The 121,551-nt window shown below is 43.7% G+C and overlaps 1 protein-coding gene across 1 annotated transcript; it reads right to left on the reverse strand.

The window, feature by feature from the left end:
- Window positions 1-21,619: 21,619 nt before the first annotated feature.
- foxj3 (forkhead box J3) lies at window positions 21,620-120,495 on the reverse strand. Its single transcript, XM_080727389.1, has 12 exons — window positions 120,004-120,495; window positions 88,288-88,869; window positions 55,068-55,142; window positions 51,156-51,239; window positions 43,385-43,486; window positions 35,848-35,976; window positions 33,320-33,494; window positions 30,153-30,638; window positions 29,113-29,214; window positions 27,422-27,613; window positions 26,225-26,323; window positions 21,620-25,523 (listed from the first exon to the last, which is right to left on the reverse strand). The coding sequence occupies exons 2-12, from the start codon at window positions 88,609-88,611 to the stop codon at window positions 25,411-25,413; spliced, it is 1,881 nt and encodes a 626-aa protein (XP_080583515.1). The 5' UTR covers window positions 88,612-88,869; window positions 120,004-120,495; the 3' UTR covers window positions 21,620-25,410.
- Between the last annotated feature and the right edge of the window lie 1,056 nt (window positions 120,496-121,551).

A 121,551-nucleotide genomic window follows, 5' to 3' on the forward strand; every position in this document is an offset into this window, starting at 1 on the left:
TGGAGCTGACCAACACTGACATCATCAACCCTACATCACCCAGATCTCAGTATATGGCTGACTCATTCTGACATCACCAGGATGACTTCCATATCTGTGAATGCCTAATATACATGCCCATATCTCCAAATACATCAGGGATCTCCATATATGGGTATCATGGATCTCCATATATGGGTATCTGGTCCGATATATATTAATAAAGGATAAAGACTTTTTGGGCAGGGTGGGTCAAATAGTAATGTGCAGGTTGACCTGTACACAAAGGTCTGGCTGGTAACCCAGGTCAGGTCGAGAAATGTTGACTTTTTTGGTGGGGCGGGTCAAATTATTAATAAAAGCCGGGGCCGCGCGGGTCATAAACCCGATCTGCGCATCACTATGTATAGGTATACACTATTGTATGCTGTAGTTCTGTATTGACGGTGCTTCTTATTTTTTTTTCTTGCCTTGCCGAATACAACTGTACATTCCTTCTCTGTACCTTTAACTCTGCAACTCTTAACTGCTGTGCTGCCACTGAGCAACTGTCAACTGAAATCCCACTGAGGGATCAACAAAGGTATCCATCTATCTATGTGAATCTCAGATCTCGTATTAGAGTGTGTTGTCATATGGCTTTGACATAATAACTGACTTTCAAAATGAACAAAACTATGTGAAGAATATTCTGTGAGTTCTCCCCTTTGCCATACAGGCACAAGAAATGTGGTGCTGAACGTCTGTTTACACCCAGGCCCTCTTCTAAGTTCACGCACCCCCCCCTCCCAATAGGAGTCACTGTGTAAAAAAATCATGCCGGTATTTATTATGAATGGTCTACCAGTCTACCTTGATCTGGCACGTTTCTGTGACAGCAATAAAGTAATTAACAGCGACCCGAGTAGTGAATGAGAGATTAATTTCAGACACAGCCATGGTATGTTAACACAACTCGTGCCTCTTAATCTGAAGGTTGCTTGTTGCCTTGGTGCCGCGCCGTTTCCTCCGTCGGCCGCCGCTATTATTTTGAAGTGCTGGAAGGGGGTTGTTTTTGTTTTTTTGGATTATCACTTGACGGCAACGATTACGTCATCTAGTCACATGACAGTGTGAGCCGAGAAGAGAAACATGGCTGCGCCCTGCCGTGTGTATTGTTTACATCAGATCTGGTGCAAAATGGCTCAAAATGGCTCTTTTGGATTAAATGAAGTCTCTTTATGGGCCTCTCCATTGACTTAACATGGAGGAGCTTCACTTCGCGTGCACGCCCAACGTGCGTTTTAAACAAATCGCGGACATTACCGATGCGGCCGCGACCGGGGCGACATTATGTAAGTATTAATACATTTACTGTAAATACAGTAAGATTGACGGTGAGCGCTGTCAACGGCGTCATGTAGTCACCGATTTGAATGACGGTGAGGATCGTCTACAGCAGCAGAACAGTTAACGCTTTTTATCCTTCACAGGATACTTTTAAAATGGTTTTACACCTTCATATATTGGAACAAAATCTTCTAGATACAGAACTAACGGCTGTTTTAAAGGGTTTAATACTTAATTGCATGCTGGTATTGTAACCGTAAATAGTCAATCTATAACCTCACAACGCGTCCCAAGTGCTGGGCACCAAAAAATAGCTGATCTTCAAGCTCACGTGTCGGAGGCATAGGACACAAAATAGCCCATCTACAAGATAAGATCGGCTATCTTCAGTGTGCAACACTGGTGTACAACAAAGTATAACTCAGGCTTTAGTCGTCGTTGCTACAGTACAACCAATCTGGCTAGCCATCGTCAAAGAAAAGTTCAGTCGCTCTTAGAGTTCTCAAATTCTGCCCGAACCCGACCATACCCGAACCCGACCGACATTTAGGGTAGGGTAGGGCCTAAAATGTATGCTAATTAGTCGGGCCGGGTAGGGCTCGGGCTCAATGAAAAAATAAAATATTTGTTTTTATTATTTTATTACTATTATTATATGATAGACCCGGCCAGACCCGACCCGACCCGACGTTTTCGGGCCGGGTAGGGCCTAAAATGTATGCTGACTAGTAGGGCCGGGTAGGGCCTCGGGCATGCCCAGTTAGGGCCCAGTTAGGGCCGGGCCTGTTGAGAACTCTAGTCGCTCTTTTCACTCTTTTCACTTTTGAAGCAATGCAGAAGTCTGTAAACGAAAGACTACAGTACAACAGATACAAATCTGTGCTGAGGACCAACAGAACAGTGTTTTGCTTACCTCCCACATGTAAACATTACTCGTCACTTGAGATCTCTTTTTTCTCTCTCCTACAAATGGGCCAAATCTCTTGCCTTTAGGAATGGCCTGAGTGGCCCAGACACCTGGAAATAAAAATGTAGGACAGACAGTCTAGCCATGACAAAGACATAACATTATTATAGGTTACAGGTTACATTCACCACATGAACCTAGATGTCATACTAGGCAAACGTTCTGCAAAAATAGATCCACAAGCTCACACAGCACGCTGTGTTGCACCGCATTATGAGCTTGTATAGAAGATATTTTTTGTAGAGGTAAACAAGGAGTGGGCCAAGGATAGACCTCTGACAATACTTTTACAAGGCTTTAACTGGCTAAAGTTAGTGGCTCAGGGGGAGAAAGAGTGATTGGATCAATCACGGCTTCACCTGGCATGCATTGTAACAAAGAGTCCTTGAGCAAGACAACTGCACCACTAATTTGTTCCCTGGGCGCAACCCAATAGCTGCCCACTGTTCCTAAAAGTTGGGATAGGGTAAATACAGAACACATTCCTGGTTCAAATATGTGCAATGTAGTCGAGTTAATACCTGTGGTCTAAATGTCATTTGTTCACACACACCTTACTAAAGAAACATTCAATCATCATCGTAGGTGGTAAAGTCACCTAACCTTGGCTTGCTCAACCTGCTTATTGGGAGCAGTTTGTGTCCGAAATGTTCCAGATTCAATCTGGGTGGGGAAGTGAATGGTCACCACGTACCCCTCCCCTAGCGCTGCTGAAATGCCCTTGAGCAAGACACTGAACCCGAAACTGCCCAGTACCGGTTGTACTGGGCAGTTCCCAGGTTTAAGAGTGTGTGTGCTTGTGCTCAGCCAACCTCCCCTAGGTAAATAAAGGTTAAAAGAAAGAGGTAGAAAAAACAAGTTAGGAGTTCAGTGTCTTGCTCAAGGACACCTTGATACCCGAGAGGAGCAGGGGATCGAACCGGAAGCCTTCCTATTCCCAAGCAGCCAATCAATCTACCTCCTAAGCCACTGCCGCCCTGGTGACCAAACCAACACGTTATCCTATTTTAAATGACTGTGAAACATAGCGATAATTAAAGTAAGGTACAGCCACATTCGTTAACTCACCTATGCGGTTTTGATTAATAGCGGATGGTCCCAGTTTCACATAGTCAGGCAAGCCCTTCCACACATGGGGTGGAATTTCATCCAGTGTTTCCACAGTCCCATCATTAGCCATGACCTCTTACACCTGAAATGATGGCAGACATAGCTTATGTTTTATGCTAATGGGGGAAAATGTCAAACATCTATGTTCAAGATCATAATTAGCCTAGTCTTACGTGGGAAGTATAATTTGCAATATAGAAGTATCACCTATTTAAACTCAGCATAGGCCTACATCAAATTGAAGGAGATTTCCTTTCTACATGGGATCTGAAGATAAAAAAGGAGAAATAATAATGAAAGTACAATCAGTGATAATGTTCATGGTAATTTCCACAAGGGCAATATAAGATCATGATGACTTGTCCTTTATTTAAAGTATTCGGCTTTCTGAACTCTAGCCTACCCCATAGAAGAAGCCAGGCTATATGAAATGGACTGGACGTCCAAGTATTCATAAAGTATGTGGTCGTTGGGATATTAATTAAGAAAGTTTGCATTAATGGCCATTATTCTCTCAACCCGTCCCTGGGCATGCATAAGGAACATTGTGAAGAAACATGATAGGCAGCTCAGCCTGCTTATCATGGTCTGTGGGTTTATAATGTTACCATAAAGAATCCTCCCAAATAGTCCCTATAGGTAACCTAATTCATGGCACAAATTTAGACTTGAAAAGATCCAGACATTCAGCCTATTTCGAAAAGCTATATCAAATAGCCTACATGTGATCATCGTTCGTTGACTATGCTATGCACTATGCAGTGGTGCGCCTTATTTCAAAGATTTGCAAATATTTTAGCCCTAGATAAATTGCATAAACTTTTTTATTTTTCTATTCATTTGATTGTCTTTGAATCCACCAGCGCTGGAGACTGCGGAGTGATGAGACATTTAAAATGAGCCTCGGTGATAAGTTCTAACAACACACAACACACAGAACATCAAGACTTCTCCAGTCAAAAGCCGACTCAAATTTAGCTTCTGTCAAAAAGTTGAGCGAAAAAAGAAGTAGACCTAAGCATGAATATCCAAACCAAACCGCACATAAAGGATGCAATTTATTGTTATCCTCCTGCATGGGCCAGTCGACCACCGCCGTTCTATTCTCCCCGTCGCTCATCAGATCAGAGTAAGGTGGCTTTGAGCTTGTTTCTTTTTTTCCATGTCGCCCCATCTAGGGAGGTTTGGGAACGCTGACTTTTCTTATAGACGCACTTACCTGTTTTATTTGACCGGGGGCGCTTGTGATTTTTGTGTTCTACCTGCGTTCAATCTGCTGAAAATGGCGGATGGAAGGGAGGCTTGAGTAGAAAAGCCTCTCCAACAATAACTCATTCGGATGGATCGTATCTAGTTGGGAGAGGCAGCTTGCTGCTCCTGTAACAATCGATGGGACAATGATGAAGTCAGGCTACATATAAGGAGCTGTTGAGTACAGCAAAGCAAACATGCCAAGTCCCATCAGCACTGCTTCCGAAGTGGAGACCATTCCAATCAAGCACTGTGAGACTCAACTGTGAATATAATGGCCCAATTGGCTGTCACAGACTAGTTTTTACTGTAGCCAAATAGCAATTATTATGACATTTCTAGCTTTGCCTATAACAAAGCTTATTTTCTTTTGTTATACAGTATAATCTAGCTGGACTTAAACAAGCAAAATGGTAATAAAAACACAGATTAGACATGTTGATATTTTCTTTTATATTTTTGTGCATTATAAGTCATATAAGCCTATAAGCCTACTCCTATCTCTGCTGATGTCGACTGGTGCAGTAGGAGCAATGATACCATTTTAATAGTTTTGAAGAATATTGTGGTTTCAAAATTGTGGCTTCAAAATGTGTGCTGCTGTGCTGACAAATGTATTCTCATCAACTGTGATCTGTAATGATAGCCTACCTTTAAAAATAGTTGATACAGTAGGCCTATAGTATAAACACAAACTGCATAGAAGTGAAAGTGTTATTTATCTGTTTCCTTCCCTCACAATAATGCATAATCCTCCTTTGTAGCTATAACAAGAAATACACTAGGCTACAGTATTTGTTGACACATTCTAGCCTAGGTAGTCTACAGAGTGTGAACCTGCAAAATCTTCAGGAGCATAAAAACAAGTAACCTATGCTGTTGTGTCCAATATGCTTTGTACAGAAATAGTATTAAAGGCAAGAGAAGCATCACCTTTCTCATCCTTCTAACAGCAGTGTATGTGGCCACAAGAGGGTGCTCTTCAACCATGAACAAGAAGTCCATGTACAGTAGGCTATCCACTGAAAACCACCTGAATTCAGAGAATTGAGGGAGAGGCTAACACACAGGGCCCTGGCTGGCACATGTTTATTTCCTTTCTCATACTGGAAAGTTATACAGCGTTGTTGTGTCATCTATGGATAGATACAAGTTCCTTGGCTTATGGGGTAAATGAGATGTGGGCTATCACAGTGGCACAACAAACACTTCAAAACAAGAGGTTTCTCTTACAGTTCCTTTCATAGTATTAGAGTGGATCTTTCCACCTTGCTATTGTTCAATTACGTTTTACACTTGTGGCATTCATTTTATTTAATCCCCAATCATGAACTGTGTTTGCTTTTCCTCCAGAATATCCCATTTACAGAAATCACATGGTGAAGCCTCATCTAACTGTTTCAATGTTTTCACCAAAGTCAGCAAGTTAGAACATCCCACAAACAGATGTGATGCGTCTTCTCTGAGGAGTTTCTCCTTCATTTCATAAAGTTCCACCACCACAACTTTTGAAATGTCTATATATATATATATATATATATATATATATATATATATATATTGTATTTTATTTTCAATGGCAAATATGTTGAATATAACAAAATATTGTTATGTAGTACATGTAGGAAAAAATGCCAACAATTTTCCAAATACTCCAAAGATGGTTTAAGACAGGCCCCTCTGCTTGACAGAGGCTGAGAATAGCATTCTGAGAGAGAACACCAAACTCACATACTGTAGGAGCTCAGCATCTCCAGGAAATGAACTAGCCAGCAGTCTCCCATCAGGGGGCTTGTGGTGGTGACAATTTCACAAAAGTCTTGAAAGAGCTGTTGAGGCAGTTGAAAAGGACTATAATCAATATATAGAGACCTAGTGTTAAAAAATGATTATTTCTTTGTATCATTTCAGCTTCAACTCGACTTCAACTTCAAGTGTATTGTCACATCACAGGTTTCAGGTGTAAAAAAAATCTTTGTTGTGGTTGAAATACTTTGTTGTACAAGTGTAACTTTTATCTCTGCGTTATGTTGAATTGATAGACGGACCGAGGACTCTCTTTGGAGACTATTTATTTCTGAGAGAATGACAAAACACATGTCTCCAAGTTAGTTTTTTTCTCGTTCAATATGGAAATACAGAAGCAAGAACAGTAACAATACATGATAACGCACGCTGCATAGCCTACCTGACAGAATGACACAAAACTCACGTCTCCAAGTTAGTGTGGCTTTAGTACATGGACTTCTCTCTAAACAAAGTCGAACAAACACTGTAGAAGTCATTTGCAACTCCAATTCTTAATTCGTTATACAAAGAAGATAAAAAAAGACACCCACCTCGTTCATTACAGAAGGAAGAGGTGGAGGTGTGGCAGGAGGACAGAGGACAGACGGAGGAGACTTAAAGGATCTGTGATCACTAATGCACTATGTACATATGGAAAATGGAGTCACATATTTGCATCCATGGTCACTGTAGTGCTCCTCGGGCACACTGAACTAGCGCAACATCTCTCTACTGAGGTAGCTGCCACTGGTCCAAAACTGCGTGTACACACCATGGTCATTTGGTGTAACTATGTCATGACTCAAACACTTCCCAAGGGCTGGCCAGGGCTCTCTCGGAGTCCGCTGTGTGGGCGAGGAGGTCATCGAGGTGGACCACACAGCGGTTCCAAGGGACCCTGGCCAGGACCCTCTCCATTAGCAGTTTGAAGGTATACAGCAGGGGCATTACAGAGGCCAACGATCATGACCCAAAATATCCATAATTCCTGTACGATGGAGAAAGCTGTCTCGAGCCAAGCCTCAGGGGACAGTTTGATCTTCTCCCACTGCAGACATCCAACAAGCTGGAGCCTGTGATAAGGTCGAGTGCATGGTCAGCACAGGGCAGCTGTTTGGAATCCTTATCGTTCACCAGGTCTAAGTGTTGGTAATCCACACAGAACCTACAGTTTGTCCTTTTTGTTCACTAGGATGCGGACCAGCAGCTGTAGGAGCGTTCAACTGGACTGCGGCTGTCATCTCCCACGCTTTATTTTCCGCAGCTACTGTTTGAGCTACTAGGATGAGCATCCCATTTGGTGTTGGACCAGTTTGGTCTGGGTACAGTCCTCTTAATGGTAAATGGTGCATTTATATAGCTCTTTTTATCCAAAGCGCTTTACATAAGCCCGTTTTCCACTACAGGGCCGAACCAGAACTTTCATTTCCATATAACCAGACCAAACAGGTAAGGTCCCAAAAAAAGAGCAGCAGCGCAGCTTGCCCCTCCCATAGGTTCCCAGAACTCAAGTTTAGTACTACATCAAGAGCAGGACCTAAAAAAGGTTCCCAGAACCTTGTCTGAAACCAGGCTGTGCGCTATGAAAAAAAAAGAAAACTGAAAAAAAAGAAGAAAAAAAAAAAAAAATAGGTTCAGGTTCTGGAAATTTCTGGTTCTGCCTTGTAGTGGAAAAGGGGCTATAGAATAGATTGTCCATTACATTCACCCATTCACACACATTCACACACCGATCGCGGAGGAAACCATGCAAGGCACCAAACTGAACATCAGGAGCAATTAGGGGTTCAGAGTCTTGCTCAAGGACACTTCGACACCAGTAGTTCCTGTTGTAGCAGAGCTGATGCCTCTGTGCAGGAAAGAGGCCTTCCATGCTCCGCTGAAAGAGTTCCCACATGGCAGGCTGATGTTCCTGTACTGTGATGTGTCAGTATACAGGCAGCTGGCTGGGTGTCTGTGATGTCAACCCTCTAACCGGTGTCACCCTCTGGGCAGCTGGCTGGGCTTGCATACAGTATTCTGACTGCTGGTGTGAGTGAGAGAGCAGGCTGTGCCCAAATGGTGAAATGTTGCCACTCCAAACGCTGAAGGACTATTGTCACTGAGCCCAAATAAAGGCTGACCTTCTAAATATCCCGCTCCCTGTCATTTAAGTAGGTCCAACACAATGATGCACCCGCCCTGGAAACCACTGTGATTTGAGAAACCTTTTGCCTTGCATCTCCGCATCGCTCCCTGATTACACTCCAAATCTGTATCATTGTTATCAACCACAGTGAAGGCAGTGCAAATAATGGCCTGGCACGTTTCAGCTCACAGTCCAGGTACAGTCCTTCAACTTGGCCCAGCTGACCAAGTCTTTGTACAGTGGGAGAGGGGGAGAGATGGGAAGTTCTCTCACTGTGCCAGTGTGCCACTTTCCTGTAGTTTAACAGCAACAAACAGCAACCAGAATTTTTTAATAGGCCGTCTAGTGTGAAAAGGGTGCCATTTCTTCCCCTGGAATATGGAAATCGGATAGATCTGTCTTAAACCTGGGCGCCCGCTGGCCTACCGGTCCACGCGCATACCACATAGGCTCTGATGCCTGACAATTTGTCGCGAGTCCCGATCCTGACGACCTTTACTACGTGTCACTCCCCATCTCTCTCCCCATTTCCTGTCAGTCTACTGTCCTATCAATAAAGGCATAAAAGCCCCAAAACAAATCTTTGAAAAAAAAAAAAAGAAAAAAGATCTGTCTTAATCACATGATTATAGATACTCTGTGTACCAATTTGCGTGATGTTTGGACAAAGTCTGTAGGACTAACATATAAGAAAAATAATCATCAGCCTCCTGGTGGCACTATAACAGGCCAATCTGAAAAATGTGGGGTAGAGGTTCTGCTCTGGCATCCAGGGAGTGCGTGCACAGTTTAGCTGCGATTGGGCCAGCAGTGCTAGTGACACACACATGGACAGACAGACAGGGTGCAAAACAGTCTTGGCCTGGCGGAGAGACTGGAGAGGCATACTTTTCTTGGGTGGGAGGGTGGCTCCTTGAAGACCCTGTATGACTGTGTGACTGTCAGCGGCCCCAGCAGCAGTGGCATATCGCTGGCCACCTGGGTGCTGCAGGAAGTGGTGGCTGTCCGTAGCCCCTTGTCAGCAGATATTCTTTTAGTAACTTTCTGCCGACAAGGCTTGGCCAGTGTGGCACCAAATTACTTTAGCAGCTTAATGCTCAACACTGTCCATAACAGTGTAAAAATGGACCTTACATTCTGTGCAACTCAGAAAAAGAACCTTCCAGTGATGACGGAGCATAAATTAGGCACATTGCTCCACCCCCGGTAGCCTTCCCATTTCCCAGCAGGCTGACAGCTGTCAGAGACACTCCAACACATTATGACAGCAGTGTCTACTGCCCTCCCACTCACAAGGACTCTTATCAACCCACTGAGTTCTTCTCGACTCACTGCACCAGATGGCAGTAAACTTTAGTAACAGAATCAGTAACATTTCACCAGAAAGTTGAGAAATCGACAGTTTCAACAACTGAAAGTTCAGAACTAACTAAATTCCAACCAAATCACTTGTTTACTGACATCTGCATAATACTATCAGTGATATCGTTGAACTCAAGGCTTCTTTAAAACTTGAAAACACATGCAACTGTTGAACTGTCATTGAGATTTGTTGAACATCGGAAAGATAGTCAATGGCAGAATTACAAGCAGTCCCAACACAGAAGACAGAATGGATGGAAAGTAGCAACATGTATTATATAAATAGTAATACACTCAGACTTTTCAGACTTTTCATTAGGGACAAACAGCACTCTCACAGACCATACAGTTTGGTCACAGTCTCTTTCTCCTCTTATTCGTGTCTTCTTATTGGTAGCCAAAAGAAAACTCAGCTTGGTTAATGGTTTGTCCAGTAAAACAAGCACCATAGGCTCAAGAGACCTTAACCAATATAAAAGTAAAACTGAAATTTATAAGAAAAAAAGAACTGGTTAAAGGACAACTTTAGTTTTTTACAACAAGGGTTCATATTTTAGATTGTAATTAAAGAATATAAAAGATGAGTGTTAAAATGATTTAATTTACTTCTTTCTATTGTTTTAGAGAGTCTTATTTCAGTGGTTGGGGGCATGCGTACACGTGGCTAAATATGTAATTTTACACAGAATAAGTAATTCCCAAGATACAATGCAATCTTTCATGGTTGGATGTGACTTATGGGGGCTAGAAGTGTTACTGTAAATAGCAATAAAGAAACTGCTGGCATATTGTGTCTAAAAAGACATATTTAGCCACTTGTACTCATGCCCCCATGCGTACGCTTGCCCCACATTTTAGTACGGTAAACGTGATAAAACAATAGAACGAAGCAAATGAAAACATTTTAACACTCACTTTTTCTTTTCTCTAATTACAATCTAAAATATGAACTCTTGTTGTAAAAATTCACTCTGCAATGATCTATATGTAAACTATATCTACAGGTATATGCAGACTAATTTATCTCTGAAATATCACATGAGATCACTTTACAAACTGCTGTTCCAGACAATGGGTTTTGGGCCATTAACGTTAAGCGTATTGAGTACACTTTTGGTTACAATTTGCTCAAGTGGTAATTCTGGGCCTACCAATTACAGTTTAGTTGGGGATAGTTACATTACTTACAAATTCAAATGTAACATATAGGCTATTTTAAAACACTTGTGGTGGATGATGTGCATGCCACACACCTTGCATCTATCTACACTACAGTACCTCTGTCTTTGCTTTGGAACAGGTTTGGCAGCAGTGATGCAAGAGGGACAGTTTCATGCTTCCTGTTTATCTATGCTGGGTAAAACTGGGAGCAACATGAATCCTGGTTCAGTGACCTCTGTACCTCTAGGCCTCAGTCCATCAGTCCATCACCATGATTGCTTTGAGGTGCACTAGGTAACATAAGCCTGATTTATACATAGTCGTACAACGGTGTCCCGCGTCAAAAATCTATCTGCATGCTCGGAATGCGTTGTGTTGAGATGCCTTTTGAACTTGTAGAGCGACTATTTCAGGGACGCCGTTGTACGAGTATACATTAGTCAATGCAGCACACTGCTCTGGTCATTACACATTATGAATGGCTGCTCCAAACAGTTCACATACAGTCATCTGATAATAAATGCATTTTATTCACACTGCCTATTCCCCACTTCATTAAGTCATGTGTATCAGGATAGGGGAACTCTTAAGTTGTATTGGGCTACCCAATACAATAAATGAAAATATGTTGCTATGGTTCAAATTAGTGGTGGAAAGCATATACTCAAGCACTGTACTGAACTGTAATTTTTTGGTATTATTATTATTCTTTATTATTATCCCATGATTTTTGGAACCCATTATTTTCACCCAGTGTCAATTATCTATATGTTATCCTGAGCAACGGACTGACCTCATGCTTCCTTCTATGCATGAGTAGTCCAAGCCGCTTCTTTTCACCCGACAGGAGGGAGTTTCCCTGGCTGCACGTAGCGCGTGGAAGGAACACGTTATTCCAACGAGTTCCTTTCCCCGCCATCAGGCGCCCCGGCTGGCTAGGGGGAGGCAGTATAGAGACCAGGATTACTGCATGTTTTTTGTGAGGGTACCTACCCTAGGGGACACAGGGAAAACATGCAAACTCCACACAGAAAGGCTCTTTTGCCAACCCCATCTAGGGTATGGGCACTGATGACGCAGAGGAGAGAACACACCCCCAGAACCCACAGCATCCCCATCAGGAATCGAACCCAGGACCTTCTAGCTGTGAGTCGACATCGCTACCGACTCCGCCACCGTGCCCCTTTTGGTTGAATTTTCACATACAGGTATATTCAGTTTAAAAACACTGATTGCGTGTACCCATAAAGTACCCAACATGTGCCCTGTCTGTCCTCCCAAAAGTATTTACTGTATGCATTGCATTGCAGAATGTGCCTATGGCTTACACTGCAGCTAGCGTGTCTATGTGTGGGTGCTATGGGAGGTTTGCCTACATGAGACTGAACAAGAAAACTGATACTTGTCCTGAGCTCCATAACAACACAGTGTAACGTGTGTGAGTGTGCTACAGGAATGCATACCAGCTCAGTGGCCTTGTGATAAATGTGATTAGAGTGTCTGGCCTTGAGATTTCAAGGTCAGGGATTCAGTCCTCAGCCAACTCATACCAAAGACTATAAAATGGTACCAAATGCCTCCCTGCCCCAAACCTGGATAAACTTAGCATCAAGGGTTGGATTGGGGGAAAGTCCTTGCAACATACCGGTGTCATGTCCACGCGATGTATAAGTTGCCTCATCCTAAGGCAGCGGTTCTCAACCTTTTCAGACCGCGACCCCCAAAATAATCATATTTCAACTGGGGACCCCCCACCCTGACAAGCACTTGGAATTGTAGGAGTTGGCATTACGTTTAGTTTGACTCGAATTGTTCCATTCCAGATCTGCTATTTTCACGAATTCTTCCTCTATATTTGACCAATGTTTGACTAGAGGTACTAAAAAGGTCTTTAAAGTCCTTAAATTGTCACTTTAAAAATGTGCAGAATGCAGATACCATGTATACACTTATATTGTATGTTGGTCTGTTTACTGTTGAGTGAGAAAACAATGTTAACATTTAGTTAAACATCTGGGGACCCCCAAAAAGAATTTGGGGACCCCCACCAACCTGTGGGTCCCGACCCACAGGTTGAGAACCACTCTCCTAAGGAAACAACAGATTCCTGACCTATGAGCCACATGGCTTGGGAAACAGCTACTTACTTATCCTGGAAGAATAGTAAAAAAACAAATTGAATAAATACATAATTGTCTGCACTAACATATTTTGGTCTATATCTCTCCTTTCCTGAGATATGACTGATTATGTACTTTTTACCTTTACCTTTGACATTTTTTACTGAAAATGCAATCATTTATTTGGGGCAGTCTTCTGATCCAAACCATCCACTGACTCTCTGATACACAGAGCATATAAATATAGATAGGAATTTCACCAGAGCATTAGCGAGGGCCCATACTGTATATGGAGATGATGTTGAAAGAAAATGCAAAATGTTCCTTTAATAGGCCTACTCTAGACAAGGAATTGCCCCATGATTAATGATCATCCCCTCCATCCATGCCGTGCGGAGAGGGAGTTGTCTGAAATCACAGCTGCCGGCTCTCACCCTTGTTGGTACGAAGCCATTCTGTGAACCATCGAAGGTCATTTTTCTGTGTTTTGGATAATTTATACCAAGATAAACTTCAGTTCTACCTATACATCCACAGAAACCGTGATTGGCGGCCAACTTTCAGCCATGTGTGAGTTCCATAAGCAGCGAGAGGAGTCACTTGCAGTGACAGTTCAGTGTGTGGTGGCATTTGGGTCATCATCACACTCTCTCCTTTTATCACCCCTCACCCAGGGCAAACAAAGGCAGTATGTGATTATGAAGAATACTACAAAAGGATTTTTTTACCCCACAACAGTCTGATTTGGCTTTAATGATTCCACTTCCCATAATGCCCAAGCCACTGCATTAAAAATATAAAGCAACAATTCAAAACGTTTGTTCCCAGATGTATTCTTCAGTGAGGCTTTATTTGTATATGATTATTTTAAATTTTTACTGTTTCACTGTACTTAACACTAATTGAAATAAGTATACTCTTGATGGCTTTAAGAGAATGACAAATTCCAGCTATTAATTCTTGTTAGCTATCAAGTTTAAAGGGTTTGTGTAAGATAAATACAGTTGTGGGAATGTGTGTGAGATGATGGAAAACACACACACACACACACACACACACACACACACACACACACACACACACACACACACACACACACACACACACACACACACACACACACACACACACACACACAAACAGTGATAAAAAAAAATCCCCTTTAAACAAGCAGACAGAAACTCCCTCTGCACTTAGCCTACCTCATCGTATTATTTACCACATTTCTTTGGATTCATTTATTTACAACTGACCCACAAATCAAAGGCAATTTGATAGTAATCTGACCACAAAAAGATGTCACCATTTGGCAATACTGAAAATAAAAATAAATCGACAGACATCAGGGCACATTACACTTTACAAGGTATGTATTTAATTGTAATTTATGACAGTTGTTTTTACATTAATTCTAAGAAAGGAATAAGAGAATAGAAAGCATGAAGCCTGATTTATATGTCGTACAACTGTGTCACGCAATGAAAATAGCAGACGTCTCTTGTGGAGAGGCCTGCTACAGAGCAGGAGCTTGATGGTCTGCTGTTTTCCGATGCACAACATCGTCGTACGACGGAGCATAAATTAGGCAAGTCTTCATATTTAATTTACATGATTATTTAACTACCCTGCATTTCTAATACCAGAGTCCATCCCAGAGCCTCGCACCGACCGGAGGCTGAGTGGGAGGATACTATTGCAACAGTGGCACCACCTCCAAAGTCCTCAATAGACTTCAATATGTCCAGAACTCAGCTGCACCCCTGCTCACCAGTACCCATTCTAGAGACCACATTACAACAGTACTCCGTAACCTTCACTGGCTCCCAGTCAAACAAAGAATCCACTTCAAAGTGCTCCTAAACACCTACAAAGCACTAAACAATCTCGCTCCTCCATACCTCTTCGATCTCCTGGAACCTCATGTCCCCTCCCGCTCCCTCAGATCTGGTGACGCAAACCTCCTTGTTGTCCCCAAGACCAAATAGTGTACCTGGGGCGACAGAGCCTTGCTTTTGCTGCCCCAACTCTCTGGAATGCACTCCCCAAAACCCTCAGACGCCCCCACCCTCCAAACCTTCAAAACCGCACTCAAAAGTAAGCCCACCTCACTTCCAGATTGCTTTCCCCAGCTAACTCACTTTATCTGTATTATTTGTTTTTAATGGTTTTATTCCCTTCCCTCTTATTGTTTTTCTTAATAAAGTTGTTTATTCTTAGTTATTTTTTGCCCCATATAAGGCATCTTTGGGTATTCAGAAAAGTTATACAATTAAAAGCAATAGCCTGTCACTCTACTAAATATTTTTGATAAATCAATTCAACAAAAATGCAGGTTGTCACTCTCAGGTAGGAAATGTATACATATATGTATATATAATACTGTATAATTCTTCATCATTTCATCCACTCTTCAAATTTACATTATTTCAAGACATGCTTTAGGATGGACACCAACTTCAACAAGTCAACAATCTATTTACATTCTGTTTCCACCCTTAGGGTGGGTGTAGGGGCAATGGTCCCCTATTTGGCATTAAAAACCCTTGGAGAAACGGGAGCAGTAGTTTTCTTTTCTTCTTTGTGGACATTTTGTGCGTAATAAATACTGTATGCCTACTAGTCCCAGCAATAGTCCAAGCTTATCCAAAGATTTGCCAAATACTCTTTGCTTCAAGGTTCTAAGGGAGATGAGAATAAAAGTAGTTCAGGCTGAAGATTAACGAAGATGAAATGACCTTTTATTGATAGCATTGTCTTCTCAAGCTGTATAATCATATAAATAATCTTATTCAATGATTAAATAACGTTATAAGTTATGCATGTAAGAGGGATTTGGTGCCACTCACCTGCAATCAACGCATTTTTGCGCCCACAGCTTTCCCAACAAATCCCATGGCGAATATGCACACCAACGCGAAGAACGCTGACCCAAGCACCTTCCCTCTGCTGACTTGAGCTACTGTAAAACACATTGATTATCATCATTAGTGTAATCAAATGATATCACTGCCTGAAAAAAATCTACACTTTTTACATAGGCCTTCATACCCCAATATGAGCTCTTGAGCAGTGCTGAACATGACTAAACTATGACAGGTCCCTGCTCCCTGGCCATTCATAATTTCCTACTAAATTACTTAAAAAAGTGAAGTGCACTTATTTTGATTATGCAAATAAGTAATGTGTAATTAACAGTGAGATGGTAGAAAACCTTCATCTTCAAAGAAGATATTATACTGTATACATATTATGAAACAATCCTTAAGACCCTTACCCTCTTCTTCCTCTTCTAATATGTCTGCAATTGGTTCGAAATTGCCGACATCAACAGATTCTTTGGAAGCAGGACCTACAATCTTAATGTATTGGACACACTTTATAGGTATAGCTGGGGCTTCGGTTAAGATCACTGGGTCAACAGGGGCCTCTGTCAAAGCCAGTGAGATCTCTTCTTCGGGTTCAGGGATCTCCTCTGCAACCACAGGATCAGCTGGGGACTCAGTGGGACTGTCTACAGGGGCTGGTAGAGAATCATCATGAGGTTCACTACCCTTTGGTGCGGTTTCTGGCTCTGCTGGTGTGGGGGTTTCTTCTGGAGCAAGATCCACTTGGACCCCCGCTTCTGGTGTTTCCTCAAGCTCAAGCACATCTTCTATGTCTGTTGCAGCATCCTCTGAGGGTGGCTCTCCTGTAGTAAGTTCCACTTGGACCCCTGCTTCTAGTGTTTCCTCAAGCTCAAGCACATCTTCTATGTCTGTTGCAGCTTCCTCTGAGGGTGGCTCTCCTGTTGTAAGTTCGACTTGGACCCCTGCTTCTAGTGTTTCCTCAAGCTCAAGCACGTCTTCTATGTCTGTTGCAGCTTCTTCTGAGGTTGGCTCTCCTGTAGTAAGTTCCACATAAACCCCTGCTTCTAGTTTTTCCTCAAGCTCAAATACATCTTCTATGTCTTTTGAAGCTTCGTCTGGAGTTTGTTCTTCTGAATTATCTGGGGTAACAATTAGAATAGGTTCTTCTAGAACGGGTTCCTCCTCAGCAGTTACATTTGGAGCAAGAACAGGAGATTCTTCAGAGGCTGGTTGTTCTACAGAAATATCCTCTTCTACTGCCCCTGCTTCCTCCTCTGCAATTTCTATGGGAACAGTTAGGATAGATTCCTCAGGAGCTGTTACATTTTGAGCAGGTTCCTCTGGTTCCTTTTCCTCTGCAGTTTCAAAAGAAACAATGACAATAGACTCTTCAGGTGGAAAGGTTTCCTCTGTAGCATTTTCCTCTGACGTGGAATTATCTGTAACTATTTCAGCGGGAACAATGATGAGAGGAGTTGTTTCATCTGAAGCTGTTTCATCTGAGGTTTGTTCTTCTGCCATTTCAAAAGGAACTACTTCGCCGGGAGGAGTTCCCTCTGAAGTGTCCTCCTCTGAAGTTTCCACAATTGAGATAAGTTCCTCCAGGACTGTTTCCTCTGGACCAGTCTCCTCTGAGGTGGAATTATCTGTAACTGTTTCAGAGGGAACAATGATGATAGGCTCTTCTAGAGAATCAGAGGCAGCACCTTCTGTTACTGTTCCCACATCAACTGCTAGGACAAGTTCTTCAGGCGTTTCTGAAGGACTGCTCTTACAGGTGCAAACAACAGGACCTACAGGAGGAACTTGCAGGAACGTGCAGGAGCAAACTACAGGAACAACTACCGCAGGTTCTTGAGGACCAGCTTCTTCATGTTCAACAGCAGCAGTGTCAGTATGGCCTGCCTCTTCTTCACCTACAGCTGGGAGTTGTTCAATTGTGATAACTGGATTTAATTGTTCAGAGGCTGGTTCCTCTACAAAAACTGTATCTGATTCAATAGGTTCCTCTGGGAATGCTGGTTCTTCCACCACAGCTGGGACTTGTTCTTCAGTGATAACTGGAATCTGTTCTTCAGAGGCTGGTTCCTCAACAACTGTGTCAGATTCAACATCAGAAGGTTCCACCACAGCTGGGGCTTCTTCTTCTGCGATAACTGGAATATTTTCTTCAGAGGCTGGTTCCTCAACAACTGTGTCAGATTCAACATCAGAAGGTTCCACCACAGCTGGGGCTTCTTCTTCTGCGATAACTGGAATATTTTCTTCAGAGGCTGGTTCCTCAACAACAATAACTGTGTCAGATTCAACATCAGAAGGTTCCACCACAGCTGGGACTTCTTCTTCTGCGATAACTGGAGTATTTTCTTCAGAGGCTGGTTCCTCAACAACTGTGTCAGATTCAACATCAGAAGGTTCCACCACAGCTGGGGCTTCTTCTTCTGCGATAACTGGAGTATTTTCTTCAGAGGCTGGTTCCTCAACAACTGTGTCAGATTCAACATCAGACGGTTCAACCACAGCTGGGACTTGCTCTTCTGCGATAACTGGAATATTTTCTTCAGAGGCTGGTTCCTCAACAACTGTGTCAGATTCAACAGCAGAAGGTTCCACTTCCACCACAGCTGGGACTTGTTCTTCTGTGATAACTGGAATATGTTCTTCAGATGTCGTTTCCTCAGCAACGACAACTGTGTCAGATTCAACAGCAGAAGTTTCCTCTGGGACTGCCTCTTCGACTTCAGCCGTATCCGGTTGCTCTGTTACAACTGGGAGGAGTTCCTCGGGAGCTGGTTCTTCTGGAGGAAGCTCTTCCAATGTAACTGGACTGTGTTCCTCGTTTGCTGGAACAGGGTTCTCCGGACCTGGTACCTTGGTAACCAACACTGGCTGCTCATCTTCAATTGGAGGTGGTTCCTCAGCTTTATTAAGAGGCTCATCAGCAACAACTTGAACTGGTTCCCCTGATACAAAAAGGACAGAAGATTTAGGTGCAAACTCCATTTTGAGTGATTGACAATGACAATTGCCTACCGAAACAACAGAATAATTCTAAATTATTTGATTTGCAATTATCATTATTTATTTTCCAGCTTATCAACTATAATTTTATAGTGCTGAAAATGTATTGATCATTTCCAGAATTGATCATAGTTCAATAATGTAAAATAACTAATTGAGGCCTGTTTTCAAGATACAAATACACATTGTTGAGATTTTGTGTTGCGGCAACTATTGTATCAGCTATGTTTATAACTATATAACATGTCATACACTACATGTATGTATACTGTATATATAGTTGCAGACATGTCTAGTACTGCAATATGGCACCCATAGGGGCCTTGAGGACCCAAATTTAGTTCAAATGTCATACCGGGTAGTATACTGTATAGAAGCACATGTGTCAGAGAGCATTGAGTTTTATTAGTTCAATTTGTCTCTCTCAGGGACGTGCTGGCCATTGGGAAAAGTGGGACAACTCCCGAACGGCCGGTCCATTCCCGGCCTGTCCAGGCCGGCCATTAAAAAAAAAGTGGCCGGCCCACAAAGTAAATATAACTCATGTAATTAGCCCACTGGCTTGTCTCTCAGGGTCTGAAATGGCCAATCTTTGCTATAGAGAGAGATCTCTCTCTATAGCACTGAGTAGCAGCAGCCCACAGAGCCATCACATTGGCCCCACTGGCTTGTCTGAATACTGGCCCACTACTCCCTAGCTTCCTTGACTACTCCTGGATGGTCTACATACAACATCATTAGACTCTCTTTATACCATAAAAATTACGAGACCTAAAATCACAGTAACTGCTCATCGGTTAGTATTTTGGGCCTCACAGCGTGCCCGCTGCCCGGAAGGCGAAAAAAAATCAATTTTTTTACAGGATTAGTGATCCCAAGATCACGGGGGAGAAATTTAGATTAATTACAATTCAATAATATGATTGTGAAATGGGCATACTACTACTACTTAGTAAAGCTTGCAGTGTTTTGTGAGCTGCTGGTAGATTTACTATTTTCGGTAATAGATGCAGAGGGGAAAAAAGGAGTGGATTGAAAAATATAGGGTTTAAGTGGTTCATATTAATTGCAATAAAGATAACATCTACTGACAGGATTGTTCAGTGATTTTATTGGTTTCCCGATTACATTTATTTTTTCCCCCATTGAATCTCAGTGATTTTGTAAGCTTTTCAGAAGCAGCTAATCCAAAACAATCTATTCTACTTTGAGCCTTTTTACAAAGAAAATGTATAAGAATTAATTATATTAATGCTAAAACTAAGAATTAATTATATTAATACTAAGACTAATACTAATAACTCTGGTAGCTTTGGACTCCAATTCATATTGTCTAACTCAGTGGTTCCCAAACTTTTTTGGTCGAGACTCGAAAAAGAGAAATTAGACATTTGTCCGGGACCCAAACTAGTGAAAACAGCAGATCTACAAGCTCACAATGCGTCACTTTGCGCTGCACTATTTTCACTACTTCTTAAACATTTGTTGTCTGATTTTTTCGTTTATGTATTAATACATTTATTTTTTGAAAATGTTTTGAAATAATAAAAACAAATGTAGGATAAAAAATTAAGGGACCCATAAAAACGTGTCCCGACCCAGTGCTTGGTAACCAGTGGTCTAACTAACCATTCTGTCCTACCCTTAAACTGAAGCACATCGCAATAGCCACTATGACACATACTATAAGTACAGGTTTCTGAGGAAATGGCTTACTTATGGGAGCAGTTGAGCACAGTTGCACAGTCAGGACCAGAGCCAGCTGAAGCAGAAGAGTAGCTTTGAACATGATGTCCTCTTGAACTGGAGTCAATGTGGAAGCAATGCCACACACACACACACACACACACTGCAACAGAGCAATCGAGAGTCAGCGCCACTGACTCCTATCACAAGGAAATATCCCTCAATTTGTTGTACTTCTCCTGTGGCCTGAAGATGTGTTGGAGGTTTATTGCAATAGGCATGAAGTGGTGTGTCCGTGTGGAGGCTATCAGAGGCTATGTATGGACATTACATGCTAAGGGAGAGTCTTGGGAGTGCTGGGTAGGGTATAACATAACACTTTACATGTATGTACTGTATGTCCTGACGACTACCTCAGAGGCACTGAACCCCCCCACCACACACGCACACACACAATCATAAATCCTATTCATGAGTCAACCTTGTGAAAAAGAGCATTTGAAATATCTGCCCAGCAAAGGCCAGGATTGACTTTGATGTTACGGAGATAGACAGTGCCTGAGTAAAGGAAAGGAAATAATATATACAACATAAGCTGAACTGACTAATGGCATCTTTGCTTACTGTGTGTAACAGCTACATCTGCTGTTGAAGTCGGTACATGTCTGAAATATGAGCCAAGCACAGTATGTTCAGAATGACGGCTACAGGGGAGGGGGGTGAAAAAACCTCACAAACACCACACTATTCCACAGTGAAGTTAACATATTTTATTTCTTTTAAGTGCCATTCATGCATATTGGGAACGGGGGGTGGGCTGGGGGTGGGACGAGGGTGGGTTGGGGTGGTATTGACAATTCTAATAACACTTGAGTTATTTTACATCACTAAACCAATACAAAGAGTAGCTGTGTCACCTCATTGGACAGCAAAAGTAATAAACCGTGCAATAACCAAAAAAAGACATAAAGGAGAAAAAAGGAAAACAAATACAAGAAATGACAAAGACAAAAATCAAAATAAAACGGAAAACGGAACAAAAAATATATATATTATCAACATTGAAACACTGAATGTAGAACCATAGTACAGGTAAAAGGTAGTGTCACACAAAAAGCCAACGCATTTTCATCACATATATACAATATAGATATATACATACTGTGTCACCCTCTCATCGGACAATAACAAAATACTCTATTCTTTTTCCTCCTCTCTTTCATGAATAACACCCGCGCCTTGATGCCCCACCCCCAAGAGGAAAAAGGGATGATTGAAAAGACATATATTTACAAGAAGCACATCGACACACCAGCACTGAATAAAATAGGCCTCAATCAGCAGTACTTGTTGGCAGTTCTCTCCCATATTGTAACAAGGCTATTTTGTTTTCCTTTTTTTTCTTATCATCATGGTAATCTCTCTGGCAGGTTTACCTCCAACGGTATTTAAAAAATAATAATTGTCTTTAAAAAGCAACTGAATCTGCTCACACAGCCACACACGCGCACATACACACACAACACAAAATTGTGATCCAGTCATTGTTTACGTTTTTTCCGCTTTTAGCCGCATCCATTCACTCAACTCTCCCGTGGGTTAGTGTGGACTCAAGCTGTTTTTTTCCTCCTCTCTTGTAGCTTACAGCGTCATCACAATCTTCACCTGGAAGAATTGTAACCCACCAAACCTTCACACCAACCAGGGCCTGTCAAGATGTTCCCTATTAAAAAGTTTCCAAGTCTCCTAACTAAAGCACACTCATTCTTCAGTCACCACTGTCTTTACGCATAGCTCCAGAATCTATTAACCGATTTGGGTCATTCTGTCTGCCCTTTTTGGGTGTCTGATTCATCAATTCTAGCTGCTGAACAAAGCTTAAAAATGTAAATGACTGATTTCCACAGGCAAGGCGATATGCCACATACAGATGTCCTATGTTCTGGAATACAGACAATACAGTAGAAAGAGACCTCAATACTCCGTTAAGCCAAATTTATCGTTGTACAACCGCGTTGCTCGCCGAAAAATAAATTATTTTCAAGAGAAGAATGCATCGCATATAAATTAGGCTTTACTGTCGGAGCAGCAGAAGAGAACCATAAATTATGAATGCTAGGGGGAAAGAAAATATTAGCTTAAAAGATATAAAATAAAATATAAAAGAATGGCATTATCATCCAGAGAACTAGACTTTACCTGCACAGCACTAGATTTGGCTGGCCTCAACGTGATATGGGACAGTTCTAGCTCCAAAGAAGCACATAACTATGTGTCCTGAAGTACAGGCATATCCAACTATTTGAACACATGAAACTTAAAAAAAAGTGCCTTTTTCAAAAACAACCAAGATATGTGATACCTTCAACAAAAAGCCATGATTGTCATTCAATTATGAAATGAAAACTATAGTTACTACTGGAGTCCCCGATCCAGCGAAGTGTTCTAAAAGTTAAAATCATCAAATATGAAAGTGTGCAAAGGGCTTTGAACATAGTGCCTTACGAGAACAGCACCTGTGTGACTGTGGAGCTGCTCAGTATAGGGACAGAGAGGACAGGTTTCCAGCACCACTAAATGTCTCAGTGCTCTGCATGCAAAACCCTTCCTACAAAAAATGCATATGTCTCAAATCTGTCTTTATCATCATTTTGTGCATCGGTTTGTTGTGCTCATAGATAGCATAAGAGATGATTGCAGCAATCAATCATAGCCCTAAAAATCACAATAAAATCAAAACACACCCACACATGCATACGTACATGTGCGTGCATACGTACACGCATACACACACAATCAAACGCACCGTATAAAGACACATTTCTCATTCTGTTATGATTGTATAATAGCAAATTCTTTACCTATCTGTGATTCTGTCACAACAACCAAAAATAGGCAAATTAGAGAAAGAAAGATGTAATTTAGATGTCTGATTTGACTGAGTAGCAGACATACAGCATAATGAGAACTGTAGGCAAGAGAAGGCAAATAGCCACAATTGATGATTTGGGATGTAAATTACTTCCCTATCGCATTTTAGGGAATAGACATACCAAGTAAAGACACTTCATGATTAATAAATGCATTCACAACCTTTAGATAGAGAAAGTTTGGGATCATTCTGAAGCCAGGCCTACCAATCTACTATCCAATCATCCGCTCAGGAATCTTCACACCAGCTTTGTTTGTGAGAAATTGACTCCCGGTAGAATCTGTTGGCTGTGCTCGTCTCTGCTCTGAACATCACATCGGTACAGAGTTTGCATTCATTTACCAGGATAATTGTTTCATGTTCCACCATCTTGCACAAGCCTTGTTTATGATTTATGTTTATGATCAGGGTCTAGGGCAAAAAAACGCTGGCGTGAAAACATCTGTGCCAGTAGGGGGCATTGTTTAGCGTTTAGCTGGACTTGTAATAATCCACAGCCTTTCCCTTTAAAAATGTGGCTTAAAGTATATCATGGCTCAGGTTATAACACATCCACTTTTCAAGAGGTGCTGATTGCTGTAGCAAACATGAAGAACTTACTTGGGTGGGGGGAGGTGAATGACTGCATATCAAAAAGGGACACAAAATCGTGGTCCGATTTCTCGGCGATCACCATCCACTCACACACATCAGATCCACACATATCAGAGTACTTGAGACTCTGAAAACAAACAATAAACAAAAATACCGCCAGTACATACTAAATATACTGTATATATATTTTTTTAAATCACTGTTTTCCCACAGCTACTGTAGCTGGCTGCAATGAGCTGGACCAGATGGGTTGGATCTAGGATAACAGCTCACTAAGAGGATGACACCTTTTTGTGATCTCTTTTACCCCCCATTATTTCACTTTTAACTTAATTGTATCTTTTATATATGTATATTTTTTTTAATCAAGCCCGGTTAAACACTACACACCCTGTTCATACCCTCAGCTACTGTAAACCTCACATTACCACCAAAACACCCCCCAATATGAGGACGCGAGTCCTCCCAAAAGTGACCAACAACCTCCATCACATTTTACTCAATAAAAGGCGGCCTGCGTTTCCTAAAAAAACAAAACAAAACATCAAATAAAATAAAAATTGGGAGGAAGGGAAAAAATAAAAAACTATGAGAGAAACTCATCCAAGAGGCAGCTGAGGCCAATGTCAACACGAGAAAGATTACAAGCCGAACAAGTCGCTCAAATCACACAACAGTTAAAGAGCGAGGAGGGTGGGCGTGGCGTTAGGAGGCTGCTGCTGCTGCTGGCTACGGACGGGGACAGGGGGCCGGCTGAGGTGTTGAGGAACATGTGGTTTAGACATGGATGTGTGCCACTTGTCTCCCGACAAGAACGTGAGCCATCACTTAAAACATGTCCGACTAAATATGATTGTCTTCAAAGTAAAATTGTTTTTTTGTTGTGTGTTTTTTTTTTTGTACGGTTTCGTTTTTTTGTCTGTAAAAATGTCAGGACTCTGTCAGAAGTCTTGTCCGTCTCTCCCTGTCTCCCAAAAAGTGTCAAATGTCCTTCCGGTGTCCCACCCACGATGGCCGCCGCCCTGTCTTCCTTCTCCTCCCGCAGGCCAGGTTCAGCTCAGCTTTGCGCCTCCTCTCACTCTGCTCCTCCCGCCCCCGTTGCTTGCCTCCTCTTTTCAAAGGGGAGGTTTTCTGGCCTAGACAATGGAGTCCCAGTCAAAGTCGTCCTGGATGTCGTCGGCTGGCATACGATGCATCTGGAAGTTTCTAGACGGGATCATGTGCTGCTGGTTCATCTGCGCATGGTGTCCTATGAGGAGAGTCAAAGAAGCACATATTATAGTAACCCACCGTCTTAAGGTGACTCTCCACCAAACAGACTACAAGAAACTCTTTCCAACTCCAAGAGATGTGCAACAGACTAGCATTTTTAGTTCAGCACAAACCAACAGAACATTGTTTTTGCGCTAGAAAAGTAGTCTGAAACGCTGGCCTGAACAGCATGCCAGTGTTGCCAGGTCTGCGACTTTGGGCTTGTTTTCCAAGCTGATGTAATAAGCCTCAAATGGTGAAACTGATCGCTTCTTTTGGGCTTGTTCTCAAAGACCTGGTCGTTTGTTTCACTCCCAGAATCTGGCAACACGAGAGTTTTCTCTCACCTAAACAAAACATTGCGCTAGCCGCTATCTTTGCTTTGGAGTTGATCAATTGGTATAGGAGTTAAGAGTTGAGATTGAGAATATGATATCTAGTTCAAATGTGCAACGGGCAAATGGCTTAATTAGGCTTGCTTCTGCACCAGTAGCAGACTAGAGGTCCACTCTACTGTGGAGTATTTCCCCCGATCATCACTACCACACAGATATCGACAGCTACCGAGGACGGCAAACGACTGAACCTGGCTTTAAACCCTTCACTTGGTTGACTACAAGCTCACAACGTGCTGTGGGCTTTTTTACACTGACAATACGCTTAGTGGTACATTTCATTGATAACTGGTTGTCTCAGCACCTGTCATTGTGGGTCCTGCACTGCTCATGGGGGGCATGTGGGGGTATCCCGGGGGGCCCATCATTGACAAGCTTTGTCTGGAGTCCATGTAGAGATTTCCTGTGAAGAAAACAAAGCCTCAGTTAATTAATTATCTTGGATGACATCCACTACAATCTTTGGCTCAAAAGGTTTGAGCCCAAGGAACACCAATGGTCAAAATCTAAATAGACTTGCAATACAATAGTACATTAAAAAAGAATAACCTTTCTTATACCGTATTTTTGCCGGGTGGCTATTTGCATGGTGGCCGATGCACAAAACAATGTCAGACCCCTGGTGGGTATTTGGTGCCCGGCGGTTATTTGCCCCTGGGCTACTAGTTCGAAATATACAGTAGTTGTATTTATTGCAATAATAATGTGTGGTGGGCAAGAAATCCCAAGACGGGAATCCCTTTGGGAACCACTGCAGTATACAATCATTTATTGTCTTAATAAATCTCTCTCCAAATCAGTACCTTGATAATGTCACACAGTATAAATTGTCACAGTCGGGCAGAAACGTTTCAAATGTGTATGTTCTTTTCTTAAAGTAAAGCCCTGCTTCATCATACAATACTATCGCACAAAACTAGTGAAAATAGCAGATCTACAAGCACACAACGCCTCAAATACAAAACAAACGATTTTGGACATACAAGGTTTCCACCCGACGGCGTCGTAATGGTATACTTCAAATAGGCTATATGCATATACGCCATTTTGTTCTACTTCCGGGTGTCTTTCGACTTCCTTCACAGGTGTTACTGATGATACTAATGAAGGGTCTGTTCCATTCTGGTCAAACAGAGTCAGGGTGCTGATATTGTGCATGTTGGCTCACTGCAACACTCTGCTACACCAGTGGGTCTCAAAGTGTCCTTGAGTGGGTTCCAAATGTCCCATACAGGTGTGTAACTCTGACAGTGTACAAATGGAAGCAAATGGACCTGCAAGGGTCCATTTGATTCCATTTGTTGATTCCATTTGTACAGAGTTATGGGGGTCCTTGAAATTAAAGAAACACAGCACAATAAATTAAACAGCCTTCATTAGTATCATCAGTAACACCTGTGAAGGAAGTCGAAAGACACCCGGAAGTAGAACAAAATGGCGTATATGCATAGAGCCTATTGAGGTAGTAGTGTTTTTTTTTAAGAGGGGGTGGGTGACACACCTGTGTTGAGGTGCTGGCTGGGCTTGCTGGGGTGCATGGAGCCATGGCATACAGAAGGCTGCACTGACCCCTGTGGCTGGATTACGCCAGTGCGGGCAAAGAATTGATTAATTGACGAGCAGAGGTCTGCGATCTGGGTGGGTTCCAGCGACCAGTTGTTCAGCTCCGCTTGTCTCATGCTCTCCTTCAGTCCTGGGTTGCACGCGCGCACACAGACACACAGACACACACACAGACACACACACACAGACACACAGACACACACACAGACACACACACACAGACACACAGACACACACACACAACAATCATCTCTTTCAATATTTGTCGCTGCATTCTTTCATGGTCAAAAATGTTTTAAATCAGAGATCTTCAACGTTTTCAGGCCAAGGACCCCTTAGTTGAGAGAGAGAGATGAAACAGGGACCCCCAAAACCTTGTCATAGATTCCTTATCGTTTCATTGTTTGACACCACAGTCATTAGTGTTTTTTTTGGATTCATGTCAATTTGTGTCGTTGTGAGCTTGTTCTCAGAATCTGGTTAAGAATCTGGCTAAAAAGGAGATTTTATTCTTCTATCACACAAAGATTTGGAGGACCCCCTGTAGTAACTCTGAGGACCCCCTAGGGGTCCAGGACCCCCTGTTGAAGACCCTTGTTTTAAATGATAGCCAGCGAAATTCAGAAACGGAGAACCTAACATATACACTCACTCGTCTATTCAATAATATATTATACAGTGTAGGAGTAGCTTCTTGTGTGTGTAATATCTTCAACATTCTACCCTGCAATCCTACAGTATACTGTAATTGGATAAACTGACCTGCTGAGCTTGATGGTTTGGTAATTAAACTTGAAGGCTCAGTTATGTAATTGAAGAGCTGCTTTTAATTAAACTCTTAATCAACACGACGGTGTCAACCTTTCTGCACTCCATCAAAAGCCAGTTCACTAACAGTACAGCACAGCATATCAGCTTCTAGCTCCCAATGTCATTTTATTTGGATCCAAAAGTTTGTCAACAGCTGATTGACAAAAGCAATTACGATAAAAGACCATTCTTATTTCCTTCTTCATTCGGAGCCAAGTCGATCATTAGATATTGGCAGTGGTCTAACTAAGTACATTTACACAAGTACTGTACTGTAAAGTACACTTTTGAGGATCTTTTCCAATTTCCAAACTTTTACTTCTACTCCCCTACCCCTCGGATCCAAATACTGTACTTTTACTACACAACATGTATTTCAAAACTTTAGTTACTTTGTAGATTTTGATTTAATATTATCACAAAACATACCATAACCACTTCAACATTTCAGCAATTTTGAAAATAGCCGATCTACAAGCTCACAACGTGTCGCATCGACGCATTGTGAGCTTGTAGATCTGCTATTTTCAAAAGACTTGTATATCATTTATACATTTGAAAACCTATGAAATGGGACATTCTGCATAAAGAGTACTTTCTACATACAAGTACATTTTGACACCAATTCTTTTGTACTTTTGTAAATGTTGAATTCCGGAACTTTTACTTGTAACAGAGTATTTCCACATCACAGTATTGATACTTTTACGTAAGTAAAAACTGTGGGTACTTTTTCCATCACTGGATATTGGGTGTGTGTTTGTGCCTTAAATGTACATAAATGCAGCAACACACGCATGACTACTTTCCAAACGGTACCTTGGAAAGGTGACAGGTCAACGTCAGCCCAATTATAGCTGCTGGCGATACGGCAGCTTTCTTTCAGTGCATCCAGATTGGGGTACCAGTCAGAGGGCAGACCTGCAGGCGCACACATCAGTTTAGTTTAGTTTTAATAGCACAGGATCCTCTGTAAAAACATCTAACACAGGGTTCCCCAATAGGCGGCCCGCGGGCCATTTGCGGCCCGCGGGGGGCTACTGTCTGGCCCACACCAACCCCAGTAATAATGGTGGTATAAGAGCAGCAACAACACTAGTATATCGTCATTGTCGGGTGGAAATTTCGTATCTCCAAATTGTTGGAGGCTGTTTTCACTAGTTTAAATCATTTTTAAAATGATAAATTCAAAATGAACGGTTTTGGACATACAAGATTTTCACCCGACAACGACAAAAACTGTCGCTGGAGTAGCGGGAACGCCACCGTCGCCCCCTGCAATGTTGTGGCCCTCGGCTTGGTACCCTAGACATAATTCGGCCCTTGGGGAAAACTAATTGGGGAACCCTGATCTAACACAATGTCAAATACAGCAAGCTGGTCAGGCTCCAGACCAGAAAACAGTACTGGGTTTTGGCCACCAGGAGGAGCCAGTTGACCCTGCAAAGCCCTCCTGTACTTCCAGCCTCTGAATGCAGCATGGCTTTGTTCTCATTACTGGAATAAAAACCCGGCATAAATCAGATGATGATTTACTGTTCAGCGGCCAAGAGACTAGAACTCAATACCGTCACGCACAGCAAATGATCCGTGCTGATCCCCGACCCAATCCAAATGCGACTAACAGGGTTTTCTGTGTATTCCTAGTACACGGCTTATGTATGTTTGTGTGCATGTGTGTGTGTGTGTGTGTGTGTGTTTGAAACAAACAAGGTGAGAGAATGAGGGTGGTGAAGGTGGGAGGTGCGGAGGAAGAGGAGGTGAAACAGGAGGAGGAGGAGGATGGAAAAGCAATGTGATGAAGGCTGCCTGGACAGGATCCGGAGGAGTGTCGGAAGGGGCGAGCACTTGGGTCTTACCTGCGTTGCAGGCCATCTGTTGCTGGGCAGGATGGGGCTGGTGGGAGAGGCTCTGGTGTTGCTGTCCGTGCTGGGAGGGATGTTGGCTGTGCTGCGCGTGTTGCCCGGGGTGTGGCGCGTGCTGGCCGTGGGACGGGTGCTGCGACGGGTGCTGCCCGTGCTGCTGGGGGTGCTGGGAGTGTTGCGGGTGCTGTTGTTGGTGTTGGCTGTGCTGGGCGTGTTGGCTGTGCTGGCCGTGCTGGCTGTGCGGGCCGCCGTGCTGCGGGGGGATGTGCTGCGTGTGCGGGGAACCGTGGCCGGGGTGGGCCTGCTGGGCGGGGTGGGACAGGGGCACCTGGCCGCCGCCGCTGGAGTGGCTGTTGGGGTGGCTGTTGGGGTGGTTGTTGGACAGGCTGTTCTGGGTGCTGATAGTGCCACTGGGAGAATGCTGATAGGAGCAGGAGGTGTGGGTCTGCTGGGAGGAATCCGTTGGAATGCCCATCAGACCTGGGGAGCAGAGGAACAACACACACGGTTAGCTTCATGGGACGCTCTGAGTAGGAGACAAATTCAAGCGGTGCACTTTCAGTGCACGAGACGAAAAGGGAAGGAAGGAGATCCACATGCAAAAGCAATCAGTGGACTGAATGTGCATTCACGTCTTCCAATAAGAGGATGAGGACTTCACTTGTACCCTTTTGAGCAGTCCTTCAACGTTTTCAGGCCAAGGACCCCTTAGTTGACAGAGAGATGAAGCAGGGACCCCCACAACCTTGTCAAAGATTCCATATCGTTTCATTGTTTGCCAGAACAATCATAAGGGTATTTTGGATTCATGTCAATTTGTGTTTTCAGATATTTAACCACTTGAACTGTCAATACTTCTCCCCTCTACACCAAACAAACCTCTTTGCCGAAAATAGCCGATCTACAAGCTCACAACGCCTCTCAGCGCGAGGCGTTGTGAGCTTGTAGATCTGCAATTTTTGGCCAAAGTTCTCAGAATCTGGTTAAGAATTTCTTTTTCTTTTCTATCACACAAAGATTTGGAGGACCCCCTGTAGTAACTCTGAGGACCCCCTAAGGGTCCCGAACCCCCTGTTGAAGACCCTTGCCCTACATACAGATCTTAGTTGACTGGAGTCCCCCAAGGGTTTATACTAGGCTCCCTCCTTTTTTCCTCTACACTAAATATATTTGAGAAAAAGAGACAATATACAATGCACAAACTCACAACGTGTTGCATAGAACCCAAACCATATGAATTCTGGTGCAGGGACGGCTAGGGTTCATGTGGTTAAGGAGCTCTTCCCTTGAGACAGACCAGCTGCCATTTTGTTGCACGTAGTTCAGGGAATGACTCAGCATCACTTGTGTCTCTGAGGTTCACATGGCTTAGCCACAGCCTCCTCCTCTCCTCTCCTCTCCTCTCCAGATAGAAAACAACTCTGTCTTTCACAATTGCATTGTATCGATGCCGTTTCTGAACATGCACGGCTGCTGCTAGCATGAACATCTGCAAACCCAGCAGCAATCATTTGCATGTGGGGGGGTTCTTAAGAGGCCCTGTCCTTCATGGGTTTGGCACGGTAAACCTATTTCACTGGAGTGCTTTTAGAGCTGACTCCAGCCCCGCAACCTCCGCAATCGGCACATAACACGCACTGCAGGGGTGACAAAGGTGCATCTCTTATCAGCACAGAAAGCCCATTGTCCAACTGGGGAAATACAGAAAGCAATTAACGCAGCCCCAGAATAATAATGCGAGCTCATTACCTATTATCAAAGCCAGTGAATTAGCTCACTGTCTACAGCGGCAGAGTGTGAAATCCTCTCGCTCGATTATTTACGCTTTTTAATTGCTAGGGCTTGTCTGACTAAGAGATTTTACTTTTATGCACATAAAAATGTAACAACTTTCAACTAATGAAACATAGATAATAGATTAAAGGCAGAGGAAATACTTTGAAAATATTAGCATTGAAATACATTTGATTTGTGAAAGTAGGTTATACAAGGAAGGCTTTGTCTACTCATAAACCGCTTGTCAAGTGCTCTTTGGTTATCAGTCAATCAGATTACAAAACAAAAAGCATTTAGGTCTAAAATGGACTGGCTGGCTTTTGGAAAAGCCGCGCTCACCCCAGCCCTATGCAATACATCATATGAACTCACCATCAATATGAAAAATGAGCTCCAATCTAGCAGATTTACTGAGGTTTGAAGCTGGATGTGACCTCTTTTACTCATCTAATGAAATGCAGCCTACATGCAAAAAAACTGATTTCATGTTTAGAGCAAAAAATGAAAAGCAGGATGAATTACGTATTAATTCTAACAGAACAATTTATTATCTGCAGTAACTCCCCCCCCCCCCACCCCCACACACACATCCCCGACTAAAATATTAGACACATGAACTCTGAACGTGCAGCTCGGAATGAGCCTGTCCTTGCGGGGGTGGCCACGGACCATGTAAATACCCTATATAGATTTGCACTGCAGGCCAGCCAGCCTATTGAATAACTACTCATTGAACTCAGCAAACTTAATTAGTGCCTAAAGACTCCAGCTGCTAAGACCAAACCAGCATTAGGATGGAACTCATACGGAGTAATCCAGTTCCAGCAACAGGGGCGTCACAAGGGGGGTGGGACTGAGTTACTAGGGCCCAAGGTGGAGGGGCCCTAGTAACTTTAGCTATTGAAAAATAGCAGATATAAAAGCAGAGTGCCGCGCTGCGAGCTTGTAGATCTGCTATTTTTGAAAAGTCTGGAAAATGTGTGAAAATATATGTATTTTTATTTTTTAAGTGAACATTTGTAACTCAAATGTTGCTTCTGGGGGGTCGCTGGAACTAAATATTTTGAGATGGGGTCCGTGGCCAAATAAACATGAAAAAGTTTGAGCACCAATTACATAGAAACATAGTTTTTTTTTTTTTTTCAAAAAACCTTAGAAGGATTTGAAATATTCAAAGATTTTCAAGATTTTTCAAAAATAGCAGATCTACAAGCTCACAGCGCGGCATATCTGCTATCTTTCAATTGTTAAAGCACAGGGGCCCCACAGTGAATCCTTGTATCCAGGGCCCAGAATTTGGTGCGACATCCCTGTCCAGCACGTTCCCTCAACAATAAAAGGAGCCAGTACAGCTCCGTCTCTGGTAAAGGGGTAAGGACACTCACCCTGTTGGCTGAAGGACTGCTCAAAGACAGACTTGTAAAGGCTGCGGAAGGAGGCACTGAGATCTTCAAAGTCGGAGAACAGGAGCTGCTTGTCCCGCTCTGGCATGTTGTACTGGGGCTGCGGGGGCTGCTGCAGACTCATGGACTGAGACACAGGTTCTGGGTGACTGCTCACCTAATGAAGGGGGGGTGGGGGGTGGAGGGAGACAACATGACAAAGCCATGTTAAAGTAGTATGTAAAACAGGCGATTGTGACGTTTAACTAGGGCTGAGCAATTAACCGAAAATAATACTGAAACAGATATTTAGAACCAATAACCAACTTAATCTTGCTAATGCACAGCAGATGGGTCAAATAATCTACTTTATTTTCCTATAGCAATGAATGGACAAAAAAAACAAAAAACAAAAAAAAAAAAAAAATATATATATATATATATATATATATATATATATACGAAATGAATTACCCTGTATTATTTGTTGTACAATGGTGGCATGCAAAAATAGCTTGCAGTGCGTTATGAGCTTGTACATCTGCTATTTTCACTATTAAAAAAAATTAGAGCCTAAAATGAGTTAAGTGCTAGTTAAGTGACTAGGATACCAATTAAAATACATCAACGTTGATCAAACCTAGCATCTGTCTAAACAACATGCTACAATATATGTCTATCTAAACACGCATAACATATGTGAACAAATAACCAACATACATTTGCCTAACATAACTAGTACCAAAAATAGTCCCAATAAAAAGAATCACACCCAGTGTAAAGTGAGCGGTGCTATTTATGAGTTAATGTCATTAAGCGTCCCTCGAAGCTTGGCCAATGTGGGATGAGGAGGGACATACATACAGACACAGGACATACATGTATATACAGACAAAGCCAGCTGTAGGAGCGGTTAGCACTGCTCAAAAAAAGTAATACAGGGAATGAGGAATGCTAATGGGGGTGATTTTCTATTTTCCAGTCAGTCAAAACAATGACTACAACACATAAATCTGTGTTTTCTAAATCAAATAAAGCCGCTACAGTGCCCTACAACACATTCTCAGACGGCTGGGAGTGCCACTAATGAATAAAGAGTAATGTAATCGCCATTTAATTTAACACAGTCAACGTTCATTTCAGCTGAGAGATATGACCACACACTGTACATACTAAGAAAACAAGAGAACCACAACGTAATTCTTCAAAGCAATGCGATGAATGCAGCAGTCTTTTAAGGAGCAAATCGTGTACCTTGTCGTTTGTCCAAAGAGGTGACAGTAACTCTTGTGAAGAACATTGGGAGGACTTTGACAATAATGGGGTCGTGCGGCTCTTGCCGCCTCGGCTCGCATAGTATTAAGAGAGCAACTCAAATGGACACAAAGTCAATACTCAGGTGGCCTAGCAAAATGTATTTAAAACAAAATCAATATCAACACTTTGTACAAATAAGCATCCATTTACGCATGAATTTGTGTGGGTGATCAATATTGTCATGTACTAGCTCTGCGAGTGGGCAAATGCAAGAAGCATTCCCCTCTAGCGATAAGGGTCAGTAATATCAAATCTAACATGGGCAAAGCAGTGATGTCGAAACCTTCGTGATTTCACAACCGTCCGTGAGGGCCTCAACCGTGTTCACCTTGCCATTGGCCTGGTAGTGGTACGAGAAGACAGCACATGCCATTTCATATCTTGGCACGTTTGGAGCCCTGGATGTGGGCAGACTGTCTAAGTGCAGGGCTACGGTCTGGCTTGGTGGAGTGAAGAGGCAATAATAAAGCCGGAGTGTCTGCTGTGAGCCGCCGCTTCTGCTGTTGAGAGAGAGCACATCCATCAGGCTGGGCCGATCGATGCCCAGCGCCTGGAGCAGAGAGCACTCTAGGATGCGGGGAGGACCACACCAAAGAGGGGGCATCTCTGGTGGGAGGACATCAGAGGCAGCGCTTCTCTTTGTCTGGCTTCCAGGAGCGTGCGCATCGCTCCGTTTCCCTTAGCCCCCCCCTCCCACCCCTCTGATGTTGCACTCCAATGCAGGCCCGCCCTGATCCCTTGGTCTGCTGCTGTCTATGGCTGACTCCATCTGAACAGACCCTCCTGGGGCCTGTGCAACGTTAATAGCAGTTGTTGGCTAGCGTATGCTCGTAGAATGGATTGTGTAAATTGCATTCTGGTACGGGCAAATTAGCTGCTCCTGCCATGAATGAATGCAGTAGGGCTGGGCGAGATGGACAACATCATATATCACAATACGTTTCACCAGATACCTCAATATAAAAATTGTTACAATATCGTATTGTGACGACATACATTTTATCTGTCAAAGACCTTCATAAAAAGCTAAATAAAAGAGAAAGAGCTTTTGAGCCTGTAGATCGGCAATGTTTTGCTAATTTGAAAGTAGAACAGAGACAAAACTTATACCATACCGTATCACGATTGGTAGCATCATACAGTATCACAACAATATCAATAAAATATTGATATTACTGCTCAGCGCTAGCATGTAGCATCCACAGTGGTCTTACCGGTGTGTAGCTGTGCACGCTGCCCACACTGTTGAGATTGACGGACGCCAGACTCTGGTCAGACAAGCTGTTGTTAAGGCTGCTTCTGGGGCTGTCGCTGCCTTCCTGGTCTGTGTTGTACAACGCCACCTGAAATAAATAAATAAATGCCTTCATTAGTGTTCATTCTCACATGCACACGCACACTAGAGCTGCAGCTATGCGTACACACACACACACACGCACGTGTGCACGCACGTGCGCACACGCACACGCACGCACACGCACACGCACACGCACACACACACACACACACACACACACACACACACACACACACACGCTTACTACCTCCTGTGCAGCCATTGTCAATCCCCTGGCACGCTGTACACATGCATTTCAAAGTGCACACACACACACACACACACACACACACACACACACACACACACACACACACACACACATGCAATAATAAGCATGTTCTTATGCCTTATACAGTCATTATCATACTGATAGTATGTCAGCATTTCTGTGGAATAATGGATTGGGGAGGGGTAAAAAAAAACAGTTAGGAATGCAACATTGGGCTATACTTAACCGACGTAATTGGGTATGGGAATTTAATGCCTCTGCATGAGTGCGTAGCGCATGAATCAACTTGCCGTAATGGCTGGCAGAGTGTTTTTTTTTTTGTGTCTCTCTTTCTTTTCTTTTCTTCCTGAGAGGTGACAGGGTGTTTGGGAGTCCTGGTACGTGAGGCTGAGCAGACAGACAGTCAGTCAGTGACCCCTGCTGAACACGATAAGTTAGCGCCGGTGGTGAGAGATGCACCCCGTGACTAAAAGGTCACACAACCGACGGTGTCAGACACATCTGCTCGTGGAGTGCAAATCGGTTTGGGACAGCTCTAACAAAAGGTCTTCGGTGCACCCGAGACGCTGACCTTTCAATATTAGCTTGTGAAAAAAAAAAAAAAAAAAAAAAACGGAAACAACCAAGGCACATCAAAACAACATTGTTAATTATGCACAAAAAAAAAAAAGGCTCAGCCATTCCCACCCTTCCCAAATAAAGTAGTGCCTCACAATTAAGACAATAGGAAGAAGAACAGTCTGGATTAATTAACCCATTTAGGCCTAGAATTATTGAATGCTTTAACCAGTGAAAAATAGCAGATATACAAGCTCACAGCACGGCACCGAGTGCCGCGCTGCGAGCTTGTAGATCTGCTATTTTTGAAAAAGTCGTGAAAATGTGTGCAAATCTTTGAATATATGTATTTTCAAAGCGAACATTTGTAACTCAAATTTTGCTTCTGGGGGGGTCCCTGGAACTAAATATTTTGAGATGGGGGTTGTTGGATAAGGATTGATTGATATCAATATAAAATTACATTTTAGTGTTAGACAACACTTTCAGTTTTAAAAGTGTCAAGGTTATTTTGTTTTGATCTAATAACTAATTACACGTGACGAGATGTCTCCACTCCAGGTCTGTACAAAGATGTTGACCAGGGAAATGATATCTCAATAAATGTCAGACTGCCCAGGACATTGGATAACGCCAAAGACATATCTGACATTTGTCCTTCTTACTACTGGGCCCAACTACACGAAAACCTCTGATGTCCATTGTTATGTTTAATTGTCCAATCATAATGTGACTAATGTATTCTGTAACTCCATATATCGGTGAAGTTATGTTTTGTATAGGCAGAGAAACAACGATGGGTGATTTTGTTGTACTGTACTTGCATACTGTACAATTTGAACTCTGAACTATTCTTTCAATTACAACTGACAGAAAACGGAATTACACTGGTGTGGACTCATTTCTTGTGTGCGAGTACTTTAATATATTGGGGAAAACTGTCTTCATATGGAATATAATAATCTTACCATCAGGGGTCCGTGGCCAAATACATATAATTTTGGGGGTCCTTCACATGAAAAGGTTTGAGAACCGCTGACATAGTAGTCTTTCAAGAATAGACTGACTGAGCTCCAGTTAAGTGAAAAGGACCTTTTCTTTGACGATGGCTGGCCAGATTGCTGACATAGAAACATAGGTTTTTCAGAAAATCTTAGAAGGATTCAAAAGACACTTATAGAATCGGGTCAAAATTCGAATGATACACATTATGTGTACCCGTTCCAAATGGATTAATATAATGAGCTCCATAGAGAATAGACACATGTGGAGGGTTATTTTTCCTTGTTGAGTGCAAGGATGAGTGGTACGGCAACGGCGGCGGTGTGACTGTACACTGGCAGTTTGAGATCAGTGGTCACATAGGCGTGCGTGCGCCTGTCTGTGTCTGTCCGTCTGTCCTTGGCTGAGTGTGCCCGCAGCTCAACATGCTGAGTGGAACAGGCCAGGTTCTGTGATCAGCACGACAATACAGCAGCAACAGCAACAGTAGCCCTCAGGCGTTTAAACCACATGAACTCCACAGCGTCCTTGTTCTGGGCAAGGCATAATAGGCAAGAATTTAGCAGAAATGGCAGCTCTACAAGTTCGCACTGTGCAGTCAGCTTGTAGATTGGCTATTCTTTATAGATTCGGCGGCCAAATGGGTGACATGAAAACGTTTGAGAACCACTGGTTTCAACTGGGACCGGGCCCAGCCCGACACAGAAAAACCTTTTTTTCTGTGTTTTAATAGAAGACATTTGTAAGAATCGGAAACGGATGAAAATTTGCCTTAGCTAACTCCGGCTGGTTTACACTGAGAACATATGTATATATTCCTTGCAATATGTCAATATCTCTGTGTTCATGAACTGGTACTGTCCTGTCTAAATAAACAAATAAAGTAAAGTCAAGTAAAGTAAAGTAAGAATCGGCCACAGGTCAATGGGTTAAGAACCACTGGTTTCAAGTGTGTGCGGCCCTGCCCGGTGCCACAGACAGGGCACTGGGCTGCACTGCTAGAGCAAAGGCCTGTGGTTGGTTGCTGCTAAGGCAATACAGCCTGCTGCTGCTGCTGCTGAGGCAACGTCGGGGACACTGGGAAAGCCAGACTGTCCAACTTCCCTCTTCTGACGTGACTGAGCGGGTGATTAGCAGGCTGGCTCACTAGCCAGCCGGACACTCACACGCCGAGCCAGCCAGCCAGGGCATCCTCCAATCCCACTATGATAATAATAATGGAACTGGGGCTGCTTACAGCACTCTGATGAGACTGAGATGCAGCCATTTAAAAGAAAACACAAACAAACAAAAAAAGAGATGGCGGAGGGACGCTGAATCCAGGCAATGTTGTGTAAGGAAGAGTGGGGGAGGGGGAGGAAAGAAGTATGTTTGAGTGTGTATGTGATGTGGTGGGGTAAGAGAAGCTCATTAGTCGACTGTAGCCTTCCACCACTCAGTGTGGGCTTGGCTCCAGTGTTCATTAGCGTGAAGGGGGAACTCAATGAGAAGCTAAGAACGAGGGCTTAGGCATAGTCTGAAAATCAACCCGACAATGCTAATCAAAAACAGCGCACCGCAGAAATATAAATGTTATGTGTAATGAACTCATAAAAGGGCCTTTTAGCTGTAAGTCTCCCACCGCAAAATCTATTTTTACCCACCCCTCATCCATAAAGTGTGATCATGTCAAAAACCTCGCTGCTCCGCGGTTTTGCCTTGCGTCGTAGACCCTACGGTGAAGACGCCCACTTGAGCGTGCTCATGCACAGATTGAACACCCCAGTCATGTCTCACCCACGTACGCGGTGGGCAAGCACAAACATATGACACATGCCCGTGTGTCCACATGTACGCCACCCGCACACTCAAGTATATGCACCGTGCACGCATAACACACAGACAGTCACACACACATGCATGCAAGCATGCTCACACAGGCAGAAGCCCCTCCATGGTAAATACTATGTACGGTGTTAGTTAGCAGGCGAGCGAGAGTGGATGTTGCTATTCTTAGCGGTGAATCGAGTAAAAAGCCAGAGGTGTCTTTTACATGGGGGCCTAATCTGTAGCATGAGACATGGATTATGAAATCAAAGTGAGATTGGCCCAGGTGTCTCCAACAATGGCAGCCAGTGTTCAGCAGAAGCCAAGCTCGTAGGATTTCAACAGACAGAGCGAGAGAGACGCGAGGGATAAAGCATCATTTTTGAAATTGTCGTACGATAGTAAAGCTTGCTGAAAATGACTCGTTTTCACGCGAAGACTTCCAGGCGAGTGTCCCTGTCATATGAAAAAGTATAAGTCCACCACAGTTAACTACGGCATCCCTTGAACCCTATTTTGTACATGTAATTATAGGCGAGATCTTTCAAAAACATTCAAGATTTTTGTTCAAAACATTTATTGAAAATATCTGATCCACCAGGCCAGGACCCAACATATCGCACCACAATGATGTGCTATTTTTATAAAATAGGGGCTTAAGTGGTTAAGATGGCAGAAAAGACCAGGCAACTCCTCAGCAAACACGCTTCCTCCCTCCGCACCCTCCCCCCTCCTTCATCATCACACTCCAGTGCCAGTGACTTTCATCTCATTCACGTTAAGCACGGGGCTGCCTCCTAAAAACAGCCTGTGTGTACAGAAAAAAAGAAAAGAAAAGAAAGAAGGGTAAAAAAAGAAAAGCTGTCTACGTGAGAAAGGCTGCGAGAAAAAACAAAAAAAGGCAGGAGGAGGATCTTCCGAGGAATGTCCGACAGCAGAGAGGAAGAAAAAAACCCTCACTGGTTCAGTAGGCCTCCTGCCACCGTCTCCCATTGGTCGGCTTCGTAAGGCGGGAACGGGGGAAGAGGGAGAGAAAAACAGAGAGAGGGAATTCCTGTGGCTTGGCACGGTGCACTGAGAGAGGCGGGGCCTGTAGTGTGTTTACTGTGACAGTGTAAGACAGTGAGAAACAAGCCCTCTCCGAGGAGCCCGGGCCTCGGCTCTTGTATGCTATTCCACTTTTGTCTTCCGTTGCACTTCGCCACGGCAACAGCGTTTTTGTCACAATCAACAGAAACACAAAGGAAACAATTTTTATAAAACAACGCGTTTACTTTCCATAAACATGCACCGTACACTACACACCACACACACACGCGCGCGCGCGCTGACATAATTCCCTATCAACCGTGATACAGCCGACAAGTTCAGAAGTTGTTTATTACAGTTCAATTTTCTGCTACCGACTCCTGTGATTTGGAAAATTACAATGACTTGAGTTACTGAATGGCAGAAGTCCCAGTTCAAGACTCTGAGGTTAAAAATAAAAAAAAATCTTTACATTAAAGCTTCTTTATACATTCCCTAAAATTAATGCTTTAGCCGGCACTTCTTTGTTGTGGTACAGTAGCAGGCCTGTCAGTTTGCCTGTATGTCATACTCTATACCAGGGGTCTTCAACAGGGGGTCCAGGACCCCTAGGGGGTCCACAGAGCTACTACAGGGGGTCCTCCAAAAATGTGTGATAAGAGCTTTATTTATTTTTTACACTAACCACTTGAACCCTAGTATCCCTATTCTGTGTGGAATTAGCCAAGAATAGACGATCTACAAGCTCACAACGCGCGAGGCGTTGTGTTGTGAGCTTGTAGATCTGCTATTCTTGGCATAGAGGTTTGGTGTAGAGTCAAAAGAAAAGAAGACTAAGTATTGACGGTTCAAGTCGTTAAATGTCTAAAAATACACATTAAACCAACAAACAAGTCTAATCTGTCTCAGAAATCTATGAAAATGTTTAATCTGCAACACAATTTTATACAATATGTAGTGGGGGTCCCTGCTTTATCTCTCTCTCAGCTAAGGGGTCCTTTGCCTGAAAACGTTGAAGACCCCTGCACTATACTATAGTCCAAAAACTGTATACTTTAAAAAAAAAAGTGAAATAGTGAAAATAGCAGATCTGCAAGCTCACAGCGTGCCGCGAGCTTGTAGATGTGCTACTTTCACTACTTTTGTGCAAGACTCTTGTACAGTATGATGAAGTAGGGTATTCATTTACGGGAAAAGAAACATTTGAAACTTGGAGATACAAGGTTTCTGCCTTCTATATGGAGCTGTCACTCACAATATAGAAAACGCACGCGGGCACAAACGCGGGCGCACACACGCACGCGCACACGCGCACACACACACACACACACACACACACACACACACACACACACACACACACACACACACACACACACACACACAGAGCACTGTACTTACGTACTCCATACTGAGAATAGGAATTCTCAGCACCTCCCATACAAACACACACACACTTCAAAACCCCTCTTCCCATGAACGTCACTGTTCATTCTAAGGCCAGTTTTCTTTTCTATTTCTTTTTTCAAAGCTTGCAGCAAATGAATAAGCGACTCTTGCAAAGCGCTCCAGAGAGCTGGCCCCACTGGGCCCAGAGGATGAGGGCTTAAGGTAAAAAGGCTTATTTGAATTTCTATGCAGCAGCTTCTCGCTCAGCTTTTAGACAGATTGAAAAAATATATATACATTTATATAATAATAATAAAAATAAAAATAAATAGGCTACAGAATGCGGGACAGAGCTGTCGACAGGGGTGCACTGCTCACCTGTAGCACCCAGATGTTACAGTTAAACGGGGGGGCGCTCACTTGTAGCGCTGCGTTGTTATGGTCAACAGGGGCGCTCACCTGTGGCACCGCAGTGTTATGATTGACAGGGGCGCTCACCTGTGGCACCGCAGTGTTATGATTGACAGGGGCGCTCACCTGTGGCACTGCAGTGTTATGATTGACAGGGGCGCTCACCTGTAGCGCTGTGGTGTTATGATCGTCAGGGCCGCTCACCTGTAGTACCGTAGTGTTACGGTTGACAGGGGTGCTCACCTGTAGCGCCCGTGGTATACAGTTTACAGGGGCACTCACCTGTAGCGCAGAGGTGTTATGATTGATAGGGGATGCGCCCACGTGTAGCGATGCGGAGTTATGATGGACAGGGGCGTTCACCTGTAGCGACACGGTGCTGTGATTGAGGGACGCTCACCAGTATCACAGAGATGTTATGATTGATAGGAGTTATGCCAGACACAAAAGCATGCAGCGTAGCTAGCTACAGTACACGACTGCAAGTTTCGTCTCTCCCACAAAAGGTGAGAGCAGAGAGAGCTCCCACGTGTGGGTGTGGGAGTATCCTGTTGCAGGTGTGCCAGCCAGGGTGTGTGTAAAGTCTATCTTGTTGCAGAAAAGGCCAAGTGTCGGCGCACAGGCGTCATGTTGCCATGTGGATCACGGTTGGAAAGAGCGCGCCGCCCGCTGCTGCAAGGAAAAACAAAATCTGCCTTGGCTGAGAAGGTGCTGCAGTGCAGATAGGACTCGGAGAGAGCGTTTCGGTGTGGGCTGCACTGCAACAAAGCTTTAGGCATGCAAGTGTGTGTGTGTGTGTGTTCTTTTGGTCTTTCGCACACACGCACGCTTTTGTGTGTGTGTGTGTGTGTGTGTGTGTGTGTGTGTGTGTGTGTGTGTGTGTCTGTAGGGAACGGTGCTGTAGGTGGTTGGAGAAGTGGGCGGGGTCAAGGTGCAGCTGGTGTAACCAGGTGTGCGCTGGAAGTGGAAGCTTGGTTTTTGTGAGTACCTTGTTAGTCACAGTGTTGATTGCCAGCGTTGGAGAGGCACTTCCAGAGATCATACACTCCATCCCCAAAGACTCAGACTCCAGGCTGTATGGTGTGGAAGCCTGTGGGATGGATGGATGGGGGGAAGGGGGAGGGGGAGGGGGGGGGGACGTTGAGAGACAGAACAAAAAATAAACACCATTATCCAATTATCAAATATACGATAGATCTCACAGTAGGTGCAGCAGGAATGGTGGGAGGTGGGGGAGGGATTCCATGGACAAGTATGGTTTTATGTACATGAGAGGGAGGCATACTGTACCTGTCTACAGACTGCATAAAACGCACTGTAGGACAATTTATGAATAACAATAGAACAGCACCACCTTTATTTAGGTCACATTTGAAGTGTGTACATCCCCCCCCCCCCCGCCCCCAACACACACACACACACACACACACACACACACACACACACACACACACACACACACACACACACACACACACACACACACACACACACACACACACACACACACACACACACACACACACACACACACACACACACACACACACCCTCCCTTCCTCGCAAGCGCGGGTGCACGGTCGAGGGGAGATAACTCCGCCATGCCCGTCTCCCCAAAACTGCTTACTGTAAGAGGATTGACTGCCAACAATACCATTTTTTAATTCATGATAAACATAAATGAGATTTCACAAACTCTCAATTTCAATGTCTGAGACTCTTAATGGAATGCCTCATAGGCAGACGGCGTCTGGAGAGAAGGCTGGTGATGGTGTGTGAGCGAGCGAGCGAGCGAGCGAGCGAGCAAGCGCGCGCGTGTGTGTATCTATAAAGCTATACCTGTGAGGTCCACAAGTCCCCACGTGTACGGTAGAATTAGAGATACTAGACATTGTGAGGACAAGAGACATGGTTGTTTTACGGTTAATGCATATTTGTAGAGTCTGACTTACAATTAGGACAAATATTCATGTTGTTGTTATGGTTAGGATTAAACATTTAGAGATTAGGGATTGGAGTTACAGTAAGAGTTATGCCCAATCTATACCTTGTTCGCTGATGTCATGCACCAAACAATTGCAGATCTACTAGCTCTACAATTGTACATCTACTCTTTTTGTCTTTAGGCTTAAGCAAAAAATCATAAAGCGCCATCCTAAAATGTTGAGGTCCTCACAAGTATAGAAATACAAATTTGTGTGTGTGTGTGTGTGTGTGTGTGTGTGTGTGTGTGCGTGTGTGTGTGTGTGTGTTCATGTCTGTCTGTCTGTGTGTGTTGGGTGGGTGTGTGGAAGCTATATCACACAGAATCCTCACTCCTCACTTTAGCGCATTCTTTTTTAGTCGGGCTACACATCAGAGGAGAGACGCGGTCTGATTTGACGTCGCTGTAGCACATTAGGATGCAATATGCATGAAATTAATGTACTTTCAACCTCTACGTCTCTCTCCTTACAACGCTGAAGAAAGAGACGCCGCCGCGGTGCGCTGGTGACTGCCGCTGCGTTGCCATGAACAGGGAGCTTCTGGCCCGTCTCCGTCACGCCTGTGTGTGTCACTGACGCGTTGCGTACACGTGTCGCGTGCGTTGAGTTTAAATGATGAGCGTGAAAGTGTGTGCCTGTGTATGTGCACAATGTGTGCGTGTGGTTGAGTGTATGAGTAGTGGTGATAGGCGTGTATACAATGTAAACGCACGCACCTATAACACTAAATATATTCCAAGGAATTAAACGTAGGTGTTTACGTGGGTGGAAAGAACAGGTTCAGCATAATAGGTTATTACAGTAAGTTAGTTAAGGATGCAAGAACCAAGTATTTTTCTGACCTAATTCATGCCAATAAACACAGCCCTAGAATTGTATTTAACACTGTTGACAGGCTCTTAAACAAGATCAATTTTAAATGTGTAAATCTTCAAGTGAAGACATTTTAATGGTTTTTCTACTGCGCCAGCCAAGCCATGGTCATACAATGCCAAATTCAGGACACTCATGGACATACACACAGTATACTCAAAAGCCCACGGACGAATTGCACACCTGCGAGATGAATTATTGTCCATGGCATGGAGTTTATGTTATCTATCGTCTCTTTTTATTAAGAAATTCATGAAACCGTGTGGGCAAATTAACGTTAGCTACATCTTGTTAGTGGTGTTTATTAAACAAAAGCGCTATGTTATGCTGGCAGCTGCCATGACTGATAAACTAAAATTATAAAGTGCCTATCATTAAGTGGCCGTTTAGCTTATTTGCAACAAGTGGAGCATTTGAATAGCACCACCCCACTGATCATGATCTTTTGCTGCCCGCTCGACAATAAAGTGGGTTGTGTGTGGGTGAATTACAGTATGGGTGTTTATTAAACCAAGGCATTGTTGATTATACGTTTTGTAAATGAAAATTCCTAAAATAGTTTGACAATAGTTTTTATTTCACATTACGGCTTTAAGAAACTAAAATATGAAATTAAACCTTTACTATGATATTCATATCTAAAATGCATGCATGACATTTGTACCATTTAAGCCCTTTGCACACAGGCACGTTTATCCGCACGGATAAAACGGACTATTTCATTTTTTAAAAAGAAAACAATGATTCTCTACGACCTCATACACACTGGATCCGAATTAGCCGTGCGACGAGTGGCTGTGTGGCTGTGCGTTTTTTTCTCGATTTGTCCGTCTTGTCGCGTGAAAAAAACTCGGTAAAAAACTCATTACTCCTTTTATGACTCCTTTTGGGATCCGCGGCACCGATTCCGCACAGCATTGCACACCAAATCCAATGCGTTTTATTCATGCAGCAAACGAAAAAAACGCAACTGTCCTGTGTGCAAAGTTTGAAGGTATCAGATCTATGACGTCTACTATGATACCAGTAAGACTCCCTAATCGAGAGATAAGCGACCGCCACGTCGCATACACAAACTTTAGAAGGCAACCTGCGCCCGCTGGCCAACCACATAGGCTCCGATGCCTGACGTGTGTGTCGCGGGTTCGAATCCCGATCCCGGCAACCTTTGCTGCATGTCACTCCCCATCTCTCTCCCCATTTCCTCTCCTAACAATAAAGGCATAAAAACCCCAAAACAAATCTTAAAAAAAAAAAAAAAAACTTAACCCCATAACGTACGACTTTAACCACATACACGTTGTGAGTTTGTAGATCAACTATTTTCAACAAAGAGAATTGTTTTTGTGTGGGAAAAAAAGGGGAGAAAAGGATAGAAAAAATGTAAGAAAAAAGGAGTAGACCTGGTCCAGAGCCCTGGGGGACTCCGGTCAACTAAGTATTGTATAATAGGGGTTAATTGTTAAGCCAGTTTACGCCAATCCTTATTAGTGATCTTATGTATTTCTGAGACTCGCATGAAACCATCTCTTGCCTTGTAAACTACTTCCAACACATCTACAGATGTGGAGGGTATAACAACAACATTTTTAATAGCTCTTCTGAATCTGTCCCTGGTTATTTTAAAACTACTTGTGTTCAGCCAAAAAAGAGACAAAGAAAGAAACATGGTCCGGACTCTACCATTTTGTAACAATTATAGTCAAATTTCTAAATTACCATTCATAAAAAAAGAATTCTGGAAAAAGAGTCTCATCAAAATGTCTGGCAGCTATGAAAGACAATAATATATCTGACTTATTAGAGTCACAAATTATCTTTTAATGAATGCAGACACTGATGATTGTTCCATTCTTGTTTTGTGGACTTTAGTAATGCTGCACTACTTAGGTACTAATATTCTATTTTACAGGGGGTTGGCACATCTGAATCTGCTTTATAGTTGTTTTACAACATATTTGACAATTATTTTTATAATTTATTTTATCAATTATTGGTGACCATGTTTCCCTCTACATTAGGGGTCGGCAACTAGGTTTGGCCTCGGGCCAATCTTTTTCTAAGGCATCAGAATAATGAAAGGCTAATTTAAGAAATGTATAGTAATTTATTTTTTGATGAACTGGATACAGAGAATGAATCGAAATCTAAGCGAATAGGTGGCATAATAAATGGCAACGCTTCCCCCTTTTACATTTGTGAATAGTAATTATGGACTAACCATGTAGCAGAGCCTAACTTAATTCATTCATTAAAGATTTTTTTGGGGTCTTTTCTGCCTTTATTCGTAGTTGAAAGTAGAGATTGACAGGAAAGAGGGTGAGAGAGATGGGGAGAGACATGCAGCAAACAGGACCCGAACCCACCATGCACTTTCAGGCCACCCCGGAGCCCAAGCCACCAACTGCACCAAGCCACGGTAAAAGGCCAAATACTTGTGTTCACTGAGGGTTTTGCTATGTATACATTTGTTCTGTTTAACTCATTCTGTGCCAATCACGCGTATACACGTGATATATTAGCGCATCCCACAGTGCCAATCACGTATATACACGTGATTCAAAAAAAAAAAAAAAAAAAAAAATTTTTTTTTTTGAAAATTTTTTTTTGATTTTTTTTTTGGGACCCCATCAAAACTAGTGAACATGATTTCAATCGCGATTTTGCATGTTTAACCCCCATACAACCCCCATACAACTCAGGTAGCAGACCTCCAAGCTCACAACAGTGTAAAACATAATGGCTATTATCTCAAGAATGCCTGAACGGATTTCCAATCGGATTTTTTTGTTTGAAAGCTGTGAACAAACTGCACAAACCCACAACAATGCAATCCAGGATTGCATTGGATTTTTTAGAGCTCATTCTTCTCTGTTTTTTTCCCATGCATGAGGTGTGCAAGGTTTAATCATGGCTAAGTTGACGAAAATAAGGCTTTTAAAATGCTTGGTAGCCAATAGCTAACTTCAAGCTAACTTCATCCTCTTCCTGTACATGCACAAAGGAAAGTGTTTAGGCAAGTCATGGCTGCAGGGCTTCTGCATATACCAGCATATCTCTATGGGATTGTCTGTGGCACACTGTGGCCCCCTCTAGTGGTGAAAGGGTGGCATTAAATGAGTTAATCAACTGTCTAGCACAGCTGTGCCCAAAAGGTAGATCATGATCTACCAGTAGAACCCAAAGATCACATGACATGCCCCTAAAGATTTAAATACAAACACAAATATTTATAAGCAAAATCACAAACCCGTTTTCTGTGTATCTGTCACTTGAATTAAGTTCAAGAAGGGCCTCTTAGCTCCCTTCATGGCTTTTAAAGTAGGCAAATCCCATGCAATGATTTTGTTTTCAGTAAAGAAAAAAAAAACAGAAAATCTATCACTTCCATACAGAATGGGATGAAGACTTTTCCCTTACTATGTCCTTATTTTTCCCCTACTTTTTACAGTAAGTGTGTTTGTCTTATATGCAACGCCAGTGCCACTATTCCAAACCCCCTTAAGATACATTGTTTTTTGGGAAGGTAGATCATGTTGAGCTGCTCATTTTAAAAGTAGCTCTCAAGTCACAAAAGTGTGGGCACCCCTGGTCTAGCAGATATCAAAGACGAAAGATGAAAGGATGTAAAATAATTTCCTTCAATTTAACTATTGAGAAAACTAAAATTCTCATAATTGTCCCAGATCACTTGCATTCTCAAATTCAGTCATATTTCTTTATTAATAATTTATCCAGCTATGTCAGGTCTGTTGCTAAAAACACTGGTGTCTTATTTGAGTCCAGCCTAATAATCTTGTTTTTTATAATCTCAAGATATCAAGGATCAGATCAATTGATCAATACAGTTGTATATGCCTTTATCTCTTTTCACGCTTGACTACTGCAATGGTACTTTAACATGTATTAAAAACAAAATAGGCTTTTAAACAGGTCTAGTAGGAACAACTGACCTGAGCAGCTCAGGCTGATCAATTACATTCTTCTTTTAAAATCACTTCTACAAATGTACTTTCATCCAAAGGCCTCTTTAGGTGTATTATTGCGACCGTAGGTTACAGATTAGTATGTGAATGGTCACACTGTGGTTCGGGAGCGCTTCGCTGTTACTACGTGTCATCTTGTGATCATAGGACTTTCACATAACAAATAACTGAGTAAGCATGTTTGGGCTCTCACAGCATATCTCATATACAGTACATGGATCTCCATATATGGGTACCATACATCAGGGATACTCAAACTTCTGAACCAGTGGGCCACATTACAAAAATGTCAAGGGGCCACGGGCCAGTTGATAAAATGACATTATTTGATAACTTCTCTCTTTTATTTGCTTTATTTCCACATAAGACAAGTGCAATGTGCATTATTTTATGGCTTGGAAATCCATGTATATTCTGTCAGTGACACAATTTGTAATCAAAGTAATTTGCTACATTTTGCTCTCTTTTTAATACTTATGTGCAATTAGCATATTCCACACAAACACTAAAACAAACTAATGTACATTTGTCTGCTATTTGTCTGGGTTGATATCTGTCTGCCTGCTATCAAGAGGGATAACATTAGAGATGGCAAATCTCTCTTTGAATTGCTTCACAATGTTGCCCACATTCAACAGAAATGGCGTTTTACAGAAAATAAACTTAGAAATAGATACTTATGGCTAAGGAAAATCAAATAAAATCAAACAATCTAGCTACTTAAAATAGATTACCCAGACTGTTTAGCTACCAAATGGCTAATGATGCAGTTGTTAAGTAGAGCTACAGTACACCTCTAATTCATTTGATTACCTACAATGACGTTTTGGGTATGCTAATTAGTCAGACAGAGCCACTGGTAAAAAAAAAAGAAACGAAAATCGACGATTTCAATGGCCGCTTTCAATATGTTTTGGCCATTATCTCGGGAACGCAAGGTCTGCTCAGTTTAAAGCTTGTTGGATGCGTGACTCGAGGACATAAAAAAATTGTCCCGCGGGCCGGAAGTGGCCCGCGGGCCGGAGTTTGAGTATCACTGCCATACATCACTGGCCAGATGGACAAGAATTGGCGTGACCTCACATGTCGCCCTGAGGCGTCTTACTAGTAGGTGTATACTGTGTGCATGTGTGTATTTCATGTTTATCAAAAAACAGTCCACGAGTGTGTGTGTGTGTGTGTGTGTGTGTGTGTGTGCGTGTGTGCCTGCCTAGCCAGCACATTAAAAAGTGTCCTGTGTCCATCAGTAGCCTGTGGTCAGCTCCATGCACAGGGAGGAGGAGGCAGCGGGGGCCGCAGCACTGGGATGCCCCAGGGCCAGGTCAGTCTGAGCTCCAGCTCGCTAACGTTATGCTGGACCAAGACTCATCCATAATTAAAGGCAAAAGCTCTGCCGCTCAGAATAACCAGCGCGCGCAGCCTCGCCATTAATTGATGTTTGTTAAAAAAAATGAGCGAGGAATGCAACGTATGTAATGGCCGCCTCGGGCATAGTTTATTAATAAGGAGCCCACTTCATGACCAGCAAGCAGAGCTATACAGTACATGGAGCGAGAGAGGCAGTTACATAAAGTCTGGATATGAACTCCTACTGGGGGCCTGTAACACGAGGTAGGATGGAGGAGGGTGGAGAGAGATGATGCGAGATGTGACAACAACAACAACGTATATGTGAGAAGGCGCAGATGAGAAGTGGGGGTGGGGGCCGGGGGTGGAGAAAACAAGGAAAGAAGAAAAATAAAGTGAGGCTGAAACAGAACAGAAATATGCACAGGATGGGAAAGAAAAGAGACAAGGTTCCAAGGTACTGTAGCAGAGTACGAGAGAAGACAATAACAGGAGAACGTATGAGGGATAATAATGAGAGGGATTGTTTCTGTTAGAATCGAAACAGACTTCTCTGCCCCAGACTCACCCGCTCTCCGGATCGTGGCCTCTTCTTCGGCCGAGTGGGCAAGGAGTCCTCCTTTGGGTTGGTGTCAATGGCCCAGTAGGAGCCCTGTAGACAGGAGAGCGAACCAGTGAGCTCAGTTCACAACAGGATAGATTCACACTACAAAGGCAAATGACCTGGTATCACGGGGATGTTAGTATTGGACTGAGGGACTTCCCCGCTGGAAGGACATGACAGAGGAGGCCTCAGACTTTTCTTTGGCATCTATCTACGCTGCATAAAAGCTTTAGCTAATAATGTGCGCACTGCACTCCGAATGCACAGGTCTCTTCTGCTAAAAAAATGAATGCAGTCTGTCTTCCTAAACCCAAAGCTGTTAGTAGAGAGTTGAGTGTGTACTGTATGCAGTGTTGTATTGGTCGTGTCACGTGGGTACACGCCGCCCGAATTGTTTTTGAGCAGGAGCACATGCACGCACACACATGCATCGAGTTTAAAACAACCCTTAACTTTTACAAAAGCTGTAGTGTCACACCAGCGGCATTAACATATGCCTGGATGCAACTCCGGTTATTGTAGGTGTTAAGCGTGTGACGTCCCCCAAACATTAAATCATCAATAATAATAATGGATCGCATTTTTATAGCGCTTTTCCAAGTGCTCAAAGCGCTTTACAATGGTCCATTCATTCATACATACAATACAACACTGACTGTATGAGTGTGTGTTTGTGTGTGTGTGTTAGCAAGAGAGGCTAGGCTGCTCCTGAGTGAGTTTGTGCAGTACACACAGGCATTGAGATGAACTGCTAGTGGTGGTGGTGGTGAAATGCTAAGCCTCTCCTGAAGCTGGACTTCCTCAGCCCAGGGTAGTGTGCATGTTGCAGCCAGGGGTGAAGGCTCCTCTGCCGCAGACCCAGCAGCTTGGCAGGGCTATACAGCCCTGCCGTGTTGGCTTTCTTCTCAGGTCTGAGCTGGGCTAATCAAGGAGAGAATAGCTCGGGCTGGCTCTGGGGCTGCAGCTAGCAATTCCACACCCAGGCTGCATTATTTATCTCTGCATTCGGGCCCCATTTAATTTATTTTTCAATGGTGCTCCAACCCCCGAAGCCAAAAGCAACACAGCTTACAGTTGTTAAAAATGAGATTTTGAACCCCGAGGCCCTACAAGTTCAGAATTTTATTTTTAATATTTCATGCGACCCCCGATAAAGTCCCAATTGTCAAGAGAAAGTGAGATCAGGACCTATACAATTATTTCCTTAGCAGAGAGAATAATTGATATTTCCCAAAGAAAATACTCTGGGAAAAAGCTGAGGCCATCCAGCAATCCATTTCTAAAGTACTGTATTCTATACAATAACGGGTTGCTCACTCTTGTTTGGCCCACAGTTCTTTCTTTCTTTCCCTCATGTGGTTCAAGAAACACTCCGGATTTTGCCGTGCACTTGCATTCACAACCGCTCCAATCATTAAAAAGAGAAAAACCCAGGGCTGGCCTATATTCTTCAGGGGGCAAAATGATATGTTTTAATATTTTCAAGGCTTGGGGGTCAATTAACATTTTCCTTGGAGGGAGGAATTATTCACAGCGCAATCAAGCGGAGATGAAGAGACATTGCGTAACGATGTGAGGCTAGCGTTAAAATGCTGAAAAACCTCATTACGCAGCTTCCCCCATGTTCCTGACAAGGGTTTTTCAAGCGCCGGACGGAGGACGCGAACGAGGGCACCATTAAGGTGAGATGCAGAAGCTTGCACACGTGTGATCCGAGCGTGTCTCGGTGTTAATATTTAGCCGTTAACTGTTTCAATTAGGGCTCCTGGAGGCGACACAAACCCATGGCTGTTAGGAGAGCCAGGCAGGGTGACGTTTCTTTTAATTAGGCAAAAAGGGAAAAAAAATTAAAAGAAGATTCTTCCAAGTTCAACCCCCTGGGAGGGGAGTTTCTGCATTTCCCTGCCCGTCCCCCCCCAGAGACCTACTACCAGAAAAAAACAAACCCACATAAAGAGTTGTTAAATTATTCACAAATATACTGCATTATACTGTAGCAATGCCTAGTAGTGAGGCTATGGCGTCTGGTGCTGTAGTGAAATTACACTAAGCACCATGCAGCATTGAAAAACAAAACCTCTGCTGATTGTTAACACAACTTGAGCCCTTTTTTATTTGTTAGCAGTTTGAAAACAGTCGATCTACAGTCGATCACGATGTGTTGTGATGTGATGCATCACAAGGTTGTAGATCTGCTATTTTTGTAAAAACAAACTAAAAATATGTTTGAAAACATTTAGAAAATGTTCACCTAATAGTGACATGCCCAAAATAGTGACACCAGGGTTAATGTGGTTGAAGAACAACCTCTGAATGTAAACGAGAGCACTATTTTTTCAGTATAAAATCGGTATACATATAAACGCATATGTTGCGCGCTCTGTCTCCACCTTATAATTGCGCTGGTTATCAGTCACTGCAGATCAATGCTAAAGTCCATGACATGAGGCCAGGTAAGATAAAATGTGTAAAAAAAAGAGAAAAATGTAATGGAAGTCAACACTTCGCTTCGACTTTTTCACCTCCAAGGTAGACAGGATATGCGTGCGCGCATGTGTACTGTGTACACACATACCAAGCATCATCTCTTACACAATCTCAGAGACAGAGAGGGAGGGAGAGAGAGAGAGAGAGAGAGAGAGAGAGAGAGAGAGAGAGAGAGAGAGAGAGAGAGAGATTGTGTGAGAGAGTGACATGCCTCTCCTATCTCATCCAACCAGGAGTTCTTATATCCCTGCCACATTACAATATTGATGCAACGAATCACGAGCGGCTAGCGCCTCTTTGAAGTTGTCTTCGGGGGTGGGGTGGGGGGAAGGGAGTGAGGAAAATTCCAAATTAAACATTAAGGATGCGAGCATGTTGGCCATGCATTTGGAATGGGATCCATACAGCAATAGATTATTTTGTATTTAGTGGAGCAGGTCCCAGGAGTGTCAATATCAGAGGATTACAGCAAAACATGAAATTAGCATTCAGTCCCCATCCTCTACAGAGCTGAGCGTATCTCTTCATGCCTCTGCGTGTGTGTGTGTGTGTGTGTGTGTGTGTGTGTGTGTGTGTGTGTGTGTGTGTGTGTGTGTGTGTGTGTGTGTGTGTGTTGTTTGTGGGAGTGTGTGTACAATTATTTGTGTAGTTCCCCGCAGCATGTGCAGCAGTGTGCTCTCCGAGTGCCTGGATGGAATCTAGGTTAGGCTACATATGGTTAGACCTATGCAGCCCTTTATCACACTAAATATATGCTCGCAAGACGCCACGTATACAAACGACCGAACATACATCAGAGGACATCCCTCGAGATTCTGAGGTAAAATAAGACGGGGGAAATTATGTTTGGGTGGTCCTAGGCACAAACTCTCCCACCTTTAACATGTTGGTCTCTAATCTATCTATGCATTCCTTATAGGAAGAGCGAGCGAGAGAGAGAGAGAGAGAGAGAGAGAGAGAGAGAGAGAGAGAGAGAGAGAGAGAGAGAGAGCAGTAGGCTGCAGCAGGTTAAAATCTATCGTAGCCCTCTGCTCTACCAGACTACCATCCTTTGGCATTTCACCACGTCTCCTGGACTGCTTTGGTCTCAGAGAGGAGTTACATTTGCCATGCTATTTTGTAGGGGGGCGGAAGGTTCATAATAGATTATGAGCATGCCATGCATTTCCAGACTGTCAGGGCCCTGGCAGCCGTTCAAAACTAACATTTTTCTACAGCAGATAACACGAGATGCAAAGTTTCGCAACAATAAGCTGCTGCTACATCCAAGAAAATGTGCATACTGGGGGGGGGATTCATTCCACTCAATCGAGTGTCACTCTGAATCTATGTGGTTTCAGAGAAAAGTACAAGTAGACGAATGATGAATAAATAAATAATGCATCTTACCTTCCCTGGGTCATCTTTGGAACGAGGCACTTTGAGAAAACACTTGTTCAATGACAGATTGTGCCGTATTGAGTTCTGTGAAAGGGAGAGAAAGAGAGAGAGAGGACAAGGTTGGTAAACATGTATCGCAAAGGAAAACCCTGCAATGTGGGAACAAGTGTGTTGTACAGGCACGTGCACACATAGACATCAAAGGGGGCTTGAGCCCCTGCCCTTTTACCCGTCTGTAAAAAATTAAGTATAGTATGAATGCAGTTTTCACTATGGTGAAAGAAATGCAGATGCCCCCTTTCTATGCCGTACCTGAAGGCAGCATTCAAGAGAATTGCCTTGTCCAAACTCTCCTGAACTTGAATGCAGCGTCTTATGTTGAAAGAATTGCCCTCTTTGTGTAGAAATCCATATTGACTTGATTATGCTTAGTATATAGTTTAGTGTTGTATCAAGTACCAAAAATAGCTCACAACGCGTCGCGCTGCGACGCATGACGCATTGTGAGCTTGGATGTCTGCTATTTTCAATATTTTCACCAAAAGGCCCTTTTGGAAAATTCAGCCCCTGCCTCTCTAACATTCTCTGCACGTCTTTGGTGTCGTATCTGGATGGACGCAGAGCATCAGCGCCAGCAGCCGCAGAATCACTACCAAGAAAGGCAGGCAATGTGTGGGCACGTAGCGGTCTATCATTTTACATTCATTTACAACTCCTGCGGCCAAGGTCAGATGGCTTTGCCGGGGTCCGACCCCTGCGTGGTGACGTGGCCAACGACCGTGTCCAGATTTCACAGGGCACCAGACTGCACCAAGCCTCCATGCAGGAAACCATACATTTCGTCGACGCCTAGCAAGCTGCATTCTAGTGACAGAACATGTCGAATTTCCACGGGTGCCAACAAAAATATAAGCCAGAAGGAAATATCCCACACTGGGATGTCTGCTGATAGCAAAGACTGATATTAATTAATGCTTCAGTGGGGTCCTGGGAGGGAGGGGAGGGAGGGGAGGGAAGGGTAGGGGAATCTAAATTATGTAGATCATTTTTTGGAAGTTAACTCGTTACAGTGTTACAAGCTACTTCACGCCACTGGAGAAGAGGGGAGGTTTTTAACCATCTGCCTGATGGAGGAGGAGGCTGGGAACAGCCATGGTGCCTGCAGAGTGGCGCTGCTCAAGGCCTGGGTTCAGCAGTCACAGTCAGGCCCCCCAGAACCAGCTGGAGCCCGGCCAGAACCAGGCTTAGTGGAGCCACCGACTGCACGTTTCGCCTCTCCACTTTGTGGAGTAGTATTGACAGATGGCCGCTCTAAAAAGCTTTGGGATTCTCAGATGAGTTGAACGGACGCACGCGAGATAAGTACTCTCTGTGTGTGTGTGTGTGTGTGTGTGTGTGTGTGTGTGTGTGTGTGTGTGTGTGTGTGTGTGTGTGTGTGTGTGTGTGTGTGTGTGTGTGTGGGAGAGGGAGATGGAGCAGTCGTGTTTGTGTGTGTGCATGTGCACGCAAGGTGAGCGAGAGAGACACAGAGAGAGAAAACTAAAAGAGAGAGAGAGAGAGACCCCAGAGCACATTAGATTGGAGCTGCTTGTACATTACTATAGACAATTATACCTCAGGAGAGACGATAATGACAGCCCCGTTGTAATGCTGTCAATCTTGCTGTTGAAATCCCCCTGAAATGCCAATGCAATCCACGAGAAGTGGACCAGCTCTATTCTCCTATAAGCATATAATGGGGTGGAGGGGCGGTCCACAGTCAAACTGGCAGACGCAAAGAGTGTATGAAGACCTACCCTTAGTGCCCTATACAGTCAAATCTAGATTTTTACACTATCAGAGTTAAATTAACACTTTTACCCTGTAGCCGAGGGATGGTTCAGTCTAATTGGATCAGAGACAACACAAAATCCCTCGCTTGGGTACCGACACAAAAGCAGAAGACGTTCTCGCACCTATCATTTACTGCCAAACTGGCCAACAAAACACAAACAGGTTTTCAGACTAATGATAATCAAATCATGTCTCATTTAAATGTACTTTAATACGGTAACTTCTCAAAGACGGTTTAGTCTGTGGAAACTACAAAGATCATGATAATAAAGGATTCAAGGTAAAAAGGAACAAATGTGTAGTTAGGTCAACTAAAGACTGATTTATAATGCGCCAGTGTTGAAGCAATACAACATTGTGAGCTTGAGCTCTTGAGCTTGGTATAAATATAACAACTTGGTACAAATTAGGCTCAACACTCAGTAAGTGCCTAATGTTAAGTCTGTATTATACCCAATAAGTATAAGTGCTGCCAGAATTGGCCAAAAATTACGTTAGAATATTCCTTTTAAAACATCACGTGGATTCGAACCATTCAAATGTAAATTTGAATTTCAAATGTATACATTCTTTTATATAAAACTAGCCCTTACCCGTTCAAAGATATGAGCTCCGAAATGATGTGCAGTGTGTGGGTTATGGGATGTGCACTGTGCACACAGTATATGAGGGATGGAAAGTAACTTTAACTGGTGCTTGCATGCTAATATGTAGGAGCATCAATGTAAGAAATACCCGTTCTCCAAAATGATGTGCAGTGTGTGGGTTATGGGATGTGCACTGTGCATACAGTATATGAGGGATGGAAAGTAACTTTAACTGGTGCTTGCATGATAATATGTAGGAGCATCAATGTAAGAAATACCCGTTTCGTTTAATGGCTAACCCCCCCCCCCCCCCGCCCGCCCGCCCGCCTGCACACACACACACACACTCCCCCCCCCCCCCCCCGTGTGTGTGTGTGTGTGTGTGTGTGTGGGTTTGTGTGTGATTGTGCATGGCCTGAACAACAGCGCCCCTCCCTTAACATGTGTGGTCACAAAAGGTACTGTAGGCTAAATAGATATAGATACAGCATAAAAATGCTATTATACAGCATACGATTTGTGAAAGTGACAAACGGGCTTCACAGTTATGTCAGGTGTGTTCATATGCTGATGGTGATGCGATTTCAGATCAATTGCTCCAGCCACCGAGGAGAAACGCTGTTTCATACAGACAGACACTCACTCACTCACTCACTCAGACAGACATTCGCAAAATTATAGTATAGATATTGTATGCAGTAAAACCTAAGTCGAACACAGCAGAAGTCTATTTATTTCTCTATAGCCTATATATGCCGGCCGCGGGTGCTGGGAAATGCAATCTCTTGCTAGATCAAAATGAATGATTCATAGCCTTCTTATTTTATTCTATAGCCCAATTTTAATTAAGCTGTATCCGAACTTCTCTGGAGAACGGGGACGCATCTCTCCAACGATGCGCTCATTGTGCTGTGAAGTTCGAACAGTCTTTACCATGACATGAAACGGGCAATTATAATCAAACCAATGGATTATTCTTTTTTTTAAACCAAATTAAGATAGTCTACGTGATATGGAGGTAATTTCTTTTATTAACATTTATTTTAGTCAAAGCTTAACATCCTTTTATTTTATTTTCATTTTATGGGAATATTCGAATATGGAATATTCCTAATAAGTACGGACCATAACAAAACCATCGATGATTGCGGTTATAATTTTTACATATGGACACATGTTCATGGTGCGTTCATGGAGCCGTCAAAAATAAGGAATAAAGTGTATAAAGTGATGAGCCTAGTGTTAAGGCCATAGTATACTCACTAAGAACAGAAACTTTTTGGAGCACTGCTGAGCAAAAAGTGGTAAAAGATTATTCCGCAGGAGTGTTTCCACTCATGGTGGCTTGGACACACTATTTTCCCCACAGAGCCAACCCATGCGGTGGAGTATTTACACACAAGACTTGTCAGACAGGTGTGGGCGGGCGAGCGTGAACATTTTGGGTTTGCTCACGTCGTGGCTGTGGAGCTTGCGCCCGACCAACTCTGCGTGATAGAACTACGAACCAGGCTTAGGACTAGACTATACGTACGTCCAGGCCCCCCTTCTGCACTGTCAGCACCAACCACTACACATGAAATACTGTAGCCTTGTGCTGTCAGCCACTCTCCGGGATGGACTTCATGCCACTGCTGCCTAAAAGCCCCACTACACAGGCTCACATTAGTGTGGCTGAATAAAACAATGTGACCCCCAAGAGCGATACAATCATACATAGTGGATGGTGACAAACAGCTGTGAAGGGCCCTTTGTTTAGTACGCTATGCCACTTTAAAGCGCTAAAGACGCCTCCAGCAGGGAAAAAGCCTCAGTGGGAGCGAGCGCAGACTTTTCAACATGATACAGTTACACCCCTTATGCCCGATTTATTCTTTTATGTCTTGTACTTATATTTGTATACACAGAGACGCGTTATGAGCTTGTCGATCAGCTATTTTAGATGCGCGGCGACACTGGTGCAGCCAAGTACAAATCAGGCCTATAGCACTTAAAACCATGTTCCTTTTTACAACTCAGTGAAGTGTCTGTGTGCGTGTGTGTGTGAGTGTGTGTGTGCGTGCGCGTGTGTGGCATTCCCATGCTTCGGTGCCACAGGAACAGACGCATTACCGTGCCTTCTGGTGGCCCTAAATCATTGATACAGTCAAGCAGGCAGGTTTACTTTTTAATGGACTCTCCCTGGCTGCTCTCCTCTCCCGACAAGGACCCTGTGCCCCTCTGACGGGCTGCATTATATCAAGCACACTCTCTCTCTCTCCTCTCCGTCTGGGCTGGCAAAGGCCCGGCATGGACGCCACTGGCTGGGGGTCATTTAATGCCAGAAGAGTGGAGGCGAACCGGAGTGGAGTGAACGGATTCGGAGGCGATTAAAACATTATAATGACCACACTGGAGGCAAAACATGATGTGATCACAGCAAGTTGTGCTTCATTTGAGGGGCCTTAGTGTCCTCCTTATAGAGCGGGGGGGGGGGGGGGGGGGGGGGGTGTCTGTGTAATCATTCATCATTTTTGTATAGTTGTATATATTGCAATAATAACGAACGAGTGGTTGTCACAAAATCCCAAGGCACACCTGGACAGCACAGGTTTTGGGAGCCACTGATTCAGCGTAAAAAATAAAAAAAAAAGCAAATGCTTAAGAACCAGTGACGAATAAACAATCCGAAAATGCGCCGGAGAACATTTCACATCAAACTATTCATTTGGTGATGCTTCATTCACACAGGTTGATGCTTTTAAAATCAACCTCATTTTCAAATAAATGTGCGTTGCTTTAATGCCAGATTTATTTTTCCCAACACTAATTTCATCTGCTTTGGATAAAAGCGTTACACAAATGCACCATTTACCATTTAACATTTTAAGGGCAGCTAAAGACGGATGCAGCAGGTCTGTGCCCGGAGCGTCAGAGAACCGACTCGCAGTCAGACAGCGGGCCGAACCAGCGTGGAAGATGAAAGTGAAGTTAAGCAGTAGAGGTCAGGGGAGGCGAGTGTGAGCACCGGGAGACAAAACGAGTCAGACACAGCTCTCTGCAGGGGGTCCGGCTCAAGTGCTGCCCAGCGTCTACCTGCAACCGCCCAACAGAACACTTCTCTTTGTGTGTGTGTGTGTGTGTGGGGCATCTACACCCCACACACACCAGAATGTCTCCCCTAACGAACAGCGGTGATTTAACGTGCCAGGACAGCGATGAAGGGCGAAAGCACCTCCACCCTTCCCCTCGTCTAACCCCCACCCTACCGAGGCGAGGACTGCCATCATGGGTGGGGGAGCAGGTCAGGCTGACCTCTGTGTTCTCTGTGTGTGTCAAATGTTCAGAAGTGAGCTAAAGGGACAGGCCGTGTCAGACCACTGTTCCTCACACACGGGTGGGGGTGGGGTGGGGGGCCTCCTGGCTTGCACACAGGGGCGTCACACCAAATTCTGGGCCCTGGGTACAAGGATTCACTGCGGGCCCCCCATGAATGTTAACTATTGAAAAATAGCAGATATACAAGCTCACAGCGCGGCACCGAGTGCCGCGCTGCGAGCTTGTATATCTGCTATTTTTGAAAAATCGTGAAATTGTGTGCAAGAAACCTATGTCAAGGACCCCCAAGATGATATGCATTTGGCCACGGACCCCGATCTCAAAATATTTAGTTCCAGGGACCCCCAGAAGCAAAATTTGAGTTAGAAATGTTCGCTTAAAAAATACATGTATTCAAAGATTTTCACACATTTTCACAACTTTTCAAAAATAGCAGATCTACAAGCTCGCAGCGCGGCACTCGGTGCCGCGCTGTGAGCTTGTATATCTGCTATTTTTCAATAGATAAAGTTATTAGGGCCCCTCCACCTTGGGCCCCAGTAACTCAGTCCCACTTTCCTACCGCTTGTGACGCCCCTGCTTGCACACACACACCGAAACACCCAGGAGAGTGCCGTGCGCTCTGTGCCGTGAGAGGTCGCGCATGTACAGCACGTGCGGCAGCACCCAGAGACCGCCGGAGCGCTGTGGGAACCGCCGAGTGTGATACCCACACCGCCGAGTCTCACACTTTCTCATGCCCACACTCTGCCGCACTTCTAAACGCGCATGTGTGTGCAGTGCACATGCATGCATGCATGTATGTGGCTAGGGTGGGTGAGACAGGAATACGCTGGTTATGTGGGTTTTTTAAAGAAGTGACAAGTGTGACAGTGTGGGTGTGAAAAGACCAGGAACAACACACACACACACGCACACACGCGCGCACACACACACACACACACACACACACACACACACACGCTCACACACACACGCACGCAAACACATGTGCGTGTGCACACGTGGAGAAGCACCTGCACGTGCATGCACACAGCTGCCACCCTCAAACTTCCCACTCAGCATAAAGCCAGACGGTGAGCTATCGCTTGGTCTGTGGCTTCAGTTAAAACATTCATCATGTGACGACGAGTTTAAGACGACCTAGAAGTGCTCTGAAAAAGTGTTTTGATTTCAACTATAAAACAAAAGGAAACTTAAGCAACCCCTGGATTTGGAGCCTTGAGAGCAAAGTGGGTTTTAATCTCCCTTGCCTGTCTGTTTGTGTGTGTGCACGTGTCTGTTTGTCCCAGCTGATCCTGCTGACTCCAAATGCTGATCAGTTTCTTTTTGCACAACACCGGGCACAAGTCCACATTAGATGAACACCGAAATACACCTTCGTTAACATGGCAACATAACCAAAACCCCTCATCATGAGAGTTAAATGTCCGTGCAGCACATACAACTCAGTCCAAAGCTGTTGTTAGTCTCTTAAGTCCCTTTTATACAGTTTTAGAGCAGAGGCTCTCAAGCTTTGTGAGCTTTGTCAAGGACCCCCAAATTGATACATATTTGGCCATGGAGTGGACCCCCATCTGAAAGGATTTTATTCCAGGGAAGTGAGGGAACCCCCCAGAAGAAAGCATTTGTGTTGTCTACATTTTAGCAAATTGTTCACATACCGATAGGACGCGACATATATGAGCTTGTAGATAGTAAATCTTTGAATAGCTGAAGTATAAAATAGTGGATTTTGGTGCTTTATTAACACATTTTCCCAGGGACCCCCCAAGAACTCCATTAAGGAACCCACATTGAATGAGAGAACCATCGGTTTAGAGTGCTGTTGGCAAATGCATGGACCAAAATCTATAAAGCCTGATACAGCACTTGTCTTGAAATAACAGATGGGTACAGATTTTAAAATAACATATGTTGTGTGATTTGATTGGGAGTTAACTTGGGACATCCCTATTGACTTTAACCTTAGAATGTCAAGTGTGGATGGGTTGAGAGACCAATGTGTCTTCTCTCTCTCTCCATCTCATATAGTGTCACACACGCACGCACAGGTCTGAACTCTCTTTCCTGAGACCATGCTGACATCATGTCAACTACAGCGCTTACTTCCTCTCATAAAAGACTCGTAAGCACGACTATAGGCAGTGATGGAAGAAGTACTCACATGTTTTATTTAGGCCTAAGTCCGATTTGAAAAAAGCCTTAAAGTAAATTGAAAATTACCCACTGTCTTTCTGGAAAACGTATTACTCAGCCTGTGTAGCAGCTAGAAACAAAATTCCAAAATATTTTTTTCAAAAATGACTGTACTACATAAAGTACATGTACTGTAATAGACAAAAATGTGTTCTTGGCCTGAGGAGGTAATATACAAAAATGTGTACCCGTCCATAATGGGTTAAGTAAAAGTATCAATACTGCAATGTTGTTATACTGCAAGTAGTCCCATATTAAAAATGTACTTGAGTAAAAGTACAAAAGTATTTCACAAGTTCAAAATGTATAAAAGAATTGATCTACAAGCTCACAGTGGGTTACATCACGACACACTGTGAGCTTGTAGGGCTGCTATTTTCAAATGGCCAAAATATACAGTATATATGGCTGAAGTGGTTAGGGTGTTTTGTAATCAAAATCTACAAAGTAACTAGTAACTAAAGTTTTCATATAAGTAATTTCAGTGGAGCAGTACAATATTTTCCCCTCTGAGACGTACTGCAGTGGGGTGGAGGTAAGAAATATTAGAAAATTGCCAATACCGAAGTATAAAAAATACCCCAAAATTGCACTAAGAACCATACTTGAGTTGAGTACATGTACACTTTACACCACTGACTATTGGCCACTGGCCAGCGAAAACCCAACACTTACATCTCAAATCACAACCTTTGACTGGTGAAGACTTTGTCCATACAGAGTAGTTTTAATGACAGCAATCTAACCCTAACCCTTTGAAAGATGGAGAGAGGTAGACAGTGAATGTGTAGGAGAGAGAGAGAGGCGGAAGACAGTAGGGACGATGTGCTGGTAATCACATGCTGCACTACCGTTTCAAGGCTCTAGCTAGTAATTTCACTGCATACATCGTTATTTTTATTAGGAAATGCCTCCTGACGCAGATTTACTGGGCGCACCTTTGTAGTTGCCTTCTGTGTGTGTGTGTGTGTGTGTGTGTGTGTGTGTGTGTGTGTGTGTGTGTGTGTGTGTGTGTGTGTGTGTGTGTGTGTGTGTGTGTGTGTGTGTGTGTGTGTGTGTGTGCAACAGGAAGCATTTTAAAAGTGTCAGGATGCAAACCAGCAGTTACATCACCAGGACGTCCTTTACAAAAGATCTATGCCTGATTCATACTTGGTTGCACGTCACACCACGCACCGGAAATAGCTGATATACGAGCTTGTAGATCTGCTATTTCCGGCGTTGGACATAAGTGTGAAACCAAGTATAAATCAGGCTTAATGAAGCTTTCAGCCCGAACATTGCAAACAGGAGAACGTGCAACTTCAAATTGAATCACCATTAAAGAATAGCCCAGGCCCAGGGTAAGACTGTGACGCAGTCTAAGCCAAGGCGAGGTTAATTCAGGAGACAGTCAACATGATTCGGTGTCCCACTCCTTGACCATCAACTAAACCAATATTTTGTCAAAAAAGTTAATTCTATTCAAGTTGAGAAACCGAGATTTAAAGTTGAAGTTTCTAACATTTAACTTATAAGCAACAAAAATAAGTGGGCATACAGTAGAGGTAAATCAGCACCACTGCAAAATGGGTTGGAAACAGTGTAGTGTTTTAGTAAAGCGTCAGGCTCAGGGAAGGTAGTAGTAAAGCAGTGTTGTTTTTACATGTACCGGTATATGTCAGCACCAAGCATCACAGTTACAGTATAATACAGTAGGTAAACCTATGGAAATAAAACAAAAAGATATTGGCATCATTATCAGACAACAAGACCATGGAAATCAGTAATGGATAGGGATAGTTATTGATATTTGAAACACATAACTACTGCCCCTTACATATTACTAACCCCTAATTTTTTCTCACCGTCTAATTTTATTTATTTTTGACTGGACAAGGTCCAGGGCAGAGACCACTTTCAGTACAATGATGCTACTAGTATAGTCTTGCCTCCGTCATTCATACTACTTAGCCACAGGTCAATGAGAGGTCATGCTTTCCTCGCAAAGTTGTTTGCTTTGTCTGGTTTCCTTCTCGTCTTTACAGACACTCCATCATAGATATTTGAAGTGGCAACAAGGGCCAGGATAATCTTTCTCTTTACAAGACTGTTTTGTGTACCCATAAGCCCTGTAGTGTGGGCTCTCCTCTCCTTCAATGTTCAAGTGAAAAGACATGTTTATTCAATGGAAATCGGGGCTAACCATAATAAAAGTAATTAAAGCCTGACCGATGTATCTGTCTGGTGCCAGTCAATCAGTCATTATCAGATTTATTTTTACAGACGATTATGCAGCCAATGAGTCCCGATTTCTAAACACTTTCAAACTACCTTTATGTTTGGGTATGTCATTATACATTATAAATGTTAAATAGGGCTTAAGTGGCTAAGCAATTCAAATAAGAGACTGATAAACTGACCGATACATGGAGCATCTCCCTTGTAGTATGGATGGAGTGAGCACAGAGAGACACAAGAGACTGGGAGTGAAGGTGCAGAGATAAGACACAGCAGGTAGGTGGGCTGTTGTATTTTTAGGCTGCTTTTAGACCTTATGGCACGTCCAGCGTCACACGCCGTGCGCACTGCGGCCTCAGAGACTTTAGGCAGGGGTTACAGAATGTAGCGCCTACACAAGCGGCTATTTGTAGTGGCCATAGGAAGGCGTGCCATGCAGGATAGCACCGCATTCACTCAGCAAGGAACCACTTCTCAAAAAGAATGTCCCCCTCAAAAACCCACCACATTCGATACACACACACACACACACACACACACACACACACACACACACACACACACACACACACACACACACACACACACACACACACACACACACACACACACACACACACACACACACACACACACACACACACACACACACACACACACAAGAAGGTGTGAAGTACAGTTTGTTGGGGTGCAATCACAGGCTGATTTAATCCTGTTGGTAGCGTGAAGAGAAGTGACCCTGGCCTGAAGCCATTGAAACGAGGCTCCTCTCTTATGGAAATAAGGACGGGGTGTTGTTATGAGCTACACTTTTAACATTATGCCTACCTGACCACCCCCCTCCCTCCACACGTCCTGTGCTGTGTTGCATATCACAAATGGTACGGTATTAACTAAGGCATACCAGGGCATTTAGAAATCTGCCAAGGTATGATTTTCAGACAAAAAAAAAAAAACGTTTTCAGGCCAAGCACCCCTTAGCTGAGACAGAGAGAGACGAAGCAGGGACTCCCACAACCTTTTCATAGATTCCATGTAGTTTCATCGTTTGACAGCACAATCAACAGTGTATTTTGGATTCATATCAATTTGTGTTTTCAGATATTTAACCACTTTAACCGTGATTACCTAATAAACTTGACCTTTCACTCTGCACTCTTTTTCCCCTCTACACCAAGCCTCTTTGCCGAAAATAGCCGATCTACAAGCTCACAACGCTGCGAGGTGTTGTGAGCTTGTAGATCTGCTATGTTTGGCTAAAGTTCTCAGAATATGGACGCTAGGGTTCAAGTGGTTAATATAAAAAAGAAGAAAAAAAGTTTCTATCACTCAAAGATTTGGAGGACCCCCTGTATTAACTCTGAGGACCCCCTATGGGTCCGGACCCCCTGTTGAAGACCCTTGAATTAAACCGTAATAAACTGCCACATATCCGGAGATGATTTCTTCCAACTACAAAGGCAGTTTATACAGTAAGTAAAATGATTTTATCCAGCTGCCAGTCTGTCACCACCACCTTCACGTCATCATCACGGTCCAGCCCAATGATGTGTCTGTGTGCACCGCAGCAACAAGTGAAGTGAGTGACATCGGATCCTCCAGCAACCAACGGTATGCTGAATCTACTTGAAGGTGTTATTAAGCATTCTATGGGCCATAAGTTATCAAAACCCAGCAAGACAAATTGCATTATTTTTGGCACATATTGTATGCAATGTGCAGTTGACTTGCTGTGCTAAATTGCATGTTCACGCATTATGCTCCACATAGATAGTGACTGTTCAACTGTAAAACTAAAATGTTTCAAATGACAAAAATATGACTGAAACTAAATTAAATTGTATTCAGTAGACTATGACTAAACCAAATCTAATAAATTGACACTGATTTGAAGGACCTGCCTCTGCCTCTCACCTGCTTTTAAAGTTTCTTGTATCCGTTGCTTGACATGACCTGACAAATATGATATCACCAGTAGGGATGGGACGATATGAAAATGTCATATCACGATTATTGTGACCAAAGAAATCACGATTTACGACATTATCGCGATAATCAAAATATCCCAAACATGAAACATTCATTATCCTCGGGCGGAACATTGCCAAAAAATAGCAGATTTACAATCTGTGACGTGTTGTGAACTTGTAGATCGGCTATTTTTTGGCAAAGAGATTTGGTAGAGAGTGAACAAAAAGACTGTATCAAGTACGTATATTATAAGTACGTTTTACCAATAGACGGTTATGGTACTAGATATGCATGAGCTCGGCAAATAAAAGGTGAATTGATCCCAGTGCATGACGGAGGACGATTTCACGATAAATTAAATCTCCACGATACGATTATCGTGTTTATCCCTAACCAGCAGCTCAGCCTTTACATTATTATTGCTTTCTTTACATAAATAACTTCATACATACCACAGTGAAAGTCAGGAAGGTATGAAAAAATAGTTACCGCCCATGTCTAACACCTACAGCATTAAGATACTCAAAGAGCCCCCGCAGTGGCAGAATTTAAGAGCAACGTCTGTTTCATTTTTCAAATAATGTTAAGTGTCAAGTAGTTCGATACAAAAGACAAAGGAGAGCATTCCTCGCCCGTGATTTATTTAGCCAAAGAACGCCGTTCCATCAATAATTTAAAAGTCTGCGGCCAAAGTGATTAGAGCACGCAAAAGAAGTCAGGCACAGGCCTCCGTTGCTCTTTAGCATTACTCAAGTGTTATCAGAAACAGCAATCTATCAACACAACTTTCGATCATTCTCTGCACAACAAATCTCCAAAGCCTATATTGGCTGTGTTAGTCTCCCTCTATACCCCAATTAGTCTCCCTCTATACCCCAATTAGTCTCCCTCTATACCCCAATCCAACAGAGGAGCGAGTAGCAGCAGACACATACCGCGGAGCTCTCCTGCATTGAGCCAAGCTATGGTATACCGGGAGACCTGAAGCCCACACTGGAAAACCCATGAAGTCAACTATAACGATTTTCAACTTCATCCTTTTTCCAACTGGCTTCAAAAGGCATTTGATCTGCCTCCCTTGGCATCTAGTAGCAGCGTGCTGGCATGCTAGGTTTAAAATCCCTTAGTCCGTCTCTGATCTTTACCTGCTTGTATGTTGTTTTAATAAAACATGAACGGGTGTTTGCTGCAGCAAAACACATGCCAAGGTGAAAGCCTGTAATGAATATAAGAACCTTATTACGCCATGCAAGGTGAGGTCTGGCCGGCGTGGTGGGAAAGACAAAAGACCAACTAGAAAACCTGCGATCGCGGTCAATAATTTTAGCCACAGATGCCCAGGTCGTGTGTGGCATAGCACACTGAGGTATTGTAGTAATTAAAACTCAACAGCCACTTCTGCAAAGTGAGACGATACTATGGGGATTCCATCCCCTCCCCCCTCCTTCTTCACCAACAGTAAGCACTGGGCTAAATTAAATCCATTTTTCATTTGGTAAGTTCATATCATGATGGCAATTCATGAAAGAAGTTATATAAGTGGTTATAGGCATGTAATCAGCAAATACTATGACATCATAAAGTCCTGTTAAAACGCAGACGGATGGTTCAGGGGCATCATTCTCGTACTCTATGTAGCAATTACGCTTTATGGAAATATTATTTGAATATATTGAAGTTTAATATCCAATTGAATTAATTTAATATACATAATTAAAATGTGTATTCAAAATTGTTATTTGTTTATTTTTTATTAAATAGTTTGTTTATAATTTAATGGTTTTCAAATAGAACATTACATTAAAATTGTACCTGTATTATTTTTTACAAAGTGTCAGTAATTGGTGGTCCAGGACTCTTCAAAATCGTCTCAGAATCGGACCCAAAGATCCTGCATCAGTCGGGCTCTAAAGAGGTTCACCTTGGGATAATTCAGTTGCAAGAGCTTCAGTTCCACGTAGATAATGTTAAATCCTGGGTACACCCACCCACTGAGGAGGCATGAGAGCTGACAAACAAGGTGACGTGTTTACACCAGCAGCATATACTGTAGGCGTAACATTTTCCAGAGGGGGCAACTCTGCACCTCCCAACAGCGGGACAGGTAAACGTTGAGCAGAAGACGCCAATATACGCCTCATCAGCAGCACATGGATTGCGCGGGGAGGCGTTTATTTTAGACAAGATTCTGACAAACTCTTCAACGCCACTCGGCGGTTCAGTATCAGCCCGGTTACAATCCTCAGGCTTGAGCCATCTGCGCGTCGACCAAAGCAATCCCAAAGATGTCCACGCAAACACAGAGTAATGGCCGTACCTGAGCTTTGCCCTGGTCTGACAGCGCGCCAGATCCTTCGCGGTGCAGAGTAAGTGTAGCAATCCAACTTTATCTAAAAAGTAATTTTGGTGAGGGTAATCCAAGGATAGCTCAACCTGTAGTGCTCACACAATAGTCTGAGCCAACACAAAACCCCCATAGTTCTCAAGTGGCATATAAGAGGTTTATGAATGCCGCACCAAGGATGTTCCCTTTTCAACAGAAGCAGTAGGGTTAGAGACCAAAAACTCCAATAGAAGTGTGCTGAACTCCATCTCACTCAGCTGTGCATACACCCACATCCCCTCTCTCTCTCTTTGTTGCTTTAAGGCCAACCTTGGAATGGATGTGCGGAAATTCTAGACAACATTCCGAGTTATTTTCTAGGTGCACCCAAGGTTACAGGGCCCGGCTTGAATTGCTACATTTGAAATTTGAGAATTTCCTTACAAATTTGCTTGGGGGGGATGGAGGCTTTGGGGGATGGGTGGCGTGCCGTGCATGGGTGGTGGAGCACATTTGAAAAGATGAGGGGAAAATTGACTTCACCACATGACCCTAGCATCCTTCTTTTGAGCAGGTCATAATAGAGGGTATGCACGTGACATCCTCATCATACCCGGGAACGCCTACTGAGTGGCAAAAAACTACTTTCTGGCCGTGACAGCCCATATATCCAAACAGATAAGTCCTAGCTGATAGCATTAAATGTCGTTAAACAATGTTAAACTCACTTTGCCACTCACTCTGCCACTCACTTTGCCACTCGATGCTACTATATGCATGTGCATACCCTCTATAGGCCACGATTCACCATTAGGCAAAAAAGTTTTTTCTTGTGGTTAATGTAACGCTGGATAACAGGTCAATGCTACGGTGTAACACAAGCTGCAAGCCATTCATCTGGAGCCTCTTTCAATCACAGTCCTTTAGAGAACTCTTCCTACGCATGCACGGCACATGCACACGCACACGCACACACACACACACACACACACACACACACACACACACACACACACACACACACTTGCACTTAAAGGGCTTTCCACCTTGCCCGTGTTGTTGCTCCACTTACTACACTACTTCCCATTGCACAGTAAGCAGTGTAAAGCCCAGGATGTCACACCCTACAGAAAAGCTCAAATTATTGCACACCAAGACCACGCACAATGACGAGCACAGCTCCATTAAGTGGATTACTTCAGAACATTCCTGACCTTTGACAGGCCGGTCAATGGCAGAGCCATGCAGAGTTCAGTTGAGAGAGGATGCGAACCTGTTTAGAGGTGTAGTAGGGGTGTAACGCTTAAACAAACTAGTCAATTTAATCAATTATAAAAAAAATCTTCGATTTAGAATAATAATTAAAATTTCCAAAAATGTTCAGAAAAAGTAAAAGTAGCGGATCTACAGCACAAGATCACAACACGCATTGTGACCTTGCAGATCAGTTTCCGCTACTTGTGTGACATTATCCGCTACTTGTGTGACAATGTTGTGCAATGTTTTTTTGTTGTTGATTTCTATCAAATAGAAAATATCACAAAAACGTAGCCCTTTCTGTGTGAAGTTTGCATGTTCTCCCCGTGTCTCCTAGGGTTGATACCCTCACAAAAACATGCACGTAATCCTAGTCTCAATAATGCCTCCCCCTGGCCAGCCGGGGCGCCTGATGGAGGGGAAAGGAACTGGTTGGAATAACGTGTTCCTTCCACACGCTACGTCCAAACCAGGGAAATCTCCACTGTCAGGTGAAAAGAAGCAATTGGACTCCTCATGCATAGAAGGAAGCATGAGGTCAGTCCGTTGTCTCCCCAGGCGCGGCAGAGGGAGAGCAGAGCCCAGGATTACATAGGCAATTAGCACTGGGTAAAAAATGGGTTACAAAATTGTGGGATAAAAATTATATAAAAAAAAAAAAAAAAAACGTATTGATAATTCGAATAATCAAAAAAGTAAATGATATAATAAGATAATCGATAATAGCCGGCCCCAAAATGAATGAAACCCATATACAGTGGGAGGTTAAGCCGGCGGCCGATACAACATAGCAAACTCGAGGCATGATGATGATGCTACACTGGAGAGACACTGAAAACGCAAAGCACAACCTCCACTGCTATACCGGGTGTCTAAACTCATGATGAGTTAGCTCAGCAGAGAGGAAATAAAGACAATTGACAGGTTTTCAAATGGGGAGAAACACAGCCCATACTGTTAAGGCTCGGCCACTGGAGGCTAACTGGGAATTGGGAAAGCGCTCAAGACTGACAGTATCAGTAAGGATAGACGCCTTCCACAGTACTCTAAATTGGGTCTGGTTCTCAGAGCAATGCTTGCTTGCATTTTTCCCCCCTCCCATGTTACCATACAGGGCTCTTTCTCTCTCTCTCTCTCTCTCTCTTTCCATCTCTCTCTCTCTCTGTCTCTCTGCCTTTTCCCCGTACTGCGGAGGCGGTGCAAGGCCATAAGAGACGGGAGGCAAAGTGACATCCTCCAGTTTATCCTCCCTGAAAGCCTTCGCATGCCTTCAGTTCCACATGAGGGATCTGATGAAAGCCGTTTGTCAGTCTGCCACTTAATTATCAGCCAGCAGAGGAGCCTCTGATACCGTCCTCTGACAATGGCTCACAGCGGCCCACTGACGACGCTACCCACTAACAATGAGCGACTAACACTGCAGCGTCTAATGGCGGTGTGGTAGGGCCAACCACTTAAAAGAGTACGAGACAAATTACGCAAACGGCACAGCCAGCCTTCTCTGTGCCTTTCCCCAAGTGTCCCTCCACTGCAGTGATTCTCAACCTTTTTTTTTATATCAAGACAAGGACCCTGAGTAGGCCACAGATCCCAATTTGATGTTATTTTTTAACTTGGCGAATTTTTTACTCTGAGAGGGTACAAATCGAACTAAATGCATCCGTAAGGTTCAATTCCCAAGGAACCTACTCAAAGACCCCTGGGATCCCTGTACCCCATTTTGAGAAGCAGCGCTCTAGTGCACAGGAAGGGAAAAACATATATTCAATATTGTACGAGGCACGGTATGTTATCGGTGAATCCAAATAAATGGAAACAGAGAAACAATAAGTCCCTGTTTGAAATGATATTAGCTCTGGCGGGCGGGAAAAACAAAGCCCGGTTTGACCTTTTAGCCTATATTTCTCTGCATGTGTACACAAACATCACAGAGCTTACTGTATGCAGCAGCTGCTCAATATGCACATTACCATGCGCCTGCAAATAAAACACGACGTCACCGCACGCACTCCTTAACCTTCTTGCTTGTATAATAGTCATGTTCATTTGGCTGCTGACTGCTCAAAAAACAAATAGCGACTGCAGGCATATATACCGCAATTACTCCACCGTGGAGTGGCTGGGAAGCCAAAAAAGAAGTGATTTCCACGAGATCTAACCTTACCGGGGGAAGCCAACAAGAAACTCTATATCATCAGAATGAAATCAGGCATTCTTATTTCACATTCCCCGTCATGGTGGAGGGGGGAAATGACGTGTCATCTATGATTGAAAAGCACCACAGACCGAGGGATCGGTCTCATCACCACCACACTCGACTTGTCTGGCAGCGTACAGTGTGTTCGCCATGCCTGGCAGCTACTACACACTACAACACGCATGATGTGTTCGGTTACACGACAAGGAAATCCCTTAACATAGTATAGAGAAATAGAGCAGTTCCACGGTCAGTGACGGACAGTAACAAAGTACATTTACTTGCGTATTGTACTACACTGCAAAGACAAATATTGAACTGTGATTTATTTGCACCCTAAAACATGATCATTATGTATTATTATTAAATGAGGAGGAAGATTATATATACAGTATTTTCTGGACTATAAGGCGCACCTGACTATAAGGCGCACTGTTAATGAATGGTCTATTTTCAAACTGTTTTCATATATAAGGCGCACCTGACTATAAGGCGCACATAATAGACGCTTATGCATCCAACAGATGGAGCTGTACTAAAGGGAATGTCAATGTCAATGAATGATCCATATATAAGGCGCACTGGACTATAAGGCGCACTGTAGTTTTTTGAGAAAATGAAAGGCTTTTAAGTGCGCCTTATAGTCCGGAAAATACGGGTATATTTTTTTTTTTCTTTTTTTTTCTTCAAGTGTTAAAATGTAAAACCCACCAGATTATTAAGTATACCTGGTTTCACCTTAGCACCACCCAAGTCCCTCTGCCTCCTCCTATAAGACCAAAGATAATGAGGGGAGGTGCGTGGGTGGGTATGAGTTTAGTGTGTCACTATCGCTGTTTTTTCCTTCTTTTTTAAAGATATTTTTGGGCCTTTTTCTGCCTTTATTGATAGTTGTACAGTAGGCTGACAGGAAGCGTAGAGAGAGATGGGGGTGGGGGGGAGGGGGGGTGACATGCAGCAAAGGTCGTCAGGATCAGGACTCGAACCTGCAACGCTGCAAGGGATGGATTACCAGCCTTGTTTTGGCACTTTTGATTGGCACTCAAAGTTTCAGCCTCCAGGAAGAAACCCAAAGGACAAAGGGAATACATCATCGTCATCACAAACACTCCAGGTGGTCTAATGAAGTACTGCAACCTCACATATAGACACATGACAATCAGAATGGTACAAAAAGATGGTACCACCTCTTTAAGAGGGACAGAGAGATGGGGAGAGACTTGCAGCAAAGGTCGTGGGGTACGGGACTCAAACCCACAGCGCGTTATCAGGCTACCTTAAAGCCTAGGTGCCCTGACCGCCAGCCACTTGACCCCTTTCAAATATTGTGAAAATAGAATATCTACAATCTCACAACTCTTTGCAAAGCTTGTAGATCGGTTAAAAAGCAAACATAATTTGTATTTAAAGTGTTTAAAGAAGTATTTTAAAAGCAAGTACTCCAGGAGTGCAGGAGTATCCATACTTTCACTCGAGTACGGAGGTTGAATACTTTGTCCACACCGTCTTGTCATGCAGCTCTCAGTTGGGTACAGACAGGTACAGTAAGGAGTGTCTCTGTAAAGCTGGTTGCACACTGCTGCGTTTTTCGGGCCGAATATCGGAGTGAATTTCGGAGCGCGCAAATAAAAAATCAACCTCACGTTTTTTCAGTCATGTTTGCACACTGCCGCCCGTTTCGCGCACCACTCGGTCCCTTGCTCTCTCTATCTCTCTCTCTCTCCTTGCCCTGAAAAACGCATTTCGCAACGAAAAACGCAGCAGTGTGCAAAGACCTTAAGATGGAGTCTCTTAATGTGAAAGGCCTGAAGAGGCACTATCAGAAACAAGCTATTAACCATCATCAATAGACATTTAGACAAATTATTCACAGCAAAAACCTCCGTGTTAATTTAGTTCACACAGTTAAAAGTAACACTGAGGATTTTGCAGTGTACTGTACTTGATGAGGGTTGGCTCTTTCGCGATAACCTGTCCACTGGGAAATGCAAAACATACAACTTTTAAAGGATATCTCTTAAGAGTCTTTTCAACCACTTTGAACCTGGCGTCGCTATTTTGAGCATGTGATTATTGCCAAAAAATAGCAAAAAGACTACGTCTATCGTATGCTGGTGTCGCACAGTGAAAATAGTTGAACTGCAAGCCCAGATTGTGTGTGTAGATCGGCTCTTTTGTTTTTACACGTGGCAACATTATACAACAAAGTGTCCCCTATTCTGGGCACTCCAGCCCTACTACGCGACCATTTGGCACAAATAACAGATGTAGCTTGTACTGTAGATCGTCTTTTTTCGGTGATGTGATTTGGTGAAGAGGGGAAGAAGGAGCGGACCAAGTATAGATCCCTGGTGGACCCCGGATAATGAAGTATATATAGGGTTTAAGTGGTTAACGTGTAACCATTTCTTTCCACAACAACAAAAAAAGTTAATGGAGGCCACACCACAGCAGCCCCCTAAACCCAGCCCATCACTATCCCCCAACAGTCCATTAGCCAAGTTAATGCCGAGCTGCCAGACTTACTGACCCATAAATAATACATTGCGGTGGTCAAGAGAGGCCAGACACCTCGGTGCACCCCTCCTTCCCACTACACGGACCACATTAATGGACTAATTCAGATGCAATTAACTGGCAGGGAGAGGCTATGGCCTTGTGGCTGCCGGAGCACAGGCTGAAGGGCTCACAGCCAGGGCTAGGATAACAATCCCTATGCACATGCACACACACACACACAACACAAACCATTTACATGCAGTGTGAAAGCCAACACATTCACACGGAACACAGCCTTAATAATCAGCAACTAGATGGCCAAAGACAATCGGTGAAATATCACCCAAGTCACAGTACGGTAATACGTACTCCATTATGTTTATTCATAAAAATGCTGTTTATGTTGTGTCCTTGGCAAATACTGAGTGTCCGCCGCTGCCAGTAAACCACCTGCACCTTATACCTATAGCCAACATCAGCATCCGAGGACGACGTCTGAAATGCTTACACAGCCCCTCGCTCCAAAACTAATTTCATCGGTTTCCTTTTTTTGGCCGTTGTTTGTTAACGGAGGTTTTTTCGGGCGGGATAAATTAACTGCAGAAAAACCCCCACTGAGGAGCGGGTGACATTGACAAACGAGCAATTACAGGAGCGATATTCACGTGTCACATCGGCGGCCGCCATGACCCGCGATTAGCCCCGCTGATGCCGAATGCGAGATGTGAGGAGTTTGTGCCTGTCAATACCGGCGCCTGGGACGGCCGCGCGGCCCGCGCTGGCATGTCATTCATCACAGGCTCCGCTCCGCTGCCACAGCTGTGTCACTAACCCCCCTCATCCAGCACCCCCACCCCCCCCATCCTCATCCAGCTACCCTCCCCTCACAGACCGCTGACCCCGCTGAGGACGCAGCGGAGAGGACGATCAAATATCACTCTGGGAGTGGGAGAAGAGGCAGCGGTCCGTCTCGCTACAACCGACGGAACCGACAGAGGACAAAAAGTACTTTTTCCTACACATCCTCCTCCTCAGCCCTGTCGAGTAGACGTCTTTATCGACAGCGTCACCTAAAGCCAGGCCCAGGTGACAGCCGAATCGTGCAAGAGAAGAAGACAACGCTCCTTTCATTCTGCGGTGATTGTGAGCGGTAGAAGGGAAGCCATTAGCCTCGGGGAGGCTGACACAAAGGGCGACAGAGGTTAAGTGATTACCATAGAGGGGAGAGAATGGATGGATTGAAACAACGACCAAATTAAACGACATCAGCCAGGCATGTTCTCACGATAATTACTTGCCTTGCAGATTTCATCAATATGCCAATCATTGGAGCGAGGCGAGGCCATTCTTCCTTTTTAAGACTTGTAGTAGTGAGTGATCAGCGAGCCCAGGATGCAGAGGCTCTAACGCCGTGGTCCCAGTCAGTGTAACTCCATACTGGGTGGAGGGGGCTTACCTCGGTGGAGCAGCAGACCTTTGGCCAAATCAGCAGTCTCGGGTTGCCGTTGTGAAGGACGTGCTCCAGGCACTGCTACTTAGTCAGTTGGTGTAAAGTAAAGTACATTTAAGTTCAAATACTGTACTTTTACTCCACTACATTTATTTGACAACTTTAGTTACTAGTTTCTTTACAGGTATAAATTATAATATTATAAAACAAAAACATACATACACATACATAGCCCTATTTGAAAATAGCTGATCTACAAGCTCACAACGCATGGCGAGCTTGTAGATCTGCTATTTTCAAACAATCTTGTACTTTTACTTTTGGTGCTACAGTACATTTTGATGCCAACACTTTCATACTTTTACTCAAGTCAATTTTGAATTCCGGACTTTTACTTGGAACAGAGCATTTCTATTTTGCAGTATTGATACTTTTACTTGGAGTAAAATATGTGAGTACTTTTTCCACCGCTGAGCATTTTCCCCCCTTTCATTTCCAAAAAGGAAACACTGTGTGCATGCAAGAACCCCTGGCAGATGAATTAGCTGCAAAGCTGCACAGGAGGTAAGTGCTTCTACAGGGAGAGCAGGCTACCTCAATTATGGATATAATTAATTATATCCAGTGAAGACCAGGATAAAAAAAAGAGAGAGAAATAAATCACAGTCCCACATGAAAAGTAAAACCCAAAAAAAAAAGAAAGAAAAAAAAAGAAAAGTTATCTAGATTTCTTTATGTATAAAAATTATATTTTGAGAGGATATGGCAGGCGATAGTAGGCCCGTCTGGCCCAGCTTAGGCATATTTAACAGGGCAGATTCAGTGTTAAAGGCAGATTGCGGGGCCCAGGCTCTATTTATAGCTCGCAGAATTCATCATGGCTCAGTGCCTCTCCGTCTCTCCCTCATACCCCCTCGTCGCTCCCTCTCTGTCAGGGCAAAATCAGTTCACCTATAAGAGGCCACGCGCAGGGTTTACCATAACAATGAGGGTCCATGTGTCCGCTTTGAATTCAAAACAAGACAGTGACATGTGCTTTCATAATGGGGTTTCTGTAAATTCACCACTCTAAGGCCAGTTCTCACAGACATCTCAGTCGTGAATGAAGCCCTTCTATAGCAAAACATATACATCAAAGGCTGTCTACAACCAGGGGGGGGGCTAGTACCATGCAATGGGAAAGCTTCTGTAGTAGTGAAAATGCAAGAAAAACTAAAAAGGTAGGGTTTCCATTTAAACTCTTTCTACCGAAGGAATGACTACAAGGGTCTCGGAACAGCTCCCAGTAGCCCTTAATTCTTCTCCTCAGAAGAACCTGAGAACCACCTAATGATTTTTCCAGTTATATGGCTTGTTTTTTTAAGTGCCTCAAATTCCTCAGCAGTTCATAATTTTAACTACGACGCTGGGGTGATTTTCTCGCCCAACTGTCTCCACTCCAGGCTTCAGATCTGAGACAAAGCCAGGGCACAGCCCATTGGAGGTGATGATCTCAGTCACCACATAAACGAGCCGCTCTGGAAAAGACATGCAAAAACCTCCTCCCTTTCTCATAGTTTTTAAAGACTCATATCGGTCTCAGCAATATCAGTCAACCAAACCTGTAGCCTCGTGGCGTTGAGTGTTACCCTCATGGCTTGACCATCCAACAGAGCATAACATTTCATCAAGCTAGCGTTATGAGGAATTAACTACTCAAGTCCCTTTTTTTCTTGTGCAAATGGTTATTTGTTGCTGCTCGCAACTGACCCAATAAAGCAGACCACGAAATTATTCTTTTAAATAAATGCCTGAAACAGTGACCCAGCAAGTGTCTATCCCCATCAAGGGGCGAAGGCTCCATCCGTGTAGGCTGCCATTGTATTAGAGCATTATTAGTATCCAGTGTATTACACATGAATAATAATCGAAATAGAGTAGAACCAAAAGTGGCAGCATAAGTGGTGAGTCTCCAACGGAGACAGTCAGGAATCAACTTAGTTTAATAGATCTCATTATCACAGTGCAGGAAGCACATTCAATCAATATGACTGATGGCTGGTGCCTAACAACTTAAACGATGTACTGCTCCACCCCGCTACATCTAGCAAAGACAGCATCAGGCAGGGGAGAAGAGCTCCAGGTTCAAAGACTCTCTCAAAGAATAACAGAGCCTATAGATATAGGGGGGTGACCTGTGGAAGTCACGGCCACGAGTGTGGAGAAGAGAGATACAGTTACATATAAAATTGAAGCCAAGAGCTCTGCACGGGCCTGCGGGACACGAGAGATTGACTCCAGAGCCCCGCGGCCTTTTTATGTTCTCTGCTGCTGCTACAGTCGACTCTTCGCTCAGCAGAGTGTGGGGACAGCGGGCTCTTGCCAAATGCATATCCCGAGAATGGAGGCCTGCCAGCCTGCACTCCCCGCCCACTCTGCGGGGCAGAGCGTGAGCAGTGGGGCACCGGTAGGCGGGCGCAAGGTGAGGCTGGTGGGCGGACGGCCAGGCAGGAGCTTCCTGACACGGGAACCCGCCTCACAGCAGGATCAAACCGGCTGCCGAATGAATCACTACCACTCCCACCACCTGACAAAGTCAGCATCGAGGCCGACACACAGCCACTTCTGCTGTCTCCACAATTAACAAGCAATCTGGGAGAGGCAACAACAACAACCGAAAAAAGAAAAAAAAAAAGAATGCTAAAAATATCAGCTCACTCAGATTGCATCTCGAAAATACAGCTCGCTTTGCAACGGACTTTGATACATGAGAAATTGTCTTCTAAAATGCGATCATATCTTGGGAGGATACAGAGAAGAGAGGGTTGGAGTGTACGTGGAGGGGAAGCACTGTAGCTCTCTAAATATGTATCTCAGCTGCTGAATAATTCAATATCAGCAAAGTGTTTTAAAATTTAAATGCTTGCTTTACAGTGTAATGATGATACAGGCTAGGAGGAGCAGATGGAAGTATCGGAGACTACTAGGACTGAAGCAATTTTACACCTTCAGATTCCGGGCCCCGCAAACTTACAGTAAGCTTGAGGTGGGAGATAGGGCAAGGGAGCGCAATAAGCCCATACCTGACCGATCACATTTAAATAGGCAACAGGAGCGGGGATTTTCTGAGCTGTGGATGTAGTCACGAGTGAGATGCAGGGAACATTATCTCAAGAGTAAATAATGTCCTGGAGGACTAGTACAGTAGCTCCCCAAACAGCTTCTTCGTAAAATAGAAAAGTGCTCCGGGCTTCTATTATTAAGCCCCCAATCCAATGGGAAGGCCAACCTTTGATCTGTTTAAGGTGCTGTGTATTTGCATTTTATAATGAGATCAAAGAGGCAAGGTCCAGGGCCCCTGCGGAAGGCAGCGCGCCGTGTGCCCCATCTCTGCACACTGGACGATTTACAGACCAAAGCTATGTTTCCCCCATTAACAAGATCATGTAAGAGCTGCAGGCCTGAGGGAGAATAATGCAGGGGGAGACTCCACTGTTTGTTAGGCAATCAACAGCAGCCTACATTCTTTCTCCTGTTAATTTTCTTTTCTCTGTGCACAGGTGCAGAAAAGGGGGGGGAACGGTGCCAGTAGCAACAATCTTCTCCACAGTCAGAGTTCAAGAGCAAACATTTCAAGCATTTTTAAACTGGTTGAGAATTGCTCCACATTTTCTTTGGCATTCTTCACCGGGGAGCAACGCAGAGGGGAATGTACACTCGCTGCCTGAAGTGAGGCTACAGCCAAGGAAGGAGGGCTTGAGAAGACCATGGGGGTCAACGTGTGTGGGCGCCAGCGTTACGCGTCGTACTGTTGCCCAGGGCAAGTGGTTCCCAACGCCTTCCTCAGGACCCCCCTGGTACAGCTGGTTTTCCATCCCACCAGCATTGCATTCACCTACCGGCGTTGCATTCACCTAGCAATCACCTAGTTAATACTAGTTAGACGTGGAAGAACAGAACACCAACCGTACTAGACGTGCTAAAGGTTCCATCATTAATAAAGTTGATATCTATTTTGTTTTGGTGTCTCGATATTTATTTTGTTTTGGTTTCTCCATCCCCATGTAAATAGACTTTGAGTACCTAGACAGCAGGTGCAGGTGTAGGGCAGGTGGTTTTGAAGGACTTAAATTTGTATTTTAACTGTAACCACTTGTATTACCCAATGTAAGGCTAATATAACAAACAATATCACACATAATTCAATAATTGTAAAAATGCTCCTCTGCTAATTATATTGATGAACCACCCAAATCTATGTCAATTTGGGGGTCTGTGATACAAATGTGAACCCCCCCAGGCCCTAGGGACACCCATAGAGAATTGGAGAAAATAGCCCTAGCTTTGGAAGAGCCGATTTGGCTAAAGCAGGGTTTCGCTGTCATCATCCGTGGCTGCTCACATCTGCCACACGTTTTCTATAGACCTGATCAGATTAGATCCCATTTCGTTGGAGGATTATAAACCTGTTTTGTACACAGAGATTTATCTCTGTAGATAACGAGAGCTCTTGCATGGACCAGATGACCCGTAATCCTCTAATATCCATACATTTACATGGGTGTTTATGTGTATCGCACAAGACTCAATACTAATGCATTTGAGAGAAGCTGTAGGTCTGAGTTAGCAGGGAGGAGGCGTGGGTGGGGAGCTTTTGCTGAACACGAATACACAATCAAGTTCAACTTCAATTTTATTGTCACATCCCAACTAAGTTTAACCACATGGCTGGGGCCAAACGTTTGGCAGAGGTGGACGAAGAAACTTGGTTTAGAGTCAGACCTGGGGTTCTCAAACCTTTTTAGGCCATGACCCCCAAAAATAAACATATTTGAACTGGGGACCCCCACCCTGACAAGCACTTGGAATTGTAGGTATTACATTTAATGTGAATCGGTTCCGCAGATAAATATTGTGAAAATGCCTAACTACATGGTCACAGCGCCTCGAGGCGGTGTGAGCATGTAGATCGGCTATTTTCACAATGTTCGCCTCTTGCTTACTTAATATTTGACAGTTTGGCCAGTTTAGCATTAAAACGGTCTTGAAAGTCCATAAATTGTCACTTTATAAATGTGCAGATACCCTGTATACAATTATTCTGTGTGTTGGTTTGTTTACCATTGAGTGAGGAAAAAAAATTACATCAAGCTAATCATCTAGGGACCCCACCAAATAATTTGGGGACCCCACCAAGTTTTATATGAACCACTGTTTTAGACCAAAGGAATGGACCTAGACCCCTGAATATAGGAATTAAGTGGTTGAAGGTGTTAAAGTGAGTGAAAATCCCACCGTTTGCTGTTACAAAATATACATTTTCATAAAGGAAAATGCCAAATAACAAAGCAGCAGAATTTAAATTAAGGTATGTACACAAAAAAGATGGGGTCTAATAAAGAACATAATAATCTATGAGATCAGTCATCTTCTATGCATCTAGGAGGTATGACTCCACATTTGGGCAAGGTTTCCCCCCAGTCTGACCACCTTTGACAACCATTATGAAATTATTTGCAAAAATATTAAACACATGTGAATGAAAATGTGGGAAGTTACTTCCTTGGCCCGCTGGCAGCATGCACAAGACATTTGGCACAAGTCATTCAGTCCAGCGGTTTGCAAGATTAGCCCCGGACACACACAGACAGGCACACTCAGTCATGTTTTTTTTTAGATGGCTTTGACTCCTAAAGAGCCACACAGTAACCAAATAATAATGTAAAAATAAGGGCAGAATATCTCAGTCTAAAAGAGATCCAATCTATGGTCCATGTGCTGGACAAACGAGTCCCACAGATCAACAGGAAAAGAAAAGAAAAAATCTGCACACTAGTTCGCGGCTGCTATTTTTTTGTTGCTGCTTATTCGACTTTTCAATCTCAGTCGATCTTCATTAGGAATTAAGAGCACCTCAGTCTCCCATGCAAATAGCCATCACTTAAGCAGCAGTTATCAAATCAGACGGGGCTAAGAGATCATCAAAGCAGAACAGTAAAACCCTCAGTGTCGATTTAGGATTTCAATCCATAGAGGGGGTTCATTACTGTTACTGTACTTCAAATTCATTAGCCAGTGCATTGGCAAGATCCAGTCTGTGTCAAAAGTTTAAAGCTTAGAAGCCAAAGCCAAACCTCTCGACAACATTACAAGTCTCGTCACTGGTGAGCGGCGTTCTTGACAGTTCTATACAGGCAGAGGAAGATGACTCCTCCTAAAACCTTAGTTGATTGTATTATTAGCCTTTTGATCTGGAAAATGTTAACAAGGCTAGCACAAAGTTTGCGTATAATGATGCTGGCTGACTGACTTGGATTGGATTGAGCATGGGGCTGGGGTGCAGCGTACCCAGTAAAAAGCATAAACACACAAATGCCTGCAGTGGAAACAAAGGTGCTGCTAAGAACAATGTAATGCATCCCAACATGCAGGAGTAACCTCTCTCTCTCTCTCTCCCTCTCTCTTTAAATATATATTTATATAAATACTGTACATGCAATGAAATCTGACAGTATCCTGAAATACTGATATATCCCTGGGCAATTTGGCAGAACTTTAAGCAGAAGTCATGTTTGCTTTACAAAAAGAAGAAATAGGCAGTGGGATCTTTTCCTGCCCTCTTGAAGCTACAGAGGATACATTTAACTGACAGCCGGCAGGACTCCTTATTTCGGCAACCTGCGAATATTAATCCTAAGTGCTTCACAGAGCTTGAGAGGGTGTAAGAAAGCCGCCATCTAATTGCCTCCTCATAGACGCGCCCGGTGCATATTCGCACTTGTGAATGCGGCATTCATATTTTTTGACCTTGATAAATTATCTGTTCTTATTGACAGCACTTATTGATATTTCTTAAAAGCGTGGGCTAATGGAGTTCTATTGAGATGATTAAATGAGTTGCGGCGCGCGGATTAGCCCGGTCTCATCTCGCCGCCGCAGCCTGCATTATCATACAGAACAGACGTGTGCGTGCGCGGAGTCCTAAATTCCTGCAACTGACATCTCCGGGGAGAATAGAGGAGTGATGACTACATCCGACCTACATTCACCCCACCCCAGGCATGCTGGCTTCCAACGGCTTGCATGTGCGTGTGCACGCGCACACACACACGCACGCACGCACGCACGCACGAGACGCTGTCACAATTTATGGTGGGAATGGATATCACTCCTGCGTGCCCTTTCAAAGAATTACACAAATACAATTAGGTGTACATGCTACTGTTCCTGACACAGTCTCTCCATGTCATTGATTCTGTATGCCTGACAAAACAAGCCAAACAGACATTTTAATAGGCTTTACAAGCTCCCGGTGACCTCCTCGGAGAAATATTTACTCATAATATACTACATCTATCATAGGGTTTTCCCTGGCTTTAAGAGGGGCTTATAGTTGCTAATATAATTTGTGCGATGGGGTTTGAGGAATTTAAGAGCACAACAAAAATCTCAAGGAGCAAACGCACAAACATTTATTGGAAGCCATTCAGTAGCCCCAGGCAATGAAAAGGCACAACCAGAAGTTGGAACTTATTCAAAATGCCTTTCATGCAGAGACAAAACACACAAGACGTGCACATAAAACACTGCATTAATTGAACGTTTCAGATATTTTGGTGGTCAGAATTATTTTTAAACCACCGTAGGGGAACCCCCCATAATTAGTGAGAATTATGAAAAAAAAAAAAAAAAAAATCTGATGCTGCCCGGAGCTCATATGCGAACATCTTCCAAAACCAAGCTTCCTGTGAACGAGGCTACAGCATCCTGTATGTGTACGTGTGTGTGTGTGTGTGTGTGTGTGTGTGTGTGTGTGTTTTGACAGGTAGTGCCCACGATAACACAAAAATGTAGATCTACTTGCAAACTTTAACTAAGCTAGCAGGTGAAAAGACTTGTTTTGATATACAGTCTCTTGCAGTTACTCTTTACAGACTTTGCAGACCACTTGAACCATAGCATCTGCATTCCAGGGCAAGAAATTTGGCAAAAAAAAAAAAGCTAATCCACAAGCAGGGCCTTCAACTAGAGCTTGTAGATCGGCTATTTATTTACGTGTCGAATATTTGGTGTAGAGCACGTGGTTACCATGGTTACCAGGTAAACAGGTGCTGCTGGGGCACCAGCCACATAGGCTCTGATGCCTGACATCGTGTCGAGGGTTCGAGTCCCCCCCCCCCCCCCCCCCCCCCCCCCCCCCCCCCCCCCCCCCCCACCCCCAAAAAAAACAGGTGCTGCTGGCGCCGCCGATGATCAAAAAAACTATGTATCCCATGATGCAAAGCGGCCATGCGCTGCTATTGACTCCATTGCCTCATTTACATCCATTCTGGGCTCGCTAAATTGGCTGTTTCTCTGTTGTTTTCCCCCCATTACTAATCTCTAAATATTACTTTTCGGCACCCTATTCCTAATGTGTACATTACTACTGGTTTAGTCTTATTTTTACTTTATAAACATTTATTATGATGATGATGATTATTATTCATATCTATTTTTTCGGTATCAGTCCTGTGTTTCATACTGTGTTTCATACTGTGCTACTGCCATGACAACAGTTTCAGCTGTGGAATCAATAAAGGTTAATCTATCTATCTAATGGCAAAGAAAGAATCCATTTATATGGCCAATGTCACTGTTGAAGCTGAAAATGTATTTACTCCAAACACGAGGACACGCCGAATGACACTGCTAATAGGTTATGCTGTGTTGCACACAACTCAATAAGGAATAATAGAGGTAACCAGGAAAACAAAGTTTGCAAAAAAAAAGGCACAATTCATTTCCTTCCAAAAGGCCCACACAAAGCGAAATCAAACCTTTTATAATGATATAATAATGTTTTCCCATCTCCCCCTCCTTCTCCCTCTCTCTCTCGCTCACACACTCTCACAGACACACACACAAACCCATGCACATGCCAGATCTTGTCGCCCCAGGAAATGGGCTGCATACATCTTGTCTGACTGCAATAAAAAAAGCAAGGCCTAAAGTTCTATTCCCAATAAACGTCGACTGATTGGAAACCTCATTCTAATATCAATTTCCATCTGGGCCCTTTAACCCATTAAGACCTGAAGGCCATTCTAAAAATGTCTCCTAAATCCTGACAGTTTTCAGAAAAAGCGATATGTTCTGTGGTGCTCAAACCTTTTCATGTCAAGGACCCCACAAATTATATGTATTTTGCCACGGACTTCCGTCTGAAATATTTTGTTCCAGGGACCCCCAGAAGCTGAAAATGTTTGCTTGATAATATTCAAAGATTTGCACATATTTTCACAAATTAAAAAAATTGCAGACCTACAAGCTCAAAGTGATGCGCCATGAGCTTGTATGACTGCTATTTTCGAATAGCCAAAGTATAACATAAATCTAAACGACAGCAACGCTTTCCCGGACCTTTCGGGTTAAAAGGCAATCAGCAAAGCTTCATCTCAGTATATCATGAGCTCCTTGAGATGATGACACAGCACTGGCTCTCTACTCCTGCATAATGGCCTTCTCCTATCGAGGCATCTGCAATGAATAATACCACCCATGAATGGGCTATTTAGTCTGTGTTCACACAGATAGGGGCCACTTGCCTGAATATTAATCCAGGGTTTTTACACTTCACACGGTTCTCTCAGGGCTGCATTATTTTTCATTCTGAGATGCAAAGGCACTTAGTGTGAATCGGCGCGGTCATAGTTTCACTCTGAGCTTTAGGGAAGTGACAATTGTGATTACCAACGGCTTCATTTTAAACGCGATGCCGGCAAAAAAACTATTTCAGGCGAGCAATATCAATTTAAACAAACCTCTATGAGCGCGGGTTAACAAGTGAACTACTTGAGCTTGGGCTATGAGAGGAATTTTCATTATGGTAACGGCGGAAACATTGACATGCAATCGCTGTCACCGGGAATAAGTTATGTTAATAATATATCTAAAATCACATCTAACAGGTCTGTAAGATGTCTGTGAGACCTCTCTACTACTCAGTAAAACCATCAGTGTTGATAGTGTATCCATGTGTAACCCTCAGTGTTAAATTAGACAGGTACCGTTCCTGGACAAACACTGGACCTGGACAAAATCAAAAATCCAATTACAAAAAAAATGAATAAAAAAAATCTATATTTCAAAAGTAGATACAAATAATTTCCAGCTATTCTCAAAGGAAAAGTCTGAACGAAGCTTCCAGTGAAACTTTGGTGGAGCTAGAACATGCCAAAGTTTTGAAAATATATACACTGCATAAAGTTACAATAAAGAATAGTGACAACACATAAATGGGCTCTCCCACGAGATCAAGCCCACTAATTAACACAGAGGATTTTATCGTGTACAATCTCGCCAGCATCATCATGTCATGTTTACAAGCTCTATGTGTCACACGCTGTCATCGGGAGCCAGTTCAAGGGGTTCACCAATGAATCCATTAAAGACACACACACACACACACACACACACACACACACACACACACACACACACACACACACACACACACACACACACACACACACACACACACACACACACACACACACACACACACACACACACACACACACACACACACACACACACACACAGTAGGGCTGGGAGATTTGACTTCCAAACAATATCACAATTGAAAATGACAGAGCTTTTTTAAACGGCACTATTGTATAACAAAGGGTTAAGTGGTAATAATCAGACTAATCGCTTTAGTCAATTATAAAAAATATAAATAAAAATCACACCCAGTGTAAAGTGAGCGGTGCTATTTATGAGTTAATTTCATTAAGCGTCCCGTGAAGCTTGGCCAATGTGACCCTGGGTGTACAACAAACTTTGGACAAAGCCAGATGTTGGAGCTCAGCTCCTTCCAGGAGCACCGCTCAGAAATCTATTAAAATAGTTTTGTGTCGATTCGTTGATTTCTAAGGAAGAAAAAGATTTTTAAAAAAAGAGCATGCTTCTTGATTAACCTACACGAGCAAGACTAAAGCCCTTTGCACACAGGCGCGTTTATCCGCACGGATAAAACGGACAATTTCATTATTTTAAAAGAAAACAATGATTCTCTACGACCTCATGCACACCGGATCCTAATTAGCCGAATGCGACGAGTGGCTGCGGCTGTGCGTTTTTTTCTCGATCGAACCCAGTTCGATTTGTGCGTCTTGTCGCATGCGGTAAAAAACTCATCACTCCTTTTATGACTCCTTTTGGATCCGCAGCGCCGATTCCGCACAGCATTGCACACCAAATCCAATGCGTTTTATTCATGCATCAAAAAAAAACGCAACTGTCCTGTGTGCAAAGGGCTTAAGTCGTTGGTACTAAATATGGGGTTTGGATATATTTCAGGTACAGTCCATTGCCAAGCCCTACCCCACACACACAGTGCATCCGTGGCTCACCTTCCAGCCGCTGCCCGCCTCTCTGTAGTAGGGGAAGTTGTCGCAGATCCACTGGTAGATCTCGCTCAGGGTCATCTTCTTCTTTGGTGAGCTGTTGATGGCGAAGGTGATGAGGCTGGCGTAGCTGTAGGGCGGCTTGCCGTCCTTGTGCTGCTGCACCTCCTCCTGGTCCAGCGTGGTGTTGGGGTCCAGCAGGGCGCTCTTCTTGCCCACGCCCGGCCCGTGGGCGCCGCCCTGCGCGTCCGCCTTGCGGATGGCCGCCTGCATGGTGAGCTGAGGCAGCCAGTCCATGGAGGTCAGACTGCTCTCCAGTTCCGACGTCATGGCACCGACGGGAGGATGGAGGGGGGCGGTTATAGGCTGGACGAGGTGGTTGGGGGGGACGGGATGAGGACGGGGGGATGGGGGGAGGGGTAGGGTAGGGGGGAAAAGGTGGAGGTGGCTGTTGGTGGGCTGGCGATGCGTGGGTGGGGGAGGGGGTGGGGTAGGGTGGGGGGTAATAGGCTGAGGCAAGTGACAGGTTGAAGATGTTTCCCTCGCCTCAGGACATCAGCTTAGCAGCACGTCGTCTGCAGCTCAACCCTGGTGGGAGACAACAGAGAGGACTTTGTCAGAATTATATATCAATATATATTGATATTTAGGGCAGGGGTCTTCAACAGGGGGTCCCGGACCCCTAGGGGGTCCTCAGAGTTACTACAGGGGGTCCTCCAAATCTTTGTGTGATAGAAACCTTTTTCAATTCTCTCTTTTATATTAACCACTAAACCATATTCTGAAAACTTAAGCAAAAATAGCAGATCTACAAGCTCACAATCGGCTATTTTCGAGAGGTTTGGTGTAGAAGGGAGAAAGAGCAGACTAAGTACAGAGTGAAAGGTCAAGTTTATTAAGTATTGACGGTTCAAGTGGTTAAATATCTGAAAACACAAATTGACATGAACCCAAAATACACTGATGATCGTGCTGTCAAACGATTATTTACATGGAATCTATGAGAAGTGTTGTGGGGGTCCCTGCTTCATCTCTCTCTTAACTAAAGGGTCCTTGGCCTGAAAACATTGAAACCCCTGATTTAGAGCACCATTATAATGAATTGCATTTTTATAGCACTTTCCTAAGGTACTCAAAGTGCTTTACAAAGGTTCATTCATTCATATACATGGGGTGGTGAAGCGGCGAACAGTCGACGCCAGCGTTCTCACTTCCCACATTCACACACCAACGGTGGCAAGCTGACACCGCCGTCGAACCGCCGTCGCACGGATCATTGGACGACCTGCTCCACCTCCTGAGCCACCGCAGCCACCATTCTAAACATCATATGTGAGCATAATTTACCTAGGTGTGATTTACTTAACCACTTAAACCTCTTAAACCCATATATACTTTGCAGAATGGGGTTCCCCAAGAGTCTGTGCTTGTCCTCCGTACACCAAATATCTTCATCGGAAATAGCCAATCTACAAGCTCATACTGTACATCTGCTATTTCCGCCAAATGCTGGCCTATTATGATGCCCTGAGCAGGGACGCTAGGGTTCATGTGGTTAAAGAAAACAACCCGCAAGGAAAGCTTACGAACTACAAAAGTGGACTCTCTCTATTAAAAATGTAAAAAAACTTACAGTCCTGATCTCGCTGCAGTAAAACACAAGCCCACAACTTTCCCTACCACTTGCTGTGCACAGAGCTGACTCATAGTTGGACACACACACACACACACACACACACACACACACACACACACACACACACACACACACACACACACACACACACACACACACACACACACACACACACACACACACACACACACACACACACACACACACACACACACACACACACACGGAGCGAGAGAGTAAATGCAAGGGAATTGTTTTCACAAGTGCCAGCCAAATGGGGGAATGGCTCAGGAGGAATTCCGACTCTCTTGAGGCTAGTAACCCCCCCCCCTCCCTCACTGCCTCCCCCCCCTTGTTGGAGCCTCTGCCGTAAACAAGCAGAGCACTGTCGTCTTGACCAATGGTTCTCAAAGTGGGGTTTGGGGACCCACAGCGGCCCTTGGGGGGGTTCCAGGGGGTCCCCCGCAAAAGTGAATATAGGATCAAGATGATCAAGATGATCAGTTTAACCACTTATACACAACAATTCTGAATATTTTTCAGACATTTCAACTGCAAAAAAACTGCATATAAGGAAAAAAGAAACCAAGGCACTCTTCTGGTGAAATATTTAAAAGCCTTTATTTGAGGAGGCTAGTCCTAGAAAAAAAAAAAAAAAAAGGGGATAACCCACACGGGTAGCGGCTAACACAGCCTTCTTCAGGGTATGAAGAAGACTTTTATGGGGGTCCCTAGCACAAATCCTTATCAGATAGGGGGTCTGCGGCCAAATATAATTGACATGAAAACGTTTGAGAACCACTGGTCTTGCCAACCATCCTCCTGTCCTCGGCCTTGCATGTCTGCTGTGCTGTGCAGTCCGCAAACAGCCGCCCCCACCACCACCACCACCATGTCTCTCTCTCTGTCTTAAAATAGAGTGTCAGAGGAGACAGGCCTAAAGTTACAAGCATAGGTGAATATAGGGCAGCGTGCAAAACAAGCCCTCGGGTACAGGAATTACACTACAATCTGGCTACGGGGCAAGAAGAAGAACTGCCCAAGATTGTTCATTATGTTTTCTAGTGTGAATATGTACGGTAATATGTACGTCACATTTCTGGACAGACTTCGGATGAATACGTTTTAAATAGGCTATGCTTAATATTTAAACCTGGTCTGAGTGAAAATATAAAATGTTGTTTGTTAAATAAGATGGGTGCCCTCAATTCCATTTTTCTTTCTATAAAGCGTTGCTACTTCTTTCAAAGCGCAGTATTTAAAGACTTTCATCAAAACAGTGATATCGATGTAGAAAAGTTGAAACTTTATTTCTGCAAGTCTAATGAATGCGTGTGCTCATACTATATGTGCAAAGCTTGTGTATATTTTCAGAGACTCAAGGCTCAAGGCGCGTCACAGAGGCAGCGCGAGATCGGCAGATGGGCCATTTTCTGTGTGCGACTAGGGATGGGACGATATGAAAATTTCATGTCACGATTATTGTGACCAAAATAATTGCGATTTACAATATAATCGCGCTAATCAAAACATCCACTACTACATCTGCAAAAAATAGCAGATCTACAAGCTCATAACGCATCACTATCAGCTATTTTTTGAATTTGGTCCGTTTTACGAATTATAGAGGGTTTAAGTGGTACCTGATATGGAGCTCGACACATAAAAGGTGAATTGATCCCAGTGCATGACGGAGGACAATTTCAAGATAAATTTTAATTTCTGCGATACAGTGTTTTTATCACGATAAATGATAATAACAATTATCGTCCCATCCCTATGTAGTACAGCTCAAGTTTGAGTGATTGAGTCAACGCTCATTCATCCCCCTGAGAGAGAACTTCCTACATCGGTCAAACTGCAAGCGCTCGGCTCAGGAGCAGATTGAAGCAGTCCGTTTCAATTGATCTCTCACAGTGGGAGTTAGAGAAGTGCCTGGTGGCCAATTCAATATCTAGAATCAGTGTCAGCAGTCACTGGGCTCTAGGCAGCGGCAGCCAATAATCATAGCATTTGTGGTGTTTTTAAACAGAATTGTGATGTGTGTGTGTGTGTGGGGGGGGGGGGGGGGGGGGGGGGTTGGATCTGTTCGGCAAGATAAAAATTAATGACACTGAGCAGTGGCCTACGTACCCTGTTCAATCTACCCCCACGTGATTCCATAAACCTCCCCTCGTCATTATTATAGTTTTTTTGGCTCAACAAGGATTACATCCGTCGAAGCCATTACTTTTGATTTACTTCGGTGATCGGAGAGATGCTACCACCTACCTGTTCACATAATAAACGGCAGCCGAATATCGTTCCAACATTCATTTTGCAGTTTTACTTCCATTGCACACAGAATGAATCCAGCAAGTTTTGGATATGTGTTGGCGGGTGTGGTTAAAAGACCATATTGCTACACATTAATAGAATACTCGCACCAACTTTCTCATCTTTTATAGTCTTGAGCAGACCGGTACTGCGGTAGCAGTGGCCCTGGTGACAGACCGTCTGACTGATTACCTAGTGACAGACGTGCATGCATGGTTGGGGGATCATGAAGGATAGTTCCTCATCAGAGAAAAGATAAACAAATTGAGTGCAGAACACACCTCCACCCTGTAACTGACATAAAAGGTGAGTCACCCACCGTTAATGAGTAACAGGCCTTTCCTCTGAGAAAAACATAGCAAAAGGGCAACTCGTCTAGACTGCACCATAGAGGAAGCCGAATGAGAATACAATCGTTTTGATCCAATATATCCATTCACCATCATACGTGACAGAATTATTAGGCTATGTTTGTATAATAATCAGTCAGCGTGTGGTTGTTGTTGTTGTTCAAGATTCTCATTTGCATAGTGACACCTGAATAGCTGCTACTGTAAACCAGTGTAGTCTCTTATAATGAAACGTCCCCACAGTATTTACATGGAGATAATTTTTTTTTTACCATGGGTCGATTCTATTTATAAAAGCAAATGATATGTACAAAAGGCGTACACACAATTATTTACTTCATCACACCATGAAATACGCTTTCAGCCAACATAACGGGAACAACAATTCAACCATTTTGCAATCGGAGTTGAATTTCAAATCAAGTGGCCGCTAGGTGTCTGTGTCGAAGCCTTTCTAACAATACCGAGCCCCAGCAGCGCAGGACCAGAGGAGGATCAGGAAGGAAGGTATCCTGTGGTCGCCAGAGGTGAGCAGCCCCACAGTCAGAGTTGATGACAAGCGCTCCGCCCATTACACAGAGACGGGACGCCATTTGACCTCCATGCTAATGATCCAGATGCTTCATAATCTGCAGGGCCAAGTCCACGTGTCTTAATTACAGAACCTTGGGCCGTGGCAGACATGATGAGGCACAGTGCAGAGCAGAGCCCCTCTGCTCTGCAGCCCCCTCTTCATTATAGCCAGGCGCTGAGGGCAGTCAGGAACAGAGACAGGCCCTAGCCTGCTACCCTGTCAGGGAAGACCGTGTCTGAGTATGTTCACCACTGAGTCTGGGGGCCGGCCAACCAAGAGTAGTAGTTAAGGGGAGGGGATTGAGAACAGAAAGCAGAAAGGGGAGAGAGAGAGAGAGAGAGAGAGAGTGGGCCACAGACAGAGGCACGAACGCACTGGCACCACGCCTGGCGGGGAGCGCAAGCAACAACTGTGGCTTGCATTCAGGGGGTCAGAGAGTTCAGGCGATTACACTTAGCAGCCCAAGGGAGCAGATTGTCATCTCACAGACACACACATGGAACCGCTTTGATCAAGGGCTGGCTCAGGAGGGCAAAATGGGGTTCTGTCACTGTCATCAACTCCAAGAATCAGGACTCCCCCCCCCTCCCCCCACTCAACCGTAATAATTTGTTTCGAGAGCAGTATGCCGAGGCGTGTGTTTGAGAGCTGAGAGGCAGAAATGGATGGTCAAATTCATTTTCAATTCAGCGCTCAAGTTTCTGTATCCACAGGGGATTAATGGCACATTTGGTTCTGAATGGGAATACAAAGCCTTTTCCCCCCTTTGTAAATGTCTTAATTAGCCCATGTTCTTGACGGGACCTCTCATTGTCCGTTATAGAGCTCTTACAGCAAATCAGTGATTCGGTATTGTGTGGCTCAATCGCACTGACATCACAGCCTTTATACATCAGGTGATGTAAAGCCTTGCTTTGTTCAAGTATCCTCAATGACGGCAGCAGGCTGTGCAACAACCAGGGAGTCACGTCATCATATGCCTAATACATTTATTTACACATGCGTTATATATCCTTAATCATAGTATATCAACAAGAGAAGCTCACGATACGTTGCAACTTATGACACCTGCACGTTGTGAGCTTGTAGTTCTGCTATTGTTGGTGCAAGACAGACAGATGTACAACCAAGTATAAATCAGGCTATACTACAGCAGAGTGCGTCAATTTCATCAGCTTAGAGAAGTAGTGAGATAGAAATGAGGAACTGGCCATTGTGGCCAATCTAAATCTCAACATCCATTTCCACTATTGCAAAACTGGTGCCTATACTTCTCCACACCATAAAAGCCATAAAATCTAATATTTAAAATTATGCCACAATATGGTTATTTACTATCTTAACATCAAACTAGAAAGTTGAAATTCAGGAAAATTGCAAGTGTGGTTGCACTGATACGAGTCGCGAGGAATCTGTTGGGGAAATTAATTACCATTTATAGTACAGTATATATTATGATATGATGTCAAGTGAAGCATGAGCAATCCCATCTGATGGACATTATATTGACCAAGATATCTGGCCTTACAACCCAGATAACTTTAAAAGGTTAACAAAAACAGGTTCACTTTAGCTAAGCTGGCATAACAGTTCAATAGTGGGTTGCCTTTAGCAACCACACTAATTGCTGAAGCCATGCCTGAATGGAATTTCATGGTAATATATAATGCCAATCCATAACTTATCTATAACTTATCAAGCTTATGTGGGTATTAAAGAGATATTAGCCTGTCAATCATAATAATAATCCCTATTCCCTACCAGAACTGCTCTCTCTTTGTATGCCTCCTATATACATGTAGTAACTTGACGGCTGTCCCCCAATAACCTGTGCATTAGTGGCATCTCAATGAGAGAAGAGCTAGAGCTTTTCAGCTCTCCATTCTATAGCTTCTACTTGCAGAGACACAAGACTGTTGATGGGTACCAGACCAGAGCTCTCCTGCACTTATCTGCAATTTCCGCAATTAATCCCCCCTTTTACTGCAGTCATGCATCTGTCATGGTTAACACTCCGGCAGCAGCATTTGTCAGCACAACTACACAGACAAGACCATTAGAACCTGTGATGCTAGTACTCTGGACATGATGAATGCCATGCTCAAAACACTGTCAGAGGGATTCAAACAGCTAACAATAAATATTTACACCACTGATGGTTAAATGTTGTCCGTCTTGAGTGAGTGAGAGTGTGTGCGCGCACGCATGTGTGTGCGTGCGTATGTGTGTGTACACGTCTGTGTTGGTGCACACGTGTGCGCACGTGTGTTTGAGAGAGCGAGAAGAAGCAAAAGAAAAGCTTGCTATGACAGGGATCTTCCTGTAGTGGGATGGTTACTTGGCAAAAGAGAGGGGAATCGCTAAGCAAGCTCCCTCTGCTGTGCCTGAAGATCTGGCACACGCACTCACAACAACAACAACAGTGATGTAACCTGGTAACAAGCCTTTGGCATCTACTGTACACTCCCGACCGAAACCCGGGCCATACCTTCCATATCAACAACTTTATTTCCAGCACGGGAGAAGCCCTTGTTTTCTTAGTGATTGCGAGGGAAAAAAAACAGGGAGGGGCGGGAACTCCACTCACCTGCCCTTCATTCAAAGGGAGATTCCTCACTTTTTCCAGCCCTGGAGGCGAAGGGCTTATGGGAGTTATTTTTGAAAAGTCAGAAGCTAAAATAGCAACGCGGCTTGGTATTGTGATTGCACGTGAACACTGCAATCATGCAGCGACCGACCCTAAGCCCTCCGGTTCATTAAAAAATAACAAGACAAGTCTAATAATGCCATGGCCTCCCTTCCAATCTTTAGCTATCAATAGTAAATTACTGTGTGTGCATTGTGCAATGTGAGCGAAGCCACACAAATCACACTGGACAGATCACACTGCAGTATCCAGTTGTCAAGGCACTCTATACAGGCCAAATCAGGATGGCATTATCCCAGCATTGACAAACTTACTTGCTTAGGTTATCAACGGCGGTCAAACTATCTCTTCATGAGCTTCAATTCAACCTGCATTTCGGTTGTGCACAGTCACTGTTCAGTGTTCATGCTGTGTTCGTTCATGGCCGGAGGTGCCTGCGCAGGTGCCTGCTATGTACACGTAGCAGCATGAGCTGTGATTGGTCTACTTTAAGTTTGGAGGGGACATGCATGCATGCATACAAACAAACACTGTTCCAGAAAGCTTGGCCTTCATCCACAGCACGCCTTAATAAAGTAGGTAACATCCTTTTAACATCCTGTCTTCCTTATCAATTAAAGCCTTAAAGATGCTGCTGAAATCACCTTCAAGAAGAGCTCATTAATAATAACCCCGTCCATACTTGCGTTTTTGGAATGTGTCAATTATGGCTTCCCTGCACATGCTGCTGAGCACAATTGTTCAGCTTATTATTGCAGCCTGCCAAACGGGGCGTCCTTGCTGCTAACAGAGCATGTGTATTTTCCAATACTATATATCTATTAGCCAGCGTTAGCAGTAGTACCATCCAGGGTTGTTTGAGTTAGTGTTGGTTTTCAGGCAGACTTAAAGAAGACAAACGGAGAACATGCTCTCCCCGTTTCCCTCTGCTCCCTCAATCCCACTTCGCCTGTGGTTGAACGAATCAAGTCCATAATTATTCTGCCAATCAATACAGGGTGCAACTGTGGCTGTGGGGCAGCTAAACGCAGCGCATAAGGCTGGGGAGAGAGAGAGTTGTCAACAAGGAAAAGCAAAAACGCTGGGCTCTTTAAACCCACTGAACCGTACAAAACAAAGGCGCGAGATATTAGAGCGGATACCTTTATTGTAATTACTCTGAGCCAAACGGTGAGGTCTGCAAAGTACATCATCTTATGAAGATGTTTCACTAATAGAGGGATCAGCAGGATATGACGGCCACTTCAGGCGCAGGCAGGACAAAAGAGACAGACAGACAGAGACACAGACAGGCAGGCATCCGGACCAGGGGGCTTGAAGTGGTGTAGGAGGCAGGAGCCGACATTGGACCAGCCGAAGCGCTGCAGGGCATGTTGGGATGCCACGCAACAAAACAACAGGCTTTGTGACCCCTGAATGCAGACCAAGGGAGGAATCTGAATGGACACGGCGGTAATTATGTCATTTGGGGATATTAGAGAGATATTCTCAGTTGTCGGACGTTTTCCACGCTAGCGCTTAGAGCGACAAAGAGGGAGGGCACGGGGGAAGGCGGGAGGGAGGAGGGGAAGAGAGAGAAAGAGAGAGCGAGAGAGAAAGGGAGTTAGGCAGATGAAAGCACCAGCACAGGGCCCTCAGCTCATTGTGCAATCTGCAGGCCCTCAGAAAAAGAAAAAAAAAACACACACACGACATTCCAGTAATTCAATAAGGCTTTCCAATGAATCAGAGCAGTGATCAGGAGGGGTTCGTTTCTCTGTCCCAAACAGCTTGGCTGGGAGATGGCCTTTGTGTTAGGAGCAGCAGGGGTGTCCTGACACCGACCATGCGAACCCAATTACCCTAGTGCCTGGGCCTGGGGGGCCTCTGCATTAACACACACTTCCCCCTGGGAGCTTGACTCCGCGCCAGCCTGGCAGCCTGCTGCTGAATCACAAATAGATCACTTAAGGCGCTGGGGCTGGCACAGCGAGTGTTTTGGTGGCGGTCTTGAGTGCCCACCCTCATCAGCATTCCCCAGATCGTGTCCAAGGCCACAGTTAAATCCTAAGCCAGCCTCTGAGGCAAGGAAGGAAGGTAATGGCGGTGCAAGGTTTGGCACGGCCTCGCCCGGGGGGCAGCAAACCATTCCCTCCGCATAGCCACGGACCACAGAGCAAAACTCGCATAATCAGGAAGGTAGACTGCCGTGGGTCACCTGGATTTACACTGCAAGAAGTGCAACTCTGTGCTTTAATACTTGAAAGAGAGAAATATGTAGTTAAAAGATGTAGCCTGCATGGGCTTTGACTCAAAGCCATGTTTACAATGAGTTAGGCTATAAATGTGTTAGAAAGAAAACAAGCTGAAGGTACCCAAGCGTGATTTGAAGAAATTACCTGAGTGGGCAATGCATGTTCTGAAATCACTGCACAGAGCAGGAATCAGGTCATGAATTGCAAATGTTAGCTAGGGTTTGGGAGCGTGCGCAGGGGGGGGGGGGTGTCTGTCTGACTGTGTGTGTGCGTGCATTTTATGTTTGGAGGGGGTAGGTATAGACGCTCCGGGTCTGGTGTGGGTTAGTTAGACGTTCCCCTCACGTAAAGCCTAAAATTGTCTTCACTTGGGATGGCACTGGCACTGGAGTTATAATTAAAACCGTTTTGCTTTTTAATCAATATCCAATCTCTCAGAAATAATTAACAGCATATTAAAGAGTTTACTGCCTGACAGCGCTGGATGCTGCTGCATCATTAAGCCGTTGAAGTGCTGCTCTTTGACTCCTAGAACTCCCATTTCGCTGCTGCTTTACTGCAACCTCCCCTTCCCAGGCTCTTTAAAATGCTCCCAGAAGCCACACTGTACCTGTGTGTGTGATAACACAGCCCAGTGGTCACCGGAAAACACAGCATGCATACATACCTGTACACTCAGGAACGACCTCTCTCAGGAACACGGGACAAAGACCTCGTGAAATAATATTAAGGCAATCACTTGACCTACAGGAGTGAACGTGTACTTGATAAGGCTTAAAAACGGCCACACAGCCAAAGGCATATGACGGCACGTCACGATTCACAGAGTAGAATCGTAAAAAAAAAAAGAAAAACGCCCTTTCCCCCTGAATGATAATGCTTCTGCGTTTGCGGTTGCACAACACTGCAGCATAGTGGAGATTAGAGGATTGAATCACACAGGTAAAACAGTTTTCATCTTTTGTTGGCGCACCAGCTTAGCCTCTGCTCCGCTAAGACAATGTAGCCAGTTGACATGGGGACGGCTCCGGGACATCTGCTGATGTCACAAGGTGCACAGAGCAGACCGATATAGATCGACTGCAATGTCCATCAGCAGGTTTCTATTCTGACCTCCATGGTGGTGCGTTCAAAATAAATGCCAGGATGCATGGGTCACGTACGAAACACACCCACAAACACACAGAAGGTGACACATGCACTTATAGTGGACTAGAAGACTGTTTCACCAAACAGTGGGTCAGGACCCATTTGTGGGTTGTGGACCAATTATGGGTCGCCAATGAATGAATACCTCTTTATTTTTTGCTTCCTACATTTTGTTCTTAATTTTCGTTGCATTTTGTAAGTAATCTCATAAATAAATAAATAAATAAAATTAAATAAATATAAATTTGAAAAAGAAAAGAAAAAAAAAACATTTTTAAGAACTAGTGAAAATAGCAGATCTACAAGCTCATAACGCTGCACTTAGCGACACGTTGTGAGCATGTGGGTCTGCTGTTTTCATTAGTTTGGGTCCCAGGCAAACGCCAAATTTCCTTTTGGGGTCTTGAGCTAAAAGTTTGAGAACCACTGGATTAGAATATAGCCGGGTTGATAATCATACATAATCAGGCCAAATACACTTCAATAACATAGTATTTGCTGCACTTCAGGGATTCAGACGTATGGTGAACATCGACCTCAGGAATAACGCAATGACAGTGAGAGTATGAACCACAATCAGCTGTGGAATTTAACCAGGGTTGCCCTGCGTCACCAGCAGATTGTCAACGTTCATGCCAGTTTATAAACTCCTCGGGCATTCTCTGGATGAATTCCATGCTAATTTGGGTGTTGCTGCTCTCGGGTTCCTTCTTTGGCTCATTAAGGAGAGAATAGCAGGCGTATCACTTGAGACTGAGGCTGTGTCTGTTTGTCTGTGTGTCTGTCTGTGACAGAGCCAGGATCTGTTATTGTTGGGGATGGACGGCTTTCAGTGTCTATACCTGTCCTCTCATTACCCCGCCCACTCAATCCGAGGTCATTTTAATTAATTTGGTTTCCTGGAGACAATGTTGCTATTTATCTGGGTGTGTGGAAGGAGTCATTGTTAGCTTAGACATTGCTGTTAAAATACCTCCAGGCGAAGAAGGGATTCATCATCATCACATTATTGCTTTACAACAGCAGGGACAGGTCTCATCACAAAACCGGAGGATTTAGTAGAATAACAGCAGGAAAAGTGATTTAGATGATCCAGGCCCATCAAAGGAAATGAGCTATGACTGATAAGTGGATTTCATGGGCAGCCCTTTCGTTTGGAGAACAAACGGGATGAAGACAGAATGTCTCTCACAAAATACTACAAGGACATTCTGACAACTTCAGATATTTATAGACTAGTCCAGATTCTAGTTGGCAAAATAATAATAAAACAAATGTACAGTATAAATATAAATGTGTGTGTAGCCTACACATGTATATATGTAAATTATAGCTGCTGAACAAGTATGATTTATCGTGGAATTTGCCATTTGTACATAGTGTACTTAGTATATCATTGGCCTATTAATAATGTACATTTTAAATGTCTACCATTTCAAGCTATATTTGCAATGCTTTGGAACCGTTTCTACTGTTAAATATGAACGTTTATTGATGATAAGTATTCTTGTATTTGTTTATACAGAGCTTGGGTCAGTTGACCAAGGTGGATCTCCTTCCACTCCCCTGGCATCACAAAACTACTCAACTGGATGATTTATGAATATTGGGATGGGTCTTAAATGTACATTAAATGTATCATTTATGATAATGCCAAATATACATACACTGAAGGCACTGTGTTTCACATACAAATTTCCAGCATTTAAAATGATCTATTGCCCTTGTCTTTAAAGCCATCCAGAATATCATAGCCACCTTCCCTCTAAATCCTGATCAGAGTTAAAAAGAAAGGTTATCACAGGCCAATTCTCTTCAGAATGATAGCAGACCACCACAGAATGAAAATATAAGGACATTCTGAGGTGGAATTTCAAAATTAAAGTGTGTAAAGTTGTTCTGCTGCCTGTCTTGGCCGGGTCTCAGTTGATAGATGCATTTTTAATCTGAAGAGAATGGGACTATCCTTTTTAAATATAATAATGTTATGGATGTATCCGGCTCATCACTGCTATCAGATGGTAACTCGACAACAGAGTATACTCTGTGTGCACAGAGCTGCTATAGAAAGGAAGCAAGGCAGATGACTCATGGGAATTCCCTGCTGTCATTAACTGTGGTCACAGGTCATACAACCAGCTGACCACACAAATACAAACGAAATTGTGACAGAAAGGAGAAGCCAAGATACACCAACAGCAAAAACATGTCCAACACCCACTGAGGAGATTTGTGGCTAAGATGCACTAAACCGGTTGCCATTTTTCCCCAGCCTAGCCAGCCTTGAATTGTAGTTCTGTGAGTCTAAGCCATGCCTTCTTTCTCATTATCCCCACGGAGCAGGGATTGTAAAGGAAGGGAATTTTCCTTTTAGGAAGTCTGCCTTTTACACGTTACATTTTGTGTGGCACCATTCCCCGGTATTCTCACCTTTTTTTTTAAACACGAGAACCGATGCCAAGTAAAGGGCCGGTGGCACTGAACAAAACACTGGCCACATCAGCCTCCTGGGCCACACACCCCGAGGACCTCCACACGGTGACATCATCACTCAGCGCTCCCTCCGGCAGCTCAGCCAATCAGACACAGAGAGGAACTCCCTCCAGTGTGAAGAGGAGGCAGCCCGGCCCGGCAGTAATTTGAGAAGTTTCATTGGAGACAAAACAGGGCACAGAGAAAGGCGATACTATACTGCTGTGCCGAGGAAAACTAGTCCTCGGCTGCCTGCTTCTTCTGGGGAACTCTCCGTGCTTCAGGGAGGAGGAGAAGAGCGAGGGAGGGAGGGAGGGAGGGGGCTGCGTGGGAGTCCTCTCTGACATTTCATTCTGCTCTCTGGCGTAACACGGGCCATGACAAGCCAAGCCGTCACTGAAACGTGCCTTGTGAAACGTCTCAACCACACATTTCTGGGATTCAGTTACGACCAAAGACAGTACTAGGCTATGTCTAGGCCAGTGACTCTCAACCTTTTTACATTTCAAGGACCCCCTGTGCCAAGGACCGCCATTTGATATGATGTCATATATGGGATCCCAATCTACACTAAATCGTCACGTGTTCATTTCGCACATGGAACCAAATGGACGCGTAAGGGGCCAAATGGTTCCATTTTATTCAAAAGTATCAATTAGCTGGGGACACCCTGGAACGCCCTCAAGGACCCCTGCGGCTACCACATTGGGAACCATTGGTCTAAATGCATTCATCAGCAATGTAGTTTTGTTTAGCTTTTGAATCACATCCCCACAGCCAGGCACCCACTTTATTTGCCAGATAACACTGATCATCTCACAGTCACAGATCAAGCCCATGGTATTCAATAGTATGCATTGATATAACCCCACCCCCCACCCCCCCCCCCCCCCCCGACACACACACACACACACACACACACACACACACACACACACACACACACACACACACACACACACACACACACACACACACACACACACACACACACACACACACACACACACACACACACACACACACACACTCTACACACTTAAAGACCTCATGACATATTGTAGGTCTCAGCTGATGAGGAGTGGCTGTTAACCTCCTATCGATCTGCAGAGCTCATCAAAAGTCTTGAGTGCTTTACATTATTGGACGGCAGCAAGAGGTCCGATACACACCAACATTGATTGGGGACCTAATTCTTTATGAGTGAATAAAACCCACAAACATGCAACTCCTGGATGGCCAGGGGAATGGGAATAATGGCGTTTATAACACTCTTCATGGACTGCAGCACTAGTATGAGCAGTGCAGGCAGTAGAAAATGTCCCTTCTGCCTGCACCCCTCAGTCAAAGTAGAGAAATCCACAGTATTCTGTGGCACCACAATCTTCAAGAACTTTAGGTCTGTGGAAGTGTGTGCGCGTGTGAAAGTGTAACCTCAAGAATGACAAGTGAACCTGGGGATTTTACTCATCACTTACAAACAGCGTTTTGAGACGCCTCAACTTTTAAACGCAAAGAATGCAAAAGCCCTCCACTTTCTAACAGCTGACAGACGGTTTTTCCAGGTCACATTTTTCAATGTCATAAAAATTAAATACCACTAGTATCAGGCTAATTAACCCGACACAATTTGTGTCTTCACCTCCAAGTGTAATAACAGCAAAGGGAAGAGGGGAGCAGCGGTGGGCTAATGATTATGAATGATTTGAGAGGGGCGACTTCCCATCACCTCCGCCTCCTGGCATAACCCCCCTCTCCCCTCCCTCGTCTCTCTGTCTGTCTCCCTCTCTCTTCCTCTCCCTGGGCACGGCGCTGTCGGATGCTCTCACCTTCCCTTTCCCCTTCCCCACTTTGAATTCCTGAGCGCATCCCCCGCCACCCCACCACCAGCAGCACCACCACAACCCCTTCCACCTCCAACTCCCCAACCCGACCACCCTCACCCTCCCACCACCACCACCACCAAGCAGGCTGCGCTCATTACAGCGGATTTGCATGTCTGCTCCAGAGCGCTATGAGAGGAGATGAAACAGAACTCCCAGTGGCTGCCTCTGCCTCTGCCGAGCTTCACTCAACTGACAGAGAGAGCTTCACTTAGGGCCCCAGACGCAGCCGGCAAACAAATGCAGGCTCCTTAAAGGGGCCATGCACCGCATTATAATATGCACACGTGCACGGATGCACACGGATGCACGGTTTCACACACAATCCAGTCGACAAGCGCACCGTTACCCACCCCCCTCTCGCAACCAACCTAAAAAAGAATTTGAGTTTAGAGTGTTCAGTTGAAATATATCCATGTGCACGGAATAAATTGGAAAAACAAAAACCTGCCTTCCAGCACACTGCTTCCTTGCGCATTACCAATCAAACCTGCTCAGCAGAGGAGGACGAGACCACACATTACATTACACCAAGGTTCCTGTCCCATCAGTCTCCATTGCCGCCGCGAGATCACATGCCCAAGACAATGATCATTTTTCATTTGAGCATCTTGGCCTCTCTGCCTGTCATTACGGTTTTATTACAGCCAAAGCATGAGAAAGCATGCGCTGGTCAAGGGCAAACAGCACTGTATAGGTCAATATAGCTCCCCATTGCTCTCCAGGGTCTGGTCTTCAACAGGGTTTGGAGAGTGGTGCCATCGCAGAGAGCCGTGCAACCCACACAGCAGATGGGCCACAGCCCAGGGGATGAATTAATATTTCTATAAACCACAGCACTCTGCTAGCAGGCAGGCTACCGTTCCACGCAGCAAGACTTCTTGAACCTTCATGAAAAGGTTAAGTGCCTAACCAACTGGTTCAGAGATGTGACAGAATGCACAATGTCAAGGACGGAGCCAATGCCCTTACCTTAAGCCTATGTGAACTCTAGCGTATGTATTCTGGGCAAGTCATAATAGGCAAACATTCTACAAAAATCACACAAGTGTGAAGTGAGCGGTGCTATTTATGAGCTAATTTCATTAAGCGTCTCACGAAACTTGACCAATGTGACCCTGGGCGCCAGTGGGCGGGTGTACATCAATCTTTGAGCGCTTTGAGCCAAGATGTAGGCCACACTTCAGAGCCCGGAAATATTTTGGGGCCCAGACATTTTTTGGGACCCAGACAAAGCCAGATGTTGGAGCTTAGCTTCTTCCAGATGCACCGCTCAAAAATAGGCGTACATTCAGCAAAAATTTCAGATCTACTAGCTCACAACATGTTGCAATGTGATCTTTTGTGAACGTGTAGATCAGCTATTTTTGCCAATGAGATTTGGTAACGGTCTAATAAGGGGAAAAAAGGATAAAAATGGGGAGGACCCCCAATAATGAATGTTGTCACTTGCCGACAAGTATTTTCTTTTTTTTAAAGATTTGTTTTTGGGCTTTTTATGCCTTTATTTGATAGGACAGTAGACTGACAGGAAACGGGGAGAGAGACGGGGAATGACACGCGGCAAAGGTCGTCCGGATCGGGAATCGAACCGGCGACGCCAGCAGGCATCATAGCCTAGTATGTGGTATGCGCCTTGACCACCAGGCGCCCCACGACAAGTATTTTAAGTTGGCTAAGAAAAATTAGACTCTGTTCATGTCGGTAAGCAACACCAACTTACTATGGCGTATAACTTTGTCTTTCGCACTGTGCAAAAGAAAAATGTTTTTGGTAGTTGGAAGTTCACATGATGTCCAACCTTGACTCAAAAATCTAAACCTTACAAAATATTACCACAGATAGGGGAATTTCTCCAAAGAGGCTTGTTAGACAGACCGCAAATGTTTCACAATGCAGCTCAGTAACTTGGTCAAGAACAAGTCAAAGTCACATTTAGCTTAAAAAGCTAAATATAACATAGCAAAAAAAGCAGAATTTAAAAAACAGAACGGTCCCCTATGCTTCCATCTTCACCTCCTCCACATGAGGTGCTTTTGTTTGGGATGACTCACTTGGCGAAAGTGGCACATCATGTGGCATGCAACATGACTCACTGGGAGAGAGGAGGGGGAGAGGAGAGCATCTACACAAGTTGTGCAGTCTCCTGACCTGCACTGTGCCACCATCAGCACATGCCTCACTGATTTGTAAAGAAGCAAAACGTAGTAAAAAAATAAATAAAACAGTCATCTATGTCGTCTGTTGTCGGATGTGACTTATGACCCCAAGTTTGGGCAAGGTCTCTCTGCAATCTCATCACAGCCTCACTGACTTCCATTATCAAACTAAATTCAAAACCTGTGTGGTGATGTCGGTCTCTGCATACTTTCTAGTCTCGTACCACGGACATAGGGACCTACACACAAAGCCAGACGGAGGAGCGGTTAGCACAGCTCAAAAATAATAAAACATCATTTTGGAGGTACTTCTGGGGCCTACTGGCAGCTTGCATACACAGTTTGGCGCCGATTGACCTGGCGGTTTGCGAGACACATTCTAATTTTTTTTCCTGCGTCAAGCTGCTCTATTAGCAGTGCTTCGCAAACTCTTTCATGTCAAGGACCCCAAAGTTAATAAGTATTTGGCAGTGGACTCCCATCTGAAAATATTTTGTGCCAGGGACCCCTAGCCTGGATCCAGCCCTCAGACCCTGCACACTCTCTGAGTGGACTGTCTCTCTTGAAGCTGCACGCAGCTTCAGTCTGATAAACAGTCTAAGGGGACCGCCATACAACTTTTTTTTAAATATTCCAATTATTCCAGATTTTTTGTAAATGGCAGATCTACAAGCGGATAGCGGCATCGTGATGCGACACGTTGTCTTTATTTTATTTATATGTTTATTTGGAAGGGACGCATATTGATGAACAATACATAGAAAAAGTAGTGTAAATACAACGGATTTAGCAACAATGCTAATTCCCATCCATAGTCCCCATACAGAAAACAAGCAACGTTATTAAAGGACACAAATAAGAGTACAAAGGGGTACAAAAGAGGAGAAAAAACTATTAACAATAAAAATGGCGTAGTTTTGACTAGAGCAAACTATATTTTAGCTTATTTAAAAATGTTCACTAGTTTGTCCATGATCCATATACGTATCCAATACGTGAATCAGCCGGCAGGCATGGCTTGGGAGATAAAAACTGTAGACGCGCAAAACTAAAAACACTCAAGTCCAAATAATTGCTCATAAGTTTTAAAATGATTTACTTAAATTCAGTGCCACCAATTATTACAATGTACAATCCAATACATTATATGCAATAAATATGTGCCAGAAAATAAGTTAACAGTGAGCAAGAAATACAACAATGTGTAAGTGTGAATAGTGCGGTCAACAAAATATCTCTCTCCCAGTTCACCCCTACCTCACGGACACAACCAACCTTGAAGGTGAGCATGTGAGAACTGTCTTTTGTAACCTCCGAGGCCACCCACAGAGACACTCCCACGAAATGAGGAGACAATCAATCACCCTTCAATCAGTGCTCAATAAGCACTACAACCCCTGTTTGGCTCCTACATAAGGTTAAAGTGGTTAAACGAATATCGATGCTATATTAACTAATTTCGCCCACACTCGTTGGCAGGCACAATTTGTGTTTGCTACTTTAAACCTGGGGTTTGTATAAAAAGTTTAAAAACAGCTTGAGAGTAATAACAGTTACAGTACGACCACTGTTATCTGTGTTACATCAAGATGGAGTCAGTTCAGTAGAATGTATTACTGGCATACTGATATTACACACCATACTTTATTGTTAAAACTATAAAGAATGCATATAAAACATAGCCTATAGTGAAATGTTCAGCACTGTATAATTTGGAGTTTAAAAGGCCATTACCACATCATGTAACAACAGAAATCCAAACGCCAGCCTGCATTCACCAATGCATGCAACCTGGAGAAGGGAATGAAAATGCTGTTACCTTTATTTATTTTTATCTATCCATATTTCTATCATAGCATTATAAAGATGAGACTAGAATTGACAGTCAAATTAAAGGGTAAGGGCTATGAAATGATTTTTTTTTAATTGTTTTTGACACTGAATCTCTATTGAAGATTAATTTCTTCGCTGAGAGATGGCCATTTAGAAATATATAGCCTGTTTTGTATGTTTTTGTCATCATCTTGTTTTGATACGCAAAACCAACAAACACATCACAAAAGCAGCAAAGATAAAATAAAGATGATGTTGGTTTCAAGTTCTCTGTATTCAATTCTTGGTACAATGCTGTCATATTAAATCAGTGATTACATGTGATACATGTTGATTACATGAAATACTTTGACATGCAACGTTATCTTATCACCTGTGGCTGCTGCAGCACATATTGGATACAGCATTAATAAACCTTCAAGATAGTGTCATGTGGTCACAGTGGACGGTAGAGCCATGTCTGTGTCTTGCCAGAGTAAAAAAAACAGTCAAGTCAAGTCTGTCATGCATTTCGTTTTTTGAGCGGTGCTAACCGCTCCTACATCTGGCTTTGTCTGTCGGGACTGTCACTGGTCAATTTGGTGTCTGTTTGTTTAGCCAGGGTCACATTGGCCAAGCTTCGCGGGATACTTAATGAAATAGATACTTAATGAAATAGCACCGCTCACTTCACACTGGGTGTGATTTTTTTGTCTTAGGATGGATATTTATATGTATCTGTTTCAATCTGGCATTCCTACTTTGGTCATTATTATCATCACCTAAATTGTGTGGGAAAAAAAGAGGGGAGCATGTAGATGAGCCCTCTTTCTTTTATTTCCTTTTCTTTTCTTAAAGGCATTTCGCAATATTGGGGCTGCAGCCAGAGGCTGTGGCTCTTTGGGGACCTTTGCATGAAAAAGCTCAGGAACCCCTGTACCAGCTTGTACTTGTAATCAGCGGTCTACTGTAAGACTACCTTGAAGATAACCATGCTGGGATTATTGATGACGATGAAATGGATAGCACTCCAGTTCACTGTGTTTGTGTTAGTAAACATTTCCTCAAGCTGTTTCCCTCACCATAGGCAATATTATCGATGGTAGGGCTAGTTTGAAATGTTAATCCTGTTAGGGGGGACTCATTAGCGTAATAGTTCATTTAATTATAGGGCTTGTGCTTTGGCTCGTGACTTTTATAATGTACCTCCACCATACACAATTTGAAATTTGATATAGCAAACATCTAGCGCATTTTTCCAATAAACATGCATCACACAAGGGGCATGTTGAATGTATACAGTGGCCCACAAAATAAAACAGAAACATACAAATCGAATATTATTGAAAATATCAATGTGGTTCACTACCAGCACCTCTTGAATATAAACATGTTAAAATATTTGTTATCAGGAAACAAAAGATATTCTTCAAGCCTAAATACAGCAGGGATAAACGCAACCCAAGGAGCATTCAGCATTAATCTAATTGGTTCATCTCCAATCATGATCATTTTTGTCTGAACGTCACTTTAATGTTAGCATCCTGTTAGCAACTGGACTTGCACAAAAACGACAGCAATCAGGACAGTGTGAGCTGCCTGCAGAATGTAGCGGCAATGTGAGCTGGGTTGAACACAGCGCATTAGAGTCATTAAAGTCCCCGTACACACACACAGACCATAGCCTACCCCCCACTGACTGTACCAGACCAGGCACCCCCTGTAGCACTCAGCCTTTCAAACCAAACGCTGCACTGCCTCCTGCATCTTAATAAGGGGAGGGAAACTAGAAGGGAAGTGAAGGCATGGCAGACTTTTTGAGGAAGCTGAATAAATGACTGAACACACACCCTGGGGCGGGCATGCCGGGGGGTTTCCAGGGGGTCGGAGTGAGCAGGGCTGATGGTGTCAAGACGAAGGCGGCAGACTCAAACACAACTGACATATCAAAGCGGTGGGATCCGTGTAGAAGGGAAATGGAGCAGCCAAGACACAGCATTCAACCTCACAGCTTCAATGAGACACAACACGGGCAAAATCGTCAATTAGCAATTAAAGTGGAAATGCCAGTCCATGCAGGCAAACGATGCTGTATACGAAAAATAAAATATAGTAGCAAAAAAAAAGGCTGTTAATCTGACTGATCACGCTGCTCTTGATCCAACAGTCTTCCAAGTCGGCATGAATTCTACGAGGAACGGTTTAATTTGCACCCTTACAGTACAGCCAGCCATCCAAAAGAAACTTGCTGTAATTCTATGACAGTGGCATTGATTTGTGAAAAGTAAATTCCTTAATATCCACACAAACAGAAATCTTAACCTGGATGAATCGAATACATGAAACAGAAAGCACATAATTACAGACTCTCACAGTGCTTAAATTGGTTGGAGTTAGTAGAGAGTCGGTTTGAAGAAAGCCAGTATAGCCTAAAACTCAATCATTTGACTTCTAATGAGATATCAAAGCTGAAATGTTTCCAGTTCGATAATAAATGGGATTCTCTGAGGTAACCGTGCTGACACAGCCGTTCTGTGTGCTGTGTTCTGAGTGCTTCAAGGGTTTAAGTGTATTTTCATAGACTTAGATTATTTACCCTCTGTATTCTCTTGCAAATATATATTTAAAAAAAAGGAAAAAGAAGATCTCTCTGGCACTCCTCAAAGACTTAAAAAGTAGGTCACTCCGTCTCCTGTGAGTCACAGATCCTGGCAAGAGACCAAGCAGTGCAGGTACGCACAGGGAAGACAGGGCTGGAGCTCAATGGAGCCCTAATGGTATACCAACTATCTCAATGGCTTTATGAAGACAACTCCGTAGCACATTATATCTGATCGTATAAAACCACTTAAGCTACAATCTCATACATTGTGTGCAAATAAATCACTTTGATTATGGTGAAAAATACATTTCCCACATTTCAAAATTTTAAACAAATACCAGATCTACAAGCTGTCACATCACAACTTCAGCTATTTTTGCACAACAAAAGTATATATACACACACATAGGGCTTATGTAGTCTAAAACTCAAGTGTTTTCATTTTGCCTCTAAAAATATTGTTCCCTCAGTAAAGAAGACTGCTTTCTCATATTCCCACTAGCCCAGGTACAGTCTCTTTTCCTCTCTAATGGCAAAGGTCATCTCCAGGACCTGTTCCCCGGGCTCAGAGCAGCCTTGGCAGGGTGGTCTAGTGGGGAAGGATACCATGCAGCAACAGTGTTTGGGGATGGGGAGAATTGGGGTCGGCTAAGGGGTGGAGGGGGTGACTCAGCCCGGCTAACCCGCTGTCTGTTACGTAGCCACCTGCAGACACAGCCTCCGTTCAGAGGCCGCATTGATCCGCGCGGGTCACGCCCCATTGCCGGCACACTAACACTTCCTTAATTACATTATGGGCCACTGGCACAGGCCCTGTCGTCTCAGCCACGATGCCCCTCCTCCAGCCAACCTCGCCGCCCTCTCATTCATCCACCCTGAGGGAGAAGCATGCAGGCCAGAGGAAGTATGACTCATCTGAGTAACGAGATGCATTCTTCAGAAATCTCAACAGACGTGTTGTTTGTGAGTGAGGAGCATGCAAGAGTATATGAGGAAGAAGGGAGGGGAGAGAGAGAGAGAGAGAGAGAGAGAAAGAGAGACAGAGAGAGAGGATTTGAGAAAGAAAAAGACAAAAAAATATCATTTGTGGACAAGAACCCTGAAAAGATAGCTGATATTTGTACGGGAGCATTAGAGAATGTGACAGAATGAGAGTCAGGAATGAAGAACGAGCGCAAGAAAGAACAGGAATAAGAGAGAAAGGGGGTGGGAACAGTGGGGCAAGAGCGAGTCATCACTCATTGTGTGGGTTTTCTGCTCCACGCAGATCTACAGTACGTTCGCTCCAACTCCACCGAGACAGAGAGAGAGACAGAGAGAGAGAGAGACAGAGAGTCCTTGGCTCCTTTCTGGGGTTTTCTGAATCACAGATGGAGACTCCAAGCGCTACAACTACGACTAATCCATCAGGTTGCAGGGAGAAAAAAAAAAGACAATGCAACGCAGAGAGAGGGAATTTCAACAAGTCTTTCTGCTGAGCATGCATGAAGGACTGATGAGGCACAGGCAAGGGTACGAAGAAAAATGTCAAATCATAGGTCTGAGACATCCAACAGCACCTTCCCAGTTCCCACCCAGGCAGGACCCCATCTGCAAAACTTGGCCAGTGCAGCCACAGATCATGAGCCTCACGCAGCACATCAAACTACCCCACTCCTGCTATTTCTGGAGTGGTCTGCATAGCATTGTCTGACTTAACGGTGACAAAACACGTGCAGCCTCAGGTCCGCCCGACCACCTGAAGTCACTGGAATATGACCAGCCTAGTGATTTCATGGCAAGCGATCAATCTCCTCCAAGCCTTCTGTCGAAGGAGTAAGAATATGTGAGGTGGCAGTAAGCCGTGTCCTCAGACTCCCCTAACCCATTTAACCTCGCTAATCAGGCTTAGGATTGTGGTCTTAATTAAACCTAACCCACTCTGGCTTTCCTCTCAGAGCATACTGAACACTGACATTCAGACACATTTCAAAGTGATCATAAATCTTACACAATAGCTGCACAATGATCACAGTACTAGTTGATCAAATGCAGTACAAAATAGAAAATAAGCCTTGAATCTGTGCAGGGTCTACATTTTCACTGTGCTAAATTCTGCTAATATGGCAACAGTAAAAGGGCTATTGGCTTTTTTTGGAGAGCGAATTATGCCATCTAACGATATTGACGATATTTTGGCTATTTACTAAATCCTCTTCTTGGAGCTGAAATTTGAATTAGCTGAAAGAGCATAAGCTAGCCACTGTAGTAATTAAAATAGATACTAAATAGTACGATGAGAGCTCCATTATCATTACTTAAAGCTGTGTAAGCTTAGCAAAATCCTTTCCCTGCACACAGCTCCAAAGTCTCTTAAGAGTGTGAAGCATATAAGCATATCAATTGCTTCCACTGAGCGGAGAACAGAAAAGGCAAAGAGGAGTACTGGCACTGTAAGGGCCTATCAGAACTCAAGGACACAGGATACAATACGATGAATTATTAAATCCTGCCAGGCATTTAGAAGTGAGTTCAGTGCAATTCATTTAGGCCGTGGCTATTCATTAAGAACAGAGTAAGTAATATCTCAAGTGGCACAGCTACATGGCCTTTACATTGAGGTGTTTTGTTCTAATCTATGTGTAATTTAGGACCAGCTAGTATCTATAGGCCCCTTTCTTTGCACTAGGACTGCAACTGTCAATTCTCTTCTTTGCGATTATTCTATCACGTCACAGTTTCTTTTTCAAAAATAGTGTCATTTCTTTTCTTTTTTGGAAACTTTCACCTAGATTTATTAAATTATCAATTAAATCAATTAGTTTGATTAACTGTTAAACCCCTACTTAGCATATTTTTACACTATGGCTAGGGCTGTCCCGATATGACATTTTTCATGACGATTAATTGTCGCTCAAATAATTGCGATTAATGCTTTAATTGTGTGTTTGTCATTGACAATTACATTTCTGTTTGGCTTGTAGGCTTTGAAGATATGACACATAACCTAAATATACAATGAAATGACTGACATATTTGACAACTTTTTACTTAAAGAACATTGATAGTGGAAATAGCGCGACGTGTTGTGAGCTTGTAGATTTGCCATTTCTACAATTTTTTTAAATGTTTGAAAATATATGAACATTTTTCAACATGAAAACGATTATGACGATTATGACAAAATAATTGTGATTATGTCAAATAATTGTGATTATGTCAAATAATTGCGATTAGACGATTATATAATAATTGTGACAGTCCTAACTATGGCCAACCTATACGCCTTTTTTGGAGTCTATACTCTTTTCTTTGCACACATACACTACTACCAACTCAATTAATTCTATAAAAAAGCTATTAAGTATAACATTGTTTTGCATGAAAACAATTCCGATCCCGTGACCCTGCTACTGGTCTAATTATAAACTTGATATACAGATATTAATCAACTGAATATTCACAGAAGACTTAACACACAATTTAATCAGCCTCATTGCTACCATGCGGTTTAAAGAAGAGTCATTGACGCCAACATGTGTTGCAGGAGCTGAATCCACTCGCCTACACCCCCTACCCCCCCCTCCCCTCGCCCACACTTTCTCTGGTGTGCTCATGCAGCAAGCCCCAGTATGGGTAGCTAGTTTCTCTGTAGAAAAAGACCCTAATGATTAGTCAGCCCAAGGAAAATAAATGGCAAGAACACAGTTAAACATTTCCTAGATAAATCGTGTTAGACCAAATGCATCAATAATACTGTCCAGCCGTCCCGAGCTCGCTGAATTAAACATCACATGCTTCCTTCATGAGGCCACGATGTCCATGGCTAATTCCTTCCCATGGATTGTGACTACATCCTATAAGGCAAGTTTACAGACACATTCAACAACAACACATCTGAAGGAGAAAGGGGTGGGGGAGACGCACAACGACACAAGGAGAACTAGGCAGTGTATTGCTGGATGAATAAAAAATGAAAGTGTGGTGCTTCAGTAAATTCATTCTCTCCATCCTGCGAGGAGGGTGGGGTGGGGTGGGGGGTGGTGGAGGGGAGGCTTGTTTGAAAACTCTGAACCAGTGCTGCATTCCCCACATTCTCCCGCATCCAGCGAGGGTCTCTTTAAAAATTCATTAATTTATAGCAAGAAATAGATTAAAGCGCCCAGCTGAGCAAAACTCAAAATTTGGCTCCTCCTGAATAACATTAATGATAAAGCCCAAGGGGGTTTTGCCTCAAGAAAGAGTGGAAGCTTTTTTCTCACCTTAAAGCACCTTGAGAATAATTTATTTTCAATCATTACTGAAATAATGCATTTCTAATTGTCATTTTTAATTACGCTTTCCTTTGCATGCAAAACAGCTGAGGAAAAACCTGAGAAAAAAACCCTAATTAAAATCCATCCAAGGATCTGCCATTTCCCATGATGCCATGCCAATGTCATTCAATTCACCATTGGATATTTCAGCTTACAGAGCCTCTGTGACAGCTGCTTCAGGCCCCCCCAAAAAACGCCTAGAACTGCAGTTACAGTAATTGCTCTGGCCAGCACTAAATGAGGTTCACTTAAGTGCAATTATCCCCCTCTGATCTCTCACATAGAGACTTCTTTACCACAGAGAAGTGGGCTCGCACAATATGACTGCAAACAAGATTCAAATTGGAATCAGGGAGGCATTTCCAGGAGATGAATGGCTTCATACCTCATCTGCATTCTAGTGATGCACAGCGTTGCTAATGAAGACTGAGCTAGTCCCTTCTCACCGCAGCGGCTTCCAAGAGAGCAAACTTCACACAGGATTAAAGCAGAGTACAGGGAGAGATTTCTAACAAAACCCATCCAGTTGTTTGGCCTCAGCCAGTTTAGAGGCTGGCTTGTCTTCAACACTGTATGCTGCTGTACAGATGAGCCTGTGTTTGCTCATGCAAGACGAGTAACATACTGAAAGAAAAAAACTGAAAATCCCTCATTAAAACAGTAAAACAGCCACAATAATAATTTTTAACGGTTTAAGCCCAATATAATTTGGCTATTTTCAGTGTTGGTGAATGGTTGTGGTGTGTCTACAACATCACAATGCGGCACAACAATGCGAAGTGAGCTTGTAGATCTGCTATATTCTTCTGATTTGACTAATTTCCAAAATAGGGACAACAGGGTTAAAGTGTTTATAAATGTTGTCAGACTGTAAGAAATGCAAAAAATAAATAAAATCACAAAAATATACTGCCATCTGCATGTGAAAAATCACACCCGTGTGAACTGAGCGGTGGAGTCTGTGCGCGCGCGTGTGTGTGTGTGTGTGTGTGTGTGTGTGTGTGCGTGCGTGCGTGCGTGCGTGCGTGCGTGTGTGTGTGAGTGTGCCTTGCCTGTTCTGGCCTGGCCTGAACAACAGCGCCCCTCCCTTAACGTGTGTGGTCAGAAAAGGTACTACACCACAGGCTTGAGGCTACATACAGACCCACCCACCCACATACATACATACATACCTACACACACGGGCACGCTATGGAGACGGTGTGACCACCGCTCAAAAATCACTGTATGCCAATCACAGAATTAAATGGGCTTATAGCCTTTGGGCTAAGATGAGGTGGTCTCTAATAGGGGTTGCAGGAGAGAGTACCTGTTGGGAGCTGTCCAACTACACAGGGTGTCAGTGATGGGCTTTCATGTTGCCACAGGCTCAACTACCACCAGGAGTCTGATAACTGTGTCTCACGGACGGCCATTTGAATAATCACTTCAACAAGGGGAGAAATTAAAAAGCCTCTCAGTGAGACAGGGCTAGGCAATGGGCCACAGCTGAATTCTAAATGAGATGCTGGTATATACGAGAGGTAGAGACCTGCCCTTAATTTGCTAGACTATGCCGATTTGGAGACCCTTGACATCTCCCCAAATTAGCCATATACCTGGTCATTATTCTATCAAATGATACAGCGCCATCGCCCTTAGGCTTAACATTATCTGTGACAGAAAGACACTGGTGAAACGCAGCTAAGGGTAACCTACATTCTTCACAAAGCTTGCCAAATGACAAAAGTGATTTAATTTCAAACACTGCAACAGCTGCCACATCAAAATTGCATGAGCTGGATAACAGCTCAACTTTATCAATGCAAGGTGATGCCATCAGTCAGCGCTGCTATATCCAATGCAAAGGCTTTTGTACACTCTTGCTCCACAAGCACGTACGTACACGTGTGCACAAATGCAATCACAAAGTAAAGACCTTGGAGAGGCAGTTGTAGGCTGTAGCACTATTGAGCCGTAGGGCCTTTGAAAGAACACTGCGGGCTACTACCATCCTTGAATAGAAGCTCTAGAGTCTAGAGTCTAGAGCCTATCACTTCTGCACATCCAGGCATGGAAACGGTTAGAGTGAGGACAAACAGATGCTGGTCTTTTTCACTTCCTTCACTGCCATTTAGTCTGTTCCAATCTTTATCTGTTCATCAATCATCACCACTTTGAAGCTGTTTAAGGCAAGAGATCAATAAGATGTTACAGACTGTGTTTGGTGCAAATGCAAATGCAAAAAAAGAGAACTAACTGTGAGGAAAAACAATAATGTATGAGGAATTATCACGTTACCAAGTATCTTAGTAACTAACTGGCCTGTGCAATTATATCTTCAAGGGTCAAGGAGACAGCACAGCAGCTGCTAAGAGCACAAAGTCCAGCCTTTATGACCTGCTCATTTGCCTAATTACATAGAGAAAAATTAAGAAGACCCACACAGCGTACAAATCAGCAGTAGATGACAGAGACACTGGTGCAATAAGCAGCACATTTTATAATGTGATGGGTTGGATTAATTGGCTGCACTCTGTGACTACTTTTAGTAGTAGCTACCCAGGAAAAAAAAAGAACGTTCTGGATGTTTATTATGCCAATAACGTTTCATAATACAATGGCATGGTACTAGCACATGCCTACTGTACAGTAGGTCAACTGTCAAACTAGTGTGTATAAAGAAAGAAAGTAAGCAAATCATATAAGACTACCTAGATGATTCATAGAGTCAGGAAGCGAAATTAGATTTATAGATAAGGAATGGGCGTGGTAACTGGTAAGTGGTAACAGCAAAATACTAAAGCTGCACTATGTAACTTAGCTGTTCTGCCCCGGATTTGGACAGAGTCTCCTGTGCATGTGCCGGAATGTTTACTACCGACTGAGCTAATAGAGATTGTCTGCTTGCTCTGGGGAGAACATTTATTTTTAATATATGTGTCAAACCAGAAACAGAATCGTGTCGAAAGTTGTTTCCGACCAGAACAGGGAGATCAAATAAAACCTCCCCAATTGTATACATTTAATTGTATTAACACAGTCTACCACACAGATTGGAGAAAATAACATTCACAAGAAAATTACATACTGTAATAGAGCTTTAAACGTAGTCTTTTCAATAACAGTCATATAAAATAAAACCTATTGTATAAACAGTAGAAATTTCTGAAACATCTGCGTAGGACAAATCTAACTACTCTCGTTTTATTCACTTTCAACCTGAGATGTACAAGCTCAAAACCACCGCGATGTGACACGTAAATTGGCTACTTCTGAAATGTTTTGAACAGGGACTTAGTTAAACAGAACACTGCTGGTAGAGTAACATCTAAACTTTAACATGCTTCTTCAAGGCTGCATGCATGCACAGAAAGCCTAGATCCAGACAGCGGGCTATAGGTCTGCTATTTAAAGAATGGGTGATTAAGACGCTAACCAGGTCTGACCTTTTAATGTGGGTGCTGACTAAGATAATGGAAATTTTAATTTGTTAGTCGAAGCATAAAGTCTACCAGCGAAAGGAGGGCATTCCGCGGGAGGAAATTCATAATCTTTTGTGGTTAGGTATAGGTACGAACCCATCTAGAAGCCAAACCAGCTTTAACCTGATTTTCCCTCGAAAGAGACTTAAACAAATAGCCTATTTCGAACTACTGTACATCCAAGATGATAAACCATTCATGTCCTGTCCAAATTGTGCCTCTCTCTCTCTCACTCACATATCTATATCCACACACACACACACACACACACACACACACACACACACACACACACACACACACACACACACAGTATATATTGCATTAAATAACTACACTGTGCGTGCACAGAATTGTGAAATGTGAAAATATGACAGCAAATAGAGACATGCCCTGAGACTGTCTTGTGCACAGGACCCATAATGTACTATAACTGTGTAGTAGAGAAAGATTCACGAACACACCAACAGCTACAGTACACCAGAAATTCAAATTGTTGTGGTGCTATACATTTTACTAAAACAAGTCTACACTTGTTGAATATCCAGCCACACACAACGACAAAAAGGAAGGGGGAGAAGGGGGAAAAATAACTCTGCCTAACATTATCAGACAGTTTTAAAAGGTAGGGACTGAGAGAATGTTATTACTGTAGCTCTCTCTCTCTCTCTCTGACTGACAATAATATTGGACTGACAGACAACCCAAACGCATTCCAACAGCTGATGGCCAAATACCATCACAGCAGGTCGACAGAGGAGACGAGAGAGGCGTATTATGGAGCTGAATTTATAAATATATATAAAGACATATACACTCCATCGTACGGTCGACAATAACAGATCTACAAGCTGACGTTTACAATGTATTCTTGTCGGCGAGCGACGCCACCGCTGTACTACTGACTATTATAGGCTACATGAGGCTTTATAACACAGTAGTACTAGGCTAGTGCAGTGGTTTTCAAGCAGTGGTCCAGGGACCACTTGAGGGCGTTCCAGGTGGTCCCCAGCTAAATGATGGGAGAGTTGATACCCATTATACTGTAGATCTTTAACTCTTGTGTAAAATGAAACCAAATGGACCGTAAAATATTGTTAAACATCTAACAATACTTTACATTACAAGACGTCTACACAATTACGAGAATGTAGAAGAATTGTTATGTTTGATTGACCTGTCATCAGACAGTCCTATAATGGCACCACACCAATACAGGAATTGTGGACAAAAAAAAAGCTTATCCAACGATAAACAAAATATTCTAAGTTTTGGGTCAGAGAGGCTTTTATATCTCATCGATTGGTGGTCCGTGGCTCAGATGCCGAATAAACAATGGCACCTAGATATGAAAAGGGGCTGAAACCCACTGCTCTATAACACAGTAGTAGACTAGTAGGCTAGTGGGTCGCTTCAACAGCAAACCAGAGCAGACAGTGGATCTGGATTCCCTCTTTCAACGCGGTCGTACGGTGGGTAGATCCCATGTTTGGTCAGTGACACACTGACAAGACACACCGCTGAGTCGCTGCTCTCTATACCTTTAAAAGCGTTCAACACAGAGTACACAAGTTAGCAGAGGCTGCTAAAGTCAGAGCTAGGCCAGTGGTTTAGTTTCATGGACCCCCGTTTTAATTTCATGGACCCCCGCATAACTCTGAGAGTGTAACAAAAGGAACCAAATGGACCCGTACGGGTCCATTTGGTTCCTTTTGTTACACTCTCAGAGTTACAAGAAAAAGACCTGTAAAACTAAAAGGGTCCATTTGGAACCCCCTCCCTCAAGGAGGAACCCAGATAGTCCCTGCTGGACTGGACCCCACTTTGAGAACCACACTGAGCTAGGCTAGCTGTCAAAGTTGCTCTGTCAGTTGTCACCAGTGCCGTGCGCGTGTTTCGAGCGCGCGTTGGGGCGCGTGTGTGTGTGTGTGTGTGTGTGTGTGTGTGTGTGTGTGTCTGTCACACACAGTACGTGTGTGTATGTGTCTGTGTGTGTTATGTGTGCTAGCAGCGATGGCTAGCGCCACCACAGCTGTCAACTTGGGGGAGAGTTATTATTATAGCAGCGGCAGTGGGGAAAAAGCAAGCTTTTGAACGGCACTGAACGTGTTGTGTTAAAATATACTGACCGCCAAGGAAAATGACTCGTCGGCCCCGAAGGTTGTCCCCGTATGCCCCGTATCTCCACTTCACGACGAGCGAACTGTGGTGGGCCTGTTCACGGAGCCTTTAGTAGAATCCCCACAACTTCAGTGCAGGCTCACTTCCCCATGAAAGTCGTCCATTTCAAGGCAGGCCCGAGAGTTCAACTTCCATTCCCCGTCGTGTTCTTCGCTCACTTATACTCTGGGATGTGTATGTGTGTGTGTCGCTGTCTGTCTTAATCCAGCAGGGGAGTTTCTTCTTCTTTCTTTTTTTTTGGAACAAGGACTTATTCTTCTTCCCCCTTCTTCCCAGCTCTTCTCCAGCTAGAAGTGTGTGTTTCCCTCCTAGGTGTGTGTGTGCGTGTGTTCTTGACGGTTGTCCTATGTGGAGCCGTGTGGGTTGTAACCCTCTTCTTCGCCCGGTGAACCAGTCAGAGACCGTGGCGTCCCTTCTCTCTCTATTTCTCCGCCTTTTCCCGTTCGTCTCTCTCTCTCGCTCTCGCTCTCTCTCGCTCTCTCTCACTCTCTCTCTCTCTCTCTCTCTCTCGCTCTCTCCCTAGCTCGCTCTCTTTCAGCCAACATCCGGGTACTCTGTCATTTGGTACACACATAGGGTATTTCTTTAGCCTTGAGTATTGTTGGCCATCATCAGGCAGATCTCAAATGTTTTCATCATGAGAGTGAGACATACCATGTCCATGGATGGATTATAGTCCGGGCCTATAGACCGATTTCTCAGAGCGGCAACCAAAACTGCGGTGTCAAGCGGTGTGTGCGCGGCTGTGCGCCGACACCGCAGCTACACGGCAGCGCTCTAGAAAAAGTTCTCTAACTGGGCCTCTGACTACAAGCCAGGGGCCTCTGAGAGACCCTGGGGCTTTGTGGCCGGGCGAGCAACAACTTACAAAGGTTAACACTCAAATATGTGAGCCACTCAGCCCGAAACAGAACTAACATCTGATTAACAGAGCTGACAAGTACTTTTAGATGTTTTGACATGCAAATAAATATGATTTAAGTATTTTTGGGACCCCAAATTACAGTGTAAAATCGTGTGTCGGATTTTTCACTTTCAAACATGTTTGGGGTCATTTTAACATCTACTTAGGATTTTTGCATGATAGATTCATCGAAAACTCTGTCCTTTTATTGCATAGAGTTTTTAACTCTTTGAGTGCCACCCCGTTCACCACTAGAGGGCGCCCAGTGGCCATAGAAAATCCCATAGAGATATGCTGGTATATGCAGAAGCCCTGCAGCCATGACTTGCCTGAACACTTTCCTTTGTGCATGTACAGGAAGAGGATGAAGTTAGCTTGAAGTTAGCTATTGGTTACCAAGCATTTTAGAAGCCTTATTTTCGTCAACTTAGCCATGATTAAACCTTGCACACCTCATGCATGGGAAAAAAACAGAGAAGAATGAGCTCTAAAAAATCCAATGCAATCCTGGATTGCATTGAAGTGGATTTGTGCAGTTTGTTCACAGCTTTCAAACAAAAAAATCCGATTGGAAATCCGTTCAGGCATTCTT

This window comes from Nannobrachium achirus (assembly GCF_963921795.1).
Source record: "Nannobrachium achirus genome assembly, chromosome: 6".
Taxonomy (NCBI): domain Eukaryota; kingdom Metazoa; phylum Chordata; class Actinopteri; order Myctophiformes; family Myctophidae; genus Nannobrachium; species Nannobrachium achirus.

What these genes read in the sequence shown, in the direction of transcription:
- foxj3 (XM_080727389.1), bottom strand. Translation starts at nt 88,611, where the DNA reads ATGACGTCGGAACTGGAGAGCAGTCTGACCTCCATGGACTGGCTGCCT. An exon ending in AGGCGGGCAGCGGCTGGAAG is followed by an intron (nt 55,143 to 88,287) that starts GTGAGCCACGGA and finishes TCCCTTTCACAG; the next exon opens with AACTCAATACGGCACAATCT. An exon ending in GGCCACGATCCGGAGAGCGG is followed by an intron (nt 43,487 to 51,155) that starts GTGAGTCTGGGG and finishes TCCATCCCACAG; the next exon opens with GCTTCCACACCATACAGCCT.